Below are 133360 nucleotides of genomic sequence, written 5' to 3'. Positions count from 1 at the left end.
GGTCTCAGGATGGGGTGAATCATGCCTGGATCCCAGATGCCAGCCACCATGTGCACGTGGTGAGCTGTCCCCGGGCTGCGGGTGCACTACTTGGCACCAGGTTACACCTGCTGGCCGCCTGGCCGGGACCTCTGAGGTTTTGGTTCTTTTTTTTTTTTTAACATTTATTTATTTTTATTACAATGTCAGATATACAGAGAGGAGAGACAGAGAGATCTTCCATCCGATGATTCACTCCCCAAGTGAGCGCAACTGCTGGAGCTGAGCCAATCTGAAGCCAGGAGCCAGGAACCTCTTCCAGGTCTCACACATGGGTGCAGGGTCCCAAAGCCTTGGGCCGTCCTCAACTGCTTTCCCAGGCTTTACGAACAACCTCACATCCACCCACGTGAAGTTATCCAAGGCAATCTGGACAGGTAGGGTTTCCTATGCAGTGATATCTCCATATGCAATACTAAACCTAAAGGCTGCTCCTTAACAACCAACCTACAAGCTGCTCCATTTGATTTATCTTTAACTCTTCTCAACCAAGGAAATGCATACAGCGAGCTGGATGGGAAGTGGAGCTGTCGGGATTAGAACCGGCGCTCATATGGGATCCCGGCATGTTCAAGGCGAGGACTTTAACTGCTAGGCCACGGCGCTGGGCCCTGAGGTTTTGGTTCTTTGAATCGCTGCTTAGGTAGCTCCATGTTGAAACCACAGTGCTTCCAGGATGTGAATCAATCCTAAAGATTCCCAATGACAGTAACTCTTCCTCTGAAGAACTTGTAATTACTTAACAATGCTGTACACTGAACATCAGTTCATGCAAAAGCTAAGGCCCAGGGCTTGTCCAGCAGGATATCCTATTACCTGACATGATGATGGATCAGCAGAGGGGTCACAGAGGGCCATAACATTAATTAGCATTTGAGAACCACATCCGGGGGTAGATTCTGTGAGGGATGTGTGGGCCACACCCTGTGGAAATTCTAGCCCCACTGGTTAGACTAAGCTAGGTGTGACCAAGGAGCCTGCCATCAATCACAGGTAAAGGAACCCGCAACAGTCTGGACTGGTCAAGGCAGCAGCACCCAAATGTGCATCCTCAATAGGGTGTGGGGTTGGCCGGGCTGCAACATTTACCAGCTCATACAAGGCCAGTAGGAAGGCCAGACTGCTGGGCACTGGCCTAAAATCCAAGGGCAAGTATGAGAACTGAGTCTGGGAGTGGATCAATTGGAGGAACTTGGGAAACTCCCCTGGCAAGTCATAGCTCCCGCTGGTGAACATGTGGTCCAGACCTGGGGGTCGGACAAGCTGGGCAAAGTGGCTCCAACAGCTGGCTGATGTGTGAATTGGTAATAGAACGGGATGTACTGGGCAGAACTGAGCAAACCTTAGCCTACAAGCAAAACTAGAAACCAGGATGGAGCACAGGTCATGCTGAGCTAGACTCTTGCACCTACTGGTCTGTGTGAGTCAGGAACCCTAAACCGCAGTGTCTAAGGCAGAGGTCGGGACAGGTGAGGGGCTGAACCAAGCTGAATCAGAGCAACCACAGGCATGCGCATGATCTATGGCTGAGAACAGGCCTGGTTGGGGAGCTAAGCGGACACTCTAACTGGGTTGAAGTTCCCACCAATGGGTGCATGGCCTGGAATGGGGGCTGCATTCTGATCAGGAAACGGTTGTAGTCTCCCTTGGCACAAGTGTGGACTGGGCTTGGATGCACCAGGCCGGGTCAGACCCCAACACCATCTGGTGTCCAGGAGAACCAGGGTAGATGTGAGACCGACTAGGCTAGGTCTTAACCCCCTACTGAGCCATGTGTGAGCTGTACATGGGTATGGACGAGCCATGGCTGGGCTGAACCATCCGACAGCAAGAACCAGCTTGGGTTGAAGGCCAGTCAGGAAAAGCCACTGTTCCTACTAGGACAGGAGGTGAACTGAGTAGGGCTGGCTCATAGACCCCCTGGTATGTGCAAAATCTGGCATTGGGAGAGGTTCTGATGGAGGAGCCCGGGCAACTCCTCTGGCAGGACACAGACCTGGCAGGTAAGCGCAAGAAACATGATAGGAAACAGCCCAGAGCAGGCCATGGAAAGTTTCCCACTGGCATACATTTGGCATGGGTCAGGGGCAGACCAGGCTGAATCAGCTCACGTCATCCACTGGCAAATCCAAGCACCAGAACAGAATGTGGGTGGAGCCAGGTTCAGTTGTGAAAAAACCAGTACACAATACAAAATGCCAGGGTGAGGTTACCTGTACCAGATGTGACTGCAGCACCCATCCAGCACATGTGAGAACCAGGAAGGGAGGGGGCAGAACTGGCAGGGGAATAAGGGGTGGTTCCCTTGCTGGATGGCTACTCCCATTGGAGAGTGTGAACTGGGATGGTGGCAGACCAGACTAAGCAGGGCTACAACACCTGTGGGCCTCATGTGGACTAGATCAGGGAAGAACCAGGCTGGGCTGATTGTTCCTACTGGTGCAAACAAAATTAGAGTGGGTGAGGGTTGTTGGGGCTTAGCTGCAGCATCAGCTGGCAGAAGCTGACACTGGGGTCTAATTCTGTCAAGTCAAACCACAGAACCATCTGGAGAGTGCATAATCCGGGAGTGAGAGAGACCTAGGAGGGAAATAGTGGGCTCCTCTCTCTTGGGTTACCATTCCCACGGGAGGGCATGAAAACTAGGATGGGGGCTGGGGTGGCTAGACAGAGAGGCAATCAACAACATCCGTGAGGGCTGGATAGTTGAGCTGGTTAGATGGAACTAAGCTTCAATACCCATCAACATGTACGAGAGCCAAATGGGATGGGGGACAGACTGGACTAGTCTGCTACACATACTGGCAAACCAGGGTAGGGGGCAGGCCTGGTGGAGGTTATTATGGGTCGGTCTGACTGGGTAGCAGCTCCCCCTGGTTTATGTGAGGGCCGAGTGTGCTGGGCAGAACCAGGCTGGACTGCAACACCCATTGGTTCCAGTGGAAGTCGGGACTGAACACAGAACCAACCCAGCAATTGCAAGCACCAGCTGATCGTGGAGATGGACTGTGCCATGCCCTGTGCTTGCTAGAACATACAAGAACTACTCTGGGAACACCTCAGACAAAGTTTCTTTGGAGATCTCCCCAATTGAAATGACAGACTCAGAACCCTAACCAAGAAAAGACAGAAGACAGAACATGTCAATCAACCACTTCAGCTCTGTGTTGGCAGCGAAATACTGGAGAAATGGAGACTCTGTGATGGACTATGTCAATCAGTGGATTCTTTTTTTTTTTTTAAGATTTATTTATTTATTTATTTATTTATTTATTATCATCTTATGATACAATTCCATAGGCTCCTGGCATTTCCCTTATCCCCTCTCCATTTCCCTCCCCCCACCTAGTTCCTCTCTATCATTACTAACATATAGTTCTTCCTACTTAGTCATATGTCCATCATTGTGGGCATGGACAATTGCAGAGAGTCCAGCATCCTATTGTCAAGATATAGTGAACAGTTTCATTGCAAGTCCATCTTTGGAAGAAGAAATGCATACTGCATTGTATCCTCACATCTGGATGTTAGTCTCCATTTCACAGCTACTGTACATTCCCTCAAATGAAAACTCATGATACAAAATCAACAATAGAAAGAAAAATTGAAATTTACAATGCCCTGAAGTTAAATGACATGTTACTAGATATGAGAGTCTCCATTACACAGCTACTATACATACCCTTAAATGAAAAACCCACAAAAACAAAATCAACATCAGGGAGAAAAAAAGAAATTAACAACCCTATGAAGTTAAATAACATGCTACTGAATGACTAACGTGTAGCTGAAGAAATGTAAATCAAGAACCTTCTTGAAGAAAATGATGCTACTCTATGATCTATGAGTCATTGAATGATTTAATCAGAAGAAAGTGTTTTGAAGAGATGAAACTAACAGAAAACAACAAAACCCATGCGATATAGTTTCTGCTGATCTTTGTTGGTGAAGTGTGTCTCTTCTAGACAATAAATAGCTGAATTTTGTTTTTTAATCCAGTCTATTAAATTATGACGTTTGATTGAGCTTAAACTATTTACATTCAGGGTTAATATGTATGGGTGGTACTTTGGTCCTGTCATTTTAGGAATGGGTTGTTCATTGGTTTAGTCTTCTGTTGTCATTTCACTGGGATGTTCTTCCCATTTGCCTTTGGTTTTGGTAGGTGCTATTCCTCTTTTCTGTCAAGAGAACATCTTGAAGTATCATTTGTAGGGCAGGTTTGGAAGAGGCAAATTCTTTTAGCTTTTCTTTAACTGTGGAAGAATTTTATTTCATTTTCAAAGACAAAAGAAAGATTTGCTGGATATGTTATCCTAGGCCGACAATTTTTTTCTTTTAGAATTTGGAATATGTCCCTCCATTCTCTTCTTGACTGTAGAGTTTCCTGTGAGAGATCTCCTGTGAGTTTAATTGGCATTCCTTTATATGTCAATTGATTTTTTTCACGTGCACATTTAAGGATCTTTTCCTTATGTTCAATTGAAGAGAGCTTGATGATCATGTGTCTTGGTGAAGATCACTTTTGATCAAGCCTGTTGGGAGTTCTGTGACCCTTCTGGATCTTGTTTTCCAATTCTTTCTCCAGATTAGGGAAATTTTCCTTTATTATTTCATTAAATAAATTTGCAAACTCAGCTTCTCTCTCTGCACCTTCTGGGACTCCCATAACTCTTATATGTGGCCTCTTAATAGTGTCTTTCAATTCTTGAATACTTTTTTGACCTGATCCAGCTCTGCTTCCAGCTTTTTGTTTGCTTCCCCCTGATGACAGGAAATACCTTCCAAATCTGAGATTCTTTCTTCTGCTTGCTTCATTCTATTTTGGAGATTATCCGTTGTACTTTTAATTTGCTCTACTGTGTTCTTAATTTCTGATATATCAGCCTTGATTTGCTTTATTGCTTCCTTAAATTCTTTGAACTCTTGTATGTGCTTCTCATTGTTGATCAGAAGCTTTAAAATGAGATTCATGAATTCTGTGTGCCCCATGTTCTCAATGTCTTCCTCAATTAACTCTGAGATTGGCATAGGGTTTTGCTCCTTTGCAGGGGAGTTTTCGGTAATATTCATTGTGCTTTTTTTTCTTCTTTTGCTCTTGGTCATTGCACTTCGGGCTAGCAGAGTCTTCTCCTTGAGTCAGGTTTCTAAGCTGTGTCACCCACAGGTCTACAATGCGCTTTTACTTGTTACCATTGGTACACAACTCTTTGCTTGCAGCCACTTGTGCCACAACCTCCAGCAAGTTCCAGGTCTGGGTTCTTATGTTAGATTTCCACCATGGTCTCCACAGCCCGAGCTTCTGGCTCACCACTCTCCACCTCCTGTGAACCCTGCTGAGGCTGCACCATTGTCTCTGCAACCTTTCTCCCACTTCTGATTGGAGCAGGTGCCAGGATTAGGGAGACACCAGATGTCTTATATAGCTAGGTTGTTGGTGGCGTTGATCTTGCCGGAACCTGTTGGACGTTAGGTCTGTGTGCCACATGGACTTGCTTTGACCCATGTGATGCCAAAGTCGGTATTGTTTTCCTGTGGGACCAGTGCAATGCACTGAGCTCAGTGAGTTCTCGTCAAGCTTAGTGCATGTGCAGTTCACTGTTGTCCCCTGCAGTCCTAAAATTTTGCCACAGTGTACAAAATGGCTCATGATATGCCACTACTAGAGTTCCTGCTCTGCTGGGCATCACGTCTGAGGGCTCTCCAGACCTGTCTTGGGTGGAACCTGTATGATGCCACATTGTTGCAGTTCACTGAGTCAGAAATGAGTTCACTCCTGGCTCAGTGCATGCTCAGTACTGTCCATAGCCCTTGCCTCCTTAAGCAAAATGGTGCCCAATTCAGCTCTAGGGGGCTGACTGGGCTGTGAAATCCACCCTGTTCTCACACTGCCTGTCCGGGATCTGCTGCTCAGTCTCTGCTCCTGGTCAAATAAAACAGGCCTGCAGGATGGACACTTCTTTGTCTGTGTTCTCCTCAGTGCCAGCAACGCCCAAGTCATGTATATCCTGAGCGAGTGGAGGGACTAGGGTTGAAAAGAGGACAACACACACTGGGTCATTTGTGTAAGGAGAATGTCGTTTATTGAAGCTCCAGGCTGCCTTTTATACTCTGCCTAGCTCCTCTCAGTATTTTTCCAATGCTCAAGCAGTTCCTAAAATCCTCCGGGGACATAATTTGTCAAACAGGAAGCAGGAACTTGCAGTTAAGCCAGGGACTAAATGTTTCATGCCAAGATTGCACATCCTGTTACACCTCTTGAGAAACAAGCTAAGCTGTGGAGTTAAGCCTTGGGAGACTGGGCCCTACATGCCCAAGCTCCCAGTAAAAGCCCCTTCCCACCTGGCTGCTGGTGGAGTTCCGGCTGCTGTGGAGTTCAGATCACCTTTAGCTGAATGCCGCTGGAGTATCATTCACTGCAACACCACACCTTTGTGTTCGCTGCTTTCCTGTGTCTGTCAGTTTCCAGGTACCCCTCTGCTGTTATTCTATCCTTTCCTATTTCCTGGAATATGTCCTCTCTGCTTCATCCTGATTGAATGTTTTTCCGTCCGTTTAAACGTGTCCTTACCCTATTCCATCATCTTGATTCCACCGATTTATTTATTTTTATTACAAAGTCAGATATACAGAGAGGAGGAGAGACAGAGAGGAAGATCTTCCAATCCAAAGCCGGGAAACAGGAACCTCTTCTGGGTCTCCCACACTGATGCAGGGTCCCAAGGCTTTGGGCCATCCTCGACTGCTTTCCCAGGCCACAAGCAGGGAGCTGGATGGGAAGTGGAGCTGTCGGGATTAGAACCGGTGCCCATATGGGATCCCAGCACATTCAAGGTGAGGACTTTAGCCACTAGGCCATGGTGCTGGGCCCAATCAGTGGATTCTTCAATGACCACATCATGCTTGGAGTGGCGACATTGGCAGCGATTCATAGCTGGTGAACTATGAAAACCACTTGAGCAAGTATCTTAGAGCATGCCCCACATCTGGGACCTGGGGTGGGTAGGAGACTGGGTGGGGCTTCTCCCTCAATGTCCCCTTTACCTCAGATATATGAAGAAAACAATTTGGAAATAATAGTCTTACCCACCTTCCTATAGCCCTTGTACCTTTTTACCTTAATTAACTATGTAAAGATTGTCAAAAATATAATTAAAAAAAGAATCTGGAATATGTCACTCCTTTCTCTTCTTGACTGTAGTTTCCTGTGAGAGGTCTCCTGTGAGTTTAATTGGCATCCCTTTGTATGTGAATTATTTTTTTCAAGTGCACATTTAAGGATCTTTATAGTCGATTGAAGAGATCTTGATTATCATGTGTCATGGTGAAGATGGCTTTTGGTCAAGCTTATTGGGAGTTCTGTGCCCTTCCTGGTTGCTGTTTCCCAATTCTTTCTCTAGATTAGGGAAATTTTCCCATATTATTTCATTAAATATATTTGTAAACCCAGTTTTTTGCACCTTCTGGTTCTCCCATAAATCTTATATTTGGCCTTTTGATAGTGTCTTTTAATTCTTGAATAATCTTTTTAGCTTGATCCAGTTCTACTTCTAGCTTTTTATCTGTTTCTCCCTGGTGACAGGAAATATCTTCTAATTTTGAGATTTCTTTTATTCTGCCTCCTTCATTCTTTTTTGGAGACTCTCCACTGTACTTTTAATTTGCTCCACTGTATTCTTCATTTCTGATATCAGTTTTCATTTGATTCATTTCTACTGTGATGTATTCCTTAAATTCCTTCAATGCCTACTTTATGTGCTTCTCATTGTTGATAAGAAGTTTTATAACAAGCGTTTTGAAATCTGTATTCCCCCATTTTCTTAATGTCTTCCTCAGTTAATTGTGAGGTTAGCAAAGGGTTTTGCTCCTTTGCAGGTGTCAGGACCCTGGAATAGATGGGAGCCAGTTATTTGATGAAATTTTAGAGACACTAATGTGGGGAAGACTATTCTGAGGATGTTACTTGAGTAGTTTTGATAGTTCTGAGTTACTGTTGGTTTCATTGCACCAAGGTTGACAAAATTCTTCCAAGGTCTGTTGGCTGACCAGATCCACTGTAGTGCATCTGTAGGCCCAGACACTTACTGCAAAGTTTTACCAGGAGAGTTGTCCAACCTGCTCTGCTTTCTATCCTCTGATTTTGCTTGCTGCCCTCTGCTGGCTGTCATGTCCACTGTGTGCTTCTGGCATCAGCAACTGAGGAGGACCAGTTCTGACACACGCATTCCAAAATGAAACCATACATGTTGTGATTTTTCCCTATGGCCAAGGTTTGAGTCCAGTAGTCTAGTCAGGGACAACCCCAAGAAATCTGACCTGGGGTAACCTCAGACTTTACTCATGCACACCAGCTAGTACAGGGTCTAGTTTGGTCTGCTATCTGCACCAGCCAATGCGTATATCTTTTGTTGCTGCTGCCTGGTCAGCTTGGCCCCTGGTCCTATCTCTCCTTCGAACTGACTGGTGCTGTGGCCCAGTCCAGCCCACCATAGTCCGGGTTTTCACACACATTAGCAGGTGCCACAGCCTAGTTAGGGCAACCCCAATAACTCCCACTAGGTCTGTCTCCAGTCCCAATGTTTGCATGTGTTGGCATTTGCCCAGCCTGGCCCTACCTACAATCCCATTTGGCTTTTGTGCGTACCCTTGGGTGCTGCAGCTTAGCTCAGCCTGCCTGCCCCCAGCCCCAGCCCCACACATGTGCTCATGGGTGTTGCTGCCTTGTACAATCTAGCCTGCCCCCTTCTCTGGCTCTCATGCTCACCAATGGGAGCTGCTGCCCTGCAGGGGAGTGTAATTTATTTTTATTTTTATCTGATAATGTTTATTTCAAAGGTGAGGGGATTGAAGACCCTTCTGAGCCACTGCCTGGGATGCAGGGGAAGGCGGACTGAGAGAAGAGTTTTCATCTTTCCTCCTTTGTCCACTGGTGGTGGAGCAGAGATGGGGGAAGATGGTGTACCACTCTTTGCTGTCAGAATACCTCAGTGCTTCGGTCTAGCTTGCACCTAGGCCTGGATCTAGCATATGTCAGCAGGTGCTGTGATGTGGCCCTGCCCAGGCTGCCCCTAGGCTCAAGGCCCTTGCACAGTCAGGTACTGTAGCTTATCCTGACCCATCTCAAGCTCTGGCTCCCCTACTCATCACTAGGTACAGTGGCTTCGTTGGAGAGACCTCCCAGAACCCTCAGCAGACCAGTCCCCTGATCTGGCTCTTGCATGTGTTGATGGGTCCAATGGCCTCAGGAGAAATTCCGGGCCCTCCTATCCCTCCTACCCCAGCCAAGCTCTCACTCACCTGCAGCTGCTGGTTCCTGGGGCCTGGTCTGTGGAAGCCCTTAGCGATTGTTTTATATATCTCAAATAAGCTTTCAGTGACCCCCATTCCAGGCTGTCCCTAGTCTGGTGCTCAGTTCCACCTGAGTACATCCAGGCAGGTAGTGGCCTTAGACACAGTGGTGGACAGACTGGTCCCCACATTGTGCTGAGTTCCATCCATCTCTCCCTTCCTAACTTAGGTCCTCAGAAATAATCAGCCCCTGATTACAACTATTTTCACAAGTATCTTGACTTCCCAAGAAGTAACCTTTCTCCCATATTCATCTTCCTTCCTCCTCTCATCAAAACTCTCCAGCACGTTGTTGTTTTTGATATGGTCTCAGGCAGGAGCTAGTCCAAGGTCACGAGTTGAAAGTCACACCTCCCTTGCCTATGGAATCCTTTCTGCATGCCAGTGAGTTAAATGACACCTATCATTGCCTGAGACCTGAGGCGGGCAGGGTGTATAATCACTCCATCTTCCAAACCCCTAAAAGACCAAGCTGGGGGGGTTTGCTCTCCCTTTGGGTGTCTCCTGTGCAGTCTTCCCTGGACAGACCCCGAGGACAGAAGGTAGCAATCTCTCTCCCTTTTCCTTTTCCTTTCTGGCCCACTGTCCCTGAACATGGCCCAAGTGGTCTATATTCCTCACCCTTTGAATAAATCTGACTACTTTTTTAAAGCTATGTTGGTGTCTATTCTTAAAATGATTTTTAAGGGTCCAGTACAATGGCTCAAGAGATAAATCCTCACCTTGCAATCACCAGGATCCTATATGGGCTCCCATTTGTGTCCTAGCTGCTCTACTTCCCATCCAGCTCCCTGTTTAAGGCCTAAGAAAGCAGCAGAGGATGATCCCTGCACCCACATGGGTAGACCGGAAAGAGGCTCCTGATTCCTGGCTTCTCTCTGTAAATGGGTCAAGGTCATGGATCCTTAGAGGTCATGGGTCCTTAGAGGTCATGGGTCATTAGAGGTCATGAGTTGGTAGAGGTCATGAGTCCCTCAGAGGTCATAGGTCCCTTAAAAGCCATGGGTCCCAGGAGGTAATGGGTTTTTAGTCTAGACAGCTGAAACCGGATCATATCAGTCAAGAAAAGATCAAATCATTCCAGACCAGATCAAACCAGTCCAGACCATTCCCAGTCTGGATCTACTCATCCTTAACAACCCACTCTTCCTTAACCACCAATCCTTAACTACACATCTACTTTTAATTACCCATCCCTAACTACCCATCCTCCCTTAACCATCCATCAATAACTACCCATCCTTCCTTAACTACCCATCCTTCCTTAACTACCCATTCTTAACTTCCCACTGGCTCTTAACTACCCATCCATAGATACCCATCCTTCCTTAACTACCCATCCTTAACTACCCATTGGCACTTAACTACCCATCCTTAACTACACATCCTTTCTCAACTACCCATCCTTAACTACCCATCCTCAACTACCGATCAGCTCTTAACTACGCATCAGCTCTTAACTACAAATCCTTAGCTACCCATCCTTCCTTAACTACCCATCCTTAACTACCCATCTGGCCTTAACTACCCATCCTTAACTACCCATTCTTAATTAACTACCCATCATTAACTACACATCCATTCTTAACTACACATTCTTAACTACCCATCGGCTCTTTACCCATCCTTAACTACCCATCCTTAACTACCCATCGGTCCTTAACTACCCATCCTTAACTACCCATCGGTCCTTAACTACCCATCCTTCCTTAACTACCCATCCTTCCTTAACTACCCATTCTTAACTACCCATCCTTCCTTAACTACCCATCCTTAACTACCCATCCGTCCTTAACTACCCATCCTTCCTTAACTACCCATCGGTCCTTAACTACCCATCCTTAACTACCCATCGGTCCTTAACTACCCATCCTTAACTACCCATCCGTCCTTAACTACCCATCCTTAACTACCCATCCGTCCTTAACTACCCATCCTTAACTACCCATCCGTCCTTAACTACCCATCCTTAACTACCCATCCTTCCTTAACTACCCATCCTTAACTACCCATCTGTCCTTAACTACCCATCCTTAACTACCCATCGGTCCTTAACTACCCATCCTTAACTACCCATCCTTCCTTAACTACCCATCCTTAACTACCCATCCTTCCTTAACTACCCATCCTTAACTACCCATCGGTCCTTAACTACCCATCCTTAACTACCCATCGGTCCTTAACTATCCATTCTTAACTTCCCACTTGCTCTTACCCCTTCTTAATTACACATCTGCTCTTAAGCACCCCTCTTTACTACCAGTCTTGCCTTATCTACCCATCTGTAGCTACCCATCGGCTCTGAACTACACATTCTTAACTACATATCCATCCTTAACTACCCATAGACTCTTAACTACACATCCTTAACTACCCATCGGTCCTTAACTACCCATCCTTAACTACCCATCGGTCCTTAACTACCCGTCCTTAACTACCCATCCATTCTTAACTACCCGTCCTTAACTACCCATCGGTCCTTAACTACCCATCCTTAACTACCCATCGGTCCTTAACTACCCATCCTTAACTACCCATCCGTCCTTAACTACCCATCCTTAACTACCCATCGGTCCTTAACTACCCATCCTTAACTACCCATCGGTCCTTAACTACCCATCCTTAACTACCCATCCGTCCTTAACTACCCATCCTTAACTACCCATCCTTCCTTAACTACCCATCCTTAACTACCCATCGGTCCTTAACTACCCATCCTTAACTACCCATCCGTCCTTAACTACCCATCCTTAACTACCCATCCTTCCTTAACTACCCATCCTTAACTACCCATCGGTCCTTAACTACCCATCCTTAACTACCCATCCGTCCTTAACTACCCATCCTTAACTACCCATCCGTCCTTAACTACCCATCCTTAACTACCCATCCTTCCTTAACTACCCATCCTTAACTGCCCATCCTTCCTTAACTACCCATCCTTAACTACCCATCGGTCCTTAACTACCCATTCCTAACTACCCATCCTTCCTTAACTACCCATCCTTAACTACCCATCCTTCCTTAACTACCCATCCTTAACTACCCATCCTTAACTACCCATCCTTAACTACCCATCGGTCCTTAACTACCCATCCTTAACTACCCATCCTTCCTTAACTACCCATCCTTCCTTAACTACCCATTCTTAACTACCCATCCTTCCTTAACTACCCATCCTTCCTTAACTACCCATCCTTAACTACCCATCGGTCCTTAACTACCCATCCTTAACTACCCATCCGTCCTTAACTACCCATCCTTAACTACCCATCCGTCCTTAACTACCCATCCTTAACTACCCATCCTTCCTTAACTACCCATCCTTAACTGCCCATCGGTCCTTAACTACCCATCCTTAACTACCCATCCTTCCTTAACTACCCATCCTTAACTACCCATCGGTCCTTAACTACCCATTCCTAACTACCCATCCTTCCTTAACTACCCATCCTTAACTACCCATCCTTCCTTAACTACCCATCCTTAACTACCCATCCTTCCTTAACTACCCATCCTTAACTACCCATCCTTAACTACCCATCCTTAACTACCCATCGGTCCTTAACTACCCATCCTTAACTACCCATCCTTCCTTAACTACCCATCCTTCCTTAACTACCCATTCTTAACTACCCATCCTTCCTTAACTACCCATCCTTCCTTAACTACCCATTCTTAACTACCCATCCGTCCTTAACTACCCATCCTTAACTACCCATCCTTCCTTAACTACCCATCCTTAACTACCCATCGGTCCTTAACTACCCATCCTTAACTACCCATCCGTCCTTAACTACCCATCCTTAACTACCCATCCGTCCTTAACTACCCATCCTTAACTACCCATCCTTCCTTAACTACCCATCCTTAACTGCCCATCGGTCCTTAACTACCCATCCTTAACTACCCATCCTTCCTTAACTACCCATCCTTAACTACCCATCGGTCCTTAACTACCCATTCCTAACTACCCATCCTTCCTTAACTACCCATCCTTAACTACCCATCCTTCCTTAACTACCCATCCTTAACTACCCATCGGTCCTTAACTACCCATCCTTAACTACCCATCGGTCCTTAACTACCCATCCTTAACTACCCATCCTTCCTTAACTACCCATCCTTAACTACCCATCCTTCCTTAACTACCCATCCTTAACTACCCATCCGTCCTTAACTACCCATCCTTAACTACCCATCCTTCCTTAACTACCCATCCTTAACTACCCATCGGTCTTTAACTACCCATCCTTAACTACCCATCCTTCCTTAACTACCCATCCTTAACTACCCATCCGTCCTTAACTACCCATTCTTAACTACCCATCCTTCCTTAACTACCCATCCTTAACTACCCATCGGTCCTTAACTACCCATTCCTAACTACCCATCCTTCCTTAACTACCCATCCTTAACTACCCATCGGTCCTTAACTACCCATTCCTAACTACCCATCCTTCCTTAACTACCCATCCTTAACTACCCATCCTTCCTTAACTACCCATCCTTAACTACCCATCGGTCCTTAACTACCCATTCTTAACTACCCATCCTTCCTTAACTACCCATCCTTAACTACCCATCGGTCCTTAACTACCCATTCCTAACTACCCATCCTTCCTTAACTACCCATCCTTAACTACCCATCCTTCCTTAACTACCCATCCTTAACTACCCATCGGTCCTTAACTACCCATCCTTAACTACCCATCGGTCCTTAACTACCCATCCTTAACTACCCATCCTTCCTTAACTACCCATCCTTAACTACCCATCGGTACTTAACTACCCATCCTTAACTACCCATCCTTCCTTAACTACCCATCCTTAACTTCCCACTTGCTCTTACCCCTTCTTAATTACACATCTGCTCTTAAGCACCCCTCTTTACTACGAGTCTTGCCTTATCTACCCATCTGTAGCTACCCATCGGCTCTGAACTACACATTCTTAACTACATATCCATCCTTAACTACCCATAGACTCTTAACTACAAATCCTTAACTACCCATCCTTCCTTAACTACCCATCCTTAACTACCCATCCGTCCTTAACTACCCATCCTTAACTACCCATCCTTCCTTAACAACCCATCATTAACTACCCATCGGTCCTTAACTACCCATCCTTAACTACCCATCCTTCCTTAACTACCCATCCTTACCTACCCATCCTTCCTTAACTACCCATCCTTAACTACCCATCCTTCCTTAACTACCCATCCTTAACTACCCATCCGTCCTTAACTACCCATCCATCCTAACTACCCATCCTTAACTACCCATCGGTACTTAACTACCCATCCTTAACTACCCATCCTTCCTTAACTACCCATCCTTAACTACCCATCCTTCCTTAACTACCCATCCTTAACTACCCATCCTTCCTTAACTATCCATCCTTAACTACCCATCCTTCCTTAACTATCCATCCTTAACTACCCATCGGTCCTTAACTACCCATCCTTAACTACCCATCCATCCTTAACTACCCATCCTTAACTACCCATCCTTCCTTAACTACCCATCCTTAACTACCCATCCGTCCTTAACTACCCATCCTTAACTACCCACCGGCCCTTAACTACCCATCCTTAACTACCCATCGGTCCTTAACTACCCATCCTTAACTACCCATCGGTCCTTAACTACCATACCTTAACTACCATCTGTCCTTAACTACCCATCCTTAACTACCCATCCTTCCTTAACTACCCATCCTTAACTACCCATCCTTCCTTAACTACCCATCCTTAACTACCCATTGGTACTTAACTACCCATCCTTAACTACCCATCGGTCCTTAACTACCCATTCTTAACTTCCCACTTGCTCTTACCCCTTCTTAATTACACATCTGCTCTTAAGCACCCCTCTTTACTACCAGTCTTGCCTTATCTACCCATCTGTAGCTACCCATCGGCTCTGAACTACACATTCTTAACTACATATCCATCCTTAACTACCCATAGACTCTTAACTACCCATCCTTAACTACCCATCCTTAACTACCCATCCTTAACTAACCATCGATCCTTAACTACCCATCCTTAACTACCCATTCTTAACTACCCGTTTTTAACTACCCATCCATCCTTAACTACCCATCCTTAACTACCCATCCTTCCTTAACTACCCATCCTTAACTACCCATCAGTCCTTAACTACCCATCCTTAACTACCCATCCTTCCTTAACTACCCATCCGTCCTTAACTACCCATTTTTAACTACCCATCGGTCATTAACTACCCATCCTTAACTACCCATCCTTAATTAAATACCCATCCTTAACTACCCATCGGTCCTTAACTACCCATCCATAACTACCCATCCGTCCTTAACTACCCATCCTTAACTACCCATCCTTCCTTAACTACCCATCGGTCCTTAACTACCCATCCTTAACTACCCATCCTTAACTACCCATCGGTCCTTAACTACCCATCCTTAACTACCCATCGTTGCTTAACTACCCATCCTTAACTACCCATCCTTTCTTCACTACCCATCCTTTACTACCCATCCTTAATTCACTACGCATCCTTAACTACCCATCGGATCTTAACTACCCATCCTTAACTACCCATCGGCTCTTAACTATCCATCCTTAACTACCCATCGGCTCTTAACTACCCATCAGCTCTTAACTGCCCATTCTTAACTACCCATTGTCTCTTAACTACCCATGCTTAACTACCCTTCTGTCCTTAACTACCCATCCTTAACCACCCATCTGCTCTTAACTCCCCATCCTTAACTAACCATCCTTCCTTAGCTACCCATCCTAAACTTTCCATCTTCTCTTAACTACCTATCCTTAATTACCCATCTGCTCTTGTTTACCCTTCCTTAATTACCCATGCTTCCTTAACTGACCATCCTTAACTTTCCACTCTTCCTCAGCTACCCATCCTTAACACCCACTCTTCCTCAACTACATATCCTTAACTACCCTTTCTTCCTCAACTACCCATCCTTATCTACCCTCTCTTCCTCAACTACCCATCCTTAACTAGCCACTCTTCCTTAACTATCCATTTCTAAGTACCAACTCTTCCTTAGCTACCCATCCTTAACTGTCTACTTTTCCTCAACTATTCATCCTTAACTACCTTAATTACCCATCCTTTACTTCCCACTCTTCCTTAGCTGTCCACCCTTAACTACCCACTCATTCTTAACTACCCATTCTTAACTGCCCACTCTTACTTAACTGCCCACCTTTGACTACAGTTAATGTTAAACTCCAGGCCAAAGCCCGTGGACTTCAGGTTCTGGTCAATCTCTAGAGAATGACAGAGTCTCACTGGTAATGCAAACAGCAAACAGAGTTTATTGCGCCAGCAATGCTGGGGCCAGACCGCACTTGGGGCACAGAGGCCAGCCAAGCAGGGCGGTCGGACCCCAAACAGTCCAAGACAGTAGCTTATTTTAGTATGGTTTGCATAGAAGCAACACTTCTCTCCTAGGGTAATGCAAAGACCATTTTGCCTTAGGAACACTAAGGCCAATCTTCTACAATTTTGTAGGACTACTTTAGAGAAGGAGGTGAGGAATTTTTCTAAATGGCTAATGGATCGTTCTATGTGCTTTAGGTCTTCATCAATTGCTGTTTGCAAGGAGTTGATCTCTCTGGTTTGGATGATTAAGGACATAATTCTTATGCATCAAGGTGAAGGAATTCATGATGGGGGAAGGGTTTGGGGTGAAGGGGGGGGAATCCCAGTACCTATGAAATTGTGTCATGTAATGCAATGTAATTAATGAATAAATGAATATTTAAAAAAAAGGACATAATTCTTGTTTCTGTGCCTGCTGATTCTAGACTCAACAGGGCAGCTATGGTCAGAACAGTCATAGGCTTTTTCCTACGCTTTAAGACAGAGTCAGGTTTCTAATGTTGGAGTACATCATTTTTAACTTGGGCCCGGAGCCGTGGCTTAGCGGCTAAAGTCCTCGCCTTGAAAGCCCCGGGATCCCATATGGGTGCCGATTCTAATCCCGGCAGCTCCACTTCCCATCCAGCTCCCTGCTTCTGGCCTGGGAAAGCAGTCGAGGACGGCCCAATGCATTGGGACCCTGCAACCTGCGTGGGAGACCCGGAAGAGGTTCCAGGTTCCTGGCATCAGATCGGCGCGCACCGGCCCGTTGCGGCTCACTTGGGGAGTGAATCATCGGACGGAAGATCTTCCTCTCTGCCTCTCGTCCTCTGTGTATATCTGGCTGTAATAAAATGAATAAATCTTTTTTTTAAAAAAGAATTTTTTAACTTAAGGAGGTGAACGTTACATTTTTCGTGTCAATGGGTGAACAAAAGAGAGCTGGATTAAATCCAACTTAGCAATGGATCATTTTGGGGGCTCATTATTGGAAGTTGCACAGTTTTAACTCTTATAGTAATAGTCACTGTCACCCCTACATGCATTGTAAGTCTTTTTAGTGGATTTAGGGCAAGCATAGAAACCTGTCACACGTATACTGTTCGAGGACTATTTTTTCTGGTCAAGTTTTTCTAAAAGATTTATTTATTTTATTACAAAGTCAGATATACAGAGAGGAGGAGAGACAGAGAGGAAGATTTTCCGTCCAATGATTCACTCCCCAAGTGAGCCGCAATGGCCGATGCACGCCGATCTGATGCCAGGAACCTGGAACCTCTTCCGGGTCTCCCACGCGCGTGCAGGGTCCCAAAGCATTGGGCCGTCCTCAACTGCTTTCCCAGGCCAGAAGCAGGGAGCTGGATGGGAAGTGGAGCTGCCGGAACTAGAACCGGCATCCATATGGGATCCCGGGGCGTTCAAGGCGAGGACTTTAGCCGCTAGGCCACGCCGCCGGGCCCTCTGGTCAAGTTTTTTAAGCTGAAGTATAAATCCGGCCACTACGAGTTTAGAGGCTGTAAGGCTGATTGTCTAGGCAAGAACCTCATGAGTGTGGCCGTCTGTCTGTTTTTAGGTGATGTTGTAAGGCTGATGTGGATTGTCAGCAGTGGTCTCGCCGCCTAAGGCTGCAAGGACTACGAAGATGAGTATGAAGGGCGCGTAGACTGGGTGCTTGCCTCGGAGTTTTTCACTAGCTCGAGTCTTAGTGGGTTATTAGGATGCTGCTGTGCTTCTCACGAGTTGCTGGTCTCTAGCTCAGGGGACGGAGCAGCAGCCTTTTGGACGTGTGTGTGATGCACCCATGGTTTAATTTCGTCAAACTTTAGGGCAGATGGAGTAGTAAAAAGTACAACATAAGGGCCTTTTCAACGTGACTCGAGAGTTTTGGCTCGATGACATCGTACCCAGACTTAGTTCCCTGGGACAACGCTATGCTCTAGGCTTGGATATTTATTTTTTTATATAATAAGCTTGCATTAGAGGCCAAATCTCTTGCTGCACTGTGAGCAATGCTTGCACGCTAGCCAAGTAATTTGGAGCCACCTGGGTCTTGTCCACAGAGAGAGCTTGTTGGACAATAGGAGGCAGAGCCCCACACATAGTTTCGAATGGGGTCAATCCATGCACATAAGGAGAATTCCCAGCTCAGAAGATGGCGAAGGGAAGGAGAATCACCCAGTCTTTGCTAGTCTCGAAGACTAATTTAGATAAGGTCTCTTGAATGGTTTTGTTTATTTTCTCTACTTGCCTTGAGCTCTGTGGGTTGTATTCATAATGTAGCTTCTAATCTGTTCCTATGACTTGGGCCAGCCCTTGTAGGACTTTATTAATGAAAGCCGGGCCGTTGTCTGATTCTAGCATAACTGGAACCCCATATTGAGATATAATTTCCTCAAGCAATACTTTAGCCACCACTTGACTGGTTTTCCTTTTAGTAGGGAATGCTTTTACTCACCTTGAAAATGTGTCTACAAGGACTAGAAGATGCCGGTACCTAAACTTTTTTGGCCTTATCTCTGTAAAGTCTACTTTCTAATTACGTCCCGGTGTTTGCCTTTGAACTCGAGTACTTGTATGTGGGAATTCCTTCTTGTTAGGCTTTATCGCTTGGCATTTTACACACTGCTCTACTATTAATTTGGTCTTAGAGTTCTGATGTGGAAACTGGAGGGAGGCAGTGTCGAATAGATCTAGTAGTTTTCTCCACCTTAACTGGGTGGTCTCATGTAAGTTGGTGATGAAAATTTTTCTTAGTTTTGAAGTCAAAAGCAATCTTTCCTCCAAGTTTTTGTATTAATTGTCCGACTTGGTCTCTTGGAGGTGTTGGCGTTGGATCTATTCCAAATTGTTTGAGGTGTAGCTTGGCTGGGGTGGTAATGTGGGGAGCTCTGGTATTGGTAAGTCTATTGTTGCTATCTGGATGGTTTCTTCTTCCTTGTTTTTGGAGTTTCCAACAGCTATGGCCACCTTTTTTGCTTCTTCATCTGCACGGCGGTTCCCCACTGCCTCGGCAGTGTTTACGGACTGATGACTGGGTGTATGCACTATGGCGGCCACCTTGGGTTTCTCTATGGCTGCAAGCAAGCATTGTACTTCTGCCAGGTTTTGCAGCTCCCTCCCCTCGGCTGTCATGAAGCCTCACTCTCGGTATATGGCGCCGTGAACATGCACAGTTTCAAAGGCATACTGGTTGTCTGTGTAAACAGTCATCCATCTTTTTATCACTCATTTGAGAGCCTTGGACAGCGCAATTAGCTCTGCCTTTTGCGCTGAAGTCCTGGGGGGGAAGGGCACAGCTCTAGACTACTTTCCCATTGTGGATGACCATCGTTGTCTCTGCCTTTTGCACTCTATTTTTCACAAAGCTACTATCATCCGTGAACTAGGTCAACTCACTGTTAGGCAAGGGCGTGTCCAGGAGATCATGACGAGCTTGAGTGACTTCTGACAGGATCTCAAGGCAGTAATGAAGGGGGGTTCCCATGTTTGGGTTAGGCAGCAAGGTGGCAGGGTTCAAGATGGCTGGTACGAGGAACACAATTCTGGGAGAATCTAGGAAGAGCCCCTGATAGTGCGTGAGCCTTGTATTGCTCATCCATTTACCAGGGCGTTGTCTCAGGATTCCCTCTATAGCATGAGGAGCTACGATCTCTAAGTTCTGGCCAAAAGTGGGTTTGTCTGTGTTTCGTATTATGAGCGCAATAGTAGCTATGACATGGAGGCATGGTGGCCAGCCAGTTGCTACATGATCAAGCTTCTTTGATAGATAAGCCACTGGTCGCTTCCATGGGCCCAGCTGTTGGGTTAGGACTCCTTTTGCAATCCCCCCCTTTTTTTGTCCACGAAGAGGATAAAAGGTTTAAGTGGGTTAGGGAGTGTCAGTGCTGGGGCTTTAAGGAGGGCAGCCCTCAGTTCTTCAAAGGCTTGCTGGTGTTCTCTTTAGCTACTCCCAGTCCTCTTGTTTTTTTAGTAGCTTCATACAGGGGCCTAGCCAACTCTGCATAACTTGGTATCCAGAGTCTGCAATAACTTGTCAACGCCAAGAATTCTCTCACCTCTCATGGGAAGGTGGGCATGGGAATTTTGAGAATAGTTTCTTTCATGGCCTCTGTTAGGCATCGAGTTCTCTCCTTGAGTTTATACCTCAAATAGGTAATCGATTTTTTGCAGATCTGGGCCTTCTTTGCACTGGCCCGATAACCCAATCTTCCTAGCTTTTTAAGCAAGTCTCTAGTAGCCTTCTGGCAATCTTCTACAGTCGGAATGGCAAGGAGTAAATCATCTACATATTGCAGCAGGATTACTGCGGGGTGCGCCTGCCGATATGGTTCTAGGTCTTGGCTAAGTGCCTTATTAAAAAGGGTGGGCGAGCTTTTGAATCTTTGGGGGAGTCGAGTCCAGGTTGGCTGATCAGTCTTGCCTACTTCGCACCACTCGAAAGCGAGTATCAGCTGGCTTACTGGGGCCAAGACTATACTGAAGAAGGCATCCTTTAGATCAAGGGTTGTATACCAAACATGTGAAGGAGGGAGGCGGCTTAGAAGAGTATAGGGATTAAGCACTGTGGGATGGATATCTTTTATTCTTTTATTCACTCTCCTCAAATCTTGGACTGGGCGATAGTCCTGCGTATTTGGCTTTTTCACTGGGAGCAGTGGCGTGTTCCATGGAGAGCAGCAGGCCTTTAGAATATCAGCCGCTATCAGCCAGTGAACGTGGGGCGCAATGCCTTGGCAAGCTTTATCTGGCATGGGGTACTGCTTTACCAGTATGGGTTGTGCATTGGCTTTAAGTTTTATTACCACTGGGGGCTGGTGTGCTGCCAATCCTACTCTTGTAATCTCACCCAGGCCTGGGGGCAGGCCTTAACCTAGTAGTTTATGTCCTTATCTCAGGCTATAGGGGATTTGGAAAAGAGGCAGTGTTTGTCAGCCAGAGATACAGTGAGTACATGGAGTGGCTGCCCCTGATTGTTAGTTATTTCTATTCCATTTGGCTCAAAGTGAATGCGAGCCCTAATCTTAGTGAGCAGGTCTCTGCCTAATAGTGGTGTTGGGCTCTCTGGGACCACCAGGAACGAATGTGTGACTTGGTGCTCTCCTACGTCCATTTTTCTATTGCTTGTCCATGAACAAACTTTCATCCCTGTTGTTCTTTATACTATGCTAGTCTTATCAGTGAGGGAGCCTTGGGCTTGGTTAAGTACAGAGTACTGGGCTCTTGTGTCCACCATAAACCCTATTGGTTTCTCCTCCACATATGAAGTTACTCAAGACTTGGGGAGGGGATTCCAGCCCTGACTTCTCTAGTCTTCCCTGCTAGCATTACTTGGGCTGTGTTCACTGCCTCTGCCTTTTCTTTCTCTCTTTGATTCCTTCTTAGTTGTGGACATTCCTTTTTCCAATGTCCGAACCCACGGCAGTGGAAGCATTGTTTTCTGTTTAACCTGGACTTGTTTCTGCGCGGGCTCCCTCCTCTCTCCTGGGATCTAGGAGGCCTCAGCCCATTTTTGACCCTAGCTAAAAAGATTCTTGCCATTTTCTTTTGCTGCTTCTTATTTTCTCTGCTTTGGAAATCACGATCTTCCTTCTTGGTTTTTTTTCTGCTTTTTCTTTAGGGGCTTTTTTTTGCTATTGAAGACTTTTTTTTTTTTGCTACTTTTAATACATCCCTAATACTTATTCCCCTTGGCTCTTCTTGCTTGTAAAGTTTCCTTTTGACATCTGGGTCTGCCTGGTGGATAAAGGACATCATTACTGTCGACTGGTTTTCTTCAGCCATGGGGTCTAAGGGAGTGTATTGCCTATAAGCATTAAAAATGCATTCAAGGAAAGTGACCGGGCTTTCATTTTCTCTCTGCACAACAGCTTTTACCTTGGCCAAATTCATGGGTCAGCGTGCCGCCGCCCTGAGACCTGCCACAAGAGTCTGGCGATAAACCTGGAGACACTCCCTACCTTCTAGGGTCCCGAAGTCCCAATCCAGCCACCGCAAAGGGAAGGCATCGTCAATGATATTCTGGAGGATCGTGGGTTTGCCATTTTTCCCGTTTATATTTTTTCGGGTTTCTTTCAGGATTCCTTCCCTCTCTTCTGTGGTGAAAAGCATCTTGAGCAGCTGCTGGCAGTCCTCGCACGTGGGTCTGTGAGTGTTCATGATCGACTCCACCAGGTCAGCTAATGCTCTGGGGTCTTCAGAAAATGGGGGGTTCTGAGTTTTCCAGTTATAGAGGAAACTGGAGGAAAAGGGCCAATACTGATAAGTTAGGCCTCCTCCAGGGCTAGTCTGCCCAATGGTGCGCACAGGCAACAGTGGAACAGAATCCCCCAAGGAGCTGGGCCACTCACGGTCTTCCTCTCTCTGGCGGCAAGGTCTCAAATTTTTTTTTAAGATTTATTTATTTTATCACAAAGTCAGATATACAGAGAGGAGGAGAGACAGAGAGAAGAAGATCTTCCGTCTGATGATTCACTCCCCAAGTGACCATAATGGCCAGTGTGCGCTGATCTGAAGCTGGGAACCAGGAACCTCCTCCGGGTCTCTCACGTGGGTGCAGGGTCCCAAGTCTTTGGCCGTCCATGACTGTTTTCCCAGGCCACAGGCAGGGAGCTGGATGGGAAGTGGAGCTGCCGGGATTAGAACCAGCGCCCACCGGCGCCCATATGGGATCCCAGGGTATTCAAGGCGAGGACTTTAGCCACTAAGCCACGCCGCTGGGCCCAAGGTCTCAAATTCCTCCCGAGCTCTAGTGGGGGCGCCAGAGGTGGCACGGCTGATCCTGCAGCTGGCTGCTCCAGGAGGAGCTCTCAGTTGCCATTCGCAGTAGCCCATGCCGGGAGTGCGGGTTCGCTGGGGGCCCAGGCTAAGGAAGAGTCGGCCTCTGGGGCAAGCAGTGGGACTGCATATGGGGGCGGATTCTCTCCCCCTGGGATGACATTAAAATCCAAGTCTATTAGGGAAGGATATAGTCGGGGGTCTTTCTGAAAGACTGGCTTCTTTTGGGCAACAGCCTGCCCCCCCCTTCTTGGCATCAGCCTGCAAGTCTTGGACAACTAAGGCTGGAAGCACCGAGGTCAGCGCCGCTCCCCCGTCCGGGGATCCTGGAAGGAAATCTTGCCACAAGAGAATATACGGAGTCTGGTCCGGATGTCCTGCTCTCCCCGGTCTGGTTATAACTGCCTTGACTTCAGAAACCAGGTCTCGGGAGTATGACCCCTCAGAGGGCCACCCAACCCCAAATTTGGGCCACAAAGCAGAGGGAATTCAACTTACTCTTCTCGATCTCCAAGCCCATGCTGCGAGCCCTCTTCTTGATCTCTGAAAAATGGCTTAGGAGGAGAGACTTGGGGGTGACTAAACTCTGTCCCATATTTTTCCTTAATACAATTAATCAAGACAGGTAGAAAAATGTAGAACACAACCAGCAATATAGCGAGCCCACAAAGTTTCACAACAATTCAGCTCTCACTCAGACTAGTCCTTTCATGCACTCCTACACACACACTCACCACTCTCCTGATCTGGATCCTTACTCGGGAGCGCTCCAAGGCGTCCACTTGGACTGCCAAGGACCAGTGAGCTCAATGCCTTCTGTTAAGTGAAATCTTGCTCCTGCTTTGCAGGTCGTTTCTTACTCAGGATGGCCAAGTCCCGCCGTCGTCACCAGAGCCTCGCTCACTCCCCTGAAGCCTCCCTGGCTTCCCTGGCTTCTCTGGAGCTTCCTTCACTCCTCCTCGGGTGATCAAATCCTGCTGCAGTTCCTGGAGCTCCCTCGCTCCCCTCTGGGGTGATCAAATCTGGCTGCGGTGTCCTGGGGCCTCACTCGCCCCCCTTGGAGCCTCTTGCTCCCCCTTGGGTCCTACCCGAGCCCTCAAGGAATACTTAACTCTAATACCAATCAACTGTTTGGTCGCTCTAAAAGAGGGTCAACCATCTCGCTGGGGCCTCCAAATGTTAGAGTTCGGGCCAAAGCCCCCAGATGTCAGGGTGCGAGCTAGTCAAGCCCCAGAGAACAGCAAAGAGTCTCACTGGTAATGCAAACAGCAAACAGAGTTTATTGCACCAGCATGCTGAAGTCAGACTGTACTTGGGGCACCCAGGCCAGCCAAGCAAGGTGGTCGGACCCCGAACAGCCCAAGACAGTAGCTTATATAGGCCCTTTGGGGCTGGGAAATACATCAAAAGTAACAACCTTAGACATGTTCATTATTTTATGGTATTCAGGCACAGGGAGCCCGTTCCGTTCCCATACCCACTATCTTCATGGCTCATCCCATTCTCACACCCTTATCTTCCTCTTGTTCCTGGGACCGGAGAAGAATTGCGTCCTTGCTCCCCCCAATCCCCTGCACCTGGGTTCACAAAGTTGCAAGGCAGCAAAGAACAGATTTATTGCTAAAGCGGAATCCTCCCAAAGTCCGGGCGCCTCCTGGCCTAGCAAAGTAGCAGTTTTCTTCAGCACAAGGGAATCTCACACTGCCCAACAAAAACATACTGTTCTACCATACTAATATACTATTATAGCATTTACTTATACTCCAACACTTAACTACCCACCGACCCTTAACTACCCTTAAATACCCACCCACCCTTAACTACCCACCTACACTTAACTACCCACCCATCCTTAGCTACTCACACTTAACCACTCTTAACTACCCACCCAACCCGTAACTACCCACCCATCCCTTAACTACTCTTAACTACCCACCCTTAACTACCCTTAACTACCCTCCCACCCTTAACTACCCACCCATCCCTTAACTACCCTTAAATACCCACCCACCCTTAACTACACACCCACCCTTAACTATCCTCCCACACTTAACTACCCACCCACACTTAACTACCCACATTTAATCACCCTTAACTACCCACCCACCCTTAATTACCCTTAACTACCCACCCACACTTAACCACCTTTAACTACCCACCCACCTTTAACTACCCACACTTAACCACCATTAACTACCCACCCACCTTACCTACACTTAGCTACCCTTAACTACCCACCCACCTTTAACTACCCACACTTCACCACCATTAACTACCCACCCACCTACCTACCCTTAATTACCCTTAACTACCCACACACCTACCCACCCTTAACTACCCACCCACCCTGAACTACCCTTAACTACCCACACACCTATCCACCCACCTACCCACCTACCTACCCACCCTTAACTACCCAACTACACTTAACTAACATGCCTAGCCTAGATACGCCTGGATGCTGTCAATGGAGAATTGTCCAATTTGCTCTGCCCTGCATCCTGTTATTAGATGTCCTCTGAAGGCCCAAATGGACTATTAGATCCCCCACGTGCATCTGGACATGCCATCCACTGCATCATATTCAGCAACCAAAAAGGCCCATTTCTGACTCATGCACTCCACAATCAAACCACAGATCCTGCAATTCTCCCCATAGTTGGAGTCTGAGTCCAGGGTTTCATGAGGCTGGGAAAGGAAGTCTTCAAAGAAACCTCATCTGAGGTGGTCCCAGACCTAACTCCTGTGGGTAGCCAGCATGGGTCTGGTTTAGTCCATCACCTTCATCAGCCTACACAAACCATGGTGATTGAAATTACCCAGTCAGTTCTGTCTCCAGCCCCATCTCTTATGCAAACCAATGGATGATATGGCCCAACCCTGCCCACCACACACTTGGCACTCATTTACAGCAGTAGGAACTGCAGCACAGTTGGGGCAACCCCAATAACTCTCGCTAGGCCTGTCCAGAGCCCTGGTTCCTGGGCATGCCAGTATATGCAGCACACTTGCCCCATCTTTCCCACATCCCATTTAGCTTTTGAACATGCCAATGTGTCCTATAGCCTTGCTCAACCCATAGCCCCCACTAGCCAGCCCACACAGGTACTTCTGCCTATCCAGCCAGGTCCACCTCCAGCCCTGGTTTTCATGCTCACCAGTGGCAGCTGCAGTGCTTCAGACGGATGCCCACAGTTCCCCTAATATGTCCCTTCCCAGCCCCGGGATCTTGACTTCAGAACTACCTAGAAAGTGCTAGTTTAATAGAACTTGCCCCCATTGCCCACACTTGCCAGCTGATGATGCAACAATCAGCCTGTGCTTACTCTGGCTCATGTATGCATGAGTGGATATGGTCATTAGCCCAGCCAAGCTCTCCCCCTAACTCAGTTCACATGTAGGCCAATGAGCTTTCTAGCCCTGCCTAGCCTGGTGTGCCCCAGTCCCAGTTCTCACTCTCAACAGCAGCAGTAGCCCAGCAGGGGAGTCCTCCCTGCCCACCCCTAAGGCCTCATGTGTGCTGGTGGGTGTTACAGCCCAGTCTGGCATTGCCCACTCCACCTTGGCATTTGCCAGCTGGTGCTATAGCTCAGCCCAGCCTACCCTCAGTTCCAGCCCCAGTCCTAATGTGAACTGGTTGTCTTTGCAGTCCAACCCCACCTGTCCTGCACCCCATCTTGGTTCTCATATCTGCCAGTGGGTTTTATGAACAGGCCCAGCCTGGCCCACTCAGTGACCTTTCACACTCCCACACCTCTATCCACCACTGGCCTGCCTGGGATCCAAGCACACACAGATGTTCCCAGCCCGTTCTGCTCTGCCAGCCTCAGTCCAAATGAGAGGGTGAGATGGAGGCAGAGAGAGAGCAGTCAGACAGATAGCCAAAGAAAGAGAGGAAGCAAACAGAACCAGGGAGTTTCCTATAGACACACAGAGGGAGAGAGCCAGGCTGCAACAGAGAGGGAGACAAAGTCTGAAACAGCCAGAGAAACAGTGACAGCCAGAGAGACACAGCCAGCCAGCCACAGATTCAAGAGGACAGAGTGAGCCACAGAGAGACAGACATGGACAGTGAGAGAAACAGGCATATCCCAGAGGCAGCAACACAGCACAGAGAGCCAAATAGCTCCATAGATAGTGCTAGAGAGGAGAGATGGGGAGAAAGCCAGAGATGGTGACAGAGAGGGAGAAAGAAAAGGAAACAGAACCATCTAGAATCAGAGAGCCAAGAGGGAGTCCCAAAACCAGAGACACAGGACCAGAGAGACAGAACAAGTGAGCCAGAGACAGACCTTGAGGGACAGAGCACCAGAGAGTGATCAAGCCACAGAGCCAGTGAAAGCTGAATAGCTTGCCAAAGATGGCAAGCCAGAATGAGAGAGCCGGGGAAATCAGACATACCCTGTTACGTAGGAGAACTTGAGTTGCTGGTGTACAACAGGGACAACAGAGCCCATGCCTCAAGCCTGCAGCACACACAGGAGAGATTCTTCATTCTCCTTTCCGATGACGATGATATGTTAGGCAGGAATGCTGTGGACACTGAAGTTCAGGAATAACAATCTGGATCACTCCCACCCCCACTTAACAGAAAGAGCTCTGAAGTGCCAAAGCACTGTTGAGAGTGAAGACAGCCTGGAGTCAGTGGTAAATTTGTTATGGAATGTTACCAAGGGAAGAACAACAGCTATGCCTCTGTGTCAGTTATCTGTGTGAAAGCTCTTGGACATACCAAAATAATCCTGTAGGGTATGTTTGAAAATATCTACTAGATGAGTGAAATGAAGCTTGGAGAGTTGGGCACACAGCTGGTGAGCGGCAGTGCCAGCACCAGTTCTACTTCTGAACTTTGCATTCTTTTCTACCTGCCCCTATCAGGGACTACTCCATGCCTGCCGCAGCCAGGACAGGGTCTACAACAGTAAGGCACAGTGATAGAGATCCGTCTTCTCCATCTATTGCCAATGAACATCTATTTTGCAATGAAAGAGAGGTAATCAGGACACTCTACTGAGAACGGACCTGTTTATGAGGCAGCACAATGGATTGCAGGCGATGAGACTACATGCACTATTGGACCCAATCCCTGTCCAGCAGCAGTTCTGGTTCGAGAGCACTCTCTATAGGAACTCCTTTAGAGGTAGGGCTCTGGAGGGAAAGAAGAAGAGGCGTAGGGCCAGCACTGCAATGCACAGAGGCTGGTGGAACCCTTCACTAGAGGCCACTTAACTCTCATTTACATGTCACCCTAACTCCCTCTCATCCCCACCAATATTGGCTATCTTAGGCTAAGGGTGACACAGAAACACTACACTCAGGAAAAAACTGGAAATCTTGAGGTCAAAGATAAAATGAGAAATAAGAGAGAGAATAACAGAAGGAGGTAAGAGAGGGTAGCAAGTTGCTACAGATGGTGGGGCCTGAGTTCTCTTCCTCCTTATCCCTTTCTAAGGTTGATGTTTAGCACCTTCTTTCTGGTTTACGTTTCCTTGGAGAGAGAAAATGTAAAAAATCAGACTTGAAGCAGGATAAAGTGAAAGTGACCTTAGTGGGAACCTTATGATCTGTCAATTAGTGTCTGTGTCTTAGAGCTGTGTTCTTATGTAGCAAGCACTGCAGCTGAGTGGCCTATAGGTGAAATGTCTTCAGCTTTTCGCATCCTAAGTCCTTAATTCAACCATATTGTTTTTTCCCTGTGGTTCAACCTCCAGCAACTAAATGAGGTTGACTGCTTGCCTGATGCACTCCTGGCAGAGTTAGGAGAATTGAAGAACATGGAGCAGAGCACTGGGAAAGGCTGCTGGGAGCAGGTAGGATGGGGTAAATTGTCCCGGGAGAGAAATGATAGCTATACAATGACAAAAAGCAGAGAGGCAGGAACAGGACCCTGGGGGACTGTGCTGCCAATGAAATTCTGGATTCTGCACACAGCATCTCTGGGGGACTCTACAAGACTTGGGGACAAGATGTGTGGGCAGAAAGAGTTATGGACTCAGAATCTCTGAGAGAGATGAAAGTAAAATTTCAACACCACGTTGGTCTTCCCCGAATATGGTCGGTCATGAGACCAGGGAGATGAGCTTAGATTTGGGTTACACGAATCTAAGGGAGAGGAGCCAACAAGGTGTAGACTGTTCCTTTGTCCTGAAAAAGCGAAGCAAATGATGCAAAGGTCACCATAAAATACTGGAAGAGAAGCCAGGTACTAGGCAACACCAGAAATGGGAGGAGTTTAGAGAGCGTGTCTTAGTAGGGGTGCATTTTTCTCTGTCTCTATCTTTGTGGGGCTTTCTCTTCCAACTTTGCTCCTTTCAGAGAGATTCTCTACCAAAAATATGAATGGAAACAGACCCATAGCCACAGAAACAGCGAGTACCTGAGGCAGCTAGAGAGTTAGGAGATCCCTGAAAAGATCTTAAATCCATTGATTTAGGAATATGAGCTACATTGGTATTTATTTACCCAGTCACTTCCTCTTTGCCTTCACAAGAATATTTCGGGGAACTTTGAACTGTTCTAATATAGGTGAGAGTCTCATTTTATACATGTATCATGATCTAGGTTACAAAGGGCTCTGGGTATTTTTAAAAATGTGCTTCCTAGAAATCATATTTATTTCTCTAGAAATGTGTGTATGTATTATCATCTTTCTGTCTTATTGATTCGATGTGTTCATTTACATTTAGTGAAGAAATAAGCGCATATATATTTCTGTTGCGTCAGTTGAATTTTTTAGGGTAGGTTTTCTTTGTCTTTTGCCTACTATGGTCCCAAAAAATTTTTTTTCTGCTTATTCTTTTTTAATCATATTTGTGGTTTTTGTTGATCATGCTTTCCCATTTGTTACTAAAATCTTCACTTTAAAAAGATGTACTTTTTTATTTGAAAGGCAAAGTGACAGCGAGAGGTGCAGAGAGATCTTCCATTGCTGGGTGGCTCCCAGACGGCCCGGTGAAGGGCCAAGCCAGCAGCCGGGAGCTCCCTCCTGGGCTCCCACCTGAGTGGCAGGGATTTATGTACTTGGCCATATTCTGCTGCTTTCTCAGCAACACCAACAAGGAACTAGGCAGGAAGCAGAGCAGCAGAAACTCAAACTGGCACTGATGCTGAATGCTGGGACTGCAAGCAGTGGCTCCACCCACCGCACCACAACATCAGCCCCATCCTTCTCTTTCTTAGATAGTAATCTTTACATTCTTAGTAAGGTTTCTATTTTATATAAAGTTCAATCTATTTTTCTTTCCTTACCCGTGCTTCTGCATTATATGTATACATACATAGTCACAAGCTTTTTATCCAAGCTCATAAAAATTTGTCCAGTTTTTTTTTTTTTTCACGAAGAGATAAGTCCAATTTCCTTCTCTTGCCTACACAGCCTGTCTGACTTGCCCCAGGAGTCTCACTGAGCTTCCGCTGGGTCCGAGAGGCTCTGCTGTGCACTGGCTGGGCTCCCCTTCCCCGCAGAGTTCCTCATGCCTTCAGACTCACCGTTCCTGTCAGTGTACCAGTCAGCTGAGACAGAACCAGCCCCACGGACCGAAACGCATTCTAGTCATTTTCTTCCAGCTTCCTTCTGAGTTCTCCATCCTGGAGGGGATGAGGCAGGCAAGGGTGCAGGATAACACCAAGAAAGGTCTTATTTTGCAGAGTGTGGCTCCTTCTGAGGTGGGGGAGCACTGGGTTCTAGAGTCCCCCACAAATCTATGCTGCTGCTTTATTTCTGTGGTTCAGTGGGGAGGCCAGGGCCTGGGGCTCCCTAGTCCAGGGTCTTGACTGTCATCACCATCTTGTTTTTCTGCCTTGAAGAACTACCCAGCGCGGTAGCCTAGCGGCTGAAGTCCTCACCTTGTATGCACTGGGATCCCATATGGGCACTGGTTCTAATCCCGATGGCCTTGTTTTCCATCCAGCTCCCTGTTTGTGGCCTAAAAGAGCAGTTGAGGACGTCCCAAAACCTTGGGACTCTGCATCCTCATGGGAGACCTGGAAGAGGCTCTTGTCTTCAAATCAGCTTAGCTCAGGTCACTGCAGTCACTTGAGGAGTGAACCAATGGGCAAATCTTCCTCTCCGTCTCTCCTCTCTGTATATCTGCCTTTCCAATAAAAATAAATAAATCTTGAAAAAAAAAAAAAGAACTGCACAGCTGTGTGTTGTGTATTCCACCCTGTGTGTTGTGAACCTGGCTTCTGGGGCTCAGTGAAGGCTGGAATATCCCAGGGGGCTCATTCATTGCATACTTTGGGAGCTCAGCTGGAGTCGCTGAGCAGAGCACTTACAAGGAGCCTCTCCTGGGGCGTGGGTCTGCCACAATGTTGCAGGAGTGTGCTTTCCAGCTTTCCAGAGGCGAAAAGGCAGGCACTATCATTTCCCTGAAGGATGGGCCCAGAACTGGCCTTTACTTTTATCACTGCTACAAAGCTGTGTGCACTCTCTCCTACGAGCACAGGTGAATTAAAGGCGTGAGAAGACCGAATTTAGTGTTTTACCAACTTTTAAAGGATAGAGCTTTAGTTAACGCTATGTAGATCCTTTTCAGACATTTTTAAAAATGATTTATTTATTATTATTGGAAAGCCTGATATACAGAGAGGAGGAGAGACAGAGAAGAAGATCTTCCTTCTGATGATTCACTCCCCAAGTGAGCTGCAACGGGCCGGTGCTGCGCCGATCCGAAGCCGGGAACCTGGAACCTCCTCTGGGTCTCCCACACGGGTGCAGGGTCCCAATGCATTGGGCCATCCTCAACTGCTTTCCCAGGCCACAGGCAGGGAGCTGGATGGGAAGTGGAGCTGCCGGGATTAGAACCGGCGCCCATATGGGATCCCGGGGCATTCAAGGAGAGGACTTTAGCCGCTAGGCCACGCCGCCGGGCCCCTTTTCAGACATTTTTAAAACACAAAAACTTCACTGAAAGTGAAATCTTACTTGGAAATAATAAAACAACAATAATTAATATAATAAAGAGGAGCTTTACAATTTTTATTTAAAATGACTTTATTGAGGCATGGTTGAACTTTACATGTTAATTTTTTCATATTTTAAAATAATTTATTTTATTTACTTGAAGGAGAAGAGAGAGAGAGCTGAAGAGCCACGGCTGGGCCAGGCTGATGCCAGCATTCAGGAACTCCATCTGCATCGCCCATCTGTTGGGAGCGGCCAGGCACTTGGGCCATTTCTGCTGCTTCCCCTGGTGCATTGGCAGGGGCCGGTTGCACTTGGGATTTTTTTCAGCTCTGTACTTTCCTATGGAATGCATATGATACAAGCAGCAGCTAACATGCTGCTGTCTAGGACAGGCCCTTATTTAATTTTAATGATTTGATTTAAAACTTTGTGATGCAGGTGCTGTACACACACATGTTTATGGGGTAACGTACAATACTTCACCACATAAACATGGCCTTGCCCAGTCAAATTGGGCAACTAACGTTTCTCCCATCCAAGTACTAACCAGACCCGACCCTGCTTAGCTTCCGAGATCAGAGCTCGGGCGAGTTCAGGGTGGTATGGCTGTAGACACAACTAGCTTTTCTATTTGCTTGTTTTGTTTCTATTTGGAGCCTGCCGATCCTTTTGCATTTTGCTTTTCTTTTTTTTCCCTCTTTTGTTTTGAGATAGAAGTGTCCAGTTACAACATGCCTGCGGCTCCTGTGGCTCACCACAACCCACAGTCACTTTCATAGACCTGCTGTGGCCCAGTACATCTCAGAGCACAGCAGGAAGCTCTCTGATACATAGAGTTAAAACCTCCGGTTCAGAGGTCATTCATGTTCCCTTTTCAAAGCTGTGGTTGGAATGAAGTCACCCTGAGAGCATTGGTTTAGTCCCTGTATGGCTGTGGGATGAAGCGGGAGCAAACACTCTCCCCAAGTATGAAGCTCTGCCCCTGTATCTGTGACCATGGTTGATTTCCTGACACTCATGGGGGCAGTCCCAAACACTTCTACCCCATGGTGTCTGCCATTGCTGAGCCACAGCCTTTTCCAGAACTTTCCTCGTAGCTCAGAGGGCACTGGGTCTTCTCCATTTTTTGATTGGGGCTCACTGTGGCTCTGGTGTGGCTTTTTTTATTTTCTTGATCCAGATGTGCTCCATTTGACTTAATCTCTTTTCTATCCCACTGGCCTTGAATGAAGTTGGAACAATTTTCACGTTCATTTTTCTGTTTTACTAACACCACAGAATGCCGGTGCTTTGCACAATTTGTTCTTGAAATACGTGTGTGGTCTTTTCCTGTTTGTTATTTATTGTTCACCACAGCCATGTTTCCTAAGACTTTTGGCTTACAGCCCAGCAAAGTTAAGCAAAAAAACCCAAAAACACCTGACTGTGCTTCCCCAGCAGGTACAAGAGGAATCTCTTCATTCTGCCCCTAACGGTAGGCCTCAGCCCAAGCCTATTCTGCACTCTCTCCCCTCACAGTCACTCCTTCCCAGATGTCTTCCCTGTTAAGAGTTACCTTGGCTTGCACGACCACCAATGGGGCTGAGTCTTTGCAGCTCGCCATGCCAGCTGAGCCCTGTCAGACATTCCTTAAAAAACTTGCTGGGCTTTCCTGCACCATGATCAGAGAGCATGACCGAAGCAGGCCCTGCTGGTCTTCCAGCCATGATCAGACAGATCTGAATTGAATGGACCTGGGTTAGAGTTAGGAACCCTGTGATATGACTCATGGCCCTCCTGAGAACAGAAGCCAGACAGCAGTTTCTCATTCCATCCAATAGGTACATTCTAATTGATGGGAAGGGAGGTCTGCTCTAGATTTGGCATTCTGTGTCCACCTGCACAAAGGCGAGAGGATGTTTGTAGCTCTTGCGTGATGAGACGGTGAGCTGCCTTGTGAGCTTCTGGTCTCCAGTGCTCCTGCTGTCTTGGATTGACTCTCAAACTCAAATTCTTATCAGTGGTCTCAGACCCTCTTTGCGGACATGTGCTGCTCACACCTCCTTTCCTGGCAGACTGCTCTGGGCCACACTCCACTTTCCACGGCTTTCTGGTAAGAATCCTTCCATCAGCACTGACCCTCAAGCTTCTACTGTAGTAGGGTGAGGTTCCCGTGCTCCTGACTCATGATCCTGTTGGACCAGAAAGATAAGGTTACCTCCAGTTCAGATGCTGTTTCTGTAATCCTCATTCCCCGTCTGCAAGTAGAGTCTTTAGCTAACATTACTCATGTTAACCAATACAGAAACACTCAGTTAACTTTTGTTAATTTAGGGGTGACTCCAACCTTGGATGAAGCATGGTAAGATAAGGTAACCCAGTATTTTTTTTTGCCAAAGTGTGTGGCAGTAAATTAGTGAAAATCCTGCAACTTGCTTATGTCCATCCATAATGCACATCACTAATCTGTCATAGCATTGTTTTTCTTGTGAAACACAAATTCAGCATCTTTTTTCTTATGTAGTTTTCATGTTTCCAGTGTTGCCCTGTTGTTCATAGCATCAATGTACCATAAATTTGGTATATGGGGAGTGAACATTGCAAACGGAGGGTGAAGCCACCACTAGAGAAGCCCAGACTCCATGTTAGGATAACTGGATTTGAGCCCTGCCTCGTCGGATCCAGCTTCCTGCCAGTATGCACTCTGGGAGGCAATGAATGATGGCTCAAATACTTGGGTACCTGTCATCCATGCGGGAGAACTGGATGGAGTTTCTGGCTCCTAGTTTTAGTCTGGCCATGCCCAGGGTGCTCTAGATATTTGGTAAATGAACAAGTAGATGGAAAATCCCTCTTTTTCTCTCTTGTTCTCACTCTCACTTTTGCTTTTTCTGTGTTGTTCTACCGTTGTGTAAAAATTCGTTGTGTGCAATAAATGTTATTTTGTTTTAAAGATTCATTTATTTTTATTGGAAAGACAAATTTACAAAGAAAAGGAGGCCTAGAGAAAGATCTTCCATCTGCCAGTTTACTCCCCAAGTGGCCACAATGGCTGAAGCTGAGCCAATCTGGAGCCAAGAGCCAGAGGCTTCTTCCAGATCTCCCATGTGGGTTCAGGGTCCCAAGGCTTTGGGCTAGTCTCTATTGTTTTCCCAGGTAGGAAACTGGATCAGAAGTGGAGCAGCTGAAACATGAACTGGCACCAGTATGGCTTCTTGCGCTTGTAGGTAGAGGATTATCCTGTTGAGCTACCACACTGGTCCCAACACATGTGCTTTTTTGCTACTGAAATCCAGAGATGTATTCAATAATGCAGAGTGAAGAGATTAAGTGATCAGTGCAGGCTGAGGAAAGAAAGTTGGAAGGAGTGGTAGAAAGAAAATGAGAAGGCAAAGCTTGTGTCTTAGAGAGTGAAAAGTCCTCAGAAAAACATGTTGAAAACAGGCCAGCTCTGGGAACGGGTAAGGATTCTGAACTCGTGCCTAAGGAACAGGTATTTAGAAATCCTTGTGGAATTTGGGACAGCAACAAGAAAAGATCTCATTTCCATACTAATCAAGGTGGTTTGCAGAAAATGTAAGTAGTGACTGCTATACAATGAATACATAAGCCAAAATAACATATGACATGCCATAAATATGTGTAATTCTTATGTGTCAATTTAAAATTAAATTTTTTGAAATAAGTGAGAACAATAGAGGGTAAAACAAAAGAGTTCATGTGGAGATCAGGGGTGATGGAAGTCAGAGAGATGCCCCAGGCACCTTACAAGGAGGGGTGACTCTAAGTATGCACAACAGATTTTAAGTGCTTTTTTTTTTTTTTTTTTTGAATGAAATATCTCACTGGTGTGTGGGTATTTGGCATTGTGGTCAAGTTGTCATCTGAGATGCCTCCAAACTCTATCTGGGTACCTGGTTCAAGTCCTGAGTCCTCTGTGTCTTAGTCTTACCTGGATTCTTGTTAATGCCTTAGGTAACAGGTAGGGATTCGAATGTTTGAGTCTCTGCTACCCACATAGGAGGCCTGGATGGAGTTCCTGTCTTCTGGCTTCAGCTTGGCCTAGCTTTGGCTGGGCATGTGGGGAATGAACCATAGAGGGAAAATCTCAGTCTTTATACTAGTACACTTTTCAAACGATATGAGAACATTTATATAAAAGTAAAAAAACAAAACAAAACAAAAAACCTCTAAAATTTATTCCTTGTATTTTCAGTCAGTTGTCCACAAATTACATTGAGCGGTTTTTTGCACAGCATGACACTGCTTGTATACATAGCCTGGATTCAATTGGACTGTAGGGGATAGCGACAGGCTGGGGCCATGCATGACCCCAGGGGTTCAGTTTTAGAGCAAAATCCATCCTTTGAGTCTGTAGCTTAGTGGAAAGGTATGAGAAATCAGCTGGTTACTTGGGATTCCACCTGGAATCGAACTCTTTTGTCACAAAAGCCAGAGTTTATTTATGCATCCTAGACTCCTAGAGTGGGAAACTTTCCATCATATTCCACTGGAATGTTCTGGAATATATGAATCTGTGATCCCAGCTTTCCCTACTCCCTCCTAGTTTAACCTCCAGGTTTGCACTATCTCAGCACATTGGATACCTTGGTCTGGACACTAGGCAGTGTCTGTCTAGCTGGATGAGCCACATTCCAGAGAACCCTTGGACTGGTTACTACTGGTATATTAATGACATCTGGAGAAGCAGGACTTAGTATGAAGATTTATCTTCTTCACGGTTAATTGAGTCCTTCCTTTCTTCTTTCACTGTTTCTGACTTCAAAGGTGAGTGTGCCTTGACCAGTCAAACGTATGGCTGATTTACTGGGTCACACTGATTCAGCATTCAAACTGTCCCTGCATTTCTCCTTCCTCAAACCACATCAGGCTGCCATTACCTTATACCTGTTCCCTTATGAGTTCTCCAGGGAACTGGACCTTTCTCCTTTTATTAGGTCACTTTACAAATGTGTGTCAGATAAAGGAAGGGACAATGATAGAAAGGTAGAAAGAGAGAGAGAGGAGATAGATGTGGATAGATGTAGATAGATGGTGATTTTAGATATAGAGATCTTCTTGCTGCTGGTCCACTCCCCCTATGGCTGCAACAAGTGGGATTGGATCAGATAGCAGCCATGAGTGTGGAACTCCTTTGAGTGTCCCACATGGGTGGCAGGAACTCATCATCCTCTGCCTTGCCAGGGCCGTAAACAAGACATTGGACCAGAAGTGGAGCAGGTGGATCTTGAACTGGCACTGCTATAGAAGATGTGGCCGTCTAAGGGACTTAATCCACGATGCCACAATGCCAGCCTCCAAGTAAGTATTCCTAAGTCATCACTTTGATCATTTCATCCTCTTGCTTAGAAGCCTTTGCTGAGTTGGCATCTGGCTCAGCATTCTAAGCCCTAGGGAGCAGACTCAAACTTACCTGCACAAACTCTCTTTTTAAAGTGAAACTGAGCTGCTTACGCTTCCACATACATATAGATTCTATTTCTTTGCCTTTTCTTGGGCTGTCCTTCTCTCTGTGTTGTAACATGGAATTTGCAAAAAGCACTAGCCTATTGTTCACGTCATACCTCAGATTTATTCAGTCACAGCCTGTAGAGATTGGACCTAAGCATTATGATTTTCCTAAATGGTTATAAAGTGTATCTAATGTGAAATTTGCCATTTTAACATTTTTTTCAGTGTACGCTTCAATGGCATTAAGTACACCTGCAAGATATCCAGCTGCCATCATCATCATCTGTCTCCAGAGCTTTTTATCACCCCAAACAGGAACTTGACATCCATTAAACAGTAACTCTTCATTGATTCCCAAGCACTGGTAACCACTCCTTTATCTTGCCTTTATTGAGTATTTGACTCTGTGCTTTTCACACCTCGTGTAAGTGGATTCATACAATATTTGTTCTTTGGTGGTTAGGAATTGCACTTAACTCAATGTTCATCCATGTTGTAATAGGTATCAGAATTGAAGCTGAAGAACATGTCCTCGCACAGGGATCCTACAGAAAGTTTGCAGAAAACAGAACCCAATGACTGACTTTATTTTGGTGTCAAATATTTTTAGTGCAAATTTAAAAATGTTTTGTAATATATGATGAACACATGTGAAAAATGTTGGATGGATTCCAAAATATTTTTGCCATCCAAAGAAACTCATACTTTTAACTCTTTTTTTTCATGAACTTCTGGAAGTACCCTCCTATGTGTATACCACATTTTGCTGGTCTCTGTTGACGAACATTTTTTTCTACCTATTAGCTATGAAATATGCTGTTATGATGCTGCTGCTCTAAATGGTCTGTTTGATTGTCTGCTTTCTGTTCTTCTGTGTTCATAACCAAAAATGGAATCGGTGGATCATATAGCAATTTCTATGTTTAATTTTTTTTTAAGAGCCTGCCTCATTGTGCTTTAAAGTTTCTGAATGACTCCAAGAGGTAGACAGTGGATTCCTGCTTCTACAGAACCTCACCTGGTTTTTCCAGCTAGCTGCCATCTCTCTCCCCTCTGATCTGAGCCGGTATTGCTATGGATTTTTTTAATGGTATCTATTTACTTCTGCATTATATTATTTATATTATTATACACATTGTTTGTGATAGAAGTGATTATAGGATGTCAAGAAACTCAGAAGACACTAACTGCTCTTGTAAAGCTTGCAATTTAGTGGAGGAGACATATAAATGCATAAATTGTATGCTTCCAAATTCACCAGATTTGCAGGACAGAAGCACAGTTCTCTGGAGGACAAATTAACACAGAAAGTAACCTGGGACCAGTGCCTTGATGTAGTACTTCCATCTGCAACACCGACATTGCATATGAGTTTCATATGAACACTGTCTAGTTCTGGCCACTAAGCTTCCAATCCAGCTCCTTTCTTGTGGCCTGGGAAAGCAGCAGAAGACAGCACAAGTCCTTGGACTCCTGCACTGAAGTGGGAGGCCTGAAAGATGCTCCTGCTTGCAGTTTTGGATCAGCTGTGCTTTGGACATTGCAGCCCCCTGGACAGTGACCCAGCAGAAGGGAAGAGCTCCTTCTCTTTCTCTCCTTCTCTCTGTGCAACTCTGCTTTTCAAATACAAAAAAAGAAAACTTTTTTTTTCCAAACAGGAAGCTATCTGGGCTAACGATGGAAGGTAGGAAGTCTCCCCTAAGGAAGAGATGCTTGAGTTTAATTCTAAACAATAAGAAGCAGCCAACTGAGCAACAATTGGATTCTTCCAGGTAGGATAAACAAAGGTTGGATGGATTAGAAAAGGCTGATATTTGGAGATTAAGAGGCCAGTACTGCAAGACAGAATTGATGATTTTTAAGGGACAGATTGTGCATGATCTCACAGATACTTTTTATGAAATTGTGTCTTCACTCTAACAGCAATTGGTAAGTCATGGAAAGGATTCAAGAGTGCAAGTGACAATTCAGATCAGCATTGAGGAAAGGCCTTCTGCAACTGTGTAGGACAGTGTTTGAAACAGGCTATGAAAAGAGATTGTTTTATAAACATGAAAAGCATGGCTAAACTGTGATAGCCTGTGTTGTTGTTCCTGATTCCTGGCTTCTTGTTTGGAGCTTTGCATCCCTTTGAGATTACCACCAACATTTTTAAGATTTTTAGAGGGTGTCATGAAAGGGAGGCATTGTCACAGTGGGTGCAGAACACCAGAATGTCAATACTGATTCATTTCCAGTGTGACATACTCCCTAAATTCCTTGAAGTGCTGTATTACATGCTTTTCGTTGTTTTTATAACAAGCTTTATAACAAGTGTCCTGATTTCTGTAAACCCCATTTTCTCAATGCCTTCCTCAATTAATGCTGAGGTTGGCAGAGGGTTTTGCTCCTTTGCAGGGGAGTCTTCAGTAATATTCATTTTGCCTTTGTGTCTTCTTTTGCTCTTGGTCATTGTACTTCTGGTCAGCAGAGTTTTCTTGGGGCAATTTCTAAGCTCTGTCACACACAGGGCTACAGCTCAATTTTACCTATTGTAGTTGGCACACAACTCTTTATTTACAGTCACTTGTGTCACTCCCTCCAGCAAATTCCAGGTCTGGGTTCTTATGTTAGATTTCCACCATGGTCTCTGTAGCCCCAGCTCCTGGCTCACCACTCTTCGCCTCCTGTGATACCATGCTGAGGCTGCACCGTTGTCCATACAATCTTTCTCCCACTTCAGGCTGGAGCAGATCCCAAGATTAGGGAGACATCAGGAGTCCTATATAATTAGGTTGTTGTTGCAGGAAACTGTTGGCCGTAAGTTCTGAGGGCCACACGGACCTATCTTGACTTTTATGATGCCAAAGTTGATATTGTTTTCCTGTGGGACCAGTGCAATGCACTGAGCTCAGTGAGTTCACTCCCAGTTCAGTGCATGTGCAGCTCAATGTTGTCCTAGCAGTCCTAAAGCCTTTGCCATGCTGTGCAAAAGTAGTGCTTGATGTACCACTACTTGAGTTCTTTATCTGCTGGCTGTCAGGTCTGAGGGCTCCCCAGACCTGTCTTGGGTGGAACCTGTATGATGCCACATTGTTGCTGTTCACTGAGCCAGAAATGAGTTCACTCCCAGCTCAGTGCATGCATAGTACTGTCCATAGTCTTTGCTTCCTTAAACAAAATGGTGCCCAATTCAGCTCTAGGGAGTGGACTGGGCTGTGAAATCCACCCTGTTCCCACACTGCCTGTCTGGGATCTGCTACTCTGTCTCTGCTCCTGGTCAAATCAAACAGACCAGCAGAACAGGCAGTTCTCTGTCTGGGTTCACCTTCCCATATTGCTGCTGGTGGAGTTCCGGCTGCTGGTGCAATTCAGATAGCCACTCACTGAATGTTGCTCGGGTATCAGTCACTGCAACACCATGCCATTGTGTCCACTTTCCTGTGTCTGTCAGTCTCCAGGTAGCCCTCTGCTGTTGTTCTGTCCTCTCCTATTTCCTGGAATGTGCCCTTTCTGCTTCACACCGGCTAATGTTTTTCCGTTCGTTTTTTATGTGTCTGTACCTTGTTCCATCATCTGGATTTTCGTGGGATTATGTCTCGTGTCTCGTGGCCATATGTCATTGATGGGATTAAAACCAATGGGGTTGTGTCTGATGGGATTATATGTTGCGGGCTAAGGAGCTTATTAGCACTTGTTAAACTGAGCATTACAGGCAATGGGCTTGGGGCTGAAAGCACCTGGCCTAATCGAACTCAGCTGTATCCAATATTCTGCTAATGAGGGTGTAGGGGAAAGAGTAAACAAGAAGTAGATGAAAAGTCAAGAGAGGAGGCAATAAAAGCAGGCCTCCGAGGGAGGCCTGGGAGAGAAACTTCCACCATCACTGGTCTCCCTGTCGGTGCCTCATCCACATTACTGGCTCAGCTGGCCGCAACAAATGGCGCCCAACGTGGGGCATGGCACGAAGGACATCTGAGGGACCCCTGGAGTTGCGGAGATCTCTCACAGGAAACTCTACAGGCAAGAAGAGAATGGAGTGACATATTCCAGATTCTAAAAGAAAAAAATTGTCGGCCCAGGATAACATATCCAGCAAATCTTTCTTTTGTCTTTGAAAATGAAATAAAATTCTTCCACAGTAAAGAAAAGTTAAAAGAATTTGCCTCTTTCAAACCTGCCCTACAAACGATACTTCAAGATGTTCTCTTGGCACAGAAGAGGAATAGCACCAAACAAAGCCAAATGACTCGTAGATCATGCAGTGGCATCATTTTCTTCAAGAAGGTTCTTGATTTACATTTCTTCAGCCACACATTAGTCATTTAATAGCATGTTATTTAACTTCTTGGTGTATTTAATTTCTTTTTTCTCCCTGATGTTGATTTTGTTTTGTGGCTCTTCATTTAAGGGTGTGTATAGTAGCTGTGTAATGGAGACTCTCATATCTAGTAACATATCATTTAACTTCAGGGCATTATAAATTTCTATTTTTCTTTCTATTGTTGATTTTGTATCATGACTTTTCATTTAAGGGGATGTACAGTAGCTGTGAAATGGAGACTAATATCCAGATGTGACGATGCAGTGTGGTATGCATTTCTGCTTCCAGACAAAGATGGACTTACAATGAAGTTGTTTACTATATCTTAACAATAGGATGCTGGACTCTCTGCCATTGTCCATGCCCTCAATGATGGACATATGACTGAGTATGAAGAACTATATGTTAGTAATGATGTAGAGGAACTGGGGGGGGGAGGGAACTGGGGAGGGAATAAGGGAATATGGAGCTGTATCATAAAATGATAGCAATAATAATAAAATGTAAAAAAAAAAAAGAGTAAGGGAAAATGCAAAAGGGCAAATCCCAAAATAGGAATAGTGATTATCGCCAGGAGGAGTGTTTTGGGTGATTTTAATAGATGGCTGTTACTATTAAAAAAAAAACAAAACACATTCAGGTCTCCCATCTGAACGGCAGGTGATCAGGAAAGGGGCTCTCACCAGCTGCCATTGTGCCACATTAGCAGGAAGCTGGATTGGAGGTAGAGGCGGGACTCAATACCATGACTCTGACATGCATTCAGGTGTTCCAAGATGCAGCCCAACCTGCTGCACCACAATGCCCGTCCCAGACTCAAATCTTTTTTTTTTTTTTTTTTTAAAGATTTATTCATTTTATTATAGCCAGATATACACAGAGGAGGAGAGACAGAGAGGAAGATCTTCCTTCTGATGATTCACTCCCCAAGTGAGCCGCAACGGACCGATGCGCGCCGATCCGAAGCCGGGAACCTGGAACCTCTTCCGGGTCTCCCACGCGGGTGCAGGGTCCCAATGCATTGGGCCGTCCTCAACTGCTTTCCCAGGCCACAAGCAGGGAGCTGGATGGGAAGTGGAGCTGCCGGGATTAGAACCGGCGCCCATATGGGATCCCGGGGCTTTCAAGGCGAGGACTTTAGCCGCTAGACCACGCCGCCGGGCCCAGACTCAAATCTTAATAGATATACTCCCATAAACTCCAGAGGGCGGCACCAGGCCAGGGCCATCAGGTCATTCCAGAACTGAATGTCAGTGAGTCCCAGCATGGCAGAGGAAATGTTTTGCGTCAGCGACTCATAAGGACACAATAGCTGAGGGAAGGAAGCCTGTGCAATGGGAAGCAGATGGACCTGTAGGACGTGTAGGAGAGCAGTTGCACTCATGTTCGCTGCTAGACAGCCAAAGGGGCAGTGAGTGAATCTTTGCCATGTAGTCAGAGGGCAAGAGTCTGCCCTTCACTCCTGAGCTGCAAAAGTCTCCCTTTAGGGGCATTTCCACCCTAGAGCCTACACACCCCAAGGGAGAGGGAGAAGCACACACACAGGGATCTCCCATCCACTGGTACACTCCACAGAGGCCCACAACAGATGAAGGTTCAGCCAAGCTGAAGCCTAGAGACGGCAGCTTTGTCTGGGTTTCCCCTGTGGGGCAGATGCCCAAGCACTTGGGTCATCTTCCCGGGCCTTCTCAGGTACAGAAACAGGAAGCTGGATAGGAAGTAAAGAGCCTAGGTCTCAAACCAGCTCAGATCTTGCAAAAAGCAACCTGCAGTTCCCTGCTGTCTCAGATGCCAGTGAACAGAGAATTTGGGAGAGTGTGAATAGCAAATGCATTTTTGTGTCTGTGTGTAGGGTTTCTTTCTTTCTTTCTTTCTTTCTTTTTTTAAAGCTGACTTAGTTAATGAATCACAGCCCAGTCTGTCTCTGCCCTGTGTGCTGAGGGTGAGAGCCCAGCTGGGTCCCTTTGCTTTTGTGGAACTGCCAGGAGACACCCAACATGCAAACTTTTACACATAACCTGTCATGTCCTCAGTAGCTTCTCGCATTCTAGAATTTCCTTGACTTCCCAAGTGCTGTGGTTACCTAGACTGTGTCCCCTGTTCCTTTGGTCCAGCAGCTAGACACGGGCTGACAGCCGGGCTTTGCTCTCTGTCGCCCATTTGGAGTGGTAGCTGTTTGTTTCCACGAGTCTGCCTCTTCACTCTCCTGGCAACTTCAGATCTCGTGGACAAAAGATATTTCCCCTCAGTTTACAGCTGTCAACCTTGGGAGAATTAGATCTGAAAAAAGGGAGTCATTACCGAAAGCTAAACCGCCTCTTTCAATAAGGGCCACTTAGCAAATAGAGTAAAAGGTCAATACCTTCGGAGAATCCTAAATATCCAGGGGGGAATGCCACAACTAGTGTAGTCGTCCATATACCTTTCGCGCCTGAGTAGAGAATTCCAGTATATTAACACTCAGGGGGATTTAAATATGCGATTGCAAAACCTCCTTTGTTTTATCGGGAATAGAACCCCGGGAGCAGCACTTTAAGCTCAAGAACCTAGGCAATGGACCACCAGGGAAGTGAGAGATACCTGGGTTTTCCCACCACCCATGAGTGGCTATGCAGTGGAAGAGTCCTGGCCCACAGGACAACACCTGTGCCTCTCTCCCGCTTCCTGACAGGTCTGCAACGCCGCCCCTCCACGCTCTCTACAAAAAGCAAACCCGCACCGGACGCACCAGGAGCCCTGGCCCGCAGGTCGCACGCCCACCAGAGCACGCAGGTGCTCGCTGTGCCGGGCGCGAGGCTGCATCCCGGAGGCGAACAAGAAGCTGCGGCACCGGGAGAAGTCCCCGCGCTCCGGAGAGAGGTTGCCCGGCGCCGGGGCAGGGCGGGAGGCTGCGGTGTGTCCCGCGGTCCTTCCCTTTCTGGGGACAGAATGGATGCAGAAGGCGTCGTGAGGAAGGTGAGGGAGCCCCTGGTGTGACGTTGTACCAACTGTGTTTCCGTAGTGTAGTGGTTATCACGTTCGCCTCACACGCGAAAGGTCCCCGGTTCGAAACCGGGCGGAAACAGTTCTTTTTCCTGACGCAGTTGGAAAAAGGACCATGATCAGTCTTCATAACGCTGCTGAATATCCCCGCACCCTGCCTCAGGGCTTCTCACAGTCGGAAGACTAAACCCTTACATCTAACCAAGGAGGTTTGGGACCTTTTCCATAGACTTAATACCTCCGCTTGCATTCACCTGCAGCCAGCAAGTGCTTTCTATCTTGGAAAGCTCTGCACCGTAGCTCATGAGGGCGCTGCTTCCTTGCCATCAACGCACTGAGCCCCTAGAGAAAGTAAATCCAGGGGCTGTGCTGTGCTACGCAGGGTTAGGCCGCCACCTGCTGCCGGGTCCCCATGTACACACCGATTGGAGTCCTGGCTGCTTCACTTGTGACTGCGACCCTGCACCACTTTTTTTTTTTTTTTAATCCAGTGAAAAATAAATAAATAAATAACTGGCCTGAGAAACCAGCGAAGGAAGGCCTGGGCTTCAGGTTCCATACCAGGTACACCACAAGGGAGGCCCAGATGAAGCTCCTGGTTTCCAGCTTCGTACACGCCCTGCTCTGGCCATTGCAGACTTTTGGAGAGTGAACCAGCAGGTGGAAAATCTCTCTCTAACTCTACTTTTCAAATAATAAATTAATGTAACTCTTTAAATACTTTTTGAATAGGTAATGGATGCCTAGTGACCTGAGCACACTTAATCTTGTGTCTTTTGCACTTTTGCAGGGCCTGAGAAATGTGCCAGAGTTGCTGAAAGCCCTTGAACATGACTGACAGTCATGGATGTCTAGCAGAGTCTGGGATGTTCTGGGCCACACAATGAAGGGATGGCACATAAGAACAACTCAACTGTGGGGATGTAACAACTTGAACAAACCTCTGTGCAAAGACAGAGTAAATCTCTCATGGCTTCTGGCTGCAGGGCCACTCCCTAGGAGGACCCAAAGTCCCAGCATAGAACTTCCCTGGTGGGTTGTAGCTCTTGATGGTGAGCACGTGATTCAGACCTGGGAATTAGGCCAGGCAGAGCTGCTCAAGGTGTCAGCAGGTGTGCGGGCTGGATCCGGGGAGAGTGGAGGAGTGGTGGTGGTGGTGGTAGAGATCAGGCATGGTCAAGCCAAACCTTAGCACACTGGCATGTGTAGTAGCCAGATGGAGAGCCCACCATGCTGGGCAGGGCTGTCACACCTACCAGTCTGTATGAAAGCGAGGGATGGGGGCAGGCAGGGCAGGGCTAGGCTACAGCACCCAACAGCGAGAGTGGAGACCGGGGTTGGGCTTGGCCAGGCCAGGCCAGGCTGCAGCATCCAATGGCAAAGGCCAAGCTAGGGGATGGGCTATGCCAGGCTGGGTCAGAGCAACCCCTCACCCTCACCCACAACACACACACACGCAATCTGTAGCTCAGAGTGGGCCTGGTAGGGGTGTAGAACAGGCTGGGCTAGGTCTTGGCACCTGCTAAACCATGCAAGAGCTGAGTCTGAGAATAGACCAGGTGTGGCTGAGCTGGGTGTAGCACCCAACAGTAAGAGCCGGAATGGGTTTGGGCCAGTTGGCCAAGGCTGCTGTGCCAGCAGCCCCTGGGTAGGCTCGAACCACCAATCTTCCTGTTAACAGCAAAACACACTAACCGATTGCGCCACAGAGACGTGGAAAACTATAATGCACCTGCCTCCCCAGAGCATGCGCACTCTCTGCCCGCTGGCCCCAGCCTGGCCTGGACCGCCCAGCGCTGGCCAGGGCGCGCCCACAGGGGCCCAGGACGCCTCCAGGAGCACAAAAAGCACCCGGGCCTGGAAGAGGGCGCCTCCCAGGAGACCAGGGCCGCCCGCGGCGCGGCTGCACTCTCGGAGGGAAAAATGCTCCTGATGGCGCAGAACGCGCAGGACAAGCCGCGAGAAGGCAGGAGGGAAGCACCGACACCCGTGGGCTCACAGGGATGCTCTCAGTTCTGACAGAGACTCGGCTGACAGTTTGTTCTGGCTATTAACCGCGTTTTTTTGTTTTGTTTTGTTTGTTTTAATTTTTTACTTCATCATCATCATCATTGTTATTAATCAGGTTATTCTTGCGCGTTTTACTTCGTTTCTGCTGACGTTACCTTTGCTTTGCTAGGTAAAGCAATCTGCTACTGTTTTCCGCCTGATCCCCCCTCCCTTCTCTGTCTCTCTCTCATCCCCCTCTGGTACCATCTATTCCCGCAGGGTTTTTCATGCATGCTGAACGCTATCGCTGCTATGCCCACTGGTCTCCAAGGTGAACAAGGAAAGAATACTTCGTTACATTTGATTTCTTCAAGGAGCCCGAGGTTGCGCTGTAGGACTTTCGTGCTGAGACAGTGGTGAAGCCCATTTGCTATTTAGAATTAGGAGAGCTCAGCCGAGGGTCCCGCGTGGGGTCCAGGCAGGGATGGTGAACACTCTGGACCAGGAATGCGGCGATCAGAGTCCAAGGTTCCGTGGACTTTCCTGTGTGATGTGGGGTGAGACCTTGTTATTCCTTGACTGACTTTGGTGTCTGCACACACAGCCCCCCCCCCCCTTGAATGCCTTGACACATGTGCAGTTTTCCAAATGGCGTGATTTGTGGCTGTGATAGATGAAGATAAGCCGGGATGGAGTGGCCTTGGCCTGGCTCTCGGAAAACACCGTGCTTGTGCACCTGTCAGAGCCCTGCCCGGGAGCTGCGATGGTTTGTACTGAACCTTGAGTCACAGCGGATGGGTATGGTGTGTCTTGAGTGATTTATGGAAGTAGTCCCTGTGTTTGACTGCTTTAAATGCAACAAATGCATTCCTCCCTATGTCCACGGTGTGCAGAAGGAGCAGGGAATTGGACTTGGGACAGGCTCCGTGGTGTAATGGTGACCACTCTTGACTCTGAGCCCAGAGATCCGAGTTCGAGACTTTTTAATGGGATTTGGGGTGGGTTCTCTGCTTGCTCCACCTTTCCTTTTAATGGAGAGACAGGTCCGCCGAGCACTGCCCCGACCTCGCAGGATCTTCCCAGCGCTAGCTCTCCGGTCCCCACGGTTCCCCCTCTGAGTTGAGACCAGTCACAGTGACTCGGTCCTCAGGGAAATGACCGAACCTGGGGAAGGCCGAGGCTCCTGCACTCGCTGCGAAAGGAGGGACGGAGGCTCCTGGGGGGCACTTGGTCCCACCTGAGCTGTCTCCTGTGCCCGAGGACTCTGCCGGGAGACCACCCAAGGCGATGGGGGTAAGTTCGGACAGTCCCGGAGCGGGCCCAAGAGGTGGGTCCGCGCTGACTCCCGGTGAGACCGCTTGCAGGGGTGAAAAATGCTCGGGGGCTTCTCTTCATCCCGCGGTCGACGTGCAGCGCTCAGCCTTCCCGCACCGGAGTCCCGCGCGCTGAGCGGTGCTGCGGGGCGGGGCGTTTTCTCAGGCTCGGGTCCATCGGGGCTGGCCGATCCCCGCGGTGGCCACGAGGCGGCGCCCGGTCGCTCCCTTTGGCCGCGCACTCCCAGGACCCAGGAGGCCTGGGGCTTCCCAGGGAAGAGGGGTGACAGACGGGGTGGGGGGTGGGGACACCGGAGCCCCGGAATCTTTATCTTGCCTCACGACAACTTTAGGGTGGTCCTGGGTCAAGGCGAGGGGGTGGGTCGCGTGACTTCAGGCGCTCAGCTCTGCTTCAGCCTTCACTTTGGCTCACCAAGGAGCTGAACTGGAAGGTCCTGCATTTGAGCCAGGCGGGAATCGGGCCATGGCGGGTGTCCAATCCTCTGCAGAGGTGACCGGAAGGATCGGCACTGCCAGCGGGACGGTGGGCAGGAGCAGCAGCAGCTGCTGCAGCTAGCTGACTCAATGATGGTAGAAGGACCCATTTCTGAGCTCCCCTTGCTGGAGCTGCTGGACACCCAGATTGGCTGGGCTACAGCTGGAGGAATCCCAGCTGGTGTTCCCTGGCCTCAGGCTCGCTTGATACTTGCTGGCCACCCACACAGGGGATGAGCCCTCAAACAAGAGGCGGTGCTGCAGCCAGTATTGCAGGGACCCATAGGGACCCAGTTTCCATTTGGCCACACAGGTCCTCACCCACCTAGGGAACCAGGATGTACCTGCTCCAGGCACAATGGGACTGCCTCTTGTGGGAGACCTCCAGTGAGTTCCCTAGTGACAATTCTCTCTCTCTCTCTTTCTCAATCTCTCTCTCTCTCTCTCTCTCTCTTACTCACACACACACACACACACACACACACACACACACACACACAACTCTAATATGCAACATATGCAACCACCTCCAGGGTCCTGGTCCCTCTCCCCCTGGAGGCAAGGCCTTCTTTGAGCTTTGGCCACTAAGTTCTGGATGTAGATTCACAGAGGCGTGGGTCCAGTTCCCCAGGCCCACATCACCACACACCAGGCAGCTGTGCTGTTCCAGGAATCTCCAGGGGTTGTCTGGTTTCCCTTACAGGCCTCCCCCAGAAATGCACTCCCTGTGGCCACTGACTCTTCTTGGCCCTCTTCAGCTCCAGGTCTGTTTCGTGTAAAGCTGCACACTGTGGCCTGTGGGGATGGTTTATAATCAACTCTTAACACAGTATCATTTTTTTTTTAAGTCATGGATTCCTTTTGTGATTCTGAAGGTTTTGTGCCATTGTCCCGAGAAGGTAGCACGGGTTTCAGCAGATGGCCAAAGGGAGACGACCCGCATGGGAGAAAGAATGAGAAGAGGCACACACATGTAGGACCGGGCTCTGGGTTGCTGGCCACCTTCCACTGAGACAGAGAACAGGGGAGGGAAACCATGCATGTCCAGGGTAGACACAGCAGTCTGAGAAGGAGGGAGACAGTTCTGAGCTGAGAGTTCTAGGAACAAACTCTGCTAGGACTTAGTTCTGCTTGCAAGGCAGCAGTCAAGGCCTCAGCTGCAGGTGGCGTTCTAAGACTGAGCTCAGGGAGCTTGTGTGCTCAGGCCTCCCAACTCCTGTTCTGCTCCTCCCTGTGGCACAGGGTGAGCTCCTGGGGTCTCCGGGGCTCCTTAGCAGTGGGAGTGCAGATGTGACCTTACACTGTTGCTTAGTCTGAAGGGAAATTCAATACCCTGAGGAAAATAAAAACTGCTGGGAGGAGCTGAAAGGAAGTCCTGTCCGTTTGCAGCGATGACACCTCTGCCCTTCCACGTTCCACAACCACTTTCTTGTCTCTAAATCTTCCATCTTGTTGCACGTCATCTCCCTCTTCACCCTGGTTCACGCCGTGCAGGTTGCAGTACATGTGACCTTCCAGAACATGTGGTTCCTCATGATGACGTCCCTCCAGCAGCGTTTCTGACCAGCAGCTCATTTGGAAGTCGCATTGGCCATGTGCGCATTGGTGTCAAAGTCCCTAGAGGGGTGAAATGGTTGTTGTCCTTCTGGAGACCGTCTCAGTGCCAACGGGATCACACACTGTGAGTATGGTGGGAATGTCCTACAGGCAGTGGCATGTACTCTGAATGGACAGGACAGCCCGACACAAATGAGATTTCTCCCGGGTTGGGGAAACAGTGATGAAGACAAGGTAATACAGGTGAACATTTGGCTTCCGATTGTCATAACCTGGCCTCCACTGATCACTCTACAACCAGCCACTGAAATCAAGACTGAACGTGGTTCGGGCTGGTGTGATAGCCTACTGGCTAAAGGCCTTGCCTCACATCTGCTGGGATCCTATATTGGCACCGGTTTGAGTCCTGGCTGCTCCACTTCCCATCCAGCTTCCCTCCCAACTCCAGTGGCCTAGGAAAGCAGTCAGGGATGTCCCAGAACCTTGGACCCTGCACCAATGTGGGAAACCTGGAAGGAGCTCCTGGCTCCTAGCTTCTGGCTTTGGATTGGCTCGGCTCTGAACGTTGCGACCACTTGGGGAGTGAACCATTGGATGGAAGCTCTTTCTCTCTATCTCTCCTTCTCCCTGTATATCTGACTTCCAAATGAAAGCAATAAAATAAAACAATTCTTTTATTTAAAAAAAAAGAGAGTGGTTCATGCTGGGCAAGAAACCCATGGAAAACGGCAATGCTTGCTCAGATGTGGGATGGACACTGCTGGACATGGGCACAATTGCCATTAGTCATGTTTAGTTCTTAGTTTGGTAGAATACAGTAGTGTATTTGCACAGATCAGTGGACTGCTCAGTCTATGCGGACTGATCTATTTCTCTTCTCTTCTGCTGCTGGTTAACATCACACACATTCACGGTAGTTCAGCCCAGCGGTGGAGAAAGTTTTAGCTTGGAGGGGAGGGGAAAATAGGCAACTTAAGACCACTCCCTGGGTGAAGCACCACACACAGGTCTGGCGCCCCAATTGTGCGCATGCTAGTATCCTGAGCAGATGGGGTGGGGGTTGGGTCTCAGGCCAGCACGCTGTCATGGTGTGCCGGGCAACGGAACTTGTGCACGTGCTTGGGTCTCAGGCAGCTGGACCCGTGGGAGATTCATGCACATGCTTGGGTCCTGAGTGGGCAGAGGGGTAGCATCCCAGGCCGGCATGCTGATGTAGCGTGCCAGTGGCCCAGGTCTGGGGACCTTTGCATGTGCTTGGGTCCCTGGAAGGTAGACAGGACTCCAGGCAGGCATGCCACCCACCAGAAGACTGGGCTCAGAAACCCATGTGCTCACAGGCATGGAGGCTGTGGATTGCTCAGGGAAGGTGGTGTGGGGATGTGTGTGAGGGGGGGTACCACTGAGGGAGTATTTTATAGGGGAGGAATGACTTCTAGGGGACTTCCACAGACCAGGCCACTGCACTTGCAGGTAAACAAGGGGGCTGAGACCAAACAGTTTGGAGCGGCGATACCAGAAATATCTTCTGGTAGCCACAAAACCAATGCACCCACCCACGTGGAAGACCTGAGCTGGGCTAGTTAGCATAGACCACCACCAGCCACCACACAATGGCACACACGAAAGCTAGGACAAGAGGACCTACCTGTTGGGGCTGATACAAAGTGCCTGCCAGTGAGTGTTGGGGCACGGATAGGCCATCCTAGGCTGGGCCATGAAACTCACTGGCATGCAAGAGAGCTGGGTCTAGGGGCAGATTCTGCGGGGGCATATGTGGGCTCACACTTGTAGGACTACAATACCCACTGGTTTGCTCAAGAGCTGGAGGTGGTGATAGGCCAAATAGGCATGACCATGGAACTCAACAATGCTCATATGAACTGGGCTTAGGAGCAGGCCAGGCTGGTCCAGGCTGCACCATCCAATGGCAAGGGCCAAGATGGGGGTAGGCCATGCCAGGCTGGATCAGAGCAACCGCTGGCACATGCAAGACCTGTGGCTGGGGGCAGGCCTGGTAGGGAAGCTAAGGGGACACCATCACTGGATTGCGGTTCCCACCTGTGAGCGCAAGAGTCGGGAATGGGGGTGGACTCAACATATGTGTGGGCTGGGTCTGGGAGTGTGACGGACTGAGCTAGGCCCCAGTACCCACCGGTGCTCGCAGGAGCCAGAGTGGGTGTGGGACACGCTGGGCATCCACTGATCCACATGAGAGCCAGGTCTGGGGTAGACCAGGCACAGCTGGCCTTGAACACCCACCAGAGAGAGCCAGAACCGGTGTGGACTGGTCCGGCAAGGCCACAGTACCTGCTCGTGAAGGTCAGGACTGGAGGTGGGCCAAGTCAGGCTGAGCCAAATGGCCACCAGTGTATGCAAGATCAGCACCTGGAAGTTGCTCTGATGGAGGAGCTTGGGGAACTACCCTGGTAAGAAGTAGCCCCAGCTGGTGAGCACAAGAACTGAGGCTGGGCACAGTCCAGGTCAGGCCGGGCCAGGCTACAGTACCTGTTGGCATAGATGCAGGTTGGGCATGGGGTGCAGTCTGGGCTGGGCTGAGCTGGGTCAGCCAGGACACCTGTTGGCAGGTGGAAGAGTCAGGGTGGGGTGCAGGCCAGGTCGTGTTGGGATGCAACACCCGCCAGTCCACATTAGGGCCAGGACTGGGGGCTGGCCAGGCTGGGCTAGTCCTCAGCACCCACCGGCAAGTGTGAAGGTGAAACAGGCCACTTCAGACTGGGCCGCAGCACCCACTGGCACATGCAAGACCCTAGGCCAGAGTGAGCCTGTTGAACGCGCCACTGTTCCCACTGCAGAGTCGTGAGAGCTGAGAGTAAGGGTGGCCCAGGCTGGGCAGGGCTGTAACAACCCTTGGTTTGCACACAAGCTGCGTTTGGGGAAGGACAAGGCCATAGCAGCAGCTGGCGCATGCAGGAGCCAGAATAAGTGCTGAATTGCTAGGAATCTGCTGGCCCAGGCTGGGTCGGGTTACAAGTCGTGTCCGACTGGACTGCAGTAACCCCTGGAGTGTGCAAGACCCAAGATGGGTAGCAGACATAGTGGGGAAGCTGTGAGCACTTCTCTGCTGGGGTACAGCTCCTGCCAGAGGACATGTGAGCCAGGGTTGGGTACAGACTGGGATGGATACACAGATACAGCGGATGGGGGCAGGCCTGTGAAAACCACGGGGAAGGGGTCACCTGAACTACACTGCAGTTCCTGCGGGAGGATGTTTGAGACAGACTGAAACCTACCCTGCAGTAGGTAGCACATGACTGCACAGCACCAGTAACCCCAGCTCTGCCTTACCCAAAACACAATCACAAAAGAAATCGAAATCTTCACCACCATCACCGCAGCAACACTTGTACAGGAGACAACCAGCAAGAGCTCAAGCTTCTCTTAGAAACTCAGCAGTGTCAGGGGAGAGCTCAAACGCAGTCCCCACTACCACAAATGATGCAGTCGAGTTTCCCACATGCAGGGGAAATCGCAGGGGTCAGCACCTCCCAAGTGCAATGGAGGAACTTCACCATGGGAAAACCACCTGCCTGATCATGGTGTCTCCCCTGCCAGGTAAGTATGACTGCACCAAACAACCCACAACACAGACACACACCCCGCCACTTCACACACACACACTCACTCTCACACACACGCACTCCAGCCCCTCTGCGCCCTCACATACACAAAACATGCCCGGGTTCCCAAGACACGGTCTCGCACTTTCTCCCACAGCACGAAATCATCCCTGTGAGCTTCCTGCCACTTTGTCCACATCTCTTTTTTTGTATGTGTGTGTGCACGTGAATGACATGCCTTTCTGCATATATTTATTCCTTCACTCAAAAAATAATTATTGAACATAACACAATACACTGAGAACTAGAAATCTAATGGTGAGAATAACCATACACCATCTCTCCTTTCATGGAACATCATATAATGAAGGCTGTCCTGTCACAGCAGCATCTTCCCTTGCCATCCTATAGCTGCCGCCACAATGATAGCACCTGAAGCAACATGACTGCACCACATACCTACCTCAAGTAGAGCCTCCGGTGAGGACAAGCAGCCAGTCCCAACCCCCCTGCCTCTCACTGGGGATGGCTCCACACCTGGCGGTCCCCAGAGTTTCCCATGTACCTGTCGAGCCCAAGCTGTGCCCTAAGGGGATCATGATGAGCTTTGCCCGGGAGGGGTCTTGGCATACACAAAGAGATCGAGCTCTACCCTTCACCCTGGGGGGAGCTGCCATCCAGTAGCACACGGACAGAAGGGATGCAGGGACCCACAACTATGCAGAGTGAGTCTGTGCGGCCGAAACAGGGACCTCGTGGATCCGCTCTCGCCATTAGGAGAGCGTCCACTGTGAAACGCGGAAATGTGTGCCAGTGTGTTGGGTGGGGAATGTGCACAGGGGACAGTGACCAGCCTGTTGGCAGCGACAGCTGTGTGTGAGGTGGTGGTGGCATGCTGATGTGTGTGCCAAGTATTTGAGTGGGCTGGTCTGGGTGGGTTGGGTATGTGTCTGCTGGTGACACTGGTGTGAGGGCTAATCACATGTGTGTGTTGGCAAATGAGTGTAGTTCTGGTGAGAGTTGGCATTGGGAGTGTGCTGCTGGCCACAAAAAGAGGAAGATTGCATTAAACAAAAGCTGAAGCCGTTTACGTGTGAGAGCTGCAAAGCAAAGACTAAAGGGCTGTAGGTGAAGATTGAGGAAAAAAGAATAGGAAACTTGGAGGAAGAGACAGGTGGGTAGGAATAGAGGATATGTCACAGAAAGGAACTGGTTGGGTGTAGAGCAAAAGGGAAAGTCTTCCCTGACCGGGAATCGAACCCGGGCCGCGGCGGTGAGAGCGCCGAATCCTAACCACTAGACCACCAGGGACTCACAAAACACGCGTCACTCACTCTGACACTGCTGCTGCTCATGGCGCCTCTGGCGCAAACAAGTACAAGCAACCTCAGCGCAAAGCGCCAAACCAAACAGGGCAAGTCTGACTTTGTTGCGACGCACGCCGCCAACGGCCTCTACAGGACCGACCTCACAGTGCCCCCCAAAACACTTGGCTGCTCTGCCCTGCACGCGGACAGATGCCCAAACACAGGCCAAATTTGACGCGGGATATTCAAAAACATAATACAATTATGCGTTGGCCGGGAATCGAACCCGGGTCAACTGCTTGGAAGGCAGCTATGCTCACCACTATACCACCAACGCAATACATGCAGTTTTGTATCATATCATTTTGCCACTTTCGAATTTGTAAACGTGAGTATCTACAGCCTTATTTCCTCCATCCATAAGGAGCACCAAAGATTTTAACGTCCGGTCCACTAACTCCCGGCGCCCAGTTCCCGCACGTCCACACGCAGCCCCGTCTCTGCCTGCCTGCTGGCCCGCCTCCGGGGGCCCTGTCACTGTCTCCGCTACTGAGAGGAGAGCTCCGGATACAGCGCGCTCCCGAGACACGCGTCCTGCCTCGCTTTGCTCGCCAAAGCCGCTCTCCAGCATAGGTCCTGCTAGGCGACTGTCGACACTCATAGGAACCCCCACTCATCCGCCTCCCACCCGTTCCGGACCCTGTGGTCTCACGGAGGTCATGCTCTCACCCATTTGGGGAAGGCGGCACAGCAGGTACTGGCCGGGCGACCAAGCTCCCAAGGTCGGAGAGCCGGTTGCGACCCCGCCGCCGGGCGCCCCTGCTGGTCTGAGTTGAGTCGGAGACCTCCAAGCGGTGGACCTGACAGCCCGAGAGAGACTGCCCCCGGGTGGGAGAATCGAACGCACTTGACGGGTGGAGATGTCACTATCCTACCAAGTACGGTGGCCGCCAGCCTGAATCCCTCTGCGCCTGCCATGGCTGCCCTTACCTTCTGCAGAAACCTACAGGCTCGTGTCCAAATTCCCCACCAGTCCCCTCTGTCACTGCCCGCGCAGCCCAGCAGGGCACCCTCCTACCCAACCCTGACCGCCACCCCCAGACCTGTTGCCGCACTACGACCGCTTCCCGCAGGGTGGGAGTAACCACCAAAAGCTCTCTATCTACCGCCTCCCAAGCGGGCATCACCGGAGAGATGAAGAGCAGCGAGCAAGCCCGCGCGACTGGCAGGAGGACGCTGCGTTGGCTATGCGCGCCCCGGGCGCACGTTGCTCAGGGGAGGCTCAATGGAGATCCGGCAGGTGCAAATTGAATCCAGGCTGCCAGCGCGGACTCGTGCCACGGATCGGCTTTAGCGTGGGGTCCCAGGTATGCCTGTTGTCTGTCAGGATGGCCGAGCGGTCTAAGGCGCTGCGTTCAGGTCGCAGTCTCCCCTGGAGGCGTGGGTTCGAATCCCACTCCTGACAAAGTTGCTTTTTGGCACCAGCCTCGCACAAAAGACCCCCCCCACACACACACACACCCGACCACCACAGACCCACGCCCTCTCACCCCTGTCGCATGTAGCACATAGCAAGCCCCTGCCTCAGGCCTCTGCCCAGGTCATAACCTCTTGTTATCCTCTCTCCTGGCTTCATTTTCTGTTCCTCCTCGCTATCCCCCACACCCAACACCCGTGACCCTCCACCCCAGTCACTCTCAGCCATATCTCCACCACTCCCATCCCCACACTAGAGCTCTGTTCCACGAGCTCTGTCACCTAAGAAATCAGACATGGGCCTGAGCATGTGCAAGGAGCCCAAGCACCCAAAAGAAGGAATCCTGTGGGCTGGAATGACGGAGAAGCATGGAGCCTTGCTGAAATTCAGTAACTGTGTCAGGTGGGCGCTGGTTCCCGCTCCGCAGAGTGTCGGGTTGACTTGGAAAGAGGTACCACAAGGAGTGACAGAAGAGCCACCTGTTACAATTTTCAGTGTGTGGAAAACAGGGGCTCTCTGTCCAAAATAAGAAGCCCCAAAGTCTGTTTTTTCCTAGATGTTTATCAGCAACTTGAGGTAAGCCATCAGTCATCTATAACACAGTTTCCTGAACAGAGGGATCTTGTGATGAAGTTTAGACATAGTGAAACAAGAAACAATGGGAGTTGTGTACCAGAACACACTCTGAACAGGGTTATAGTTGATTACTGAAAAATTAGCACCTGGTGTGACAATCCCAGTGTGGGAAAATCTTGAGGGGGACTGTGACTATTAGCTGTGGCTCACTCGACGTGTTCCTGGAGCCCACCGCACTTGCTTAACTGCTTAGGCACACATCCCACATGACCCTGGCCTTTGTCAGCACGGCAGACTTGGCTGACTACTTCTGCAGCTCAGCCAAGCATTCCCTAGCAGAATACAGGAGCTGTGGTGGTCCCCACAGGTGGCTCCCAGGCTTGGGTAAGGCCAACCCACAGAGGCTGTTAGGTCCAGTAACACTGTGCTGCACAGCCCTGAACCCAGCAATGTCCTCCATCGGGTAGGAGAAATGCAAGACTCAGCTCTGCAAAAACTCCGGTCTCAACCCAGGCTGGGATCCGATTTCCATGCGATTTCCATTTTTCATTAACTCCTGACAGCATGCTTACTGTTACTGCTGAAAAAGTTTTCTTGCGGGATCATAAGGATCTATCAGCCCCCCTGCCTGCTCCCTCGGATGGTCGAGTTCTCATCCTGCTACCATGGGGGCCCCAGGATTCTTCCCCTTAGAGCATCTCGCTGCCAGCAAGCGGCCTGCCTCTCCACGGACGGTGCAGACACTGCAGGCGTGGTGGAGGCCACAGCCTGCAGGGACTGTCCCCAGCGGTAGCCATCATAGCCCTGGGAGTGCGTGCCATCGTCCCGCCAACGTTTCGTCTCCACCAACACACACACACACACTCCGAGGGACACACTACATTTCCCTGTGCTACTAACCACAGCAGTGCAGCCAGGGAGCCCTCCAAGGCCACTGGAGCTTGCTCCCACACAGAATTCAGAGCCCAGTAAGGGCACCTGGGCCTGGGTACCGGGATGCTTGCTGGCCTGTATCAGACCTCTCCGTGCACCTGGACCTGGCTTGGGTCCCCTCCTGGCTTCCTCTAGCCTTAGTTTTGCTGTTTGTCTGGGTCCTGGACAGCCTAGAATGTATAACGATTTCTTGCTTGTTTGTCTGTCTTTGGAGAGATGTTATAGTTGCCCAGCTTGTCAAAGGCCATCACTTTATAGTACCGTGGTTGTCAGAACGACAACGTTGTGACAGAGACACTTGGCCTGAAGGGACAGGACATGCCTGCTAATCTGCTGCTTCAGGCAGTGTGTGTGTGTTTTGACGCGTAATTTAAGCGCTGAAATTTAATTTTTACTATTTAGGCTTCAAACATTACCCAAATCATCAGGATCTGAATGAAGTGGAGTGTCAGAAATGTATACACATAAGTATTTTTTTTATTTATTTGAAAAACAAAGAGACAGACTATAATAATAGTCCTTCCTCCCTTCCTCTCCTTTTTTTTTTTTAGTTTTTTCAAATAATGTATTTTAAATTTACATTAGAATAAAAAGGAATTATGCTTTGCAGAATAAAAAAGTTTAACAAGTAAAAAGCAAAATCATTCTAATGGGAATAGAGACACTGGCTATAGGCAGTAATATCTCACCCACATACAATAAACTTTAAAGTACTCACAAATTATTAAAACTGTAGTAGTACATAGTAGTATATATAGTATATACTATATAGCATATAGTAGCATAAACCATTGATTTGACAAGGATATGAAACAATGTTTTGTAAAACTACTCACGGCAATATTGATACAAACAGGCATTTCTAGTTTCGTTTTTGTTTTCCCTTCCTTTTTCAAAAAACTTTAAGATGTATTTAATTTTCATTGGAAAGTCAGATATACAGAGAGGAAGATCTCTCATCTAATGATTCACTCCTTAAGCAGCTGCAACAACTGGAGCTGAGCTGATCTGAAGCCAGGAGCCAGGGTCTCCTCTGGGTCCCCCACATGGGTGCAGGGTCCCAAGGCTTTGGGCTGTCCTTGACTGCTTTCCCAGGCCACAATCCTGGGGCCACCAGGATTAGAACCAGTGGTGCTCATCAAGGATCCTGGTGCATGTGCAAGGCAAGGAGTTCAGCTGCCAGGCTACTGTGCCGGGCCCCTTCCCTTTTTAAAATTTTTTAAATTTATTTTTGTTTGTTTGAAATTGCTTTATTTTGACCATCTTTACATCCTTGATCAGTGCACAAAGAGTCAACGGCTACAAGAAAGTAGGTAAGACCATTGCTTCCATATTATTGCCTCTTTTTTTTTTTTAATGTATCTGGGGTAAAGGGGGAGATAAAGTGAGAAGCCTCACCCATCCTCCTACCCGTCCCAGGTCCCTGATGTGGGGCATGCTCCAAGGGTCCTGCTCAAGTGGTTTTCATAATTTGAAAGTTCTGTTTGCTGTCAATCTCGCCATTCCAAGCACAATGAAATTGGTGCGGAAACCACTGGTTGACATAGTCCACCTTAGAGTCTCCGTTTGCCCAGATTCTCACTGCCAACATGTGGCTGGGGTAGATATCGATTTGTTCTGTCCTCCTCCCTCTGTTGTAGTACCAGGTGTCATCTGCAGGTTCCAACGGACTGCCATATCCTCCACGTGCACCTGGATATGCTGTCCATTGCTCTGTCTGAGCTTCTGAAGAGGCTCAGCTTTGACACTTGCACTTCATGGTCAGACCATGGCACCTGCACTTCTCTTCATGGTTAGGGTTCTGAGTCCAGCATTTCAATTGGAGAGATCCCCGAAGAAACAGTCTGAGGTGATCCCAGACCAGTACAGGGTCTGGCACAGTGTGTTTCCCCAGTGAGCTGGTGGTTGCAATTGCTGGGTGAGTTCTATTTCCAACCCTGTCTTTCACATGAAACAATGGGTGTTGCATTCTAGCCTCATTCTGCCCAGCACACACTCAGCCCTCACATAAACCAGTGGGAGCTGCAGCCTAGTCAGAGTGACCAAAAATAACCCCACCAGGCCCGCCCCTGCCCTGGTTCCCGTAGTTGCCCATATGTACCACAGATTGGTCCAGTCTGTCCAACATCCCATTCAGCTCTCATACATGTCAATGGGCATTGAGGCCTAGTTCAACCCAACCAGGCCCACTATCCAGCCCACACACATGCTGGTGGGTGCCGTTCTGTCCAGCCAGGTCTGCCCCAGTCCTGGTTTTCATGCTCTCCTGTGGAGTGGTAACCCAAGAGAGAGGTGCCCACTGTTTCCCTACTGGGCCCTCTCCCACTCTCGGATCATGCACTCTCCATGCGGTTCTGCAGTTTAACTTGACAGAATTAGCCCCCTGTGCCAACTTCTGCCAGCTGATGCTGCAGCAAAGCCCAACCAACCCTCACCCATTCTGATTTATGCTAGAACCAGTAGGAACAGTCAACCAAGCCTGGCCCATACCTGATCTAGCCCATGAGGCCCACAGGTGTTATGGCCCTGTCCAGTCTGGTCTGCCCCCATCCCAGCTCTCGCTCCCCAGTGGATGAGATGCTCCATCAAGGGGTCCTTCCACATTTCCCCTACCAGTTCTACCCCTCCATTTCTGGTTCCTACGTGTGCTAGTTGGACACTGCGGCCAGTCTGGTAGGGCCTTTTTTTTTTTTTTTTTTTTTTTGAACTCTTACATATAAGGGAGCAAATGTGACCATTGGCTATGTCCAGCTTATTTTACTCAACATGATGGCCTCAAGTTGCAACTATTTTGAAACAAATGGTAGACATCCATTCTTGTTCTTCTAGATGATGAGTACCTCATTGTGACTATGTAACAGAATTTCTTTATCAGTTCCTCTGGTGATGGACATCTATGTTGATTTCCAATTTTAGTTATTGTAAAGAATGCTGCTGTAAAACATGGTGGTGCAGGTATCTCTTTGATACATTGGGTTCAAGTCTTTTGGGTATGTCCCCAGTAGTAAGATTGCTGGATCACATGCCAAGTCTACTTCTAGTTTTTAAGAACTTTTTATACTGTTTTCCACAGTCGTTGCACTAATTTACATTCCCACCAAGGATGTGTAAATGTTACTTCTCCATACCCACACCAACATTTGTTAGGGTCTGAGTTTTGGATTTTAGCTATTCCTTTTTTTTTAGAGATTTGTTTTATTTTTATTGGGAATTCAGATATACAGAAAAGAGGAGAGACAGTGAGGCAGATCCTGCATCCGTTGATTCACTTTCCAAGTGACCACAATGGCTGGAGCTGTGCTGATCCAAAGCCAGGACCCAGGATCCTCTTCCGGGTCTCCCACATGGGTGCAGGGTCCCCAGGCTTTGGGCTGTCCTGGACTGCCTTCCTGGATTTTAGCTATTCTGCCAAGAGGTGATAGTGCATTGTGGTTTTGATTTGCATTCCCCTAATGGCTGGTAATCCTGAGCTTTTTAAAAACATGTGTTTGTGGAAAGCAGTCGAGAACATCTCAAAATCTTGGGGTCCTGCAGCCATGCGGGAGATCTGGAAGAAATCTGGAAGGGCTCCTGGCTTCCAGTCGGCACTGCTCTGGCCATTGCCCTTACTTGGGAAGTGAATCATCAGATGGAAGATCTTCCTCTCTGTATATCTGATTTTCCAATAAAAAGATAGATCTTATTTATATGTCTATCTATATAAGCTTATATATAATAATAATTTATCTAATACAGATATAATCTTATATAGATAGATATATGATATATAGATATAGATAGATAAGGAATATTCATATAGTCATATATATATGCTGGCCATTTGTATTTCTTCTTTTGATAACTATATATTGAAGTCCTTTGCCCATTTTCAGCTGGACTGGGTTGTTTCTCTGTTGCTGAGTTTTATAATTCACTGATATATTCTAGGTATTAATCCATTGACAGAAAGATAGGTTATGAATTTTGTTTTCCCACTGAACCTTCACTCCATCAGTTGGCGTACAGAAGCACTGAGTTTGATACAGTCCCATTTGTTTTGCTTTTGTTGCCTCTGCTTGGGGGGGTCTTGTCCACAAAGTCAGCCCCTACACCAATTTCTTGGAGGGTTTCCTCTACGTTTTCTTTCAGTAACTTCACAGTTGGACTTAGATCTGTTTTGAATGTATTTTTATATTTGGTAAGAGGGATAGATTTAATTCCGTGCTTCTACATATATGCATCCTATTTTACAGCATCACTTGTTGAGCAGATTACCCTCACTGCACTCTATGCTCCGAGCATTTTTGCTCAAAATCAGTTGGCTATATGTATACAGTTTCTGGGCTATTGGTTTTATTCCACTGGCTTATGGAGCAATTTCCGTCTGCCAATAGCATAAAATTGCTGCAGTTTTATAATACACTTTGAAGTCAGGGATTGTGGTACCTCCAGCTCAGATTTTCTTGCTTAGGATCACCTTGGCTATTCTGGGTCTTCTGTCAATCCATATGAATTTTACAATTGTTTTTCTGATTCTGTGAAGAATGTAATTGGTATTTTGATAGGGATTCCATTGAATCTGTAGAGTGCATTGTGTTGTTTGGTTTTATTTTGCATATTGACCAGTTTGAGCCAAAGAAAATGGAAAGGCCTTAAAATCATGTTCAGAGTTAATGCCCCCTCTAGCCTTTCTTGTTCTTCTCTCCCCAAGGAGCAGGTGGAAGTCTTTTTGGAATTTCTCCTATATGTGGTAAAACCAAATTGCAAAAGGGAACTCAATTGCCTTCTGTGACTTCTCTGAAATCTCACTGTCTCAGAAACAAGTACTGACGCCTGTAGCTGGTGCGGCTTGATGTGGATTACAATTATGTTAGTCTCTTTCGTTCATTCATGTCACAAATAGACTGTCTCCAGACTTTTTATTCCGCTTCTAGTAATTTACAAGCCCTTACAATGTCAGAGTTCCTCATTCTTCCCTCTTCTCTGTTGGAAGAGACGCCTGTAAATTTTGAAGTAATGTTAACCAAGTGGCCAATCACGCTCCTGGGAACTTCCCCTTTTGCCTGTTAATAAATGTCTGTGCCCTATCTTGTATTTAATGATCAGTCTTGTTGGAAAATTGAAGTTGGAGTTTTCTCCAGCTAGTCAAGCTTGAAGCCTCAGTCAGTTGACTGAGGTCAGTAACACTTTTCTGCTTTCTGTGACCCACTCTCCCAGTTGCACTTCTACTTTGAGCTGGAGGTAAGTGGACATGCCAATTGGAAGCGTTGGTGGTATAGTGGTGAGCATAGCAGCCTTCCAAGCAGTTGACCCGGGTTCGATTCCCGGCCAACGCATAACTGTACTATGTTTTTAAAAAATAGCCCGCGTCAAATTTGGCCTGTGTTTGGGCATCTGTCCTAGTGCAGGGCAGAGCAGCCAAGTGTTTTGGGGGGCACTGGGAGGTCGGTCCTGTGGAGGCCGTTGGTGGCGTGCGTCGCAACAAAGTCAGACTTGCCCTGTTTGGTTTGGCGCTTTGCGCTGAGGTTCCCTGTACTTTTTTTTTTTTTTTTATTGTTAATTATTTTGCATTATGTGACAGTTTCATAGGCTCTGGGAATCCCCCCTCCCTCCCCCTCCCCTCCCCCCGGTGGATTCCTCCACCTTGATGCAGTATTACAGTTCAAATTCAATCAAGATTCTTTCATTGCAAACATATACCAAGCATAGAGTCCAGCTACTTATTGTCCAGATTGGTTGAACAGTTTCTTGGGGAGACCTTTTCTGGTCTGAAGTTTGAGCTGGCAGAATATCATCCCAGTCAATTAAGAGTCCCAATATAACATCAACAGCAATTTGCAATGTTATGGAATTGACATGGTTTTGAGTAACCAGTGTATTAAAAAGAAAAAAAAAAAAAAAAAGGAAAACAAGTCCTAGCCACAACCTATGATTAGCTCATTGACATTTCAATTTTAGTTCATATACAGGACCGGCTGCTCTATACCTTAAAATGGCCATAAGGCACCATTCAGCTGTTTCGTGTCCATTTCATCTTAGTATTTAGCCAGTTGTTGTGTTGAAGTAAAATTTTGCTGATCTTGGCAGATTTTAGGATAATCCAGACTGGCTTGTAACTCTAACAAGATATATGTCAACATATGATCCAGCAATAGCACTCCTTGGGATATATCCAAAACATCTTCTACTCAAGAAACCAACATGCACGCCTATGTTCATAGCAGCACAATCTACGATCGCAAAAACCTGGAAGCAGCCAAAATGCCCATCAGCGGAAGACTGGCTAAGAAAGCTATGGTTCATCTACTCCATGGAATACTACTCAGCTATTAAAAAAAACGAAATGCAGTTCTTTGTGGACAAATGGGCCCGACTGGAATCCATCATGCTAAGAGAAATGAACCAATCCCAAAAGGTTAAATACCACATGTTTGCCTTAATCTGAGATGAAAAGAGAACAACTTGGAAAATAGTACCTGTATAATGTAATATTAGTGCAATCTCTTATAACCTGTATCCAATGCAATAAGATAACGCGATATAATCTATAAACCAACAATTAATGTCAGAATACTTAAGATCTACATCGAAAAACTGTAAAACCTACTATACCCTCAATATGCTATGTTAACCTGTAATGGGGAGGGAGTGCAGGGAAATCTTTCAGGACCATAAAAAGAGTGAGAAAAAAGTACAATATAGCCTATCAAGATCAAATCTGGTAATTCATAGATAACAGACTCAAAGCGGCACTAAACAACACTAAAACTACTATACCAATGCATGAGGGGGGAATCGGGTGCGATCCTGACAACCTCTTAACAGGAGGTCATGTGCGTGGAGCAGGGGGGCACTCCAGAGTGGAGCAGGTGGTAAGGAGGAAGCTTGGATCCCAACCATGAAGACTCCCAGACCTTCACCACAAACTATTAATACGAGCAACAAGGGCTATATCCCAACTGCCAAGGAGGCCACAGGGAATTGGATGGCCTCGGAGGCCGAGTACTCTGAGGTCACCCACCCCCAACCGGAGCTTCCGCAGGGGATGGAAGAAGTCCAAACACTACCGTGCAGAAACCAACGTCATCGGAAAGACAACCAGAAGCCCTGAGTGGTCTGCAGAAACAGAAGAACAATAAACGTCCTTCGGGACCAGGGAGGAGAGCTTTCTCTGGTCCGAGCCTGGCTCCACCTCTGGACCCCCCCTCCCTCGCAATGACCATCGGGATTGCTTCGAAAACCCCTCACAGCAAACAAACAATCATACAAACTAAAAAAAAAAAAAAAAAAAAAAAAAAAAAAAAAAAAAAAAAAAAAAAACCTAAAATAAATAAACAACAGAAAGTAGAACTTGAAATCTGACAGGAAAGAGCTGGCATGGATAGGCTCATGCCTCGCTGGGTGGGTCACAAAGATTAGTTACTCCTCACCATGGTGTTGAGGATTTTCCTGCACCCCCCCCCCCAAAAAAAAATGTTCTGCACCCTGTACTTGTTTGCGCCAGAGGCGCCGTGAGCAGCAGCAGCAGTGTCAGAGTGAGTGATGTGTTTTTTTTGAGTCCCTGGTGGTCTAGTGGTTAGGATTCGGCGCTCTCACCGCCGCGGCCCGGGTTCGATTCCCGGTCAGGGAAGACTTTAGGACTTTGCTGCCGAACAACCTTTTGCGCTTATACCTTACTTTGCTACCTCCATCACGGACCACCCAAATTTTGCCCGTCTTCCTCCACCAGCACCATTCTGTCCTTTTCTCTTCGCTGGTCATCTTCAACCTAGGTTTCTCTTTCCACGAACCTCACCATTGCCTGCTCCTGTCCATTAAACCTCTACCCTCTCTACACTGCTCAGTGAGAGCACCTCACACCTTTTGGCTTTCATATGTGCACATCTTCAAGAGGAGAGTCCAGGGTCACAGGTGTGAGGGCCGGTCCTAGAAAGGGAGCATCCGGGCACCTGTGTTTAACCAGTAATTTTGAAATGAGTCTGAGAGGCTATGCAAAAAAGTGGGGTGGCCAGCAGTCTGAGTTTGAGATAAGTGGTGGAAGGTGAGACAGGGACCTAGTGTGGTGGTCAGGGAAGCCCCAGCGCCACTGGCGGTGGTGGTGAGGTACAGGTCAAAAGATGTGGTTGCATGGGCCGGGAATCGAACCCGGGCCTCCCGCGTGGCAGGCGAGAATTCTACCACTGAACCACCCATGCACTGTCCGTTTTTGTTCCCAGAGACAGTGAACTGTGTCCAGCCCAGCTGCGCTGACAGCGGCTCCATCTCGGTGTGCATCCCCCCACTCGTGGAGCAGGGCATGGACGTGCGAGTAGCAGCGCCTCAACGCGCATCCAGGGCCTGGGATTGTTGCCGAACAACACGAAGGGGGCGGGGGGAGCGAGCAGAGAAAGAAGCACGAGTTCACCCCGTGTTGTGGGTTCATTGCCGCCCAGGGCCCCGTGACCGAGGGATGCGTGAGAAAAGAGGACGGCCTGGAGACATAGCCCCGGCGAGAGCATGGGACTGCTGGTGGGCTTTGTTCGGAGGGAAAGGCTGTTGAGGTCTCCAAGCTGGAGACTGGCTGAGAGGAGCATCGGGGGAGGAGCCCGCCCGATGCTGTACTGGGTGGGCGCTTCCCTGGGGATGCGTGTGCAGCTTGGCCGTCCCCTGGGAGACATACTGTGACAGCTGGGTAACGGGCACCTAGGGCTTCTGCCGAACCCGGGAACTATGCAGGGCTCGACGCTGCCCATGGAGAGACAGGCCGCGTGTGGGCAGCGAGAGGCTCCAAGGGGAAGAAGCCCGGGGACCCCGGGGTAGCAGGACCCCGACCTCCCGAGGGAGGAGACGGGGGCGAGAGGCCCGGTGGTGACCAGCTGCGGTGACCAGCTGCGGGGGCTGGCGACTAGCTTCTCGCTGCTGTGCGGTGGGAGTCTATGACAACTGGGTTGGGAGGCGAAGGGTGATCGCTTGGCTGAAGGTGCGTAGAGCGGGGAAGAGTGAAGAAGACGAGGAACACAGTGGTGGGGGAGGGTGGGCGAGGTGGAGGGGCTGCGTGTGGGGAGCCCCTGTGCTGATGGCCGCAGTGAGAGGGCGGAGGCGCCCCTGGGTCGGGTAGGCGAATCTATAGAAAGGGTCTCTAAGAGTGGATAGCAAAGGTGGAATGCGTCGTAGCAGTGCACCTGCTGCGAGAAACCTGGAATGTGACCACTTGGCCCACTGGGGCTTCCACTGGGGTGGACAGGTCAACTGCGATCTCAGGTGAGTGCGCTGGAACAGTTCAAAAGATAGTTATGTCAGGAGTGGGATTCGAACCCACGCCTCCAGGGGAGACTGCGACCTGAACGCAGCGCCTTAGACCGCTCGGCCATCCTGACAGACAATAAGTGGCAGAAAGAACCATACTTCCTGGACTAATGCACGACGGCCAGAGCCTTGGTCCAAGGTGCTGCCTGGAATCTGAGCTGGGCCCCCTTCCTGGGAAGGTCAGCGAGCACTTCCGGCTGCCCGGGACTCGGCTGGCTGCCCTGCCTCGTGTGAACCGCTGGGCCGTGATGGGGGACACCCAGCAGCATCTTTGGCTGTCCAACCCCAGCCCACTATCACCTCTGCTCACCACCATCCCTCGTCGTCCTCTCCGTCCTCTTCGGCCTCCTCCTCCCCTTCTGCGCTTTCCTCCTGATCCATTTCCTCTTAGTGTTTCTCCCTCCATCCCAACTCCCCTACCCCCAGCTTCTTTCCTCTTCCTTCCCTTGCTGCTCCTCCGCTGTAAATCAGAACGCAGTCTTCAACCTTTCACGGAAAATTAGTGTATTATTAAGCAGGGCAGCAACAGTCTCACAGGAGAGTGCGCTGAGAAGGAAAACAGGATTTTTATAGTGGAATATACCAAAAAATCATGCTGCGTGCATAAGTGTAAGGTGAAAATCATGCTAGGTGCACAATAGCAGGGCGGTCACTGGTAGCAATCTGTTAGTTAAAAAAGCAATACCATCTCAGCAGACAAAGTGAAAGTTACCGAGGTCAGCATGCCCTAAGACAGACACGTTCAACAGGCCAGAGACTCTCAGCTTTCCAAGAGCCTCACCTGAACTGGCACTTTTGCAGAGTTCGTGGTTGGTCCTGTCACCGTTGTCTGTCTTAGCTGACCCATACCATCCTCCTCTCCTCATTCTTTCTCTTCCTCCCTCTCTCCCTCCTTTACCTCCTCTCTCTCCATCAAGGTGGTTAGGTCCATGACCTTGGACACGGATATTTTGCGTCCCTGGGCCGGGTGTCGAGTGGAATTGACGGATGGGCGGGCTGCCTCGGAGCGGGCTGCAGTGGTTTCCTGTCGCTGCGAAGGCTGGAGTTCTGCCCAGAGCAGTGGCTGGTCGTTGGCGGGGTGAGGGGGTTCAAGTGCCTTGGAAAACACTGTCACAGTCCTCATTACTATAGTGGAGTATCCCCACCTGTCCCACAGGAGATCGGGGTTTGATTCCCCGACAGGGGGGTGTCTGCACGGTCTTTTGGGTGCAGCTCCCAAAGACCCAGCTGTTGACACAAGGGGACTCAGAAGTCCCATGAGCGGCTGGTTAGGTTTGTGTGTGGGACGTGGCACAAAGCCCTGGATGGGTGGAAGTGAGTATAGGACCCTAAATAACATGGATCTTGGCCCATTTCCTTATGACAAAACCCAGGGCAAGGTCACGGGATGCCGCAGGCTGAGGGCTTGCTGGTGCAGGTGCGGGTGTGGCTCTGGAAGGACTCTAGGAAATGCAGGCGGGTGCATGGTCGGGGCTTGGCTGCATCGCGCTTTGGTGGCAAGAGGACAAGCTCTGCGGAAAGGCTGCCCCTGGTGGTAGACACTGGCTGACGTAAAAACAGAACCGCAACTTCCGTCCAAACTTTGAAGTGCCATCCTGCCTGCGGCTGAGTTACAAAAGGTTCAGACATTGGCTTCATAGGCCCACTTGTGGCAGGCGGCTAGGCCATGGATGCAAACAGGTCTCCTCTGTGTGCGTGGGGTCTGCAGGTGCCTAGTACTTAGGGTTCCCTGGCAGGCTGCTGTGGGAGGTAGCAGCCAGGTGAGTCGACGCCTGTGCCGTGGCCACTGAGAGCTGAAGTGAGCTGGAGCAGAAAGAGGAAGGAGCAGAGAAGGTAGGAGGAAGGTGTGAAGTGGAAGGAAAGGTCTGCGATGTGACTGTGTCCCTGTTCAAAACAGTCACATGCTCTGCATGGGCCGGGAATCGAACCCGGGCCTCCCGCGTGGCAGGCGAGAATTCTACCACTGAACCACCCATGCACCTGCGTTCGTCGAGCTAGAAGAGCCGCTACAGATCCGGACTGCTGTCAGCACGTTTGCAGGACAACCGCTGCGCTTCAGCCCGCAGCCCTGATCCCACGAAGCGGGGAGCAGAAAGGCAGAGTCGCAGCCAGGGCAGGCACAGAGAAGCACCGCATGCTGCGGGGCCACTGCCTCTGCGGCCCCAAGTCTGAGCGGGGGGCGTGTGGTGTCAGAGAAAGCCAGGAGCCTGGACAGACTCGGCCCTGCACCAGGTCCCAGGGAGAGCAGGTGAGCCCGGGGGCGCGGTGTTGGCCGTTAGCGCAGCTGGAGAATGGTTGGAAAGCGCTGCGTAAAGTGGGACAGCTCACTAGCTGCCCGGGTAACTCAGGAGCTCAGGACGCGTGGGGAAGCAGTGTGTCAGCTCAGGTCGTCCGCTGCTGAGGCAAACCATGACAAACTGGGGGCGGGCGCCGAGAGCTTTGTTGGCTGGACCCTCTTCCCGCCCAGGGCAGTCCTTGCCGGCGTGCGACTCCGTGCTGCCTGCAGTGCCTGCGCTGCCGGTGGAGAGGCAGACCGGTGGAGAGGCAGCGAGAGGCTCGCAAGGGAAGGCGCCCAGGGTTCTTCGGGGTAGCAAGACCGGGACCGCGACCTCCCGAGGGGCGTGGGCGAGGGGCGGTGCAAAAACCAAACTGCCTTCTGAGCTGCTGTTTCTTCCTTTGCATGCGGGAGCTGACGGGGAAGCCTGGAGGGCTTCCCGCAGTCCACACACACCTCCGCAGTGTTGTGCGGTGAGGGGCTATGGGTCTGGATTGCGAAGTGGAGGGTGGTCATGGTGTTTAATGTGCGGGGAAATCGAAGCGGGTGGAGACCGAGAGCCCGGAGCAAGAAACATCCTGAAAAACAGTACGGAGATGAGTTCCGAGGCGTGTGAGGGACTGCGATGTGCGGGTGGCATCGGAGAGCGGGAAGAGACGAGCCTGGCGCGTGACAGAGAGCGGGGTAGCTAGGAGGAGCCCAGGTGTTGGGCATCTAGGGTGGGGTTCCGTGGGAGAGAAGCCGGTGTGTGAGGACCGAGCACCCGCCGGGAGGGGTCTGGGGTATGCCGAAGGTCGGCGGCATGCGTGGCGGAGAGGCCCAGCTGACGGCACCCCGCAACCTGGGCCCTTCACGTGGCTGGGGCGGTGCACTATGGCCCGAGGCACCGCCTGGGCTCTGGGCTGAGCACCCCTTTCCCGGGGAAGGTCAGCGAGCAGGGATGTGAACGGCCTTACTGCCCGGTGTGTACTTTGCAGCAGCTGCAAAGCCTGTGGCCAGTCCCAGCGGTACCTCTCCCGAGAGCTGTGCTTGGCGGCCTGTCCTCCACCACCGCATCCTCCTCCTCCTTCTCCCTCTGTGGTCCTTTTCCTCAACCATCTGATCTTTCCTCGTGGTCCTCTTCCTATCGTCTCTTTCTCACCCCGACACTACCTCGTGCTGCTCCATTCTCCTTCCTCCTCCTGCCCCACCTGCTCCTCCTCGTCGTCGTCCTCCTGTTTGTCCTCTTCCCTCTCCTCTCCCTCCTCTGGAGAGAGCTTCATCCGTGTGGCATATGTGGTTTGTTCCATGCCCAGGGAAGCAGATTTTTGCAGCTATAGGCCCGAGTTCTACGTGAGACTGATGGTCGGGTGGGCAGCGACGGGAGAAGCTGGTGGTGGTTGGTGTTTGCCGAGCCTGGGGCCAGTGTGGTGCGGAGGAGGGCAGGGCCCAGGTCTCTGGGGTGGACAGTGACCCAGATGACCCATAAGCTGTTGCCGTTATCCTCGTTAGTATAGTGGTGAGTATCCCCGCCTGTCACGCGGGAGACCGGGGTTCGATTCCCCGACGGGGAGGTGGTGTTTTTTTCTCTCTTTTAGCAGCCGTTTCAGCCCCTGCTGAAAGTTCCCGACACAGGACACCAGAGGGCGCGTGTCACGTGGCGCTGGACCCATCACAGACCCCGGCCTCCCTTGCATTGGGCGTTGCCTTCCCTCCTGCCTGTTCCTGCCTACCTGCCTCCCCTCTACCATCACATCCTTTTTTTTTTTTTTTAACTTTTTTTATTGCAAAGTCAGATATACAGGGACAAGGAGAGACAGAGAGAAAGATCTTCCATCTATTGATTCACTCCCCAAGGGCCCATAATGGCTAGAGCTGAGCCAATCCGAAGCCAGGAACCTGGAGCCTCTTGCAGGTCTCCCACACAGGTGCAGAGTCCCAAGGCTTTGGGTCATCCTCGACTGCTTTCCCGGGACGCAAGCAGGGAGCTGAATGGGAAGTAGGGTTACCAGGATTAGGAAGGGCGCCCATATGGTATCCTGGCGCATTCAAGGCGAGGCCTTTAACCGCTAGGCCACTGTCACATCCTTTTACAAAGAAAAGAAAAAAGATTTTTACAAAGAGATAAAGATATTTTTCCATTTGCTGGTTCACTCCCCAAATTGTCACAATGGTGAAGCGGAGTCAGGAGAAAGCCAGGAGTTTCTTGTGGTAACCCAGGTGGCTGCGGGGACTCAAGCACTTGGGCGACCCTTTGCTGTCTTCCCAGACCATTTACAGCCAGCTAGATTGGAACTGGAACAGCTGGGACTCAAACTGGCATCTATACGAGATGCCAGCAATTCAGGTGGAGGTTTAGCCTGCCACACTGGCCCCCATCGCATCCTTTTCAAAGCTCATCACCTTCAAACTTTGGGCTTCTTCCCTCTTCCCTGCTCCTCCCATCCCTCAGCCGCTGTTCCCACTTTTCCTGTAACCCCAAAAACTGCTCAAACCAGCCTTTCTGCTTCTGCGTCCTGCAGCCCACACACGTGCACACATACACCCCTAAGATGCCTGTGGAGAATGAAGCTGCACCAGGGCTTGCAACCTTGGTAGTCCTGGGGGTGGGGTTCCCCTGAGTCCAGAGCTGTCCCCCAACAGGTACTACCCTGGGGGTACTGCTCTGGGCACCTAGCAAGCAGAGGTTTGATCACACAGTTTGGGAGGGTTGGATCACAGGGCAAGGCAGGTGGCCAGCCATGATGGGGTAGGGAAGTCTTGGAGACACATCCAACAGCCCAGATGACAATGGCCTGTGTGAGCAGATGTCCAGGAGGGGAGAGCCACACTGGCACTGGCACGGTCCAGGTCGCTCCAATCCTGGGTCTATGTGCCAGCCAAAAAGTGGGCCTCTCAAGAGTGGGTTTGCCACACACTGAGCATGCCTCCAGGGGAGACTGCGCCCTGAACACAGCACCTTAGAGTCAGTCAGCCCAATATGTGCAGGGGTTGATGCACCAGGGCTGCTGTACTTCTTCCTGTGGAAGCTTGTAGTCTGGGCTCAGCGCTGTTTTCAGGGAAGGTCAGCAGGTGCCTCAAGCTAGCCAGGACCCAGACGGCCATGCTGCCTCCTGGTTGTGTGTGTGGACTGTTGGGGGGAGGCACCTGGCAGCACCTACGGCAGTCAACCTGAATGCTGTGCCTGGCAATCCCTTCTCCAGCTTGTGACTGCCGCCTACTCCTCCTCTCTTGGTCCTCCTCCTCCTTTCGCTTTATGCAGGTGTCCCACATGGTTGAGTCGGTGCTCCCGGAAAAGGATCTTTTTCACAGTCATGGCTAGGATTCCTGGATGCCATTGGTGGTGGCAAAGGGGGGAGCTGGTGCCTGGCTGAGAGGACCCAGACTGCACCAAGAACTGACAGGCAGGGAAGGAAAGACTCCAAAATTCATCGGTCTGTATGTCATCCAGGAAGGGTTGCTGCTAAAACCACAGGGATGTTCTCAATGTGGCTCTGGGAAGAGATCCCAGGGACAGGAGAGAATTTGCCCAAAAAGCTCACTATGACCTGCATGGGCCGGGAATCGAACCCGGGCCTCCCGCGTGGCAGGCGAGAATTCTACCACTGAACCACCCATGCTTTCACCCGTTGTTCCTTCCGCTAGAATCCACATATGCCTGATCTGTGGCCCCACGCCTGCCGGGGCTGCTCTATTTCCACGTGCAGAACCAGTCCCAGGGAAAAGGGAGCGGATGTGCAACCGGAAGCAGAGCCTCAACTCAGTTCCGGGCCCTGATTGTTGCCGAGCAGCATCAGGGATGGGGAGTGGCAGAGAAAGACAGAAGCCCAGAGTCCCCCAACAGGCTGAAGGCTCCTGCCGCGCAGGGCCCGGTGCCTGAGGGACGCTGGACGCCAGCGGAGGCCAGGAGCCTCTCCAGACCTAGCCCCGGTGAGAACCGGGAACCAGTGGCGGGCCCTGTGCGGAGGAGCGCAGCTGTCGAGGTCTCGCAGTTGCAGAATGGTGGAGAGGGGCGTGGGGCAAAGGAGCCCGGTCCGTGCTGTGCTATCCTGGGTGCGTGGGGATGCGGTGTGTCTCTCGGGCCGTACCCTGGTGAGACAAACCGTGACAGATGGTGGACCGGTACCCAGGGTGTCAGGAGCCATGTACTATAGCCACACTGAAGCCATTTTGAATATAGACCTATGGGACAGTGGAAAACCCCCGGTTGGCTAGATGCTTGGGAAAGAGGCTATGAAACTAATCACACGCTTCGCTTCAATTGTTTCTAGCAACTGTTTCAGAATGTGATTGATGCTGTACCTGCCAACATCTTGTACCTACACTATTATTAATACAGTGGCTACTATTGTTGAAATGGTGGCTGCTCAAGATCAATCAGTCTTGAGACCATGGCCTGCAACCCAGTTTCTCCTTCCCTCCCTGAGCCTTAGTTACTGAAAAATATAAAAACCCTCAGTTGAAATCAATAAACTGACAGCTTGATCAGACCTACTGTCTTGCTGTCCATTCTTTGTGTCCCTTGTGCCTCATTCTCTCCTAGGTTGGTTGCGACCCCGTTGACTGTCCTGCTGGACGGGACACCAGGGCCTCAACGGGACAGGGGAACTCTCCCGAAACTCTCTCGCGTTCCCAGCTTGGCCTTCCTCGCCGCCTGCAGCGTCTGCGCTGCCCGTGGAGAGGCAGACGCTTGCGGGCAGCGAGAGGCTCCGAGGGCATGGAGCCCGGGACCCCCGGGGTAGAAGGACGGGACCGCGACCTCCCGAGGCGGCAGGCAGGGGCGAGGGGCCGGGCGGGGGCGGTGCAGACGGGGGGCTGCTGCAACAGTGACTGGCTTCGACAGCTGTGGGAGCTGGCGGGGGAAGCCGGGAGGGCTTCAGGGAAGCCACACCCCTCATGGGAGGTCTCGGGCCGGCACCTCGCTGTGGTGGGGCTGAGGGGACTGTGTTGAAAGGCGGAGGGTGGTCATGGTGTTCAAAGTGCCCGAGCCGGAGTGGCGGGAGGAGGCGGAGAGCAAGCAGTGAGGAGGACGCGGAAGGACGACCTGAAAAGCCGCGGGTGGGAGGAGGATTGTTGTTGAGGCACGAGGGACTTGCGATTGGACAGCAGTGCCATGTGCGGTGGCAGTGGTGGTAGCGGGGTCTCCAGGACAAGGCCAAGGGGTCGGCACCCATGGTGGGGTTGCGTTAGGTGTCGCGGCGTTGGAGCGGTGCGCGCGCCGGGAAGGGCCCATGCACAGTGGTCCGCAGGGAGCCTTGGCCACAGACCCGCAGGTAGCGCGGAGGAGAGATTCTCCTTTTCCTCCTGCTTCTCTACATGCGCATGTCCCGCATAGTTAAGTCTATGCTAGGGAAGCGGGCTTTTTGAGATCCCGGATCAGTGTTCTGCGTTTTGTCGACCGTGATTGGCATTTTGGACAGACACCCTGTGGTGGTGGAGGGCACAGGCCACAGTGGAAATCAAGCCCTGTAGTATCCTACTTGCCGTCCTCGTTAGTATAGTGGCGAGTATCCCCGCCTGTCACGCGGGAGACCGGGGTTCGATTCCCCGACGGGGAGGTATCTATTGTTTTATCTTTTGGCAATAGCTACCGAGGTCGGTTTCAGACCCAGGACACCAGATGAAGCGTCTATTAAGAGGCCTAGACCTGTCTTCCTGGCAGCACGGGAAATGTCTGCTGCTGACACATGCCCACAAGGACATTCTGCCCCACGTGTACAAGAACATGACCTCCCGGTGTGGCACAAGGCCAGAAGGGTGAGTGACGGATGGGAATCGAGCCTGGGGGTGCAAACTGTCGCTAGGGCGGGCTCTTGGTGGGAGGGCTTTGGGAGCCGTGGTTAGGAAGGGCGTATGGTTCTAGGCACACCCTGTATTCGGAAGGCAAGGCCCAGAGACAGGGTCAGAGGAGACGAGAGCGTTGATGGTGCAGCTGCGCTGGCGTTGGCAGGTGCCGGACAGTCTTCTTCCTAAAGGTGGAACACGGTGGACGCTGCCTCTCAGCGTGGCTGCGCCAGGCCACAGCCGCGGGTGTGGGTACACTGCTAGGAAGCCCAGCCGAGCGAGCCAGACGAAGCTGCCTGTGGCGGGAGGCGTTGGTGGTATGGCAGTGAGTACAGTTGCCTTCCAAAGAGTTGACGTGGGTTCCATTCCTGGATAAACATCGTCCCGCATTTTACAGAGGGGTTGTCCATGGGTGCCCTGGAAGGAGGGCAAACTTAGCTGTAGGCTGGGTGGGGCCAGGAAAACAAGTGTTTGAGGTCATGGACTGGCACTCGCTGGACCCCAGGTCCTGGGCAGACACCACGTGGTTTGTCGTGGCAGCACCGTGGGCCAGGCGTCCACCATTGGCAACCAGGTGCTGGCTGGAAGCAGAAACACTAGGCAAAACCACTGTAGCCCTGGTTCAATTCCTGGTCTGGAAAGTGCTTCCCTGATTCGGCTCCATTTTGCCTGACTGGTTTCCCCTTTCAGTCCTCCACCCCAGCATAGCTGTCTCCACCTCTGCCATCATATTTTCTTTTCTCTCTTCTTTTTTTAAAGGATGTATTTGTTTTCATTTGAAAAGTAGATTTACAGAAAGAGAAGGTGTTGGGGGGCGTTTGTTACCCAGACCCTGCTAGGATAGGCCTGTCACAGTCCCAGCCTAAAATGAATCGTTGTGTGTTTCTCATCATCCAGAGTTAGCCAATGAAACCAGGGATGAGCAAAGGAAAGCCACGCACTAATAGACACTCGAAAACTTATTGCAACAGAAGATGTATGGAAGGCCCGCATCAGAGAATGGTTTCTATGGAAACTTCAATAGAGGGGAGTGCAGGTTGGTGAGATTATTGGGGTCTTTTGCTTGCTGCTAGAGCTGTAAGCTGTCGGGTATGTGACCCAGGCCTCAGGTTTGTAACTTCCTTCTGAGAAACTCCAGGGCAGGTCCTTGGGACACATGCCATGTTTCTACAGAGACTTGCAGGCAAGCCATTATACTGGATTCTGGGCAGGCCAGTGTCAAGAGCCTTTGTCTCCCTGGAGGAAAACATTAGCTTGTAGTCATAGAGTGACTTGGCCCATAGGGTCAGTACAGGCACACTGGCAACCAAGCTCCCCGTTGAATGTGAGTAAAAGGCCCAACATCCAAAGAACAAAACTATATAAATCAACATGTAAACGCAGATTGTTCCTACATCCATGATATATTCTATGAGATTATCCTCTGACTCTTTTTGCATAAGTTCATGATTTCTATATGAGGTTATTGTCTGATGTTGTCAGCACAAGATCTAAGCATGGACTGAACCACTATTGTCAACACAAGATTTAACCATGGACTGAACCTCTATTGCATATTCCTATAACTGATTAATACACTCTGTGTTTTCTCCCTGGGCCTCATCTCGTATTTGTTCCTCCCACCCCCAGCTCCTCCACTCTGTCTCCTTTACCTCCTTCTCTCCTATTCTTTCTCTTCCTCTTCCTCCTCCTCTCTTTTCTGCATCAGCATGCTCCATGTACTGAGTCATGTGGCTATGGATTGGAGTTCTGTGTAGGGTTGAGGAGGCTGTGTTGCAGGGGTTGGATGAGTGCCTGGGTGCTGACAGAGGGTAGTGACTTGGGACAGGGACTAGTATAATGGTGGAGGGTGGGGTCAGGCATTGGCTGGTGGAGTAGTATGAAGAGGCCCTGGGAGCGACTTGGAGTTTCCACATCACTACAGTGGTGAGTACCCCACCTGCCACATGGGACACCTGCGTTCCATTTCCCAAGGGTGAGGCAAACCCCCTCTTTTTCCTCCACCCTTAGGTCCTGGCCCTTAGGCCCAGACATAGGACGGCGGGGGTGCTTGTCTCTCGAGGTTTCAACTCTCAAGGTGGGGAAAATGTTTGCTCACACAAGTACCTACTGGCATCCTGCCCCATATGTATATGGGCATGGCCTGTGGGTGCAGACTGTGGCCTGGCCCTAGTGCATGAGGACTTTAATAAGCCTGGGGGGTGGGCATGTCACCTTGGGGAAAGTCAGCTGTGTCTGGAGGGCAAGGCTTTTGGAAACAGGGTCATTGCAGGTGAGAGCACAGGCAGATGGAGGGTCTGAGGGCGTGTGCAGTATCTGGATCATGCAGTTCTGCTAAGGCTGGTGGGCAGTGCTCGGGGTGACTGTGTATGGCAGCACGAATATGCAGCTGGTTGCATAACTGAAGCTTAGTTGCTGGGGCCAGTACCAGCATGTTTCTGAAAATCTAGGTCGTGCACAGAGAGACTGGCTATGGGTAGAGGCCTTGGTGGTATAGCAGTGAACATAGTTTCTTTCCAAGCAGTTGACCTGGCCAACTCACTGTGTTCAATTCTTGTGCCATGGTGAATGTAGGGAGTTTTGCAGATGTGAAGTACCATGTGTGCAACCCCTGGCACCCACTACAGACTTCCAGTATTGCCCTCCCTGGTTGTCTAATGGTTAGAATTCAGTACTCTCACTGTGGCGGCAGCTGGGTTTAACTCCTAGTCAGGAGTCTGTATTCTTCTTCTTGCCCAATACACCCTTGTTCCTTTTGCAAAAGCCATGGCTTCCACTGGCTTCCTTAGACACAGCTGTTCTGCCCAAAGCACTAGGGCTATAGGACTAGAAGGATAAGGAGTGATCACAAGTACCAGGAATCAACCCCAGGCCTCTGTTGTGGCAGGCAAGAATCCTATCAGGAAGCCAGCCACACACACAGCAGACATTTGGAGAGCCACCAAAGACCTGGCATGTGATCAGTACCCCTGAGGGACAGCAGCTCCATGTCAGAGTTTAGCCCTGGTCCCAAAGAGCAGGGAACGGACTTACAAGCAGAATGGCCCAGAGCTGTTGCCAAGCAGCATACAGAGATGAGAGAGATAGATGAAAGAGAGAGAGAGAGAGGGAGAGAGAGAGAATTTGCTGCCACCCAGGCCCCCTGACTGAGAGCTGCAAGGTTGCAGAGTAAGCCAGGACCCTGGGCAGGACCCTCTGGCCCTGGGTCTCTGGGAGAGCAGGTGACCTGTGGTTGGCCCTGTGTTCATTGGAATGGTTGCAGCTGCAGAATGGCTGAGAACAAAACGCCAAGTGGACGGGCTGGCTTGCTGACACCATCGCTGCGTTCCCCAGGCAGCCCAGGACACATGAGGAAAAAGTTGTCCCCAGGGAAATAAACCATGACAGAAGAGGGGCTGGCACCAGGGCTTTGGCTAGCCACTCTCCCTGCCCAGGGCAATCTTTCTGGTGTGTGGTCCTCGAGTTGCCTGCAACATCTACACTGCCTGTGGAGAGACGCGGCATGGGTGGGCAGTGAGAGGCTCGAAGAGAAAGGAGCCCAGGGCCTCCAGGGTAGCAGGACAGGGACCGCGACCTCTCGAGGGCCAGACTGCGAGGTGGGGTGGTACAGAGCTGCTGTCAGAGTGACTGGCTGTTTCGCAGCTGTGGAGGCTAATGGGGAAAACCGGGAGGGCTTCCGCAGGTCACACATCTAGTCAAGACTCTTGGTAGGGCACCTTGCTGTGGTGGGGTGGGATTTGAGGTGGAGCTGTAGTGGTTGTGTTGAATGTGCCTGCAGAGAGCGGCTGGAGGCGACAAAGATTAAAAGGAGTGTAGGGGTGAGGTGCACGCACAGGGGGTGTAGGTGAGCAGGAGTGCCATGTGCAGGTGGCAGTGGGGAGGGTGGAAGGCGCTGGCGCTTGGTAGCTTGTAGTATATAGACACAATGAAATATTATTCAGCTGTAATTCTACCATTTGCAGCAAGATGGCCTGAACTGAAGTACATCATATTTCATGTTAAATGTGAAAGACAAATATCCCATATTCTCCCTATATATGTGAGCTAAAATTTAAAAAACAAAAAGAAATACGTGCCACTGTGAATCAGTATTGCTGCAAATATATTTTTGTAAAACTTTGTTTTGCACCTTTGTCAACCCAATGGTTAGGGCTCTTGTACAGTGGTAACATTATAATTCACTATATATTGATGAAATTGGTTTTCTACTTAATTATTGTATACACCTGTCATCTGTTCCTACCAAAGTCTTTTTGCTTTTTACCTGGTAAAAGTCCTATTAGGTGAAATATCAAGCTTTTCATTGTGGTTAAGTCTAGAATACGGTATCTCAAAAACTAAAAACAAGAAAATAAAAGAAGGGGGAAAGAAGGGACATGTTGGTGTAAAACAAAGGGAGGAAATCTCACTCATTGTGCTTCTAGAAATGGATCTAATCTATTAATGTTTATTAAAAATTAAAACCCAAAGAAGCTTTGCTTGATGAATAGTGCGTTGCCACGGCAGACTCGAAGGGACTTGAATCACGGAATGAGCCGTGAGGCCAGTGGCCGAGCTCCGAGCCCCGACTTGGGGAATCCAGGAGTTTGCCAGAAGCGGGATCAGAACTCCCACCCCCTGGGGAACCTACGACCTGAACGCAGTCATGCCCACAAAGGCACCTTGGTTCCAGTGGAGAGCCTGCCAGAGTGTCACTGCATGTGGCCTGGACAGAAGGCGCCACGGAGGAGGGGGGTCAGGGCTGGACGCGAGGCTCCTGGAGAAGGTCGGCGAGCGCATCCACTGGCCGGAGCGTGGACGGCAGCTCTGCGGTGTGGACGCCCCGGGAGGCGCCTGCCGCCAGCTGCGGCCATCCCCCAGCGACCTCTCCGAGGACTGTGCCCCCAGCCGCTCGCCCAGGCCTCTCCCGCATCATCCTCTCTCCGTCCTCCTGGTCATCGCCCTCCGCGCCCTCCTCCTCCGCCTCCGTGCTTTCCTGCTGGTCCTTCCCTCACCCCTCTCCCTTCCTCTCATCCACCTGCTTCTCCCCTTCCTTTCCTCCTGCTCCACCTGCTCCTTCTCCCTCTCTTCATGGGGAGCTCCGCGTGATTGGGTCTATACTCGTGAAGGCGATTTTTTTTTTTTTTGAGGCCATTGGTCTGGGTTGTGGGTGGTTTTGACGGTGCTGTGCGGCGTGGGAGGGGTGGGCGGCGACGTAGGCGAGTGTGGATGGTTTTTGGTCAGTATCCATCCTATGCGTTGCCCTGGAGGGCAAGGGTCAGGCGCTGGCTGGGATCGAGGGTCCAGGTGCCCTAAGTGGCTGTTGGCCTTTTCCTCGTTAGTATAGTGGTGAGTATCCCCGCCTGTCACGCGGGAGACCGGGGTTCGATTCCCCGACGGGGAGGCTCTTCTTTTTTCTAAGGCTGCTGCAGCCTAGGCCCAGACTCTCCGTCCCAGGACCGGGACAAAAAGGGGAGCTCGGCGGGAGGGCTCAGGACGGCTCTTGGCCGCCGCGAGCGTCCCGTGGTAAAGTGTGTGGCCGTGGCCTCCAGCGTGGTCGTGCAGCTGTGCTGGGCTGGCAGGCCCGGCGCCGGGCGGCCTTGGGTGGCAGCTGGGAGGTGCAGGCGGAGCGCAGTCAGGGCCGCGCCAGGTCCGGGCCGAGCCTTGGCGAGCTCGGCAAGGCGGGCGGGGTGGAGGGGCTGCTGGTGGCGGGGCGTTGGTGGTGCGGTGGTGACCAGCTGCCTTCCGAGCGGTGGACGCGGTCCGCTTTCTGGTCCTGGCAGCGCGCCCAGCCGCCTGTCGCAGGCCAGGGTGTCGTCGGGGCGGCAGTGGGTTTGTCCTGGAGGCGGCGGCAGCAGTGACGTGGTCCCGGCTGTCGGCCTTGTGCGGCAGGCTGTGCTGCCAGAGGGAGCGGGCGTGTGTTTTGTGTATGTGTTCCCTGGTGGTCTAGTGGTTAGGATTCGGCGCTCTCACCGCCGCGGCCCGGGTTCGATTCCCGGTCAGGGAAGTTCACTTTTACTCACTGTTTTGTGAAATAGTTTTACTGACAACCTGGTTTGCCCTGTTTGCAGATCCTTCCAAGTCTGCGCATCTTCGCACCCTGGCATCATGTTATCCTTTTTCACTTGTTCACGCTTTGGGACACCTAGCAGCTCTTGTCTCCGGTGCTCCTAATCATCTCCCACTCCCACTCTGCTCTACCTGTGTTCCTTGCCCACTGCTGGGGTAGCCCTCACCCCCCCCCCCCCCCGCTGAGGACGTGTGCACAAGAACACTCACACTCATTCACCCAGGCTACCACAGGACAGCACAGCTGGCACACGCAGACTCACCCAGACCAGGGCGCGCACGCGCGCGCGCACACAGACACACACACAGAGGCACTTGTCCTGACTCCTAAGATCACCATCACTACCTCCCGCGCACACAGCTCTTCCCCCTTGGTGCTCAGCCAATGTCACACTCCCTAACCACCTCCCTCCCAAGCACACAAACCCCGACACTGCAACCTGTCTTCTCTTGCTTCCTTCCCTCGACCTTGCTCCCCGACTGCCCAAAGCCCTGGAATGCCGTTCGCAGCAGCGGTGCCAGTACTAGGCAAGCCTGAAATCCCCAAAAGGCAACTAACTTCTCCCCCTCCTGGCGAAATTGGCAATTGCGGGTTGGGTCCTGTGCAGAGCCTTGGTGAAACCGTGGTGTCGCCACTCCAGGGGGCAAGGATTTCAAGTTCCCCTCACAGATCTCCTGTTAGGAATGTGGCTGCACCTGGGTCCACCTGTGTGTACACGTGCCAGCTGTCCTGTCCCATGGAGCCTGTGGAAGCTGAGACTTACCCACAGATAGAGCCTGCGGTCAGCCAGACAGGCAGACATGTGGATACAAGGGCTTCAGAGGACCGGCAAGCTGGACCAAAGGCTAAGACAGGCAACAGGCCAAGAGACAAGGCAGCCTCACACAGGACAGGTTGGGGAGGGCTTGGGAACACAACCAACAGCCTGGATTACAGCAGTCTGCATGTGGAGACATTGATGGAGGGGAGTGGGATACACTCACATGTTACCAAGGATGCTGTCCCAAGGACAAGGATTGGATCCATGATGTCCCTGGTCTGGCCACACCGCCATGGGGCTACCATTGTCCCATCCATCTAAGCACAAACTCTCTGCATGACAGTGGTCCCACAGTTCCTTCTGGTCTCCCTGCTAATGGATGGCAGCTCCACCCAAGGTGAAGGGCAGAGCTCCATCTCTTTGCCCACACCAAGGTTCCTTACTGGCAAACCTCATGAGCTGCTATGATTCAAGACATTCGTGGGACACTGAGGGCAATGATGGCTCAAATGGGGGGGGGGCACATTCAGTGGGGTTGCCGGGGTGGGGCTGGTGCAAATGCAAGTTCACTAGCCAGTGTGCTTGGGGGTAGTTGTACCATTCAGGTTTAGGTGCCAGTGATGGAGGACGTTGCCTGGCATACCAAATGGCCTAGGACACAGGGCAGGAGCCCTAGAGGGGTGATGGCTTCTGGCTACCTGGTGGAAGTCGGCTGCAGTCCATGTGTGCACTGCAAAGTAATGGTGACCCCTGGTGCAATTGGGGCACCTGAGTTTTTCACAAGTTTCGAAGAAGGATAAGTGGAGGCGAGCCAGCAAGGCGATGGTGATACAGTGCCAAGAAGTGATGTCAGGATTCCAGTGTCAGAAGTTGGTTCAAGGTAGGTGAGAGGCTGTGGGCCTAGATCAGGGAAAAGCCAGGCTGGGCTGATCGTTCCTATTGGTGCAAACAAAAATTAGAGTGGGTGAGGGTTGGTTCTGCCGCAGCATCAGTTGGCAGAAGCTGGCCCAGGGGCTAATTGTGTCAAGTTAAACTGCAGAACCACATGGAGAGTGCATAATTCGGGAGTGGGAGTGGCCTAGAAGGGGAATAGTGGGCTCCTGCCTCTTGGGTTACCACTCCCATGAAGAGCAGGAAAACCAGGACTGGGGCAGACCTGGCTAGACAGAAAGGCACCCAACAGCATGTGTGTGGGCTGGATAGCTGGGCTGGTTGGGTTGAATTAGGCTCCAATGCCCATTGACATGTGTAGAACTAAATGGGATGTGGGACAGACTGAACTAGTCTGCTGCACATACTGGCAAGCACAGGAACCAGGGCAGGGGTGGGCCTGGTGGGGGTTATTTTTGGTCGCTCCAACTAGGCTGCAACTCCCACAGGTTTATATGAGGGCCGAGTGTATGCTGGGCAGAATCAGGCTGGACTGCAACACCCATTGGTTCCAGTGGAAGACAGCGCTGGAAACAGAACCAACCCAGCAATTGCAACCACCAGCTGATCGGGGCAATGGACTGTGCCACGCCCTGTACTTGCAATTACACACAAGAATCTGGTCTGGGAACACCTCAGACAAAGTTTCTTTGGAGATCTCCTCAATCAAACTGCCAGACTCAGAGCCCTAACCATGAAAAGACAGAGGACAGAACAAGTCAATCAACCACCTCAGCCATATGTTGGCAGTGAAAAACTGGGCAGAGACTCTAAGATGGCGTATGTCAATCAGTGGATTCTTCAACGACCTCATTGTGCTTGGAATGGCGAGACTGGCAGCAATTCATAACTGTTGAACTATCAAAACCACTTGAGCAAGATCCTCGGAGAATACCCCACATCAGGGACCTGGGGTGGGTAGGAGACTGGATGGGGCTTCTCCCTTTATCTTCCCCTTTACCCCATATACATGAAAAAAAAAAAAACAATGTGGAAATAATGGTCTTACCCACTTTCCCGTAGCCCTTGAAGCTTTTTGCCCTAATTAGTTACGTAATGATTGTAAAAAGGAAAAAAAAAGGTAGGTGAGAGACCAAAAGTTTACTGAGAACTGCATGGGCTGGGAATCAAATCTGGATCTCCCAGGTGGCAAGCAAAAAACTCTACCACCAAACCACCCATTGGCAGACAACAATCATGCCTCCCCAAAGGTCATAAAAGACCCTGAAAGCTCGCCCTTGTGGACAGCGATTCTATTTGGATGTCCCTCCGAGTGACTGTTGCCTGGCGTGCAGTGGAGCTGGCCGGGAAGCAGGGAAAGCTTCGTGCATGCCACACACTGGATCGGAGCTCTCCGGAGGGTGCCTCGCTGTGGAGCGGTGGGATGGCGGGGCGGAGGGGACTGTGTAGAAAGGCGGAGGGTGGTCGCTGTGTTCAGTGTGCGGGGAGAGCCAGGCGGAAGAAGGTCGAGAGCCGAGCAGCGAGGTGGGCGCGGAGCAGCTCCCTGACAAGCGGTGCGGTGCGGTGTGGGCGGTGAGGTCCGAGGGCTTCCGTCGTGTGGAGCGGACAGAGGGAGAGCTGGCCCAGCCGTGCCTGGCACGAACAGGGTGTGTGCGCCGGAGACGGCGAGGATGAAGCCACCACTCCCTGGGGCCGTGCAATACCACTGCGGGTGAGACCGCAACTCAGCTCCAGGGAAGATTGCGACAACACTCATCCACAGAAGATTGCGACTGGCAATTCCACTCCCGGGGGAACTGCAAGCCGTTCCAAGGGGGTCTGCGACGCACTCCGGGGTCACTGCGACGCCACTCCAGGGGGGACTGCGACGCCACTCCGGCGAGAACTGAGACACCATTCCATCCTGGGGAGATTGAGACGCCAATCTGGCGGGACTGCGGCACCATCCAGGGGAGACTGACTCTTGAATGCAGCGCCTCAGAGGGTCCGCTCAGAGCTGGACGCCCCGTCTGCAGGTCAGCGAGCGCCCCCGCTGCCCGGGCCTCGGACAGCCGCCCTGCGGTGTGGACCCGGGGGGCACCTGCCGCCAGCTGCGGCCGTCCCCGCCGCACCTCTCCGGGGACTGTGCCCGCAGCCCCGCGCCCAGGCCTCTCCCGCGTCCTCCTTGTCTCCGTCCTGGTCGTCGTGCTCCTCTCCTCGCCCTCCGATCTTCCCTCCTGGAAGGGGATTGTTTGAGGTGCGGGTCGCTGTTCCGCGTGGGGTGGACGGTGTTTCTCCGTGGGACGGTGGGGGTGGGCGGCGGCTCAGGGCGCCGTGCTGGTTGGTGGTTAGGACAGAGCCGGTCTGTTGCCGTCGAGGGAAGGGAGGAGGCTTGGGAGCACGGAGAGGTGATCCGGCCGCGAGAAGAGGTGCAGCTGTCCTCCTTTGTATAGTGGTGAGTATCCCCGCCTGTCACGCGGGAGACCGGGGTTCCCCGACGGGGAGATGTTTGTGTCTATTTTGGTGGCCATCCTTTTCAGACGCAGGACACCAGCCGGCACTGTCCCTTCGGGGACGCGACGCTCAGAAGGTATTTTACTCCCCGGCCTTAACGGGTGTCCCTCCCCTATTGTGCGTGCGTGGACTCGGTGCGTAACACAGGGCGGGAATGATAAGAAGACGGCTAGTGTGGGACCGCGCCTGTGGGTGCGGACTCTCCTGTCGGTCCCCTTCGGGAGAAAGTCTACAGTGACCCACGTGAGGGAGGACCCGTCGGGGCGGATCGCAGTCGGGGCGGGGCCGCGCCGGGTCGGGGCCGAGCCTTGGCGAGCTCGGCAAGGCGGGCGGGGTGGAGAGGGTGCTGGTGGCGGGGCGTTGGTGGTGCGGTGGTGACCAGCTGCCTTCCGAGCGGTGGACGCGGTCCGCTTTCTGGTCCTGGCAGCGCGCCCAGCCGCCTGTCGCAGGCCAGGGTGTCGTCGGGGCGGCAGTGGGTTTGTCCTGGAGGCGGCGGCAGCAGTGACGTGGTCCCGGCTGTCGGCCTTGTGCGGCAGGCTGTGCTGCCAGAGGGAGCGGGCGTGTGTTTTGTGTATGTGTTCCCTGGTGGTCTAGTGGTTAGGATTCGGCGCTCTCACCGCCGCGGCCCGGGTTCGATTCCCGGTCAGGGAAGTTCGCTTTTATTTTCTTCTACTTCAGGTTATTGTCATTCTTAAACTGGGCAATTCCTGAGAGTCATTTTAAAAAGACAGCAGCAGGGCTTCTTCCACTTCTCCCCCCTCTTGGGGGAGTCAGCACCTGCAGTTTGGGCCATGGACTGGACCTTGGTGGGCCCCTGAAGTTGTCATCCCAGGAAGTAAGGTCTCTGGGGTTCCCAGGATCCAAGAGTTCCTGTCACATATGTGACTGCACTCTGGTCTGTGGTTTTGATCAGTGTAACGTGGAGGTTATGGAAGCAGAGACCTGTGCTGGACAGGCCCTGCTATGGGTATCCCAGAGGCAAAGGTCTGATCAGGAGGCTTAGGAGGGCTGTGCCATGGAGGAGAGCAGACAGCCGGCAGGAAGATGAGGAACCTTATCCAGGATGGAGTTGGGGAGAGCTTGAGGACACAAATGGGCCCAGCTCAGGCGCTAGAGACCAACTGACACTGAGAGCTCCGTCTCACGTGGGAGTCTGGGGGCCATCCCAGGGGGTTTGCTACCGCCCTGCTCATGTGTCAGGGATGAAGGAAGGTGTCTGGTGCACTGTCTCTCAAGTAGCCTAGAGTCCTGGGTCTGAGCCCCAAAGGGGAACGACACAGCTCCCTTCCTGAAGGCCGGAGGAGGCTCCCAGGGCACCCCCATGGAATGAGGATTGCCTGATTAGGGTAGATAATGGAGTAAAATACAGTCATAGTGAGGAGATGTTGACTTCTGCAACATCTGGAATTTCAAGCTTTCAGAATAATTTTTGTTAATGGGGTGTGGGGAGGTGAACTAACAAAGCAATGTGGCACAGTGGTCATGAGACCAATGAGATATGAGGCACAGCATGTGTGATGGGAGTAGTGGCAAGGTGAGACCAGGAAAAGAGAGGAGAAAGTACATGGGGGGGACCAGCCTGGGCCACTAGATGGGGAGTTCTGAGATTTGAACCAATTGCAGATGGAGAAGAAGGGGTCCCAGCTGTACCACTAAAAATCAATGAGAAAATGCATGGGCCGGGAATCGAACCCGGGCCTCCCGCGTGGCAGGCGAGAATTCTACCACTGAACCACCCATGCAACCATAGGTTGTCCTCTCAGAAGCCATTACAGATCCGGACCACGGCCAGCACTTTCGCATGGGCAGTGACTTCGTTTCAGAGTACAACCACGGAGCAGGGTACAAACAACCGGCACCTAGGGCCTAGGATTGTTGCCAGCAGTATGCAGAGTTGGGGCAGAGAAGACAGAGAGAGAACCACATGCTGGGAGCTTACACTTAGGGCCCCATGCCTGAGGGTCACAAGATGGCAGAGGAAGCCAGGAGCCTGGACAGAACTGGTCCTGGTGAGAGCAGGGGACCCATGGTAGGTCCTGTGTGGATAGCCGCGGCTGCCGTGCTGGGTCGGAGCTTCCCGGGAAGTCCTGGGTGCGTGGAGCTGCAGCGCGGCGGTGCAAACGTGGCCCGCTGTCAGAGCTACTGGCTCGCTCTTCCCGCGAGCCGGAGCTGACATGGGAACCCGGGAGAGCTTCTCATGGCCACATCGGGAGTTCTCCTGCCTGCGGGATGACGGGGTGTATGGGGTTGGGAGGGTGTCTTGGTTTGAATATGTGCACAGTCAGTGCCGGAGGATGCATGGCTAGCACACGGTCGCACGGTCTCCAGGAGGAGGTCAGCAGATGGGCACCAAAGATGAGGCTGCGTCAGGAACCGAAGTGTTGGAACGGGAGTTTGCGCAGTGGACCGCGGGCGCCTGTTGTCGCTAGGGTAGCAGACAGCGCGACACTGCCGAGCTGGACAGCGCCAGGAAGCGCTTTTGCCAGGAGTAGGATTACAAATTCATTGAGCCTCCAGGGGAGACTGCGACCTGAATGCGGCGCTTTAGAACACTCGGCCATCTTGACCACAGGATCGTGCGCATTGATGTAAGCTTGGCTGAGCTGAAGTTCTCTTGTATAGTGGCTCGTGTTTCCGCCTATCTCGTGGAATGCCGGGGTTCAGTTTCCCGATAAAGAAGTAGCTGTCAGAGCAAGACACAGGGTATCGGGGGTGCCCGGCCTGAGCGGCTCCGATTCCTCTGTGGGCCACAGGTGGAGGTCATTGGCCCATTGCCCAACAGGCTTCCCGCCCCCGGTGTGTGTGGACGTAGCCTTCGTGCGTGGACGTGGGCACAGGATTGTGGGAGAGTAAGCCTATTAGTGTGGACAAGGGTCCAGGCAAAGCAGCAGCAACAGCCAGGCACTCGGTTGGCAACCAGGCATTAGCTGGAACTGGAGCATGCCAGAGAAAGCCTTACTGTTTTCTGGTGGTCTAGTGGTTAGGATTCGGTGCTCTCGCCGCCGCAATCTAAGTTCAATTACCACTTGCCCAACTCTGCTCCATTTTGCCATTTGCCAACTTCATACCTTGGGCTTTGTGCTCCTCAGCTCACTGGGCTCCTACCCTGCGCTTCCTCTGCCCGCACCACACTACATCCTCCATGCTGCTCAGGGCTTCCTTTCTTCCCTCATGCCTGGCAGCTCACCCACCCCTAGTTACACTGAGCAGTGTAGCTCTAAGCACACACACACACACACACCAGTGAGAGTGACACACCCTGTATGCACGCAGATCAGCACACACCTGTACATAGAATCAGGCATCTCACTCAAAAGTCCACCATCAGCACCAAATACACACATACACACAGACTGCAGGCTCTCAGCTGGTGTCACACTCCCCTAATCCACTCAAGGCACATACATATGCTCTGATACTGCAGCCCACCTTCTCACATCCCTTCCCTTAGCCCAGCCCCCTGGCCACCCAGTGCCCTAGAATTGTGCTGCAGCAGCGGTGCCTGTGCCAGGCAAGCCTCAAACCCATGAAAGGTGGAGCCTGTACCTACTGGTTGGGCCACAAGCAGGGCCTTGGTGGGTTTGTGATGTTGCTACTCCTGGGAGCAAGAGTTTTGGGTTTCCACTTCAGGATGAAGCCAGCTTGCAGAGCTCCCATCTGGGATATTATTACACCTGGGTATGTGGGCATTGGACCTCCCTCCAATGCACATCTGGACTGGCTCTGCTCTGGGCACTTCAGACCTCACTGCTACCACACTTATGTTTACCACACTTGGGAGGGCTGGTGAGATGGACCACGGGGCAGTGCATGCAGCTGGCCAGGAGCTAAGGGAGCCTCATTCTGGGTAGGGTGGGGACACAACCAACAGCCTCGATGGCAAGGGCTGTGTGGGGGTGGGATACACTCAGATTTCACTGAGGACGTACGCCCAAGGGCGAGGAGCAGATCCATGAGATCCCTCCCTGTTCCAGCCATGCTTTCATGGGGTTGGAACTGTGCCCTGTTGTTCTAATCACAGACCCTCACTCTGTGTGGCTGTGAGTCCCTCAATCCCTCCCATCTCCTTCCTACTCAATGACAGTTCTGTCCAGGGAGAAGGATGCAGCTCAGTCTCCTTGTGTGTGCCAAGGTCCCTCATGGGCAAAGGGCTTGGTTCAGGCTCAACAGGTCCCGCAGGACTCTGAGGGCACCGTTAGGTGTGGAGCTGTCCCCGGTGAGACTTGGGGGTGGGGCTGGTCATCTTCACAGGAGGTACAGAGGTCACTGTGCTGGGGTGTGTGGTGCAGGCTTCCTTGTCAGTGATGGAGGAAGATGTCCATTATGGCTGGCATAGCAGCCAGCTCAAGGCTCAAAGCAGGGCCCCCAAGGGAGACAGTGCTTGAATACCTGCTGGGAGCCAGCAGGAGGAACCCAGGGTGCCTGGTAGGTCAGGTCCGCCCATGTGATGGACCAGCTGTAGGAGATGGCTCTTTGAATAATTTTGAGAGTAGGGGTGTGGGAAGGCGAGCCGGTGAGCCAATGCTTTGCAGTCAGCAGAGAAGTGAGGTGTGAAGTGTGTCAGCAGCAGGTGAGTCAGGGAAAGGCATGTGTGTGACATGTGGCTGAGGGTACAGCCTCAGAGGGAAGCTGAGTTTCTGTGTGGAGGCGCACAGTTGGATTGGGGATCAGTGTGCAGTCAGGGTGGGGAGATGGTAGTCCACCTGTGTGCAGTGTATCCAATCGTGTGCCCATAGGGGCTGGGGGCCTAAAAAGGAGCTGCATGGGCCGGGAATCGAACCCGGGCCTCCCGCGTGGCAGGCGAGAATTCTACCACTGAACCACCCATGCACTGCTGGGGTTGTTCTTCACCAGCCACTAGATCTGGACTGTGGCCAGCACAGGGACAGCGGCTCCGTTTCAGCATGTGAGAGGTTCAGCTCACATCCAGGGCTGAGGATGGCTGCCACGCTTAGGCGGCGAGAGAGAAAGGGAAAGTGATAAAGGAAAGCACAGTTTCACTACATGCTGCGGGGTCCCTGCCTCCCAGCGCTTGGTGACCAGGGGCACATGGTGCCAGTCTGGTGAGAGCAGATGACCTGCGGTAGACCCGGTGTTGACGGGTTGATGGGCACGGTTGTCAGGGTCTTTGAGAACTGGAGAATGGCTGGGCGCGCCTGGCTGGTTCGCAGCTACACAGCCCAGGCAGCCCTGGGACACTTCGTGTCGCTCAGGTCGTCCCCAGGGAAAGAACAGTGACAGGCGCCAGGGCTTGGGCTGCACCCTGGCCCCTGCCCAGTGGAGAGGCAGAGAGCGCGTGCGGGCAGCGAGAGGCTCCCAGGAGCAGGAGCCCAGCATCCCTCGGGATCAGGACGGGGACCACGACCTCCCGAGGGGGCAGGCAGGGGCCAGAGGCAGGAGAGAGGCTGGCCAGCGAGACTGCTGTCAGAGTGACTGGCCGTTCAGCAGCTGAGAGAGATGGCCACACATCATGTCGGGGCCCTCGGACTGGTGCCTCGCTGTGGTGGGATGGGGTGCGGTGCAGGCTATGCGGGCTGGATTTTGAGGTGTAGCGCGGTCGCGGAATCGAACGTATTGTTAGGGTGAAGCGAGAGGAGATGGACCACGCCGTAGCTGCAAGGAGTGAGGCATTTCTAAAAACGGCGGTGGGGGAGATGTGAGGGTCTTGTGGGCCTGCCGCATGCAGAGGGTCTGCGGCTCGCGGGGCTGGGGACTCACCGGGTCCAGGCCAGTGTGAACCCTAGAGAGATTCAAAAAAGTTGAGTCTGTCAGGAGTGGGATTCGAACCCACGCCTCCAGGGGAGACTGCGACCTGAACGCAGCGCCTTAGACCGCTCGGCCATCCTGACATCTGGTGGAGAGGAAGCTTGTTCGCCCAGCTGGGAAGCGGGAGAGCGCATCTGTTTGCCAGGGTTTGTGCGCCCTCAGGTGGCGGGCTGGAAAACGCCGGGCGGTGTCTGTCCCAGCAGCGCCTCGCCGCAGTGTTCCTACCGCTTCCAGCTCCTTTGCCGGCCTCTTGGTCCCGGTTCTGACGTTCCTCCCGCTCGTCCTCCTCTACCTTCTCTCCGAGATACTCTAGTGGGTTATTTTCATGCCACGGGGACATGCTGACTGTTTAGCTATGGGTTGGGTTCTGCGTGGGAGTGAGGAGGGTCTGTTCTGTGGATGCGAATGAGAAGCCTGGGGGTGACGGAGGCGGCTGGCCCTGGCCGAGATTCAAACGAGAACCAATGGGGGATGAGAGGGCCTGGTGTCTGCGCGCATCGTGGGTCAAGTGGAGTTAATCCGCTCATTGTCTCCGTGCTTTCCTCGTTAGTATAGTGGTGAGTATCCCCGCCTGTCACGCGGGAGACCGGGGTTCGATTCCCCGACGGGGAGGTGCTTGAGCATTTTTATTTTCAGCTTTTACTGGCTGCGTTTCATATCCGGAGCAAAGTTGGAGTTGCCTGTAGGGTTCCTGGCCTTGCTTTGTGATGGGTTTGGGCGAGACAGGTGAGGTTTGAATGCCTGCCTGCCTGCACGTCCCAAGCGCACAACCCAGGAGCAGCAGGGCAGTTGAAGGGTCCCTGAAAGAGGACGTGGGCAGATGAGGAAAGGGCCGGAATGCGGACGGCTGTGGGAGCTTCCTGGCGGGAGGGGACAGAGCATTCCGCTGGAGGTGGCAGATGGGGCATCGCGTGGTCTCTCCTTGGTTGCCTTGTAGCAGCCCGGAGCTGCTGGCAGGGTCTGGTCTGGCATGGCTGCAGGGAGCTGCAGTGGGCGGTATAGCACTCCTGAGAACTGCAATGCAACGGCTGAAGGTGTTGGTGGTACAGTGGTAGGCATAGCTACCTTCCAAGCAGTTGGCTTGGGTTTGACGCATGGCCAATGCGTTATTTTTCGCTCTAGAGCTGTGGCAACCCTTGCAGAGAGCAAACCAGCTTTGTGTGGCAAGGCAAGAAAAAATTGTGAATATCTGAGAAGTCCAAGAGCAGCCTGCTTTGGCACACAGTAGTTAGCTTCTTCCGTGCAGTCCCAGCTATCCACCACCACCCAGGCTACCCTTTCCGCCATTCTCACCACCTTCAGGCCTTTTTCTCCCCTTCTCCATCCCTCTTATCCTTACCTGGGTCCTAGTCTTCCTGTGCTCGCATGCGCATTGAGAGGGAGTCTTTGTATTCCCATGACCAGCAGCAAACCTGCTTGCCTTTGCGCACTCATGCACACGCGCATAGGACACTATCAGGCAACCAATCCACATGGTTACTGTTCCTGGCTGGCTCCTTGACTGATTAGTAGCTTTTTCTGGTTCCCCCCTCCGAGCCCAAGCACATGTCATTCTAAGTCGCTGTCGGTCTCCGGATCCATCCCAATCAATGTCATTCTCTCACCACTCTGCGCAAGCCAAGTGCAGAGCTCAGTCTACTTGCCCCGTCTAAGGTTCTTCATGGACAAAACAACAGTTCAGTGGGACACTGGGATGCCGAGCTCAGCGATACTCGGGCAGGAATGGAGGGTTCTGGCAGGACCATGGGAGGATCTCTGACCAGCGTGATTGACTGTCAAGTGCAGAGTTGCTGGAAAGAGTCATTCCAGCTATGGGAATGAGACCTGAGGAACCAAGTCACCAGTGTGGTTGAAATAATTCTAAGAGCAGGGTGTGGGGAGGCGAGTGGGCTAGGCAGCAGTGTGAAGGGGTGGAGTGATAAGCAGAACAGACAGGTCTGAAGTGCAGCACTGATGGCTGAACAGTTGCAGATGAGGCAGAAAAAAAAAACTAGAAAGGCGTTTTGCTGAGTGGGGAAGAACGCTGGGCTCCAGGGTCGGGTTGAGAAGAGAGAAAGGATGACATTGGTCTGAAAAGGAGAGGCCACCATCTAAGGTGGACACAAAGGTGCATGAGCCGGGAATCGAACCCGGGCCTCCCGCGTGGCAGGCGAGAATTCTACCACTGAACCACCCATGCAACAATTAGTGCTGTTCCTCAGGGATGGACACTGGACAGGACATGGTCCACACACTGTGCTGTGGCCAGCCACTCCATTTTGGTGCACAGAAGCAGAGACTCCTCTAGGGGTCAGGAAGGATGCAAACAAGTTGCAGAAGTGGGTATGAGGGCAAGGTAGACCCAGGAGAGAGAGAGAGGGAGGGAGGGAGGGAGAGAGAGAGAGAGAGAGAGAGAGAGAGAGAGAGAGAGAAGCCATTACATGGTGTGCAGTCACTGGCTTCCAGGGTCCTGAGATGACGGGCCGGGGATGCCAGGGGCTATCAAGTGCCTGGCCAAACCAAACCCAGAGTCCTGGTGCCCATCGGAACAGGTGACTGGCGGTGGGCCCTCGTGCTGATTCTAGAGGCCCTTCAGCCGGCTACACAGGACCTGCGTCTGCTGTTAGGGACAGCCGAGAAGAGCGCAGGGAAGGGGGCGGTTGTGCTCGCTGCGCCCACTCCAGTCAGCCCTCTGGCGAGTTGGGATGCAGTGATTTGTAGAAATTTTGCTGGTCCCTGCGGAAGACCCCAAGGTTTGCGGCCTGGGTGACGGGCACGTAGGGACTCAGCTGACCATTACGCACCATGTCTGCGCTGCCCATGGGGAAACACGTCGGGTGCGCGCAGGGAGAGACTCCGAAGGCAGGGAGCCCCGTGGCCCCGGGGTAGCAGGGCGGGGTCCGCGACCTCTCGAGGGGGCAGGAGGAGGGTGCAGAGGCGGGCTGTCAGAGCGACTGGTTGTTGTGCAGCTGCGGGTACTGGCGGGTCCACACACAGGGACAGGACTCTGGCCGGAGTGGTTGGGCCTACTGGGGAGTTGTTAGGAAGGGGAGGATCTTGCTCAGTTGGGTTAAGGAAGACTGGAGAAAGAAAATTTTCGCTGAACGTCGTGGTGTGTGTGCCAATCTGGCAGCCAAAATTTAAGTCTGTCAGGAGTGGGATTCGAACCCACGCCTCCAGGGGAGACTGCGACCTGAACGCAGCGCCTTAGACCGCTCGGCCATCCTGACACCTGCCGGAAAGGATGGTGAAGTGTTCTAGTATAATTCTAACAAGCCAAGGCTGCAGCCCCTTCACACCACGTCCTGTGGCGTCGCCAAACCGCAGCTGTGGCCGGTACCCAGTTTCGCCACATTGCCGCTGTCCTCACTCTAGGGGTGACTGTTCCCGCCTGTCAGGCAGGAAACTGAGGTAGGTAGGACTCCGACGCAGAGGCGGCCCTGGGCGATCTCTGGCACAGACGCAGAGCACCAGGAGGCGTCCGGTCTGCAGAGCCGGGTCCTGCGCGGGCGCCAGACCGGCTCCCTCTTCCAGTGGCTGTGGCTGCGACCTCCGTGAGACCCACAGGTCTGAGTCTGAGCAGAAGCGGGTGACTGAAGGATCCTGTGCGTGCGGTCTGTCTCCTGCGGCTTCGGTGGCCCAGATGAAGGAGGACACGTGCCTGCGGACATGTGTCCAGCACACACGGCCCAGGAGCAGCAAGATGGCTTGAGATCGGGTCTGTGGATCCACTGTAAGTCCAACAGCCGTGCCACTATTACCTGTAGTGTATGCAGGATGCCTGCCGCAGGGGATACAAGCGGCGGAGGCGGGACGCCGTGCCATAGTAGGTAAAGCCAGCGCCCAGCATCTCCTGTGGACACCTGTCTAACCCCAGCTACTCCACTTCCGTCCCGCTCCCTGCTAATGTGCCTGGGAATAAAACAGCAGAGGATATCCCAAGCTCTTGGACACCTGCACGCATGTGGGAGACTCAGGAGAAACTACTGACCTGAGAGTGGCTGTGCCCATCTGGGGAGAAAACCAGCAGATGGAAGATCTCTCTGTCTCTGTCCTGCTCTGTCTCTTCTCCTCTCTCTGTAATTCTACCTTTCAAATAAATAAGTAAATCCTTAAGCTAAAATTTGAAAAAAAGATGCCATAGGCATAGCTGAACAAGAGTGCCTTTTGTTTGCTTGCCTGCAGCCAGGAACATAAAGCAGCATGAGTCTGCCAACGGCTGCCCAGGTGTTCTTTGGCTTCTGGAAGCTGAGCTCCTGTGTTTACTTGATGTCTCCCCAGCACTTGCCTTAGGCCAGGGTGGAGTCCCCACCCTCCTGCCTGAAGGCAGGAATCTGGGGTGGCCAGCTGTCAGCATGGGGTGCTCTGTGGTTACAGCTTTGTGTACCTGGTGGGCCACAGCAGATGACTCACCCACTGCATACGTTGGGAGACACAGCAGAAAAGACAGGCGCCTGGTGGAGGCAGGGGCTGCATTGGTGGGTGGGTGGGTGGAATTCTCACTGCCTCGCAAAAGAAACCAGCTTATTTGCAGATACCAGAGTGCAGGAGTTGCAGTGTGCGTGGTGGAAGGCTCCAGAAGACACCACTGGTACCCTGGAAACTGAAGTCTCAGCCCTCTGAGTTCCACCCAGAGTCTTGACTCCCCCAAGCTGATCCTGGGGCTTCAGTGGCTGAATCCCCCAATGTCAAGGACAGGGCTGAGCCTCTGATCCTGCTCCAGGCTGGTTCAGGGAGCACCTGAATGATACAGACTAACAGAGGGTTTCTCAAGGCAGCTTGCAGAACCCCCTCAAGTGGTGGAGCACCCGAAGTTCCACCTGTGCACTCACCTGCTGCCCCAATTATGGGATGTAGGCGTGGACAGGCTCTTGCTGTTGGGACTACAAATGGAAAAATTGGAGGCCCTGACTCTACCCAGACCACAGTCACACAGCAGGAAATCACTCCTTTGTAGACTGGATTATGACAGAAGCATGTGTGGTATGACCTAATTCTGGAACTTTCCTGGAGCCATCAGGAGGTGGCAGTCATTTACTGAACTGCAGGAAGTGTTGCAAGAGTTGGGCATGTGAAGGGCTGGATGCCATGCCTCGCCGGCCAGATGGAGACGTTTTCACTGCAGGGATGCAGGTTCTCGTGCTGCAGTCTGCACCCTCTGCGCTGGTTGGCCATCCCTGGACATGGGACAACTTGTCAATGTGGTTACCCATACCATTGCCAATTTGGGGGTGCGGGATCAGGTAGAAACAATGTGCACACAGAAGAGAGTGCAGGCCACAAATAAGGTTGTTTGAATCCAGATGTCTGGCAGTGGAAACAGACAGGGAAATATTACTTGGAAAGGTTGATTAGATATCACTAGCATTGTGACTGCAATTAAAAACCAGAGAGGAGCCCATGCAGTGGCTCAATGAGCTAATCCATCTTACAGTACCAGCACCTCATTCCCCAGTAGCTGCTCTATTTCTGATCCATCTCTCTGCTTTAGTATTGAGAAGACAGCAGAGGATGGCTCAACCCTTTGGCCACCTACAACCACAGGGAAGACCCAGAAGAAGCTCCTTGCTCCTGACTTCAGATCGGTTAAGCTCTGGCTGTTGCTGTCATTTGAGGAGTGAATCCGTAGATGGAAGATTCTTTCACTCACTCACTTTCTTTCTCTGTTGCTCCTTCTCTCTGTAACTCTGCCTTCCCAATAAAGATAAATAAACATTAAAAAAACCTGTGAAAGTGCAAATTAATACAGTTGAAATGGCAAGCACTAAGGAGGTTTCTCCAAAATTAAAAAGTAGATCTGCCATGTGGACCAGCTTTCTCTCCTCTTTGTATTTTCCTAAAGAAATGACTTCAGCATATAAGGAGAAACCTATATGCCCAAGCTTACTGTATCAGTGCTCACAGTAGCCAAGATCTGAAATTCACCTAGATGTCCATCAATAAACGAATAAAGGAAATATGGTACATGTACATAAGAGAATATTACGTAGTCATAAAAAAGGAAATCAGGCCCAGTGCAGTAGCTTAATGGCTGGAGTCCTCACCTTGCATACGCCAGGATCCCCTGTGGGCACTGGTTCGTATCCTGGCTGCTCTACTTCCCTTCCAGCTCCCTGCTTGCGATCTGGAAAAGCAGTGGGGGACGGTCCAATAACTTGGGACCCTGCAGTCACATGGGAGACCTAGGAGAAACTCCAGGCTCCTAGCTTTGGATCAGCTCAGCTCTGGCTACTGTGGCCACTTGGGGAGTGAGCCAGCAGATGAAAAATATTTCTCTCTGTATCTCCTTCTCTCTGTCAATCTGACTTTCCAATAAAATAAATAAATCTTTTTTAAAAAATGAAATCCTGGCATTTGCATCAAGATAGTTGGAAATGGAGATCATTCTGTTAAGTGAAATAAGCCAAACGCAAAAGCAAGTGCCACAAAATTCTCTCATTTGTGGCCAATTTTATTGAAAGTGTATCTGAACATAGACTAGTGATTACTAGAGGATGAGAAGGGAAGGGGGACGTAATCATATAGAAGTAATACATTCCAATGTTCCACTGCAGAGTGGGGAGCGTGTGGCCACAGCACTGCATGCGTATAGCACACAGGCCTGCAAGAGGGAGCTAGCAGGCTTCCACACAGACAAGGAAATGCAAATGTAATTGCCTTATTCCATTCATTCACATCGGGTACAACAAGGTGTGTTGAAACATCGTACGATGCTGCATAAAAGTACAAATACTGTCTGTTAATCAAAAATGCCCATAAAAATATTAGTATGACAATATAAAAGGAAGAGAGGGTAGCATCTATTCACCCAGCTCACTTGTCCTTTTCTTGGCATCATGCATTCTTTCTCCCCCTGGGGTGATCCTTGCATTGACAGTAACAGGCAGTGCACACTGGTGTTTATCACTGCTGTGGTCTTTCTTTCTGCTCTTTTGAGCTGGGCATGGTGCCTTAGTGTGTGCTTCCCTGCCGTTCGGATGGTGGAGTCCGTAGTGCTCAGTTCCCCTTACCCTTTGAAGGTTCTGCAGCTACGCTTTCTTCTATTTTCTTGCAGTTAGTTGGTCATGATGAAGCCAGTAATGAACTTTACTCTGAATCCAAGGCTTTCTCTGGAAAGAAGATTAAGGGGGTTGGAGAGGATGAGGAGGAATCTCCCAATTTGGTGGTGCCAGGATTTTCATAAAGGCTTCTTGAATCTGCACTCACAGTAAACTTCACCAGTAAGTCTGCCAGAATGCTGGCGTCTTCCAGCTGGTGTGCTTGATCACCAGGTCAGGGAGTGGCTTTCCATTATTTCTTGTTTTATGAAGATCTAGTCTTGGAAATGGGGTCAACAAAGTGTGGCTATCTCAAAAGACTGACCATATTTTATGTGCTGTCCTGTTTTCTCTTGCTAAGTTAGTATCCTTGATGGTCAGGAACCTTTGAATGCCTCATAGGAGGCACTAGTCAAATGGTCCAAACTTTAGGGAACATTAAAGGGCTAACTACTTGGAGAAAATCAAAGGACAAGAGGAGATTACATTCATTAATAACATGGATTTTATTGATTAAAAATAATTGGCAGGGGCCCGGGCCAATAGCGTAGTGATTAAAGTCCTCTCCTTGCACGGGCCGGGATCCCATGTGGGCACCGGTCCTGATCCCGGCGGCCCCATTTCCTATCCAGCTCCCTGCTTGTGGCCTTGGAAGATAGTCGAGGACAGCCCAAAGCTTTGGGACTCTGCACCCACGTGGGAGACCTGGAAGAGCTTCTGGCTCCCAGCTTCAGATTGGTTCAGCTCCAGCTGTTGTGGCCACTTGGGGAGTGAATCAATGGATGGAAGATGTTCCTTTTTCTCTCTCCTCCTCTCTGAATATCTGCCTTTACAGAATAAATAAATGAATAAATAAATAAATGATTGGCCGGTAAACAGTTTGATGTTTCAGTGTAGCACCAACTATAACAGAACTAGAGATAAAGCTGTGATTTTCTGGTGGAGAGTCACTGCCCATTCAGGTTATTTTAGAATGTCTGTGGCAAGTGGGGAAAGACAGATTGGGGGCTGGCATATTCAACCAGCTCTGTTTCTTGGATCCTCGGATGTTGTTCTGCCTTCCACGGGATATTTAGCACTCTTCCTGCTCTAATCTGTAGGTTCCTATTAAGGGAGAGTTTCCCAGCTCATTGTCCTACTTTCCCTACCTATTTTAAAAAGCCACTGACAATTTGCATTTACAATGCAGACATAAAAATGTGAGAACCCAAGAATGTGCCAGAGTAAAGACATCAAGCCTGACCCAGCATGCAAGGATCCCAAATTCGTATCAGCAATTATTTTCCCCACTCTCACTCACGGCACTCCACTCTCACACCATTTTCCATTTCCTCAAGTCAGTGGTGAACTTGGTTTTACTCTAAACCTCGATTTTGAGAGAAAGAGGCAGTCATTTTGCATCACTAAGGAATTGGGAAGAAAGCAAGCAGACTTGCCAAGTCATGCAGTGTGGGTGGTTTGAAATTCTGGGTTTTAGAGTTTATGTAAGTCACATGTAGAGTTTCAGCTTCAGGGTGAGGAGAACCAAATCCCTGCAGCAAGAATGTTAGTTTCAGTAAAAGCCTACAAACATGATCTGTAAGGATTAGCCATGTGAGCTGGCTTTCTGGTGCAATCAGCATGTTTGGATGTTTCCTGGAAAGTGGATGGTTCAAGTCCACCCAGGGAATCCTGCATCCTCATCAATGAGGATACCCTGTGTTATCTCCCGACCTGCTACTGCACATCTAGCTGTCATGGGGGCAGAGGGGGAGGTCACTGGGGCACGTGTACTTGTCTCCCCCAAAGCAAGAGTCCATTGTGCGTCTTTCCAGTGGGCCTTTGCAGGTGACATTGGCACTGCAGAAAACAGCTGTAGACTTTTCCTCACTCACTTCTCACAACAGTTACTACACAGCTACAGAAACCCAAAGACATCTGCACCATTTGAAAGGGTTGTAAGGACAGCAAAAACTCCATCTCTATCCCTATAGGATCTTGCCTGGACCTGAGAATGAAACGGATGTAAAAGAGGTTAGTAAGAGAAGAATATGCAGAGTTCTTTCAGACAATTTTTAAGTGGTACACAAGCTTTCATACGGAAATAAAAGACACAAAGAAGCAGTTACCACTAACTTCTAAGCTGGATTGGAGTTAGAAAGGTCCCGGCGACGCATGTGGGAGACTTGAACTGAGTTCCAGGTTCCTGGGATCAAAGTGGTTCAGGTTCGACAATCGTCGGCATTTAAGGGAATGGATCGCCCAATGGGAGATCTCTGTCTCTACCTCTCTCTGTTTCTGTTTCTCTCCATTCAAATCTGCCTTCCAAAATAAGATGATAGGTATTTAAATATTTGAAAATAACGTCATTGTAACAAGATCAGTACTGGATGCCTGATCTTTCACACCAGTACCTCAGCTCCTGCTATAAAGAAACAGCAGGGAGCTCAGTGGATTTTGTTTGTTTGTTTGTTTGTTTTGTGCCTGCTGGTTTTCAAGAAATCAATGTACTAGAGTGGTGTATTTTGTAACTTGTCCGAAGGCCGATGTTCCATGTATTACGGTGTTGTGATCTATCCAGCTTCTCATTGCAGCTGGACACGATCTTTCTTTCAACTTTCCTACCACTAACGCTTCCTGACACCCCGAACTTATGCACAGTCACTACACCCAACACCATTCACATGGATTCAAGTATTCTGCGGGTAGGCACAAACCTTTCTAAGATGCACTGAGATCACTTCTATCACTTTCTCCAGAAGGTATGGCCTGCAGCAGGTGCTTGGCAGTCCCTGGTGGTCTAGTGGCTAGGATTCGGCGCTTTCACCGCCGCGGCCCGGGTTCGATTCCCGGTCAGGGAATGTGTTTTTCTTAGTTCCAAGTAGCAAAGGTTGGATGCTTTAAAAATGTATCCCAGGCCATCCTGAAGTAACGGGAGTCCCAGACTGTTGCCCCCTGTAAGAGATTAGTAATGCATTTTCTAGGTCACATTACAAATAAAGCAACTGCTCATTATCTTTTAGAGATGGGTTCTCAGTTTTGCAAAACACCAGGTTAAGAGTGGTTCTCTCTCCACAGAATGGAAGGGAAAATATTTCCCTCTCTCTCACCTCTTTCCTCTGACAGACTCCATCCCCGAACGTGACCCATATGAATCTGTGAGCTCACCTTTTAAGTAACCTATAAAAATAAAGAAGAACTGAAACATTTGCCCCACCCACATTCTTCCATATCTCAATCCTTCCCACCCTATTCAGAGCCCCCAGGGGTATGTATCCCTCTCAAACTATGTAAACAATATTAAAAACAAAATTTTTAAAAGTAAAAAAAAAAAAGAATTTCCTTTTTAAGTCAAACTAAATAAATTAGGAGAAAGAGAATAAAGGGGCAGGTGTTGTGGCACAGTGAGTAAAACCCCTGCCTGCTATGCCAGCATCCCACATGAGTGACCTTGGAGTCCTGGCTGCTCCACTTCTAATCCAGATCCCTGCTAATGTGATTAGGAAAGCAACAGTGCTCCACAGGGGAGATAGCCCAAGTGCTTCCACAGGGGAGACCCAGAAGTTCCTGGCTTCAGCCTGGCTGTTGCATCTTTTTGGGAAGTGAACCGGCAAGTGAAAGATGTTTCTCAGTCTCTCTCTCTCTCTCTGTAATTTGCTTTCAAAATTCCATCAGTAAATCTTTTTTTTTAAATGCAAGAAAGAGTCATGTTATCATTACTCATTACGGAAGTGAAAGTTAATTCCACAAAATAATTCCTTAGTACACACCAAGGTGTCCGTAATAAATCCATAGTCAGACAGTGTTGGTAAGGATAGAGGACTTTCCCAGTCCCCTAGCAGGAATGTAGTTGGTGCATCCATACTGAAGAACACTTGGACAACCCTTCAAAATATTACATGGAGTGACCACAAACTGGCAAATTCACTTCTGGAATGTGTATACCTAACAGAAATGGAAGCATATGTCCATGCAAGAATTTGTATGCTAATACTATCACAGCATGACTCATGATAACTAGACTATGAAAACAACCTGAATTATTTATTGGCTGGTGGCTAAATAAAATGTGGCATATGCTCCCAGGGAGTAGTGTTCGTCTACAAAGAGGCATGAAGTACTGATGTATATGTGAAAGAAGATTGTGTGGTTCCATTGATATGGAGTGTTCAGATAGGCATTCTCTAATGATAGAAAGTAAATCTAGAAGCCATTTTCACAGGCACTGTTGGACTGAAGGGAGGAGAGCTGAGCTGCACTAAGCTGGGAACAAAAGCACTTCTAGCTTAGAGCACTGCACAGGCTCCTCAGGAAAAACAAAACAAAACAAAGCAAAGCAAAACAAAACAAAACAAAAACAGTTCCATGGTGGCACTCTACATCCTCTGTCCAGGGTAACTCCAGGTGGCACTCAAGTTTAACGGCAAGCATGTGTAGATAAGATCAGCGCCACCGACCCCAGTTATTTGGGACAACTGGCATCTTCCTAATCTGGGATACTGATTGAACATAAAAATTAACTTGTAGATCTGTAGGTAATACATCTCAGAAACCTACATTAAGGAGAAGAATCTGCTAACCAGAATAGCAATGTCAAAAGTTAAAAGACGAGACAGAGGCACAATGAATGTTACAAGACTTCGTGGTAAAGGAGCAAAATCCTCTACCATCCTCAGAGTTAACAGATGAAGACATTGCGAAAAAGAGGGACACAGGATTCAGAAAACTCATTATAAAGCTTCTGACCAATGATAAGAAGCACATAATACAGGAGTTCAAGGAATTTAAGAAATATGTCACACAGGGAATGAATCAAATGAAAGCTGACATGTCAAAAGTTAGGCATACAGTCAGGCAAAAGCAAAGTGGAGAGTCTCAAAAATAGACTGAATGAAGCAGGAGAAAGAATATCAGAATTGGAAGATAATTCCTGTCACCAGGACAAAATAAACAAAAAGCTGGAAGCAGAGCTAGGCCAAGCTACAAAAAAGTAGTATCTAAGAATTAAAAGAATGACTAAAAAGCCCAACATAAGAATTATGGGAGGGAGGGCTGCGGGAGAGGACGTCTAGCTCGGATCCCGAACCCAGTCCGCCATGTGCCCATGGCTCATGGCGGGCTGGGCCCGGACATGCCTGGGTGCGGCCTGCTTCCTTCTGGGGTGAGTACGCCGAGGGGGGAGGCCTCCGTGACTGGGCATGTCCGGGACCCACCCAACACCCTCATTGGGTGGTGGGTGAACGGGATTGGGGAGGGGCGCAACCTCGGGCCTGCAGGATTTAACCTCCGGCTGCCAGAGGCGAGCCGAGGGCTGCGGGAGAGGACGTCTAGCTCGGATCCCGAACCCAGTCCGCCATGTGCCCATGGCTCATGGCGGGCTGGGCCCGGACATGCCTGGGTGCGGCCTGCTTCCTTCTGGGGTGAGTACGCCGAGGGGGGAGGCCTCCGTGACTGGGCATGTCCGGGACCCACCCAACACCCTCATTGGGTGGTGGGTGAACGGGATTGGGGAGGGGCGCAACCTCGGGCCTGCAGGATTTAACCTCCGGCTGCCAGAGGCGAGCCGAGGGCTGCGGGAGAGGACGTCTAGCTCGGATCCCGAACCCAGTCCGCCATGTGCCCATGGCTCATGGCGGGCTGGGCCCGTGCGGCCAATGCACCATTTGGCGCCAGGCTGAGCCTGCTGGCCGCCCGGCCGGGGAGCTCTGGGGTATTGGACATCTGAATCGCTGCTGAGATAGCTCTAGAGTGACCCCACTGTTTCTGGGATCTGAGTCAATCCTAAAGATTCCCAATGCCAGTAACTCTTCCTTTGAAGAACTTCCAATCCCTTAATAATGCTGAGCTTTGAACACCTATCAAGTAAAAGATAAGCTCCGGCTTGTGTAGCAGGCTGGCACCTAATGGTCCTCGGAGCAACCACGTGCAGGTGCGTGATTTACAGCTAGGAACGGTCCCAATCTGGGATGCCACAGCTGGGATGAGGTTCCCACCAAGGGGTGTATGTGCTGGAATGGGGGCTGCGTTCTATCTAGGAAACAGTTGCAGTCACCCGAGGCACTAGTGTGGGCTGGGATTGGATGCACCAGGCCGGCTCAGATCCCAGCACCATCTGGTGTTATGGAGAAACAGGGTAGATGTGGGACTGACTAGGCTGGGTCTCAATCCCCTTCTGAGCCATGTGTGAGCTGTATGTGGGTATGGACGAGCCATGGCTGGGCTGAAACATCCAACAACAAGAGTCAGAATGGGGTGAAAGCCAGCCAGGAAAAGCCACTGTTCCTGCTAGGACAGGAGGTGAACTGAGTAGGGTTGGCTCAAGAACCCCCTGGAAAGCGCAAAATCTGGCATAGGGAGGGGTTCTGATGGAGGAGCCTGGGCAACTCCTCTGGCAGGACACAGTCCCTGCAGGTAAGCGCGAGAAGCATGATTGGAAACAGCCCAGAATAGGCCATGGAAAGTTTCCCACTGGCATGCATTCGGCATGGGTCAGGAGCAGGCCAGGCTGAATCAGTTCATGTCATCCTCTGGCAAATCCGATCACCAGAACAGAGTGTGGAATGGGCCGGGTTTGGTTGTGACAAAACCAGTACACATTCTGGAACGCCAGGGCGTGGTTGCCTGTACTGGATATGAATGCAGCACCCATCCAGCACACGTGAGATCCAGGAAGGGAGGGGCAGAGCTGGCGGGGGGGTTAAGGGGCTGGTCCCCTCGCTGGACAACCACTCCCACTGGAGAGTGTTGGCTGGGATAGAGACAGACACGACTAAGCAAGGCTACAACACCTGTGCGCTGCATGTGGACAAGATCAGGGCCACAGCATCAGCTGGCAGAAGCTGGCACTGGGGACTAATTCTGTCGAGTCAAATCACAGGACCACCTAAAGAGTGCATAAACCGGGACAGAGAGACCTGGGAGGGAAAAAGTGGGTTCCCCCCTCTTGGGTCACTAGTCCCGTGGGAGGGCATGAAAACTAGGACGGGGGCTGGGATGGCTAGACAGAGGCACTCAACAACATCTGTGAGGGCTGGATGGTTGAGTCGATTAGATAGAACTAAGCTTTAATACCCATTGACAAGTACCAGAGCCAAATGGGATGGGGGACAGACTGGTCTTCTGCTACACAAATTGGCAAACCAGGGTAGGGGGCAGGCTTGGTGGGGGTTATTGTGGGTCACCCCGACTAGGCTGCAGCTCCCACTGGTTGATGTAAGGGCCGAACCAGACTGGACTGCAACACCCATTGGTTCCAGTGCAACTCGGGACTGAAAACAGAACCAACACAGCAATTGCAACCACCAGCTGATCAGGGTGATGGACTGTGCCGGGCCCTGTGCTTGCTAGAACATACAAGAATCTGGTCTGGGAATACCTCAAAGTATCTTTGGAGATCTCCCCACTTGAACTGCTGGACTCAGAATTCTAACCAAGAAAAGACAGAAGACAGAATAGGACAATCATTCATCTCAGCTACATGTTGGCAGCGAAATATGGGACAAATGGAGACTTCATGATGGACCATATCAATCAGTGGACCACCTCATCGAGCGAAACTGGCAGTGACTCATAACTGGAGAACTATTAACTCCACTTGAGCACATATCTCAGAGCATGCCCCACATCCGGGACTTGGGGTGGGCGGGAAACCGGGTGGGGCTTCTCCCTCAATATCCCCTTTTACCTCAGATACATGATGGAAACAATATGGACATAATAGCATTGCCCACCTCCCTATCCCCCTGAACCTTTTTTTTTTTTTTCTTCTCTTTCTTGATTTTCCTTCAACTATAGTTAACTATGTAAAGATTGTCAACAACAATACAATAAAATGGATTATAAAAAAAAAAAAAAAAAGAATTATGGGAGTTCCAGAAGGCACAAAAAGAGAAGCTGGGATTAAAGGTGTATTTAATGAAATAATAAACAAAAACTTTCTTAATCTGAAGAAAGAATTATAAAACAATATACAGGAGGGTCACAGAACTCCCAAGAGTTAATCAAAAACAAACCTCACCAAAACACATGATAATAAAGCTCTCAAACTTTCTTCAGTTGAACATAAGGTAAAATCCTTAAATGTGCATGTGCAAAAAGAATCAAGTGACCTATAGAGGAACCTCAATCAAAATCACAGCTAACCTCTCAGATGAAACACTACAGGCCAGGAAAGAATGATGTGACATATTCTACAGTCTAAAGGAAAAAATTTTCAGCCCAGAATGATGTATCCTGAAAATCTCTCCTTTGTCTTTGAAAATGAAACAAAATTCTTCCACAATAAAGAAAAACTCCAAGAATTCACCTCTTGGAAACCTGTCCTATAAATAATACTCAAAGATGTTCTTGTGAAAGAGAAAAGGAATAGCAACTACCAAAACCAAAGGCAAATGTGGAAAATATCCCACTAAAAGGCTAACAGAAGACTAAATCAAAGAACGATCCATTGCTGAAATGATAGAACATTGAATGTAAATGGATTAAACTCATCAATCAAATGCCATAGATTAGAGGACTGGATCAAAAAACAAAACATCTATCTGCTGCTCACAGGAGACACAGCTCACCAACAAAGATCAAAGGAAACTGAAAGTGAAAGGATGGAAAAAGATATCCCAAGCAAATGGTAAGGAAAAACATGTGGGTGTAGCCACTCTTATATCAGATGATATAGACTTTGATGTGAAAAACACTAAAAAGAAATAAAGGATACCATATAATGATCAAAGGATTCATTTAACAAGAAGAGCTCACCATTATAAATGTATGTGCACCAAATGCCAAGGCATCCAGCTATGTGAAACAAATATTAATGGGTTTAAAGGGAGAAATAGACTCCAATAGATCATAGTGGGGGAACTTAATACCCCATTAACATCAGTGGACAGATCAAAGAGACAGAAACTCAGCAAAGAAACAGCAGAACTCACCCAAACTCTGGAGCAAATCGACTTAGCTGACATCTATTGAACCTTTCATCCTACAGACAGAGAAAATGCTTCTTTTTTTTATCAGTACATGGAATCTTCTCCAGAATTGACCATGGTATAGGCCACAAAACAAGCCTCAGCAAATTTTAAAAAATCGAAATTATACCATGCATCTTCTCAAACCATCATGGAGTGAAGCTAGAGACCAAGAAGTCAAAACACCCAAGAAGACTTGCAAACACATGAAGACTGAATAATATGTTACTAAATGAGCAATGGGTTAGAGAGGAAATCAAAGGGGAAAATAAAAAATTGCTTGAAACAAATGAAGGCATCAACATATCAAAACTTATGGAACACAATCAAGCTGGTGCTAACAGGAAAGTTCATTTCAACCAGTGCTTATGTCAAGAAACTAGAAAAGCATCAAGTAAATCAGCTAACCTTACAGTTGAAGGAACTAGAAACACAACAACAAAGCAATCCCAAGATTAGTAGGAAAAAAGAAATTATCAAAATAAGGGAGGAAATAAACCAAATAGAGACCAAAAGAACTGTACATAAGATCAATGAATCAAACAGCTGGTTCTTGGAGAAAATTAACAAAATAGAATATCCACTAGCTAAACTAATCAAAAAAGGAGGGCAAAAATACACATCAATAGCAACAGAGAAAAGAAAGGAGATACAACAACTGATACCTCAGTCATACAGAGTATTATGAACAAGCAGCTATAATCAGAAGACATAGAAGAGATGGATAGATTTTTGGACACATCCAATCCACCAAAATTGAATCAAGAAGAAATTAATAATCTATTTTTTTTAATGGGCTTCTCTGATACATTTAATTCTATTTTCAACTACCTGGCAAAATGTTTCTTTTTTTTTTCTTTTTGACATTTCTATTTTTTTTATTATTATTAATTACATTACATTATGTGACACAGTTTCATAGGCTCTGGGATTCCCCCAACCCCTCCCCGTACCCTTCTCCCATGGTGGATTCCTCTACCTGCAATTAACAATCTAAATAGACCTAGAAAGTGGGCTGAAATTAAATCAGCGATTAAAGGCCTCCCAACCAAGGAAAGTCCTGGACCAGATGACTTCACTGCTGAATTCTACCAAATGTTTCAACAGGAACTTACCACAATTCTCCACAACAAAGGGAAGTAATCCTTCCAAACTCTCTATAAAGCCAATATCACCTTAATACCTAAGCCAGATAGATAAACAACAGGAATAGAAAACTACAGACTGATATCCTTGATGAACACAGACACAAAGAGCCTGAACAAAATACTAGCCAACAGGATCCAATAGTACATCAGGCAGATCATTCATCCGGACTAAGTGGGATTCATCCCAGGCATGCAGGGATGGCTCAACATTCGCAAATCAGTGTGATACATCACATCAATAAAATGAAAAATAAAAATCATATGATCAACTCAATAAATGCAGAGAAGGCATTTGATAAAATCCAACACCACTTCGTGCTGAAACCCCCCCCCAAAAAAAGCAAGATAGGCATAGAAGGAACACTCTACAACACAATCAAAAGCCATATACAAAAACCCCAATGCCAGCATCAGAATAAATGGGGAAAGATTGGAAATCTTTCCACTAAAATCTGTAACTAGACAGGGGTGTCCACTGTCACTTCTACTCTTCAACATAGTGTGGGAAGTCCTTGCCAGAGCTATTAGGCAAGAAAAACAAATAAAAGGAATCCAAATTGGAAACGAAAAATTGGAAACGCAGAACTGAAATTATCTTTATTTGCAGATGACATGATTCTTTCCATAGGAGAACAAAAAAAACTCAGTCAAGAGACTACTGAAACTAATAAGAGACATTGGAAGGGTAGCAGGATACAAAATTAATCAACACAAATCTATGACACTAATGTACACAAATAATTCCATGGCTGACAAGGAAATTGTAAGTATTGTCCACTTTAAAATAGCGGAGAGGAATTTTAAATACCTAGGAATTAAGTTAACTAAATATGTGGAAGACCTCTATGATGAAAACTATTAACTATTATCTGAATCCATGTCTGAACATGGATTGTGGTGGTGTTAGCACAATGCTATGAGTATGCTGAAATCCTTTGGATGGTACACTATAAATGGGCAGGTTGTATGGTTTGTGAATTTTATTTCAATAAAGCTATTAGCAAGTGGGGGAGGAAAGCAGTAAACTGAATGGACTCCCTTGTTAGGGTACTTGGGCCAACTGGCAGCAGCTGCCAGTGAAAACAGCTGCATGGATCTGGTCAAACCACCTGGAAGACCTATTTTCTCTGGAATTAATGGAACTGCTCTTGGTGTGTCAATCAATGCAGAGAAAACAACAGGTGTTAAAACTGTGCCTGTGGCAATCAAATTTTTCTACATTTAGATGCTTTTGTTTAATATAAGAATACATATATTGATGTATTGAAAAAAACCGTACAGGGCCCGACGCCGGGGCCTAGCGGCTAGAGTCCTTGCCTTGAGCGCGCCGGGATCCCATATGAGCACCGATTCTAATCCCGGCAGCCCCACTTTCCATCCAGCTCCCTGCTTGTGGCCTGGGAAACCAGTCGTGGAGGACGGCCCAAAGCCTTGGGACTCTGCACCCACGTGGGAGGGAGACCCGGAAGAGCTCCTGGCTCCTGGCTTCAAATTGGCTCAGCTCCAGCCGCTCCAGCCGCTGCGGTCACTTGGGGAGTGAACAGAAGATTTTTCTCTCTGTCTCTCCTCCTCTCTGTATATCCATCTTTCAATAAAAACAAATCTTTAAAAAAAAAAGAAAAGAAAAACCGTACATTAATCATTCTCATCGGAGTGTTCCAAATTTTCAACTCCACAGTAGGGTTTCTGTGTATCAATCACTGACGACTTAGAGGAGTATCGTGAGCTTTGGCTAAAGTTAGAGACACGTAACCACTTCCAGAAAAGAAGTAAGGCGGATTTCCTGACCGGAAACTGAACCCGGGCCACGGTGGTAGAAGCACTAAATCCTAGCCACCAGATCACCAGGGAGACATGCCCTACTACTTTAGTCAGAGAAGAAACATTGTTACGCCCTCTCCTTGTCACCCATTTGTATCTAGTATTGTGCTGCCTGGTCAGTCTGCTGTGGGACTTTGGAGAGACTCAAGGTGAGCATGGGGCTTCAAGGTGGCATAAAGCTGATCTTACAGCCCCAGAAGCCTCGTTTCTGGGGAACAGAGCTTCTTCCCTGGGTGAAAAACAAGCAAGCATCCCACGAAACACAAAGGACCGAAGAATCTATCATGTCGTGTCTTCTAGTACTTTCTCTGTTAGCCTCCTCTATTTATGATGGGAATGGGGACCATGCGAGGATTAGCAGGGCAAGAAAGTGATGACCGAATGTGTGGTCATATAGTCAAATAAAAACAGTTGAATTCAGCATTATCTGTGATTCTAGTGAGGGCCAAAATCCACACACCTGTGAGAGCCATGAATTAGGGCACAGGGATCACACTGCCGAGCAAAAGCAAACCCGAACTTCAGTGGAGAAAGACTCCTCAAAAAGACTGTCTCCCAGATGGGGAATGTTCCGGTTTCAGAATCTGCACGAGTCTCTAGAGTTAATGGAAATAAACATTTCTTTGATAGGGAGGGATAACGCAGGGCTTGGTAGGGGAAGTGTTCGGTCCAAAAGATCCCTGAACCAGGGACAGACAGGTTCCACATGCAACAATGTAAAAGCAAAGAAACTTTATTGCTAGCTTGAGCTAGGGTCCATGTCTCATCCATCGCAGTGGAGTCTTGACAGGACCCCGCTTGTCTCTTACGAACGTCTTCTATCCTCTCTTAGTCACGTACAACACGTCTCTAGCAAGCTGTGCAGTCTTTATCTTGGTGACGTATGTCTCGCACCGGTGTAGGCCACATTCCCATGCAACCTGTACCAGTTCAGTCCACATGCCACTTGCGGATGTGCGGATGCTCCTGATTGGCCCATCTCCAGGATCGTTGCCTCCTGTCAACTTCATCACTCTGAGGAAAACGAAACTTCGAAGTGAAGTGAGACTGAGGCCTACTCCCCGACCGTAGGCCCATCATGGCATCAGTCCTGTTCTTTATGCAGCAAAGCCAAGCAATGATTACAGAAGCCAAATATAGTGGTTATGCTAACAGTTAAGAAACTCCCTTGTCACTACTGTTGTTAAGAGTAAGTCCCTGCTGCCCAGCCTTGCACCCCCAACTCCACAGAGGTGGGGCAAGCATTTGGAATGAACAGGCCTTTAAACTTGGACCTGCCTCCATGTCTGAGCAAGGGCTAAAATGCAGAACACGCATCCCTTACCCGGGCACTGTAGGATCTGCTGAGCAGACGGAATGCATTTCCTACGAAACTGCCCGAGTCAGGCCTTCCGCTCATTGCACATGCTTGCCACACCTGCCCTTCCAAGTGTCCGTGAAGCTGTTTATCCCTCCCTATCAAAGAAGTGTCTATTTCCATTAGAGAGAAGCCTGATCAAGTAGGGTCAAGATGAGGCATAGAAAAAATGAATGATAGTGAGCACTTGGTCAGTATTTGAACCTGGAATGGCACAATGGTGAAAGCTTGGATAGAATTGTATCCCCAATAAAAAATAAAAACAGGCTTCCATGCTTTCCTCAGAGCAGGGTTATGAAAACTACACGCTCTCTACACTCGGCTACACAGAAGACAGGTGGACTCGTGTTTTTATTCTGTGTAAATCTGCGCCGGTCTCCCTCACGGTGGCGTCGCTCACCGAGGTCCTTCCCGTCCCGGCCGCCCCTGCTCCGTGGTGCGCACTGGCCGCCGCGCCCAAGTGGCCGGAGTGGCCGGAGCCCAGGGTGGCCCACACGCCCGCCAAGCGTTCCTTAGGGAACCGGAGGAGCCCGAAAACTTCACTACGGACTTGACGGAAGTCTGGAGCGCAGGCCTCGGAGCCCTGTCGGAAGGTTCCTGCGGGGGCGCCATCGGATTCGCCCTGTGTGGACGCTGCAGCCCCGGCCGGACCGCTGCTCGCGGACGGCTTCCCGACGCGAGGGGCAATCTAGGGCTGTGGCAAACTCAACCGGGACCTTCTTCACGACCAGGACACAGTACCGAAGCACTACACTTCAAGGGTTACTTATCAAAGCCCTTGTCCCAGCTAGTTTCCGTAGTGTAGTGGTTATCACGTTCGCCTCACACGCGAAAGGTCCCCGGTTCGAAACCGGGCGGAAACAGCAGCTGTTCCGTTTTTTCAAATTTTCTTCCTTCGTTTCCGCCCCCTCCCCCACCCCCGCTTTTTAGAGGAACACTGTTAGAATTACACCAAGATTGCTTCAGATCCTAGGCCCCCGGTTTCGAAATATCTTGAAACAGGACAGGTGCACACGGGGCTGACGGCGGCCCTGACCAGTGTGTGCGACCTTCACCAGTAGCGGCGGCGGTGGCGGCGACCAGAGGTCGCTTCATCTGAGACCAGTGAGAAGCCTCCCCTGGGTACCTGTCGCTCTGCCCCTTCGGTGTCCTTTCTTTCCCCTGATCCGGAAGGCTTTCCTGACACAGTGGGAACTAGAAGCGGTACCAGCGTCAGTGGTCGTGGGTTCCTACTGGGACCAGAACCAAGCTGGCTCAGGGCCAAGTCCTTAACGGCCAGGCCCTTTATTACATCCTGCTCCAGGCTCCGATGTCCTTTCCTGGGACTGCAATGGGTCCTTCACCATAGAGTTGACCCTGCAGTGTGTGCCCAGTAATTATCCGGCTTCGCCATGTGTGCAAGGTACCTCAGCCCCGCGGTCCAGAGGAACAATCGCCAAAGTCGGCTCAGAGCCTCATTACAAGCCACTCTGTCACGGCCATCAAACAAGGTTACGTGGAGCTGTCACCGTCCAGTTCTGGGACACGAGAATTGCTAGTCCTTCCTTCAGTCTCTCAGATCCGAAGCCCCTCTGGTTATGAATCAGAGCCAACTATTTTAATGAAAATTATCTTCATGTTCTCCGTCCCCACCTCCACATGAGGACAATTTGGAAAGCTGCCTCCCCAAAGAAGGTATATGAATGGTGAAAATCACACAAGGAGATATTAAACATCAATACTCGTTTGAAACACGTAGATCAAGCACAATGAGGTCACTATGCGCATACTAGAATATCTAAAATTGAAAGACTCATCATACCAAATGGGCAAGGATGTGGAGGAGCCGGACCACTCACAGTGCTGCTGACACGAATGGAAGATGGTATTGAAAAACAGTTGGGCAGTTTGTTTAAAAAGCTAAACTACTGGGCCTGGCGCCATGTCTCAATTGGCTAATCCTCCACCTCCAAGGCAGGGATCCCTTATGAGTGTCGGTTCGTGTCCCAGCTGCTCCATTTCCCATTCAGCTCCCTGCTTGTGGCCTGGGAAAGTAGTCGAGGACGGCCCAATGCACTGGGCTCCTACACACATGTTGGAGATCCAGCGGAAGCTCCTGGCTTTGGATCAGCTCAGCACAGCTCCGCCATTTGGGGAGTGAACCAGCAGATGGAAGATCTCCTCACTAAAATCTGCCTTACCAATAAAAATAAGGAAATCTTTGAAACAATTGTTTTTTATTTTTTAAAAAGATTTATTTGTTTTTATTACAAAGTCAGATATACAGAGAGGAGAGACAGAGAGGAAGATCTTCCGTCCGATGATTCACTCCCCAAGTGAGCCGCAACAGCCGGTGCTGCGTCGATCAGTCAGGAACCACTTTCGGGTCTCCCACGTGGGTGCAGGGTCCCAATGCATTGGGCCGTCCTCAACTGCTTTTCCAGGCCACAAGCAGGGAGCTGGATGGGAAGTGGAGCGCCGGGATTAGAACCGGCACCCATATGGGATCCCGGGGCGTTCAAGGTGAGGACTTCAGCCGCTAGGTCCCGGGGCCGGACCCTGAAACAATTTTTTAAAAGTTACTCATCCTGCAGTATGACACAACAGTTCCACTCCTATGTACAAACCAGAGGAAGTAGAGCATATGCCCATATAAAAACTGTACTCAGCTATTCATAGCAACTCCATATGGAATAGCCAAGAATTGCAAACAACCCAAGTGTCAACTAACAGGTGAAAGATAAACTCTCACAATAGGTTATTATTTTTTAAAAGATCTTATTTTCTTTTGAAGGCAGAGTTACAAAGAGAAGGAAGGATGGAGAGAAAGATAGAATCTCCATCCATTGGCTCACTCTCAAAATGGCCACACTGGCTGGAGTTGGGCCAGTCCAAAGCCAAGAGCCAGAGGCTCCTTCCTGTTCTCCCTTGTGGGTGCAGAGTCCCAAGGCCTTGGGCTATCATCCACTACTTTCCCAAGACAGCACAATGGACTATTACTCAGCAAATAAAACAATTAAAGGACGGAAATAATGATTGAGTAATATAAATCTCAAAATAAGTATGTCAGATGAAAGAAGCTTAACTAAAAAAGTCTTGGATAATTCCTTTTGTATGCAGATACTTCAAAAGTTTGTGAAAGATGGAATTAAGAAAGAGAGATTCCATGTACTAGTTCACTCTCCAAATGCCTACAACAGCCAGAGTTGATCCCAGTCAAAACTAGAAGCCAGGACTCCATTTAAGTCTCCCATGGAGGTTGTTTGAGTCATGATCTGCTTGCCTCACAGGATACGCATTAACAGGAAAGCTGGATGGGAAGCAAAGCAGGTCTCATTTCCAGGCCCACGAATGTGGGGTGTGGGCATCCCAACCCATTGGGCCTCATCTTCTCCAGTAAGTTTATTCTGGGACAAAAATTTTGAAAACTGTGTGTGTGTGTGTGTGTGTGTGTGTGTATGTGTGTGTGTGTGTGTGTTTAAATATAGTACTCATTTTCCGTGAGTGGTTTGAAAATGCTTCACATGCATGGACTTAAAAAATGTTTTGCACTTCTAAAAAACATTTATTTTTATTGGAAAGGCAGATTTACAGAGAGAAGGAGATACAGAGAGAAATATTTTTCATCCACTGGATCACTCCCCAAGTGTCTGCAAAGACCAGAGCTGAGCCATTCAGGAGCTAGAAGCCAGTACCTTCTTCTCCCATTGAGGTGCAGGGTCCCAAAACTTTGGACCATGCTCTACTGCTTTTCCAGACCAAGGCAGGGAGCTGCATGGGAAGTGGAGCAGCTGTGATATAAATCCTGGCGTGTGCAAGGTAAGGACTTTCGCCACTAGACTACCATGCTGGAGAAGCAGTCAAGGACGGCCCAAAGCCTTGGGACCCTGCACCCATTTGGGAGACCCGAAGGAGGCGCCTGGCTCCTGGCTGCGAACTGGTTCAGCTCCAGCCATTGCAGCCATTTGGGGAGTGAATCAACTGATGGAAAATCCTCCTCTCTGTATATCTGACTTTCCAATAAACATAAAATAAATCTTTCAACAAAATAAAATAAGAATTTTAAAACTTCATGAAACAAAATCATATTCTGTATGTTGAAGAATGTTTAGATGGACCTTAAGTATGGGGTTAATCTCACATCTGAACCCTCTGGCCTTATGGGGGAGGTTATGGCTCCTCTCTCTTGCTTTGTTTTGCTCTTCATTTATTTTATTTTTTCTCTATCCTGGTGGGCTCCTCTCCAATATGTTCCACGTGCTTCTTGAATTTGTTTGTATCTTGGAAAATGCAGAGTTTTTTTCTACATTAGTGTCTCTTAATGTTGCATATAATTTTTTTTTCACTTGCTTGCTGAGTTTATGTAACTCATGTTACTGTGCGCACACTGGCTGCTTTGTTTCCAACTGCTATAAATAACTGAATAGTGGGCACTCATCCATTTTACTTTTCCTTCCTCTACTCCCTGCCCTGATAATGCTGTCCAACATTATTTTGTTAATCATATATTAAATGTATACTTTGTGCCAAGCATTGTTTTAACACCTGAGGACTTAGCAAGGATGTGGACTGAGAAAAACATAGATCCACACTTCCCGCAATAATCTGCTCTCTGCTCCATACTTAGCCCAAAGTGACTGACTGCTTTCCTTCACTCTCGACTCAGAGTGAGTCAAACCTGAGTGGAGGCATTGTTCTAGGACCCCCAAAATGGGTCAGCTCATTGGTTGTGAAGCAAGCTGATCATGAACAGTGGGGTGATGAGAACACTGTGATTATAAATTGACTCCCTCTAACACTCCTAGGTTATCCTAGCTCTCTTTTTTTTTTTTTAAGATTTCTGTATTTTTATTTGGAAAGTCAGATATACAAAGAGGAGGAGAAACAGAGAGGAAGATCTTCCATCTGATGGTTTACTTCCCAGGAGGCCACAAAGGCTCGAGCTGAGCTAATTCGAAGCCAGGAGCCAGGAGCCAGGAGTTTCTTCCGGGTCTCCCACGTGGGTGCAGGGTCCCAAAGCTTTGCGCCGTCCTCGACTGCCTTCCCAGGCTTCAGGCAGGGAGCTGGATGGGAAGCAGGTTGGCGGTGAATAGAACCGGAGACCATATGGGATCCTGGCATGCTCAAGGTGAGGACTTCAACTGCTGCGCTATCGCGCCAGGCCCCCCAGCTCTTTTCTAAAGAGACACCAACAACCTGGGCAGCAGGGGAGAAAGACACGTGGGGCAAACTCCTTTGAGATCTGTGGGCCTTGAAGAGTCTTCCATCATTGTGGATCACAAGGTGTCAAGACCTCATGGCGAGTAGGAAGAAATTAGTAGGGTGATTAGTAGGCTTCTGCTTCCCATCCAGCTTTCTGTTAATGCATATCCTATGAGGCAAGCAGATTATCAGGCCTAGGCAGGCCAGACTTTCCCAATATTTGATATAACACAAGAGGGAAAGCCCAGGGGCACAGGAACACACCTTGTTCATGAGAGGAAGCAAGACTGTGGCTCCCCATGGAAGTGTAAGACAAGTATAAGTAAGCACTGTGTTTATTAAATGTTGCAGGAAGCCATTGTTTTAGACTGACGTCCTGTAGTAGACTTCAACAAACTGAAATACAGTCATTCATGCTAAACTTCTATGTCACCAATGTTCTTTATCTTTCCTTCTGAGAAATCAGTGATGGGGAGGAAGGTAGAAGCATCTTTTATCAACTAATTCACTCTCCAAATGCCCACAGCAGTTGGGGCAGGAGAAAGGGATTCCACCTGGGTCTTCCATGTGGATGCTGGGAATCCAGGTACTTGGACCATCATCTGCTTCCCGGGTGTATCAGCAGAAAGCTGAATTGTAAGTGAAGCGGCCACACTAGATCCCAACATGGGATGTTGACACCCCCAAAGCAACAGCAGCTTAATTATTTGTGCCGCATCACTCACCCCAAACTTATCTTTCAATTATTTCACATTTTGTAAAATTTTTAAAGCATCCTCATATAATGAGACTTTAAACAGGGTAGAATCAACAAGGTCCGCCTAAGAAAAAGGAAATTGCATTCCAAGTAAGTGCCGGATTGAGTCCCAGCAGCTCCACTTCCAATCCAGCTTTTTGCTAATGTGCAACATAAATTGGAGTGGGCCGACAACTTTATGTATGGTAAAAAAAAGTAATCTTGAGATTATAAGAGTGTTTTCACAATCTGTTAGAAAGATAAAGAAAACATGGGCACATTTTTTAAATGAGAAAAACCATGCATTTTGCTCTGAGTTAACTTGTCACATTGTGAATTTGCCTTCCTTCTCCTGAGGGTGCAACTGACCCCTCCTCCTTCCCTGCAGGCTCAGGAGACCAGCAGCAGGCAAGGTCTGCAATGTCACTGCAGTGCTGGGGGTCACATCCCACACCCAACTCTATGTAAAAGGGCCCAACACCAGGACTCGGGCCCTGCCCAGCAGCTAACCAAATCTGCCTAGACCTCAGCTGTAGGCAACTGCCTAGACTGAGCTGTACCTAGTGTTACACTGCTGGGAGAAAAGCAGCTAATAGCTGGTGGGCATCCTGGGCCTAGTTGATGCCAAATTTGTGCTAAATGTAGCAGTGTATAAAATAGTATACCAGTGCATAAAATTTTAACGATTTTCTTTTTATTTTTTAAAAAGAGGTGAGACATGTCAGACTGTGCCACAGCTCCAACCAGCACAGATAAGACCCAGAATGAGGGGCGAGTGATCCCAGCAGGTTGGTGAGTGTGAGAGCTGGCACTGGGGACAGAGCAGGCGGGGCAAGGCTAACAAGCCCATTGGCCTGCAAGTGAGCTGGGTGAGGAGAAGAGCCAGACCGGGCTAAGTGACTTTCCACTGGTTTATGCATGAGCCAGGGTGAATGTGGGCTAGTCAGGACAGCATCAGCTAGCAGATGCTGAGACTGGGGACAAGTCCTGTCAGGTTTGATCACAGTACCACTTGGAAAGTGCAAGATCTGGGTCTGGAAATTGATCTCGTAGGGAAATTGTGGACCCCTCTCTGATGGGTTGCAGCTCCCACTGGTGAGCATGAGAACCAGGCCTGGGGGCCTGGCTAGACAGGCAGTGGCACCTGATGGCATGAGTGTGAGCTGGATAGTGGGGTCGGTTGGGCTGAGCTAGGATTCAATATCCCTCAATGTGTACCAGAGCCAAATGGGATGTGGAACAGACTGGACCACTGTGCTGCACATATTTGCATGTGTAGCAACAGAGGCTGGGGGAAGGCCTGGTGCGGGATGTTGGGGGTTACTTTGACTAGGCTGCAGTTACTGCTGATGTGTGTGAGGGCCAAGGATCAGCCTGGGCTGCAGCATCCATTGGTTTGCATATGAGATGGGGCTGGAGACAAAATTGGCAGGTGACTGCAACCACCAGTGTGTTTATAGGCTGATATGGGTGACTGACTGAGCCAGACCCACTGGCTGGCACACACAGGAATCAGGTTGGGGTCATCTCTGGCAAGGTTTCTTTGGGGGTCCCCAACTGAATCACTGGACTTAGAACTCCAAGCACAGTAAAAATCACATGGTCTGTGGTTTGACTGTGTAGTGCATGCGTCAGAACCAGGCCTCTGCAGCTGCTGAAGACAGTGCTGTGGACCTCATGCCCAGATGCACACGGGGGACAAAATAACCAGATCATTGGGGCCTGCAGAGTACATTTAGTACCATGGAGGGCAGAACAAATTGGACAGGTCTCCTGGCCAAGCTTCGACAGCGAGTATCTAGGCAAGTTGAGACTTTAAGGTGGACTATGTCGGTCAATGGATCTTGGAAGGACTTCCTTAACCACAGAGCAACAGAATCAACAGCATCTCAGAACTATCAAAACCACTTAAGCAGCATCTTCGAAACATGCTCCATATCGGGGACTCTGGGAAGACAGTGGGTGGCCGTCTCCCATTCCCAGACACTGAGGCGGCTGTGTTGCTGGGTGTGGCTTTTTCTCTTCTCTCCTCACCTTCCGCATATACAGAAAGAAAATATTGGAGAGGCTGTGCCAAACTGAGTCAGAGCAACCACTGGCATGCATGTGATCTGTGGCTGGGAACAGGTCCAGTTGGCGAGCTAAGAAGACACCCTAGCTGGGTTGAGATTCCCACCGAGGAGTGCGGGGCAGGAATGGGGGCTGCGTTCTGATCTGGATATGACTGTAGTCTCCCTTGGCACAAGTGTGGGCTGGGACTGGACACACCAGGCTGGGCTAGACTCCAACACCATCTGGTGCTCTGGAGGACCAGGGTAGATATGGGATGGACTAGGCAAGGTCTCAGCCCCTACTGAACCATGTATAAGCTGTATGTGGGTATGGATGAGATATGGCTGGGCTGAAACATCCAACAGTAACAACCAGCTTGGGTTGAAGGCCAGTCAGGAAAAGCCACTGTTCCTGCTAGGACAGGAGGTAAACTGAGTAGGGCTGGCTCATGGACCCACTGGCATGCGTGAAATCTGTCATTGGGAGAGGTTCTGATGGAGGAGCCTGGGCAAGTCCTCTGGCAGGACACAGACCCTGCAGGTAAGCACAAGAAGCATGATAGGAAACAGCCCAGAAGAGGCCATGAGGAGTTTCCCAGTGGCATACATTTGGCATGGGTCGGGGGCAGACCAGGCTGAACCAGTTTACATCACCCACCAGCAAATTTGAGCACCAGAACAGAGTGTGGGTCGGGCCAGGTTCGGTTGTGACAAAAACCAGTGCACATTATGGAATACCAAGGTTAAGTGACCTGTACCGAATGTGACCACAGCGCCCAACCAGCACACGTGAGAACCAGGGAGGAAGGGGGCAAACCCGGCAGGGGGAAGGTGGGCTCCCCTAGTGGACAGCTACTCCCACTGGGGGAGCGAGAGCTGGGGTGGGTGCAGACCAGGCTAGGCAGGGCTACAACACCTGTGCGCCTCATGTGGAAGAGATCGGGAAAAAGCCAGGCTGGGCTGATCGTTCCTACTGGTGCAAACTACAATTAGAATGAGTGAGGGTTGTTTGGGCTTAGCCACAACATCAGCTGGCAGAAGCTGGCACTGGGGGGCTAATTGTGTCAAGTTAAACTGCAGAACCACATGGAGAGTGCATAATTTGGGAGTGGGAGTGGCCTGGAAGGGAAATAGTGGGTGCCTCTCTCTTGGATTACCACTCCCATGAAGAGCAGGAAAACCAGGACTGGGGCAGACCTGGCTAGACAGAAAGGCACCCAACAGTATGTGTGTGGGCTGGATAGCTGGGCTGGTTGGGTTGAACTAGGCTTCAATGCCCATTGACATGTATGAGAGCTGAATGGGATATGGGACAAACTGGACTAGTCCACTGTACATACTGGCAAGCACCAGAACCAGGGCAGGGGTGGGCCTGGTGGGGGTTATTAGGAGTCGCCCCAACTAGGCTGCAGCTGCCACGGTTTATGTGAGGGCTGAGTGTGCTGGGCAGAACCAGGATGGACTGCAACATCCATTGGTTCCAGTGGAAGACAGCGCTGGAAACAGAACCAACCCAGCAACTGCAACCACCAGCTGATTGGGGCAATGGACTGTGCCACGCCCTGTACTTGCAAGTACACACAAGAATCTGGTCTGGGAACACCTCAGACAAAGTTTCTTTGGGGATCTCTCCAATCGAACTAACGAACTCAGAACCATAACCATGAAAAGACAGAGGACAGAACAAGTCAATCAACCACCTCAGCTATATGTTGGCAGTGAAAAACTGGGCAAACGGAGACTCTAAGATGGAGTATGTCAATCAGTGGCTTCTTCAGCGACCTCATCGTGTTTGGAATGGCGAGACTGGCAGCAATTCATAACTGTTGAACTATCAAAACCACTTGAGCAAGACCCTCGGAGCATGCCCCACATCAGGGACCTGGGATGGGTGGGAGACTAGGTGGGGCTTCCTGTAGCCCTTGAACCCTTCTGTCCTAATTAACTATGTAAAGACTGTCAAAAATAAAGAAAAAAAAAAGATTGGAGGCAGTTGGTCTTCTCGCCCGGCCCCGCCCATTCCAGGCACCGCCCCTCGCTATCGCTCCGCCCCCGGCCGTCCCAGCCCCGCCCCCCGCCGGCGCTCCCATCCGCGGCTCCAGGCTCGCGGGAGGCCCCGCCCTGTCACGTACACGTCCTGTGGAGTCGGGAATCTTCCGGTAAGTGGAGCGTGCGTCAGGACCGGAAGCCCTGGAAGGGGTGAGGCCAGTTCCCGGCAGTGAGTACTGGCAATACGCCGGCTGGAGGGCAGCAGGCCGGAGCCCCGGGTGTGGGCTGCGCCCCGGAGAAGGTAGATTCCCGACGTGCTGTCCTGGCGGCCTAGCGTTCCCTCCCTGCTCGGGCCCAAGGGCGGGAAGACCCCGCCGTGTTTCCCACCGCCCCCGCACAGCCCCTCCTGGCGCACGGGCATGTCTCAGCGGAGCCCGGTTCACTATAGCTCCTTCGTCCCTACCCTCACCCTGCCTCAATTATAGGTGTGGCATTTAAAATGGTTCCCGAACATATCAACCAGGGAAATTTTGAGTTCCACAGAGTTAAGGAGTTCTCTTTAATGAAATAGCCTTCTGAAGTCTTTAATTTGCTAATAAGAGGTTTCTAACCACAACTGAACTTGTTTCATATTACTTTGTTAAGACTAAGTAATTTACGGTGTCAATCGCTTCTCGGCCTTTTGGCTAAGATCAAGTGTAGTAATTTACGATGTCCTTAAATATATTTAATCTTGTAAAATAATCGTTGACGTCAAAATGTGAAGAGATGAAGGAGTAGCATTGCAGAATCATGGTTAAGATCCCATGGGACTAGATGCCAACCCTCGTCATTTACCCCAACATCTCTTTAGGCCCTGGAGCATCATTACTTGAAACCCATGTGCCGTGAGCTTGAGTCCTTGGAGGGGGCAGCTGTGAGGCCCAGCCATGGAAGGAGGGAAGTGCCTGACATCTGACCACAGAGGGGGCATGGGAGGCTGCAGGAGGTCTGAGTTGTGGTGCCAGCAATGATTCTTGCTCAACACACACAGCTGCCCACTTCCACTTGCTTTGCAGGATGCTCCCAGATACTCCAGTGCAACCAGTACTGCAGTCAGTACTCAGAAGCCTTCTGCTTCTGAGGAGCTGAACAAAAATCCCCTTGAAGTAGGTGGTGAGAGCGACTCAAGAATAAATGTCTGTTGTAGAATTCTGGGAATGAGACAGAGAAGCCCAAAGGGCAGAGACTTGGGGACCAGAGGCTGCCATCCTTACAGCAACAGATTCTCTGATAATGCTTGTTTGGGAATAGATGTGGCTATATTAACAGGGATGGAGGGGGAGGGAAACTTAAAGGCAAAGTAAGGACTCCATAGATTATTTTGAAACAATATCCTTGGCCACAGGATTAATAAGGTAAGTTAGTCTACGATTGATTAGGTAGTTGTTAAGCATAAGAGCTTGGAGAAGTACTCTGTACTGTTGCAGAACCTTTTGTGCAAGGCTATGGTTCTGGGAGAATCTTTCATGGTAGTCCTTGTGACCAGGCACATAGGAGAGTACCAAAATGTTCAAAAAATGGAATAAAATGTAAGTTATGCTGAAATTCATGCATAGTTTTTCCTTACTATGCATTTCTCAAACTTTTTTCTTTTAATTTTATTTTTGATGATAGTTATATGATACATAGTTGAAGGGTCAAGGATCAGGGGAAAGTGGGCAAAACCGTTGTTTACACATTTTCATTTTCTGCCTGTGTCTGGGGGAGGGAAGGATACAATGGGAGAGACCACGCTAGGCCTCCCCAGTACCCAGTGTCATCCCTGGGTCCCCATTGTGGAGCATGTTCTGAGGGTTCTGTTCAAGTGGTTTTGATAGTTCTGAGCTGCTGTTGATATCGCCACTGCAAGGATGAGGAAATTCTTCCAAGGTCAATTGGTTGTCATAGTCCACCTCAGAGTCTCCATTCGCCCAGAAGTTTGCTGTCAAGTTTCACTGGGGTAGTTGATCAATTTGTTCTGCCCTCCTTCCTCTGCAAACCACTGGGTGCTGTAGCCCAGTCCAGCCCTGCCCACCACACGTACTTTGCCCACACGTACTTTGCCCTCACGTACACCAGGGGGTGCTGCAGCCCAGTCAGAGTGATCCCCAGTAACCCCCACTGGACCAGCTCCCAGCTCTGGTTCCTGTGCCTACCAGCATGTACAATGGACTGCTCTGGTCTGCCCCATGTCCCATTGGGATCTTGTATATGTCGTTGGGCATTGAAGCCTAACTCAACCCAACTGACTCCACCCCTTAGCCCACACTCATGCCAGTGGGTGCCATTGTCTGTCCAGCCAGGCCCACTCCCAGTCCTGGTTGTCATGCTCATTAGAGAGGTGCCCACAGTCTCCCCGGTGGACCCATTCCCTGTCCCAGATTTTGCACACTCCAGTTGGTTCTGCAGTCTAACTTGACAGGACTTGCCCCTAGTTCCAGCACTTGCCAGCTGATGCTGCAGCAAAGCCCAGCCAGCCTGCCCTTGCTCTGGTTTACGCCTGTGCTAGTGGACACAGGCGTGAACTGTTTGAAGACCCGCTCATTTACGTGGATTTCAAAGGTTGTTTGTCTCCAAATCAGCTTGTCTTGATTCCATTTCCCATGAATCTTTTGAAATACCCTTATAGGCATGAGACCTGCTTTTTCACAATTTATTTAGGTCTGAACTTGACATAGCAACTCCATTTGGTGAACAACTTTCACAAGTTATATGTTTGGGGAGGGTTTATGAACTTGACCAATGAATGTCAGAATGTTACTCTAGAAGTAAATACAATAAGCTGTACCTTCTTCAGCACAGGGTACCTTGTGACAAGGCCAGTCTGGCACCTCACAAAGCAGAATGCCAGAGTCCAGCTGGTCAGCTGTCAAGTCAGTCACTCTCAGGTTTTGGATGCCCCGTGCCCGTGCAGACCTAGTATCGTGTGCATCACAGCTTCGGGTCTCCCCTTTCTCTGGGGGAGAAGCTCTGGGGCCAGAGAAGGGCACTGCAAAGTCCAGGGGTGATTACTACCCAGACGGAAGGGACAGTGACTGCAAAGGCATATCTTGGTAGGAAGCACAATTTGCAAAATCTGAGGTAGAAGGCTGGGGTGTTAGGCAGCAGTCTTAGCACCCCAGTCCTGAGAGGCACTGTCCTGAGAGGTTCTGGGAATTGATCTTAGTGTTGGGCTAAAGTGGATATTTTCATATAATAAAATTGACATCTCAAAAGGATAAAAGAGTACTCCAGTTATCTGTGGTTGTGTGACAAGCCACTCTAGAATTACTGGCAAAAAATTAACAGCTCATGGAAAAGATATGGTAGGGACAGGTTGTCTCTGTACCAAGATCACTGGGACTTTAGCTGGGAAGACTTGACCTGACTGCTGGAGCAGGAATCTTCTAGATGGCTCATTCACATGTAAGGAAGTTGTGCTCGCTGTTGGCTGGAATTTAGCTGGCCTTGCTGGAACACCTACACCTGACTTCACGAGGTCTGGCTCTTGGCTTCCTGGATTCTGAGAACATCCCAGAGAACCAAGCAGAAGATGTATCTCTCTCTCTCTCTCTCTCTCTTGGCTCTCTGTCTCTCTGTCTTTTGGCTCTTGTATGACTTCCACCTGAATCACAGGTCTGCCTAGATTCAAGAGGAGGGAATATATACTACACCTCTCACATTTGAAATAACATGTGATGTAGAGTATCTTGCAACAACCTGCTTCAAAAATAGAGCCTGCCATGGGGTGGATGTAATGAGTTAACCCCAGAACACTGTCTTAGGTCTTGGTTATCTATTTCTGCGTAAAGATGTCAAAATTTATGGGCTTGCAATGAGAATTTATTTCTTGTAGTTCTGTTGGTTGACTGGAGATGAAGCATTGAGTTCAGCTGGGGCTGGGATGAGGATGCTGATAGCTTGGTTGGGCCTGCAGCAGTGAAGATAGCTTTATGAGTTTCTCCACGTGGCCTTTATTTGTGGCCAAGCAGCTAGACTTCTTACATGACTGACTTCCAGGAAAGAATGCCTCAACCAAGGAAGGTAAAACTACAAGCACATTAAAGTTTCACCCTGAATTTTCTCCTTCATTGTGTTGGTCAAGTCCAAGCACATGGCCAGCCTAGATTCAAAGGGAAGAGAAATGAACCCTGTTTTTGAAGATGAATTGTCTAATCCGCATTGCAAAAATATACCTGGGATAGAAGATATTGTGTGGTTATCTTTAGAAACACAATCACCACTACTAAAGTAAGCCGATATCATTATTTGGGCAGTTAAAAAATTCCCCCCATGAGGCTGCTGCCATGGTGTAGTAGGCTAAACTATGGCCCCAGCATCCCATATGGGTGGTAGTTTGTGTCCAGTTGCTCCACTTCTGATTTAGCTCTGTGCTTGTGGCCTGGGAAAGCAGCAGAGGATGGGTCAAGTCCTTGGGTGCTTACATCCGTGTAGAAGACTTGGAACAAGCTCCTGCTTCCTGGCTTTGGATCAGCTCAGCTCCAGCCATGTGGCCATTTCGGGAGTGAACCAGCAGATGGAAAATTCTTTGTTTCCTCCCCTCCCTGTCCCTCTCTGCCTCGTTTTCTCTGTATAATTGTCTTTCAAATAAAAATAAATAAATCTTTAATAAAAAATTCCCTCCACTTCTCCTGATATTAAGAGGTTTAAGAATAGAGTTTGATCTGTTATTAGATACTGTACTTTTTTTTTGCATATCTGAGCCACTGCATGCATCTAAACCAGAAAGCCTTACATTTTATTAAACAATATTGATTGATTATTTTGAAAGGTAGAGTTAGGGTCTGGTGCTATGACCTAGCGGCTAAAGGCCTCACCTTGAACATGTTGGGATCCCATATTTGCGCTGGTTCTAATCCCAGTGGCCCCGCTTCCCATCTAGCTCCCTGCCTGTGGCCTGGGAAAGCAGTCGAGGACGATCCGTGTGCATCCATGTGCATCCATGTGCAAGACCCAGAAGAAACTCTGGGTTCCTGGCTTCAGATTGGCTCAGCTGCCCTAATGTGGTTGCAGAAGCACAAGTACTTGAGTCATCTTTCACTGCTTTCCCAGGAGCATTAACAGGGAACTGGATTGGAAGTGGAGCAGTTTGGAAACAAACCCATATGGAATGCTGGCCCGACAGCTGGTGTGGCTTAACCTGCTATGCGTGTAGTGTGTATTAAATAAATACAACCTTAACACTTAAGAAGGGAAAATGGAGAACAGCTTAGGAAAAGGAACAACTTAATTTTGGGTTTGTTACTAAGGTTTTTGTAACTACACCTATGCATCTAGATAATCAGTTGAGACATTTAGACCTAACCCATTTGCTTTTCAGTTTACCAGCATCTCTTACCCAAGGTGAAGGTTTGTATTAAATATATATGTGTGTGTATAAAATGTATGTATGTATATATATACACAATATATAAACATATATATTTGAAATGCAGAGTTAAACAGAGGAGACACAGAAATCCCCAAATGGCTGCAACAGCTGGGGCTGGGCCAGGCTAAAGCCAAGAGCCATGGGTTGCCTCAGGGTCTTCTATGTGGACGGCAAGGCCCAAGCACTTGGGTCATCTTCTACTTTCCCAGGTGTGTTAGCAGGAACATGGATCAGAAGTGGAAGGACAAGGACCTAACCTTGTGATACACATGTGAGAGTCTGAATCAGCAGTTAAGCCCTTTCTGCCACAATTGCCCCTGTTATCAGTTTTTGTGAATCCACAAGTCATCCTTCAATCCATTCTCCATCTATGTTACCTATGAAACATATGTATTAGCAAATTCTAGGAATATACATTTAATATAAAAATGTTTACATAAGTTATATAATATTCTAGGAAGGAAACCTAGGAGAAAACCTCACGGAAGGTAAGTTGCTAAGGGCATTCAGTTCAGTAAGTGGCTGAGACAGAACTTGATGTTTAATCTGTTGATCTTTTTACTAGTCCCATTACCATTCACTAGGGAAAACATAGTAATAACAGCTTATAATCTTATAACCTATATTTATATTCTTCAAAAGCTTTACTTCTTTAAAATCTGATTTTATCCATACAACAACCCTGTGAAGTAGGCAGGGGAGATGTTATTATCCTCCATTTGTAAAATTAAAACAATGGAATACTGAGAGGCTCGGGCCCTTGTCCAAGGCTGTGAGTGGTTAGCAGTACAACTGGATCTAAGAATAACGCTCTTTCTCTGGGCTACCCTTTTAGGGATTTTAAAAAATTTTAATGCCTTGCTGTATTGTTTTTTTTCCTGTTACTAAAGAAATATGTGCTTTTGTCACCAGTGAACAAAGAAATGTAAAAACAAGCCAACAAAAACCTTTCTTCTTAGTATCACTCTTATTCAATACACATTATAGGCACATAATAGAAGTAGGGAAATGGCTTATGAATTCCTGCTGTAAAGAGGGTCTGGCACTGTTACCAAATGTGCAGTGGGCCACATTTTTATCTGTGGGGCAAAAGGAAAGAAAGAATCTTGTCAAGTCTGGTGTCTTATACCACAGAGCCTGCTGCTGGTCCTCCTGGCTGGAGGACACTCCAGCCACCCAGGAGCCATCAGACCTCATCCAGGTCTTGCAGAACCCGTGACAGATTCTAAAGGAACCAAAACCTTCTTAAACAAGAGCAACAATACAAAATGGAAACACTATCAAAGAAAATGCATATTTAAGTACTTTAAAAAATTGAGATTCTGTGAAGTTTAAAAACCAAAACAGTGTTCAGAGACATGATTCCAACATATATAACTAATAAAGAACATCTCCAAGATGAAGAAACAGACCTGTTGGAAATGGGCAAAAGATAGAAACAGGCAATTTATAAAAGAGAAATACAGTGTGTCCAGTAAACATGAAAAAATGCTAGCTGTCAAGAAACTGAAAATCCATGATACATCATTTGTTTCATCCATAAAATAAAAATTATAGTATTCAAGGACTGAGCAGATGGAAGAAAAAAGTGCTTTTGTTTTTTTCTCATTGGAACATAAATTACTATAATGTTGGAAGTCATCTGTAGATACTAAAAATAGAAATATTCACTTTCTCCAACAACTATGTAAAACCAAATGTACAAAGACTATTACAACATTGTGCCGGCAAGTAAGGGGACATATGAATGTTCATACATTTTTAAGACTGTTTTTTATTAGAAAGTGATTTACAGAGAGAAGGAGAGACAGAAAGACCTTTCCCATCTGTTGGTTCACTCCCCAAGTGGCCCCAATGGCCAAAGCTGAGCCGATCTGAAGCCAAGAGCTTCTTCTGGGTCTCCCACGTGGATTCAGGGTCCCAAAGACTTTGGGCCATCCTCCGCTGCTTTCCCAGGTCATAAGCAGGGAGCTTTATGGGAATTGGAGCAGTCTGGACTTGAATCATCATCCATATGGGCTGCTGGGACTGCAGGTGGAGGATTAACCTGTTAAGCCATAGAACTTGCCTAGATGTCCATAATTATAGCCTGTCAGTACTGTGGAATCTCAGTTGGCTATTTAAAAGAATGAAATGTACACTCATGAGATTCTGTTGGAGTACTTTAGGATTCTTATTAGCCACTGAGTATGCGAACCTGCTCCCAATGTTTGCAGGGTCTCCGTCCATCATATAACAGAGCTTTCTCCTGTGAGCTTCCAGAGAGCCACTTTTCCAGCTTTTGTTGTAGTTGCAAATTCTGCAGCTTAGGTGTAGGAGCCGTAGACCTTGAATTGGAAAAAAAAAAAAAGGGTGAGGGGAACAGACAGTGAAGAAGCTAGATGCTCTCTGGTGAGGGTTACAGCAGCAAGGGCAGCTTCATCTAGTTTGTAGAGATGGTAGTGACAAAATTTCACTTATTATTTGAAGGATGGAAAGACAGATTTCCCATCTTGTTCACTCTCCAAATGGCCACAATAGCTAGGTCCAGGCAAGGCTGAAACAAGGAATGTCTCTTACGAGCATGGTAGACCCAAGTGCTGAAGCCATCCTGCCCAGCCTGTCAGGGTATACGGAAGCAGAAAGCTACACCGAAAGTGGAGTTGCCAGGACTTGAACCAGGCACTCAGATATGGGATACGTGTGTCCCTAGAGGTGGCATGCACCAAATGCCCACCCACACATTACTTGTTCCTGTAGGGGTTGTGCTGTGAGGGTTTCCCTTCAGCAGCCAGCAACATATCTGGGAGAAAATATATCTCTGTTTCTCCTTCAGTATTTCAGCCTGTCTAGCAATGTACATATTAAAGATCAGGGTGAGGCACGACCAGTACAGGTGCAGGAATTAGCAGAGAGGGAGGCACATGCTTGATAACCGACATGGTCAGCAGAAGGAAGACCACAGTGAGGCAGAGAATGGACAAGAACAGGGTGTCCTTTAAGAAATAAGAACACATGTTAGGAGAACCTACTTTCCTGCTTCTCACACTGAGTAATTCCCACACTGTGATGTCACCAGAGACTCAGCGTAGCCCAGGAATCCAGGACCCTCCCCTTCCTTACCAGGAACTTGAGAAGCTATACCAGTATCAGCACGTCCTCTCCCAACACACAGTGAGGACATGCATGTTAATCACCTCTTTCCGTACAGAGGTGGTGAGATTTTTCTTTTCCTTTTCCTTTTTAAAATCAACCAGCATAAAGTTGAGGAGTACTAAGTTGAGTGACTCAAAACCTCTTGGCTCCAGAGCCCCTCCTTACTGCTGCCTTGACACTTGTAAAACGTAACCGATTACTCAGTGTTTTTCACCACATCCTCCTCTGACTTTAATCTCTGTGTAATTTAGGGGATTTAGCAGCAGGAGCAATTTAGAAAGGGTTTTTGCCTCTGTGGTGTAGGGTGTATAAAACATTCCCCACTAGAGGGAGCCTTACTCTTTTTTTTAATGAGATTGCAGATTTTTTTTTTGAAAGATTTATTTATTTTTATTACAAAGTTATACAGAGAGGAGAGACAAAGAGGAAGATCTTCTTCCTCCTCCGAAGACTCACTTGGATGATTCACTCCCCAAGTGAGTGCACAAGCAGGGAGCTGGATGGGAAGTGGAGCTGCTGGGATTAGAACCAGCAACTAGGCCACGCCACCGGGCATGGGATCCTTACTCTTAAGAACAGACAGCTGGATAGGAACTGAGAGGATGTAGATGGAGGTATTGTCTCTCTGTCCCTCCTCTTTGTCACTCTGTCTTTCAAGTAAAAATAAATCTCAAAAAGGGTTTATTTATTTATTAGAAAGGCAGAAAGAGAGTGAGAGAGAGGATCTTCCATTTGCTGATTTATTCCCCAGATGGTCATAACAGCCAGCTCTCCCTCAGGAGCCATCCTGCACTGTCCCTCAGACACAGCAGCAGGAAGCGAACAGCCAGGACTTGAATCAGCATTCTGATACGGCTGCGCCCCCAGGCCAGTCTCCTGGGTGCTTTCCACAGCTGCATTATACTCCAGTGTATGGAAGTAATAGCAATTTCATAGTCACAGATGGTTTTCATTGTTTCCAGTCTGTAACTACTATAAACAAAACTGCACTTAAGAACCTTGCACGAATTTTGTATCATAGTTTTGCAAGAGGTTCTTCAAAATCATTACAAGCAGAATTGCTTAACCCAAAAATCAATCTTAGCACTAATTGTACTAGCTAGATATTGCCATAGTGGAGATTGTAACATTTCACATTTCCACACACAACATATCTGACAGTGTTATCACAGATTTGGCTTTATGTCAATCTCATGTATGTGATTCAGAATGTCCACATAGTTGAGATTTGTATTTTTTTTTTAAATTTGAAGCAATGTTGAACACTTTTTGATGTGGTTAACAGCAATGCATATTTCTTTCGCTTGTGAAATGTCTGTGTATTTCTCCAACCCACTTTTCAATAGAACTATTAGAATTTTTCTTCTCATAATTTAGAATCCAGCCCTGGATCCCACATGTGCTGGTGGGTGCCACATTTCTGTTTGGCATGGTCTGTTCTCAGTCCCAGCCTCTGCATGTGCTGCCAGATGTTGCAGCCTGGCTCAGGCCAGCCCTCCTTCTAGCTGAGCTCCTGTGAGTGTCAGGTGGTTCCCATCAGGTGAGTTCTGTGGTCCAGTCTGGCTGGGCCCATCGCCTTCTCCAACTCTCTGCATAAGCCAGTGGGGGCTGCTTTCCCACAGAGGCAAGCCCATAAGTCCCTTATAGAATCTGCCACCAGACATGACAGATTGTTGTGGCTTGCAGAGAATGTCTAGTATCATGGAGGCCAAACAAATTGGACGACTCTCCCAGCCAAGCTTTGACAGCAAGTATCTGGGCAAGTGGAGTCTCCAAGGTAGACTGTATGAGCCAATGGATGTTGGAAGGATTTCCTCAACCTTGGAACAATGAAATCAACAGCATCTCAGAACTATCAAAACCACTTAAGCAGCATCCTCAGAACATGCCCATACATTGGAGACCTTAGGAGGACAATGACATCAGTACCCACATCCCCGGGTACTGATGTAGTTAGGCTGCTGGGAAGAGCCCCTTTCCCCTTCTTTCCCCTCTTCCACCAGATATGGGAAGGAAAAAAAAGGAAACAATGGTCTCATCCACTTTCCCCTATTCCTTGACCCTTTCCACCCTAATCAGTGGTCCACGTGGACATGCATCCTTCTCAACTATGTAAACATCATAAAAACAAAATAAAATTATTATGTATGGAAAAAGAATCTGCCCCAGATCCAGTTTTCTTGCACTGTGGTGGGTGCTGTGTCCCAGCCTGACATGACCTGCCCCCTGCCCCAACACTCACGGGCGTGGCCGTGACCTAGCCCAGCCAAGCATGCCCTCCAACTCATGCTTTCACGTGCAGGGGCGGGCAGCAGGTAGTCCTACTCAGTCCAGCCCAGGTCTCCCACGTGGGCAGGTGCTTTGGCTTTACCCAGACATGACCTCCAGTTTCCCCTCTCTAAATCACTTCATTTCAGCTCCCTTGCCTACCTGCTAGCACAGTAGTAGCCTGATCCATGGAAGGCCCCAGAAGTCATTCCTCCCCTATCAAACATGCCCTCAGCTGCTCCCACACAAAACACCTCCTTCCCTGGACGATCGACTGCCACCCCACCCTGGGGGCCCAGGTGGCATGTTCTAGCCCAGTGCTCCCTACCTTCCCCACATCTCAGAATAAGCAAGTGTGCTGGCACACTGGTATAGTTACACAAATCTGGCGTTAACCAGGCCCAGGATGTCCACCAGCTATTGGCTGCTTTTCTGCCAGCAGTGTAATACTTGCCTAGGTATAATGCAAGCTAGGCAGTTGCCTACTGCTGTAGTATCTCCTTTTTTAAACACATCTTCAACAATTAGCTTTTTTTTTTTATTGGAAAGGCAGATTAACAGAGAGGAAGATAGAAAAATCTCCCGTCTGCCAGTTTACTCCCCAGGCATCCACAACAGCTGGAGCTGAGCCAATCTGAAACTAGGAGC

The 133360-nt window shown here is 49.5% G+C and overlaps 24 non-coding genes and 1 pseudogene across 24 annotated transcripts; 13 read left to right on the top strand and 12 right to left on the bottom strand.

Annotated features, from left to right (window-relative positions):
* Positions 1–45196: 45196 nt before the first annotated feature.
* On the top strand, positions 45197–45269 carry TRNAV-CAC (transfer RNA valine (anticodon CAC)). Its single transcript has one exon. It is a non-coding gene; the product is annotated as a tRNA-Val (tRNA).
* Positions 45270–53959: 8690 nt separating this feature from the next.
* Positions 53960–54122, bottom strand: LOC118758781 (U1 spliceosomal RNA). The gene has a single exon (XR_004995861.2). It is a non-coding gene; the product is annotated as a U1 spliceosomal RNA (small nuclear RNA).
* A 1236-nt stretch (positions 54123–55358) lies between these two features.
* On the bottom strand, positions 55359–55430 carry TRNAE-CUC (transfer RNA glutamic acid (anticodon CUC)). Its single transcript has one exon. It is a non-coding gene; the product is annotated as a tRNA-Glu (tRNA).
* Positions 55431–55691: 261 nt separating this feature from the next.
* On the bottom strand, positions 55692–55763 carry TRNAG-UCC (transfer RNA glycine (anticodon UCC)). Its single transcript has one exon. It is a non-coding gene; the product is annotated as a tRNA-Gly (tRNA).
* A 1045-nt stretch (positions 55764–56808) lies between these two features.
* TRNAL-CAG (transfer RNA leucine (anticodon CAG)) lies at positions 56809–56891 on the top strand. The gene has a single exon. It is a non-coding gene; the product is annotated as a tRNA-Leu (tRNA).
* A 6764-nt stretch (positions 56892–63655) lies between these two features.
* TRNAG-UCC (transfer RNA glycine (anticodon UCC)) lies at positions 63656–63727 on the top strand. Its single transcript has one exon. It is a non-coding gene; the product is annotated as a tRNA-Gly (tRNA).
* A 2222-nt stretch (positions 63728–65949) lies between these two features.
* TRNAE-CUC (transfer RNA glutamic acid (anticodon CUC)) lies at positions 65950–66021 on the top strand. Its single transcript has one exon. It is a non-coding gene; the product is annotated as a tRNA-Glu (tRNA).
* A 494-nt stretch (positions 66022–66515) lies between these two features.
* Positions 66516–66586, bottom strand: TRNAG-GCC (transfer RNA glycine (anticodon GCC)). The gene has a single exon. It is a non-coding gene; the product is annotated as a tRNA-Gly (tRNA).
* Positions 66587–67664: 1078 nt separating this feature from the next.
* On the bottom strand, positions 67665–67747 carry TRNAL-CAG (transfer RNA leucine (anticodon CAG)). The gene has a single exon. It is a non-coding gene; the product is annotated as a tRNA-Leu (tRNA).
* A 1836-nt stretch (positions 67748–69583) lies between these two features.
* Positions 69584–69654, bottom strand: TRNAG-GCC (transfer RNA glycine (anticodon GCC)). Its single transcript has one exon. It is a non-coding gene; the product is annotated as a tRNA-Gly (tRNA).
* A 1778-nt stretch (positions 69655–71432) lies between these two features.
* Positions 71433–71504, top strand: TRNAD-GUC (transfer RNA aspartic acid (anticodon GUC)). Its single transcript has one exon. It is a non-coding gene; the product is annotated as a tRNA-Asp (tRNA).
* A 1975-nt stretch (positions 71505–73479) lies between these two features.
* TRNAG-GCC (transfer RNA glycine (anticodon GCC)) lies at positions 73480–73550 on the bottom strand. Its single transcript has one exon. It is a non-coding gene; the product is annotated as a tRNA-Gly (tRNA).
* Positions 73551–75416: 1866 nt separating this feature from the next.
* On the top strand, positions 75417–75488 carry TRNAD-GUC (transfer RNA aspartic acid (anticodon GUC)). The gene has a single exon. It is a non-coding gene; the product is annotated as a tRNA-Asp (tRNA).
* Positions 75489–81025: 5537 nt separating this feature from the next.
* TRNAD-GUC (transfer RNA aspartic acid (anticodon GUC)) lies at positions 81026–81097 on the top strand. The gene has a single exon. It is a non-coding gene; the product is annotated as a tRNA-Asp (tRNA).
* Positions 81098–81628: 531 nt separating this feature from the next.
* TRNAE-CUC (transfer RNA glutamic acid (anticodon CUC)) lies at positions 81629–81700 on the top strand. Its single transcript has one exon. It is a non-coding gene; the product is annotated as a tRNA-Glu (tRNA).
* Positions 81701–86486: 4786 nt separating this feature from the next.
* TRNAE-CUC (transfer RNA glutamic acid (anticodon CUC)) lies at positions 86487–86558 on the top strand. The gene has a single exon. It is a non-coding gene; the product is annotated as a tRNA-Glu (tRNA).
* Positions 86559–87578: 1020 nt separating this feature from the next.
* Positions 87579–87649, bottom strand: TRNAG-GCC (transfer RNA glycine (anticodon GCC)). The gene has a single exon. It is a non-coding gene; the product is annotated as a tRNA-Gly (tRNA).
* Positions 87650–90666: 3017 nt separating this feature from the next.
* TRNAG-GCC (transfer RNA glycine (anticodon GCC)) lies at positions 90667–90737 on the bottom strand. The gene has a single exon. It is a non-coding gene; the product is annotated as a tRNA-Gly (tRNA).
* A 936-nt stretch (positions 90738–91673) lies between these two features.
* TRNAL-CAG (transfer RNA leucine (anticodon CAG)) lies at positions 91674–91756 on the bottom strand. The gene has a single exon. It is a non-coding gene; the product is annotated as a tRNA-Leu (tRNA).
* A 457-nt stretch (positions 91757–92213) lies between these two features.
* On the top strand, positions 92214–92285 carry TRNAD-GUC (transfer RNA aspartic acid (anticodon GUC)). The gene has a single exon. It is a non-coding gene; the product is annotated as a tRNA-Asp (tRNA).
* Positions 92286–93781: 1496 nt separating this feature from the next.
* Positions 93782–93852, bottom strand: TRNAG-GCC (transfer RNA glycine (anticodon GCC)). The gene has a single exon. It is a non-coding gene; the product is annotated as a tRNA-Gly (tRNA).
* A 947-nt stretch (positions 93853–94799) lies between these two features.
* Positions 94800–94882, bottom strand: TRNAL-CAG (transfer RNA leucine (anticodon CAG)). Its single transcript has one exon. It is a non-coding gene; the product is annotated as a tRNA-Leu (tRNA).
* A 6575-nt stretch (positions 94883–101457) lies between these two features.
* Positions 101458–101529, top strand: TRNAE-UUC (transfer RNA glutamic acid (anticodon UUC)). The gene has a single exon. It is a non-coding gene; the product is annotated as a tRNA-Glu (tRNA).
* Positions 101530–112750: 11221 nt separating this feature from the next.
* TRNAV-CAC (transfer RNA valine (anticodon CAC)) lies at positions 112751–112823 on the top strand. The gene has a single exon. It is a non-coding gene; the product is annotated as a tRNA-Val (tRNA).
* A 9760-nt stretch (positions 112824–122583) lies between these two features.
* Positions 122584–122666, top strand: LOC118758616 (U2 spliceosomal RNA; annotated as a pseudogene).
* Positions 122667–133360: the final 10694 nt, after the last annotated feature.

Source organism: Ochotona princeps, chromosome 2 (assembly GCF_030435755.1).
Source record: "Ochotona princeps isolate mOchPri1 chromosome 2, mOchPri1.hap1, whole genome shotgun sequence".
Lineage (NCBI taxonomy): Eukaryota > Metazoa > Chordata > Mammalia > Lagomorpha > Ochotonidae > Ochotona > Ochotona princeps.
Note: the sequence above shows the minus strand (reverse complement) of the source record. Positions and strands in the feature narration are given on the sequence as shown.